The sequence below is a fragment of the Perissodus microlepis genome, chromosome 12 (assembly GCF_051167445.1).
Source record: "Perissodus microlepis isolate ML-2025 ecotype Zambia chromosome 12, ASM5116744v1, whole genome shotgun sequence".
In the NCBI taxonomy this organism is placed as follows: Eukaryota; Metazoa; Chordata; class Actinopteri; order Cichliformes; family Cichlidae; genus Perissodus; species Perissodus microlepis.
Window position 1 is genome coordinate 28870817 of NC_140472.1, and position 109034 is coordinate 28979850.

Sequence of the window (109034 nt, forward strand, 5' to 3'; positions counted from 1 at the left end):
TAATGTCCCCTGTTAGTTCACACAATGCGATGCTAAATAAAATTTACCAGCAGGTGGGGATATAACACCTTGAAACTTTCTCAAAGCGGTTTGGTTTCACGGCATTGATCTGAACAGTATATATATATATATATATATATATATACATATGTGTGTATATATACACACATATGTATATATATAAAGGGTCCATTTCAGTTTTTGAAGTTTGAATTTCTGCCAGTCTGTGTAAGACTGTCCAATTAGAAAGCTTTGAAGCCAGTGGTACACTGTGGATTTTCTATGAAATTCTACATAGAGGAAGTGGAGGATGCTTTGTTACCGCCCATTTCCCGATAGTTAATTATAAAGCCAGTGAAATTGCATCAGAATGGTCTCAATGGCACGTTATGAAGACAGCAGCCTATCTCTGTTTCTCAAACATATTAGAAAGAGCAGAATAACACTGTAATAGAACATTTAGACTCTTATTTAGCTCAGCATGAAAGGTAAGTTCTAAAATTATCTAAACTTGATGCTCGTTTTTAAAACATCAACTCAGTGTCATTATTATTATTATCTTCTGTAGCATTTAGCATCTTCATCTGGGTGTTCATCACCCTGCTGCTGTTGCTGCTGCTGGAGAGTTCATCATGTGCTGGTGACTCAAGTGTTGGTAAGCAGTTTCGTTAATTACAACATGGGACATGATGATTGATTATCCTGATGACCTTTTGATTTTCAGTAAACAATCATTTCTCCCATATCGTTTCTTGTTGTGTTAGTCTGTTCATTTTCTACATGAAGGTTAATCAAGCATATTAGCAACCACCAAACCAACTCTAATATTTGCTGATTAAACATTTAGCACATAAAGAGTCAAAGCTGGGGCCTGAGGGGCCCAAAATTAGCTTTTCCATTCATTCCTCTGCAGGGCTCTGGAAAGTTCACATTGGAAAGTGCACTGATACTCCTGGTATTCCTGCCAACACCTCACAAAACTTCAGCTGTTCACAAACATCTCAAGCTGCCCGTATTGTGTTCTCTCTGTCAGTGGTTTGCTTATTAAACAATATTTATGAAAGTATCTCAGCATTTCTGAGTAACATCCATTATTCTATCATGACTTTTAATTGATGTGCTGCAGAGCACAGTTGCATAGTAACAGTCATTACCCACACATGATGGTTAGCAAATTATCAGTTTCCTTTTTCATTCATCATTCATTCAACAGCAGAAGACGATGGGTGCAGAGAGAGCTTCAGATCAGGAGGAACTATTGAGAGCTTGACAATGCTTTAAGTAAGGTATTTGGGAAGGAAGTCAACAAAGGCATACAGATTTAAACTTCTTGCAATATAGTTACTATAGTCAGCGACAGTAAACAGGGAATCTCCAAATGTTCTTATCTTGAATGTGCTTCCATGCATAAGAAAAAACGAATTATTTAATAACCCATCATGAATTAGGTCAACTATGGATCAGAGAGATGAAAAGAAGGCTTTTTCCCAAGCTCACAAATGTTGACCCCTGTTGGTTTCAGACAAGGTCATTTTCTTTACAGACGTACACAGGGCAAATTACTGACTATTCTGACATGAATTTATTGATCGTGGGGAGAGCTTGCTTTTTTCCTCCAGTACACTGGGGAAAAGGGTGACATTTAGAGCGATGGCACTAACATTGTGTGCTATCATTGTGTGCACATTTAATGTTGTTGCCACTGTGTAGATTTTTACAACTTATAGCATTAGAATTTACATGGTACAACCTCCTTGTGACCTAAGGGGAAGTTCTTTGTGCTGCCAAACTCATGCGGGAGTAATGCGTTATACGTCCTGTGCAGTATTTTTGTAAATTGTTAATGTATTTTAATAACTTTATTGTTAAAAATAGTGTAGAGCCACCTCACACTTTTTTGACAAAGTCACACTGATACGCCTAAGTCTATCTGTTGTTCATTCAAGGGTAGACATGCTTAACTATCCACTCATTTCAAACTAATGAGGAAAAAAATGCTTCAGTGTCACATTATCTCATTGAACTTCTGCAAGCAGGAAGGGGGGAAGGAAGCGATATTACAGCAAGCGTTAGTCACAATGAGGTTGCTGGGTTTATTCGTAGACATTATATGCTTAGAAACCATTAAGTCAAATTTTAGTTTCACAGTTCATACATGGACTGTTTTCTATGTTAAAAGCTGAATGCAAACTCTGTCCTTTATTAATCCGTTGTAGTTTCACAAAGTGCACAGAGTCTAGGACACCCCAATTCACCGATGTTTTGTTTTTGGTTCTTTTGCTATATGCCTCTGGTTACATTTTTGGGGAAGTGAGTTCAGCAAATGTTTAGCTTAAGGACTGTGAAAAGCTTAGTGAGACATGCATACATTAACAAGCACAAATGCAGCTGTATTTGAATTCATCCTGCACTTTCACACTGTCTGTGCCTAATTAAAATGGGCTTTTAAAATCATATTCAGTGGGTTTTCTGAAGCTATTTGAATGTAGGTGCAGATAAAGCTCAAGTCTAGTTCCATTTCTCAGAATTAATTAACCGTAATTTAAAGACTTTTGTTTAGTGTAATAAAAAAACATCCAAATATTGTAACTCCATGTCTTCTACAGACATACCTACAGTACATGTACAAAACTGCTCACTACTAAGATCAGAGACGCACCAACCCTGATATTAATTGGTGGTTTATTTGTAAGTTTCAGTGGTATTTTTACTCTACAGTGGAGTAATAACAGTAATTAGTAGCATCTTACTGTTACTTACCCTCTTAATTCCTGTCTAAGCAGTAAGGATGCATTTAATTTTCCCCGTCTGTATAGAGTCATGCAAAAACTTTATTTTTCACAACACTGTATATGCATTTAGTTGTTTGAATGTCAACCGTTGCTTCATATAGATATCCTCGTGTTAATAAGCCAAGTATCCCTCACACTCTCACCCCATGAATCATTTAGCTTAGCTTTTTTTTTATTTCAACAGTTATTCATTGATTTTTTTTTCTTGTTTGCAGTGAATCCCTGTTGCTACTACCCTTGTCAACATGCAGGAGTGTGTGTGCGATTTGGTACAGACAGTTTCAAATGTGACTGCACTCGCACTGGCTTTTATGGAGACAACTGCACTATTCGTGAGTACAACGATCTTTTACAAACTGAGCAAGTTGATCTGGAATACACCGCTAACCCTTTATCTTAGTTTTGTTTAGATAATCCTATCTGTGCACAGCTATGATAGATAAGTCAAAAGGAAACACTCATGAGTAACTAGATAAAAGAGCTGATGTTTTGCATTTAGAAACCATCCTCTCAATATTTGTTTTTGGTTCAGATGAGTAGGTTTAGGTTTTGTGTGAAGGGAGGAAGTCAGAGTCACTGAAAAAAACAAAATGCAAAACCTGTTTGTTAAGCGATTCTTACTGATATTTATCAAAGTTTTTAGTTGGCATGCATGTGTCACATTCAGAAACATCAATTTTCAAAATGTCAACCCCAATGCTTAGATTTTATGAAAGTTGTTTTAGAGATAAATTTTTGGCTAAACCTGCTACATGTGATGAATAAAGAAAACAAATGCCGTTATGTTCAGTTATAGATATACATTTATTTGTTTCCCATTAATACAGGCATTAGTGATATATTTATAAATGGCTTACAATTGGCATTTAAAGGATGAAAAACTGTTTTTTCTTGATTTTTAAAAAAATTTTTTATGTGTAGCGGAGTTTTGGACCAGAATTCGACTCATGCTGAAGCCCAGTCCTTCTGTGACTCACTTCATCCTTACTCACTTCCCGTGGTTTTGGAGCCTGATAAACAACTCTTTCCTACGAGACACCTTCATGAGATTAGTGTTGACAGGTAGGTGAAATAAACGTTCTTAAATGAGTTACTCAGTCAGCAGACTATAAAATGTTTAGATAATTCATTTACCAATGAGAAGGTCCCAGAAAATCTCATGACACATAAAACTCATTCAAAATTCACGTTATAGGGATTTGACAATTTCCTATTTCCAGATAAACAGCTGCAAATAACAAAGCCCGCAAGATATAAGAAGAGTTCATAAAGCTAAATTGATGTATCTAATAAAGACATTTTACCTATGACTTTGACATTTATTCCTAAAGCCAGGAGTGACCTTATTCCAAGCCCTCCCACCTTCAATACCAAATATGGATACATTAACTGGGAGTCCTACTCTAATATCTCCTACTACACTCGGATCCTTCCTCCTATACCTGAAGACTGTCCTTTGCCCATGGGTGCTAAAGGTGAGACCTACACAGCTAAAGAGACATAACTGTGTTTCTGTGGAAAGCTTCAAGAGTTTCTTTCTCTGCAGGTAAACCTGTTCTTCCTGATGCCAAAGTCTTAGTTGAGAGGTTTTTCAAGAGACAGAAGTTTAGGCCAGATCCTCAGGGAACCAATTTGATGTTTGCTTTTATGGCTCAACACTTCACGCACCAGTTCTTCAAGACAGACCATAAAGTTCAGGGGGGCTTCACCAAGGGTTTGGGGCATGGTGTGAGTTTCTGACATTCTGCAAAACAAAAATGTGTGTTGTACATCATTTCATTACACCAAATGTAAGCCTTTTTTCCTCTTTATCTTTTTTTTTACCCACACAGGTAGACGCAAGCAACATCTATGGAGAAGATCTTGTGAGACAACATCAACTTCGGCTTCATAAAGATGGAAAGCTGAAGTATCAGGTGTGTCTGACATAGCTGCATATAAACACTAAAGGGAGAACCTTATAAAAAGTTAGAGAGAAAAAAGAAAGTGCTTGAGCTTTCTTGCATACATAATTAGTATGACTAGCTAAATGCATATACCTATCTACAAACCTGTAAACACTGTCATATACATTCATAGTTATATACTCACAGTTAAATACTTTCATTTAGAAAAAAGATAGAAAACTTGAATGAAAACAAAAACCTATTTAGCTTAGTTTTTTAATCAACTTCCAATAATACTTGAACAGGAATACCATTGTTTCCATATTGTGGAACATCTCTGTGTTCATAGTTTCATCAATTTTGATGAAATCTCCAAAACCACTGGTTGAGCCCCAGACCATGAAAGAGCATCCACCATGCTTTACAGAGGGGTGTAGATACTTGTTGTATCTCTCATCTGACCTCCTCCACACATATTGGCGAAGGTTTGAACCAAAAACTTCTAATTAGCAGTAACTGCTCCATACGACCTGTCGCCACAGATATTCCGTCCAGTTCTTTGGCAGTTTGGCATAGATCAGCCTTTCCTCCCTTTAAGAATGGCTTCTTGGCAGCCACACACTGAGACTAGTTCTGATGAGGCTTCAGCAAACAGTGGATAGTCCTGTATTAGGTCTTTGTTGGATTTTTTTTCCTTTCTTTTTTTCCCCTAGTTTTTAAAGGACATGACTTTTGTTGTTTGAGCCTGACACTTCTTCTGTTTTCCACTTGCCCAGTTTCCTCAGATTTTTAAGGATAATGACCTTCAGAAAGCATGAGGAATATAATGCTCACTTGGTGTTCTCACCAGAAAATGAAGCTTTGTCCACACATGCACGTGTATTTTTTTTAAAGAAAATTTCTTCACCCACATGAAAAAGCAGAAAAAATGCTATCAAGACCATGCCACAGCAACAGATGGCAATATAACCGAAATGTTGGCCTAACCTAAATTAGCTGAGAGCTGTCTAACATGTCAAGCTATATCTTTTTATGTCTTTAGGTCTTTCAGACATTTTTTAGATTTCTGAGTCTCGTCCTTTTTAAGGTGAAAATCTGTCAGCCTTATATGTTAGAAAATTAGACAGTGGGTTTTGAGTCTTACACTTTTGAATTTAGGTGGTTAGAGTGAGCATAACATCAAAGATGAGATTTACACTGTCACCGTGAGAACCATGACCACCGACAGTCTTGGAAGTTAATCTGATCTAATGTACCAGACAAGCAAAAAAATTTCTTCCAAATGCTGAATTTATTAACTCCAGTCAGTCATATTTATTTTTCAAGTAAAACGTTTAAAAAAGTAATACCTGTTAGTTTCAGCAATATCTTGTAAGGTTTGTACCTAATACGGGTATCGTGCTACATTCAAATTTACCTCCTCATCTTTAAGAAAACTCTCCAGAGCTCTGTGTTGTATATGTTCACTGAGTCAGATATAGATTGCTTGCTCTTCCTTTAGCATGTTAACTTGTGAGAACATCGTGTTGGATTTTCTAGATGCCTGTGGTAAGTGGTTAAAACAAAACTTCAACCGGTGACTATTTTTTCACTGCCACCTTATCAGCATGTCTTCAGAACAGTTTAAGAAGCCTCTTTATTTTACCCATCTTAATCTAACAGCCTGATGTTGATGCTTTACAAATATAGTCCATCAGATTTTTGGTTTTGTTTTTTAATTTTATTTTACATGAATTCCACTAGGCAGCACGGTGGCACGGTGGTTAGCACTGTTGCCGCACAGCAAGAAGGTCCTGAGTTCAATTCTACCATCAGGCCGGGGTCTTTCTGTGTGGAGTTTGCATGTTCTCCCCGTGTTTGTGTGGGTTCCCTCTGGGTACTCCGGCTTCCTCCCACCGTCCAAAGACATGCAGCTTGTGGGGATAGGTTAATTGGTTAATCCAAATTGCCACTAGGTGTGAATGTGTGAGTGCAAATGGTTGTCTGTCCCTGTGTGTTGGCCCTGCGACAGACTGGCGACCTGTCCAGGGTGTACCTCTCCTCTCGCCCTATGACAGCTGGGATAGGCTCCAGCGCCCCCCGCGACCCTGAAAAGGATAAGCGGAAGCGAATGGATGGATGAATTCCACTAGTATATGTTAATTTCTTTAATATAGTCGGTAAACATAGTAAAGAAATCACTGAAATTAACTCTTCTTCCACAGCTGGTAAATGGTGAGGTGTACCCTCCTACAGTGTCTGAGGTCCCAGTGCACATGGTGTATCCTGAAAACATCCCAGCAGACAGGCGTCTGGCCATCGGTCAGGAGGTATTTGGCATCCTGCCGGGTCTAACCATGTATGCCACCATATGGCTGCGGGAACATAACAGAGTCTGTGACATCCTAAAGGCAGAACATCCCACCTGGGATGATGAGCAGCTTTTCCAGACAGCCAGACTCATCATTATTGGTGAGTAAAAGTAAATATTTAATCAGAGAATGATTGAAACACACAAAGTAAGTGAAACACAGTAAATTCAAAACACTAGTCTTTTCACTTTTTGTACATCTTTATCAGCTACTTGTCTGTGAGTTGATATCTTTTGTTTTTTTGTTTCTTTTTTGGCTACAGCGGTAATTGGCTACAGTTTGTGACTAGTGGTGAACTGCCGCTGGTAAAACAGATTGATATGAAGTTTTCTGCAGACATTCATAGCTAAATGTCCTAAATGGCTCTGCTTGAATCTGATTGAATCAGTTGAAGAGTATGCAATTCTGTACAGGCTGGATGAAGCACTTGAATGAAAGGTTATATTTTAGCTTGTCATTTTAGGGACTATGCAAAGTAATTATCACTTGTCTACATTAAGTCAAAATGTTAAGTCAAACCTAATTTATTAATTTATGTATATAAATATTATTGTGTCATCAATTTTATTACTTGAGCAGGATTATGATTTTACTTGAGTGAAAGGGCCACACACCAAAACAGTTACTCAGCACAAAACATATTTCAGGCTCTTGGCCAGTACAGTTTTCATATGATACACATGTATTAAGATAAAAGGCCACATATGAGCTTGGGTGTTTTCTGATTCAATTCTGAGGCATAAATCAGAAAAATGTCCATATACTCTCAGTATACAACAAAAGGCAGGTTTAAGAGTTATTTTAATGTTTATTAAAGTCATTTGCTGTGTCCTGTTTATGGCAGTGCTTCAGCCTTACAGCTGTGAGATTTGACGTTTGAGGTTGTAAATTTAAAGGTTCGTGCTCTGCTTTGAGAAGGTGATGCCACGATCACTACATGTGCACGGTTGCTGTTCTTTTTCTGGCTTTGTTTGATGTGTCTGCCGATTGCTGTTTTGTTGTTCAAACTACAGAAGACGCCATTTATTCACCAACAAACCACTTATGAATTTGACACTGTTCACTGTTTCAGTGTTTCATTAATTACTAAACATGAAGATAAATAATATTATTTTTCCACTAATCTAAGCTAATTTTTGTATTTCTCCCTCAGGTGAGATCATCAACATTATAATAGAAGAGTATGTGCAGCACCTGAGTGGCTACATGCTGGACTTGAAGTTTGACCCAGAGCTGCTCTTCAATACACGTTTCCAGTACAGCAATCGAATCGCCCTGGAGTTCTGCCACCTCTACCACTGGCACCCTCTGATGCCCGACAGCATTGTCATAGAGGGAGAAGAAATACCATACTCTCAGTTTTTATACAACACCTCCCTCCTGATGCATTACGGGGTGGAAAGGCTGGTGGATGCATTCTCTCGACAGATTGCAGGACAGGTAACAGAATTATAGAAGTCAGAAAACAGGAAATGGGGACGTGTATATTTTTATCATTGCATAACGGCAATGCTGTCAATCAGTTAACAGAAAGCAGCACCATGAGCCTCGTACACTTTATCGTTTTATAAATAAAGATAAATCACAATAATCATCGGTTCTCACTGTGTTATGAAACTGCAGCTACTTATGACAGATGATGCAGTGCAATACATTTTCACAAACACTGAACGTCTACATTTCATAACTCACAATTACTTCCTAAATTGAGATTAGTGATAATGCTATCAAGTTATGTCTTTTAGCAGCATTAGATTAATGCAAAGTGGTATAGTACTTCTGTGTGTTGCAAGGCTGAGAATGTGTTGCAAGCTGTCATGGAACAGCAGAGTTTGTCACTCACTGCTCATGAAAAAACATTTTTGTGGCTTATATTCACACTTTTAGATAGGAGGAGGTCACAACTCTCATCAAGTGGTGCTTAAAGTTGCAGAAATGGTCATCAGAGAATCCAGAGCTACACGTGTGCAGCCTTTCAATGAATATAGGAAGAAGTTTAACCTGAAGCCTTACACATCCTTTGGTGAATTAACTGGTAAGTTAAAGAAATATGAACACATGCATGCCCCCTTTGTTACTCATTACACATATGTGACACAAAATGCAATATATGCATGCATTTTCCTCAACCACACAGCAGCATAGCACATGTGTGTAAACAGCACTGGGCTTAGTGTTTTTGACTGTGCTTTTCAAGGCACTGTCTGCATTTTCACACAGCATGACTAGATATATTTATTTCCCCTGTGTTGAACATATGATCAGTAAATTCACACGTCCCATATAGAATGATAATTTGATTCTATTGTGATACTTAGTAGTTGGGGTGGCTGTACCTCAGGAGGTAGAGCAGCTCATCTAATAATTAGAAGGTTGATTGTTTGATCCCTGGCTGCTCCAGTCTCCAGTTTGCATGCCAAAGTGTCCTTGGGAAAGAAACCTGCATTCACTGAAGTGTAAATGTGGGTGTTGGATAGAAAACACTTTAAAAGAAAGCGCTTATAAAAGGATATAGTGCTCAAATAGAGTAGAAAAGTGTTATATAAGCAAATACTCACTTTTGTAACTTCTTTAATAAAAACTTTTGCAGTAGTCCCAGCTGAGTGAGAGGCAGGATACACTTTTTGACAAGACAAATATCAATTATAAACCAAAGCAGCAGAAATATTCAGCTGATAGTGCTGGATGAAAAAATTATTTAATTAAAAAAATATTATTATAATTTATCCTGATGGTGACTTAAATGTGTGCCTGAAATTTTACAGTACAACCATTTAGTGTATGTTGAGTAATTTGAGTTGCCTCATGTAGCTTGCTGGAGAATCAGTGGATTTTGAGGGTTTCGTGCAGTATGAATGTTTATATACAATTAAATGAATGCACCAGTAGTTAATGAAATCAGTGTTTGACTAGTTTCTAACTGTTGGCATTAAGACTATGGTAAGTGTACATAAAATCGGTTCAGCAACAGAAAATCACTCTTTTTATTTTACATTTATAGCAACACAAGAATTAAATGAAACCTCTGCAGTAATTTCCAGCCATTTTTCTTTTCCAAACAGACAACACTGAAATAGCCCGAGGTTTAGAAGAGCTCTATGGTGACATAGACGCCCTGGAGTTTTACCCAGGCATAATGCTAGAGAAAATCCGTCCTAATGCCATTTTTGGAGAGAGCATGGTGGAGATGGGTGCTCCCTTTTCACTGAAAGGCCTGCTTGGAAACCCAATCTGCTCGCCTGAATACTGGAAGCCCAGCACCTTTGGAGGAGAAACCGGCTTTAATATCGTCAAGATGGCCACTCTGAAAAAACTGGTGTGTCTCAACAGCAAATGGTGTCCATATGTGGACTTCCATGTGCCGCGCAATGAGGACGAGGCAAAACCGAGGAAACCGTCCACTGAACTTTGAATTCCGACCTGAATTATTATCCTACTCAGGCAGAGTTTTTTGGCTTTTACTGAGAAAGGATGATTTTAATACTCAGTAGGTGTGAATGATGTGCCAAAAATTTAAGGAGGTCTACCTCATAGAAATAAAGATGACAAACCATCGAATCGGATCTGGTAACCCATATATTACTTGATAGTTCCTCTAAACCTTGATTTCTTTTTTTTTACATGCTTTAATTTGCAGGCTTTTGAATAAGATTATATTTTTTACAGTGCAAAAAATAAATGTGAGAGACACCAAAGATTGATGTGTTATTTTTGATCAAAATGAGCCTTTAATCTCTGAGAAACACTGTCATTCAATAATAACAGGAGATTTACGAATAAATCAAAGTGTTTTGGCAAACTACGTGTGTTTCTTTCTTGAGTAGATTAAAAATCACAGGCTGCGTGTTGGTGGAGTGGTGAGTGAAGGAAGCTTCTGGATAAAATCGCAATGTGGACGTTCTGTGGGGAGTTTGCATGTTCCTGTTCGCCTGCTTTCTTCGGGTACTTTAGCCTCTTTGCAGAGTCCAAAGTCACACATGTTAGGTTAACTATTGAGTCTAAATTAGCTATGGATAGTTTATGAAGTGCTGTATGAAGATACGGTTAGAATGTGATTTATAGTCTAAATTTCTTTGAGTGGTCAGTATGACAAGAAAAAAGTCACAGCAAGCAAAATTTAAACTCCTATTAAAACGAGCCAAGATCACCCAGCCTCTGGTTTTCAGGAAGTGTGTGCCACAGGTGGAGGGTTGCTTTCTTTTGAATCCTGGCAACACTGACCTGTCTGTCATTACCTACGGGGTCTGGTGCTACTATACCTATTGTAGGATTCACCTCTATGAAGTAAGAAAGCTTGACTTAATTAAACCCTGAGTAAAAGTTGATTTAAATCTTTTCAAAGGCCAAGATTAATGGGTTACATTTTATAAATGTATTTCCTGATAATGCAAAGTAATTTCTATTACTTCTGTTTTCGATTCTCTGTGGCAATAAATAGTATAGACTGACAGACTGCATCAACCATAATATAAGTTTTATCACCATGACATTTTATTCCTCTTTCTCAAGATTTAAAGACATCCTCAGTACATTTAGGCACATAAAATCTGCTCTGAAGCAGTTTGTGCACATTGATACTTGGGGTGTAACTTCATTCTGTGGTTCTCTGTGCAAGTCCTTAGATGTTTTTTAAAAAAAATGAACACATAGATTGTTTCAAGTTCCAGTTTGTTCAGATAAACACGTGATTTTACAGGCGCTCACAAACAAAAGTAGTTTTACCGAATCAAACTGCATTTCTGGCAGTAAAAATGAAAGCCTGTAAATGAATCATTTAAATAAAAATGCTTTCGAATAGCTACAGTACTGTGCAAAGGTCACAGGCCACCTCTCAGTTGTTTATATTTTGCCTCCAAGAAGCCAGACTTTCTTGTATCATTTTGAAACAAAAAACCATGAGGTTAGGTGTTTTTTTTGTTTTTTTGCTGAAAGCTTAACACTGACCTATGAACCATTCAAGCATAAAAAAGGAACCGAACCCAAACGATGAAACAGTCTTGTGTCTTATACAAACAATTTTAAATGGTATCTTCAGGCACTTCATTATTAGCAGCCCAATACCGTTTCATTGCATAAAATTTTTGTATTTTTCCCAAAGGACTATTGCCTGAAAACTTGTGAAGTCTCTCAAATAAAGGACAAAGGAAAAAAAACAGCAGGCCTAAAAACATATATAGCAGATTAACAGTTTAAAATTTAAAAATGAAAAAAACAAAATCTAGCAAAGACCTGACACCCGAGAGATGCACCTGGCCCTGCAGTCTATCCATCAGACTGAAAATCACCAACAGCAGGTCAACTGGAATCATGTGAGTCATTAAGGGTCACAGCAGCAGCCAACGTGTCATGAAAAGAGGCAAAGACATTTACTTTGACACTTTAACCAGAGGGAAACAGATTAACAGATGATCAACAGTCTTGTTCCCTGTGTGGCTGATTTCTCAGAGAAACTCAGGTGGATAGATAACTTGGAGAATGAGAAACAAGGGAAAGAAGTTAAACACAGATGAAGATAATTAGGACAATCACAAAGGAGGAAGTAAAACTAACACAGAGCATCAAAGTGAAGTATTAAAACATGAAGCTTAACACAGACTCACTGAGATAGAACAGGAGGACAGTAAAACTGATACAGAAAGACAGAAGGAAGAACTGATAGGGGCTGCATATTCCACAGAAACGAAATCTTGACTCAAATAAGTAATCCTTCAAAAAACTAGAATCAACCAAAAATCTCAATCCTAGCAATAATTTAAAATTAAAATAATTCCAACAGCAGTAAAATCAAACAGAAGTCAAAACGTAATGATAATAAACACATCTAAAGCTTCAATGAACATACCACAAAACCCCTCATGACATTCCAGTAAAACATTACAAGTTGCTACTGTCTAAATGAGCTTTTACATTGCAGTCTTGTATGCTATCGCCACAGGTCTAAGCTGTTCTGTTCGCACACGATGGCTGACAGGATGCAGAGGGTAGCGTCTCATCTTGTGAGAAACGTACTTCTACTCTGCTGTGGTTTTTACCCCATAAAAGGCGGCCAGAGTTACTTTTGCTTCATGTGTGAATTTAGTGGTTAGATTTAAAAGTTCTTTGCTCTGAGAAAAGAACTGCTGTATCATAACAGTACCCAAGCTGAATAACTGAGCAATAACTGAGGTTCAAACAATATGATAAATAATTCAAAGTTATTTATAGTAATAGGATGCTGCTACTTCTGTGTATCAACCTGAACTTATTGAATGAAAAGCTCCATACTGGCTTATGTAACCTTTCAGACATGCTGTATTTTTCCACACAGAGTATTACTTTGATGGTACTTTTAACATGTCAGATGGTTAGATTTCTCTAGAGTTAACAGCAGCTTAACAATTAACGATTTATTTATATTAGATAGGATATTTCTGTATATATATCTTCTGTAAGCTCGATTCCACCACCTGGCCGGGGCCTTTCTGTGGGGAGTTTGCAGGTTCTCCACGTGTTTGCGTGGGTTCTCGCCAGCTTCCTCCCACAGTCCAAAGACCTGCAGTTAGTGAGGTTAGGTTAATTGGTAATTCTAAAGTAGCAATAGGTGTGGATGTGCATCTCTCTATGTGTTAGTCATGCGACAGGCTGGCGACCTGTCCAGGGTGTACCCTGCCTCTCGCTTTCTGGTAGCTGGGATAGGCTCCAGCCCCACCCTGTGACCCTGACAAGGACAAGCAGAAGAGGCTGGATGGATGGATATTTTCTGTATATTATTATTGCTAGCACATGCCCATACTACATTAGTGTTGGGCCTTTTTGCACTGATGAATAGGAGCGGTAGATTTTATTAATATGTTTTTAAAAATTTGCCCGTTGATGACATAAATTAGATGTGGATATAAAGGAGATGTTTTTGTCATAAAATGAAAATAGTACAATACGTACAATAAGGTGTTAAAGGTGCATAAAGGCTAAAAACAAGTCATTTTCATCTGTTGTGGCTGCAGGGCAATGAGATGACATCATAATACAGCATGCAGAATTCAACTTCTGTGAATACAAATTAAATGTTACTGTCACGAAATAATAATAGTATAAAGCATAAATGCTTAATACTGATCATTTTTCCTCATTGCTGATTGGCTGCGAGGCAACATTTTGATGTCATACTATCTGCAATAGATAAGAACCTTCAGGGGCCTTTTTGGATGTACTTTTGGTTACTCCAGTCCTGACCCTGTGGGATGAGTTAGCTATCAAAGACACACAGATTTTATTTATTATAACAAGATCAGAAAATATTTTGTTAACCAGTTTAATAAACAATTTCACATATAAAAATCATGAATATTTTACAGGTTAAGCTATAAGGATCGAGGCTTGTTTTTAATCATCTTGGTTTGGCAGCTCCTTTGATCGCTGTTGAAAGTTATTGATTCTATAAAAATTGCAGCATATATCTAAAGTCACTTTTTTGTATGGTTTTTCATGTAAAATCATTGTTCACTAGCAAGAGGGGAGAATTGAGGCTTGATTAGCACTGTGTTGTTGCTACAAGGCGGCAGAGATCCTCAGTGGCCATTGTTGCAGAGCAAGACCAGAAAATTGCACCACACAGTCTGTCTCAAGAGTTTCTTAACTGTGTTGAATCTGTTGACTTTGTGGATTTTGTGGAGAGTTCAGCTTGATTTTACAGAGAAACAAATATTCACTTTCATATCAACATCTCTACCTAGTTAGGAATTACTGATTAACCCATGAGACTGTATTCTGGCATGCTCCACTTCAGAAGGACACTGCAATACAAACCAACAACAAAGCTGAATTTTAGTTATGAATAGTTCATATGAGTGGCTGTCCAACAGTTTGATCTAACCTGTGTTATAGATATCAGACTACTCAGAGAAATCAACACATGGACACAGCAAGGACCTAGTCAAGTTAATCTTGTCTCCCTATTCAGTTGTGGCTCTCTTCCCATTTTATTTGGTTGACTGTTCTTCTCTGTATCTTGTGCCTAGATTAGTTTCCTCCAAAGTCATTATGTTAGTTATTCCCAGCTGCGTTCCCAAGTATTTGAGATCCACTTGTTATCCTATAGATCAGTCTTCCCTTTCCCCCTTTTTTTAAATCACTTGTCGTGTTCTCCCTCATGCTCTTTATAATGTGTCTTTTCATTTTTTTTAACAATGTATGTGCATGATTTTCTTTTTATGTTGCCCTTTAAGCATAATTTTAACCTAAACAGTTCCAGATAAAGTTTGAATGACTACTGTCTCCTTGCCGAAAGATATGAAAACAATATCATGGTGTGCAGAAAGCTTCTTGCTAGCATCTTAGCATCTTGTCAGAGTGGACACACAGTGGATACAGGATATGGACTCATGAAGCACATGGTGACAGTTACAGCTTTTTAATAAAGTAATGCAACTAACATTTTAACAGCATGAAGGTGTTCTCTTTTTGGTGTACTGCCTACATGTTCACTGACATACCAGTTACCATCCTTTGGTTTCAAAAAGGTGTAACAGTCAACCTCAACATAATGATGAGTCATGAACCAAAACATTTTTGTAGGACTGGATCACAAAAAAATTGCAAAGCATGTATCCTTGGCTGTTTAACAGAAAAAGACACAAATTACAGTATTTTTACTCAAGATACCCTACGTCCATTTAGGCCTGTAAAACAGATAAATTCATACTACATTTACATTTTCTCTTTCACGGTTAAAGAACAAAACAAAAACAAAACAACCTGACAGTAAACGTAGCCAATAAAGAATAACACATAAATTGTGCCCTAAAACTAATAAATACATATATTAAGAAAAACAATGTGAATGCTAATACTGAATATTTGCTTCCTTAGTCAGCTGTTTTACATTCATTTTGGGAAATGTATTTGTATTCCTTGGCAAAAAGTGTGCATGAGGATTCCACTCATGCATCAAGTATGCAGCTAAAGCCAAGAAAACGTTAGCACTGTTTGGTTATGACAACTAGAAACTGGGAAATCTGCTAACACTTACCTCTACTCGTCAATATTTAACAGATTTAATCTAGGTGTGTTAAATCCTTGCACAAACATAAAAAACTGTTTTGCACAATTGCTATGAATTGCACCTGTGACACTGCACAGATGTGTAAGGTGAACTGATAAACTGGGGTTTCATCAGCAACTACTGATGATGGCACATCATTATCTATAGCAAGTTTAGCTGGCCTTTCTGCTGCTTCTAGTTTCATACTTAATGGCAAAGAGAACTGAGTTATTATAATGTGTTCTTTTGCAAATTACTCAGGTGTCATATTACTTTGTCTTTTGCTGCAACTTTGCTCACTTTGTCACTTACGGCATTTTCACACCTATAGGTGTTTGACTCTGGTCTGCATCACTTTTTTTTCACATTTGTTTTTTTTTTCACACAGAAAAAATCTCTAAATGAACTCCAAGAGAAATATAATATTCTGCTTATCACCACTGGTGTAAAACACTCTTAAATGTGATTTGGATCAGCTAGCCAGCCCGTTAGTAATCTATGCATTCCTAACTCCACACCATCAACCTAGCCAAAACTTTGTTCCCATTTCACTTAATGTGTGCCAGCACTGAAGATGATTTGTCCTATAATGTAGCTATTTACACTGATGCAGCCTGGAAGCTGACTGATCATTCTCCTGGCTGTTAGCTAACGTGGGGCTAAAAAGAGGTGCAGTCACTGTTGAGGAGTTTGAAACTGAATTAATGTGAGTACTAGTCCCAACTGCCATTGGAGCAGTAGCTGCAGGGTAAAAATGGACATCAACAGCTACTGTGGTGAGGCCCACAGAGACATTGTGAGACAGCAACAGTGGAGGGTTGCCATGTGAGATGCTGAGACTGTGGTGGATAGGTGCAACGCATGGCTCAGCACTCTGCAGTGTTAAAGAAGAGTGCACGCTTTCCTCCCGCCTGGATGGTGGTGATGGGGAAGGAGAACGGGAGATTAAGGGTGAGGGAGGAGGCAACGTGTCCTGGCATGGGCTTTGGTTGTCTCCTCTGTTACTGGTCCAATCCTCAGTACAGTGCACCTGAATGCTGGGCTGGGACAAACTGCACCCTTTCTCCTCCTCCAGAGAAGGATCAATCTGAAAGTAGAGGGGATTTGTTAATAATAACATAAGAGAAAAATGTTTAAAATGCATTGAAATCATTACACTGTTGCCACATTGTTATCTTTAAAGACAACTCTGATGATTGAGCATTTTATTACTATAAGGCTGTTGGTTTAGTCCTTGCATGTGCCAGTTTAAATTAAATGGAGACATCAGCACTGTTTTCAGTGCAGTACTTTTTTTTATTATCTTAATGGTTTGTTCTTTTTATTAAACTGTGCAAACTGTGACGGTTTGTACACTTATATAGGGTTTTAGCTCCCCCTATAGGTTATATACTATGCCACAGTTGTTAGTTAAATAAACAAAGCTGGATATGCTGTTTTCATAACTAAATATAATAATTTCTAATATTTATCATTAACAATGTGACCCATCCAACCATCCTCTTCCAGTTATCCAGGCTGGATGGAGTGGGTGGAGATGAGTTTCAGGGGTGGTTTGTGACAGAAGGATCGCAGCAAGGGGCAGCAATCAGGTTTTTATCTTCTATGTAAAGCATATGTGCTATTTAAATAAAATTATCATTGCCAAGAGGGAAAGCACTGACAAAAAGACAAGAGGCAGAGCGAGAGGTGGTAGACGTGAAGATGCTCAAATTTTGACCGAGAGTGAAACAGGACAAAATTAGAAATGAGTATATTGGAGGGACAGCTCAGGTTGACCAGTTTGGAGACAAAGTTAGAGAGGGTAGGGTGAGATAGCTTGGATATGTGCAGAGGAAGGATAGTCAATATAGTAAGCAAATATGTTAGTATTTTATGTTAATATGGAGCTGCCAGGCAGGAAGAAAAGGGGAAGACCCTAGAGAAAATTCATGGAGGTAGTGAAAGAGGACATAAAGAGGGTTGGAGGATGTAAGGGATGGGCTGAGATAGAGGCAGATGATCTGCTGTGTTGACTGCCTAAGAAGTCCAAAGAAGAAGAAGACTCATCAGTGGTTGTTCTGGACCCTATCCCAGCTGTCACAGGGTGAGAGGTGGGGCACACCTTGGATAGGTCACCAGTCTATCAGAAGGCTATCACGCATGTCTGTGGACTGTGGAAGGAAGCCGGAGAACATGCACACTCCAAGATCCACACAGAAAGGCTGTTGCTGTGGCTCGGTGGATTCAATCCCAGGACCTTCTTGCTGTGGGACAATGGTGCTGACGACCATACTATTGTGTTGCCTCAATAAATTTGTAACTTTCTTAACTTCCCCTTAAACACGGATAAAAATGTCTGAATACATTTTTTATGGTAAAGTGTTTCTGTGTTACCAGACCTTGGTGTCAAGAATAGGCTCAGGGTACGTCTCTACAGTGACTGAGTGGTTGTCCAGAGAGTGCTGGGTATCCTCTTGTAGTTCATCAAACGTGCGCTCCATCTGCACCGTAACCAGGCTGGGCCCTGGGGGTCTGGCTCTGGTTTCTGATGTGTTGGGGCTCTGTTCAATCACTGCAACACAGTCATCATCTTCAAACGCTCTGCATAAGACATACAACACTTGGTATTAGAATGCAGAAAGATGGGTTGTGAAGGCTAATTTATTTTTCTATTCTGAGAAGTAGAGTACCTGTTTTCATACGTACGTCCTGCAGCTCGATGTTCAGCATGTCGTATGGGAACACCTAAATTCCTCTGAGCTGTCAAAGACATGTAAAGTGGTTTTGACGTAATAATAAAAAGTCACATTTGGGTTAAAATGCTCTACATATGTGCTTTCTGGTAGAGTGAAACAAGTGGATCAATTACCTGTTTAAAATAAAGCTAATTTAGCTTACCTTGGCAAAAAGATATAAGAGGTAACCAGACTGTGTTCAGTGTTAAAAATTCATCTGAAAGCACATGTAGAGCTCAGTTATTATTATGTTATATCATTTTTGTTTGAGCCAAGTATATATGGAAAACCTGCAGTTCTTTAAATGGCCACTTTAGGGTGGCTCTTTAAGCGAGTTAATTCATAAACAAGTCAATGTTAAAATGCCCAATGTCAAAATACAAACGTTCACTTCCTGGTTTTAGTCTCTATAGTTTAATTATAGTTTAATTTTACTAGCCAAACCTCACACTCTAATACACAGTTAATTACAACTTGTTACACTAGCACCTCACTTGCTAGCCAGTGCAGTGTTGGTTAATAACTTTCTATCAATTCCATCAAGATCCATCCTCTTTCACTTATCCAATTCAGGGTCAAGGGTGGGCTGGAGTCTATCCCAGCTACCATAGGGTGAGAGGTGGGGTACTCCCTGGACAGATCACCAGACTGTCGCAGCCTCACCACCCCAATCATTTCGATTTTGCCAAAATATGGTCATGATTTTAGGAAAACCAAGACACTAGCATTTCATGCAGGGCGGATTGCTGACCTGCTCGGCTTGTTGGTGCGGGTTCATTCTTTTGTACCACAGAATAGAAGGTAACAGTGATAAAGATGAAAGCCAAAGATACACCCACTCCCACCACAATGGGGATGTCATGTTTTTCCAGCACAGGCAGCCATGATGGTGATTGCTGCTTCACTCTGAAATGGAGAAGGTAGTGACTTATTGATGTTTTATTACTTTTGTTCCCTAAATGTAATAAACTCAGGTGAAATATTTATCAATCTATCATTTTTTTATTTTGCCTACCTGGGATCATTGCTAGTCATGGGTGACTGGGAAGTGTTCCTTTTCAACCAGTCTGTGAGCTCTGGCTGAACTGGATGACTTTCACGAGTAGTATTCAGCCAATGTGACCTGTTGACCTGTTGGACTACCTCAGGGTCTAACAATGAAGGATGGACGGCCTGATCGGAAGGGTGGATGGTGGAGAATGGAAGCTGTGAATTTTGTGTTGGAGATGATTCAGGTTGGGTTTGAGAAAGTTTGGAACTGGCTGAAGGTGTTGTTGTTGAAAGATGAATTTCGGATATTGGAGGCTTGGGGATTAAAGAAGATGGAAGTTCTGTTGAAGGCAGATTATACTGAATTGTAGAAAGCTCAAGATGAAACTTTGGTAAAAAACTTAAGGTAGAGGAGTGTTGAGGATCAGTTTGAGTTGTTTGTGAGAGGGTTGGTGAAGGTTGCAAAGGCTGAAATGATGATATTTTATAGGCAACTGTCAGGGTGACTGAATCAGAGTGTCTCATCTTAGCGTGGGTAACAGGATTTGGTGTCGGAGTTGTCATGAAGGGGTCCGATTTTAGAAAGCCAAAAGGTCCAGTAGCACGTAGCTGAAATGGTTGCTGAGTTACTGATGTCTCTGCAATTTGATTAACTTGAGGCACAGAATGGTCCTGAGAACTGGGCACTATAAACAACTTGTTACTGGCTGAATGCTGAAATTTTGATGGCATTTGTCTCAAATGGGATCGACTTTCACTGAACGGATGCTGAAGGGTTTCGACCAACACTCCACTAGTTACTTCAGGTGCCAGGCTCTGTGTTGCAGCTGGTTCACTGTGTGAAATAAAATGTGGTTTAATGGTCATTGGTACTTGGGTGTGTAGAGCTTGGAGGTTCAGATGAAGAGGAGGCTTGATCTGACTGAGTAACGACTGGGTGGAATTGGTTGTTGGCTGTTTCAAATGGTGATGTAAAACATGGGCAAGCGTCCTCAATGGCATATTTAGCTCACCCCCGGCTTTTCTTAAAAATGTTGGAAATGTAGCTGCACTGTCTGGGTTGGTACCTGTAAATATTAAAAAAAGAGTTTATTCTTTATTTTCTTTGATATATCCTAAACAATTTTATGTTGTGTGTTATTATTATGTGTCATTCAGAGGGAAAAAAAATCTGATTTCATCTGAAGGGATCCAGCCATACATTTTGTAAGCAGTTCGATTAGTAACGTGCGCACCAGAATAATGCCTCTCATAATTGTTGCTTTACATTTATATTTGCTAATATTTCTTGTAACTGAATCATAAAGTAGCATTAACATAGACACAAAAATATGATTTATTACATTTTTAAACAAAATATTTCCATGTCAATTTTGAAATCTGCGCAGAAAAAACTCCTGCAGCTCTTATAGCAGGATTATTTGGCATTTAGCACTGTTTTTTTTAGCTTTTGGATGTCCTGACACATCTTTTTTTGTCTGGTGGCAATGGCAACAGACACAAAATTGAAATGATACCTTTATCCTGGAAAGTTTGTGAGAACTTCTGGTTACCCAACTTCTAACTCTACCATCGCCTGACTCAGCTGTACTACGGTACACCATACCGTACAGCAATTAAACTGGAAAATCACTGAAGCGGTTCAGACCAGGCCTGAATAATAGATATTACAAAAATGTATATATTGCACGTTTGCTTCTTCCTCTGATGTTAGACTAAAGGCAGACAATTGTTTTGTATGACTCTTTAAGTCCCAGCTTTAAGTCACACAGATCTTGACTCTTTGGCAACCACAGGTTTCTAGGGAAAATTCAATATTCTTGACCAGTTGGTAAGTGGTTGCGCCAAAAAAACCTCCTTGTGATCACTTTGGCCGCTAGCAGATTGCTGCTTTCACCCATAGTTTTTTGAATAGCTTTGGGGTCAAAGCTGTGCCTTACAGCTCCAACCAGCACGTTTCAAAAGAGGATACTTTTATTTTCAATTCAATTCAATTCAGTTTTATTTGCATAGCACCAAATCACAACTTCAGTCACCTCAAGGCGCTCTATGTTGTAAGGTAGACCCTACAATAATATATACAGAGAAAAATCCAACAATCATATGACCCCCTATGAGCAAGCACTTTGGAGACAGTGGGAAGGAAAAACTCCCTTATAACAGGAAGTAACCTCCATTTATGTCACACTGTTTCAGTACTGCTTGGTGAGTGTTGGTGAAAAAGTTGGTGTCTCCCATGCAAACTGCAGCTGACCACAGCAATCTGCTGGCAACCAAAATAATTGCAACAAGGTTTTCATTGAGGATCTGAATCCCTCTTTGTGACCAATTTTACCTAGCAACTGCCAGCAACCACTAAAAACTTCCAAAAACCACTCACCAGCTGATCTGGGAATACACATTTTTCCTTAGTGACCTGTGGTTGCCAGGGGTAGTCACTGACTGGTCTCTAGGCCTGTATGACTGAGACCTTACCACTGCTTTCAGCCATATTCATTTTACCTTATAACCATATAGCACCGTGTTTTAGCCTGTTAACTTGTAACTATATATTTGTTATATTGAATGACCTACACAACACATGACTGGAGCTAAGTTGTTTTTTTTAAATACATACATGTTGTCTCATTATGCTTTTCCTGTACATGTGGATAACGTGTTGTTTTAAAGCGCTGCTCGGCTACTGAGTCACTCCACTTGGAAGCTGGACGTTGTTCATTATCGCTGGTGCTCTAAAAATATTCAAAACACTGATTATTTTCAGAGGAGACACATTTGACACAATCAAAAATGAATAAGTCCATAGACCAAATAATAAACAGGGGTAGACAATGCATTACCATCTGATCTGTGCGAAAAAAAAATGCACTTAGAGAATTTGCAGCTTCTACACTGGAACTGCTTATGAAAATAAAACCAAGGTCTAGCAAAAATGATTTGAGAACAAAATACACAAGCTATAGCAAAGACTTCCACATCCTCAATACTCACAGCAGACAAAACCAGTCTTGTCCGTTTGCCTCTATCAGAAGGTCGATCTTCAGCATAAGACAAAGGATGACATGAAAGAGAATCAACAAGCAAATGAAACTTGGGTATATGGGGTCAAAGAAGTATTTTGTTGTTTAAGTATGCACTGTGTGATTGCAGAACTTCACCCACTCTAAATGACCAGAAGACAGTTGCAAATTCCCCTGATACTGATAGTCATGAAAAACATCTCAATGTCCTGAAAAAACTAGTCTGACCCCTCACAAAGCCTTGATCTCAACATATTGGAGTCTGTCACTTCAATTAAATTGCCAAATTGTTCATACATTTTACATCCTCATTTTTGTTCATAGAGCTTTACCATTGCATACCAAATGCAGGTATGATTTTAGTAATATTGCCACTGAGAAGAAATAACATGAGGTGGTAAATCAACACACCTGTGATGATGAGGATCATCCGTTTCTGATGTCGTCCTGCTCGGTTCTCAGCAGTGCAGTAATACTCTCCTGCATCAGAGTACTGCACACTGGAAATATGCAGGGACCCATCTTCTGCAGGCCAGAAGACAAAACACAACACAACACAAAGAGCTGAGATCTCACATACCGTTTAGAAATTAGAAAAAAAAAAAAAAAAACCTGTATACTTCCATCTCTGCCGAGAATGCTACTTATTTTAAATGCTGAAAACAACTCCAAATGATGGACCTGGTGATTAAAATAAATGCTGAGAAAGTTCAAGCTGCAGCAACACTTGTGGTATATAGAACAACTCTACTGCTTGACTGGATCTGTGGCCTTAATCAGGGTCATCAAGCAATAAAGTTGTTCTGTGTGTTACATTAACTTATTCAGATTTTATTCTCTTCTACATACCTATGAAGTAGGGGACATTGTGCCTGAAACTGTTACTCTGTTTTCGTGATGAAAAGTAATGCAGAATGACTCCAGACAAACTAGACTCACCATCTATGTGTCTGCCTTCGGTGGTACTGATAGGGGACTGTGGCTCTGTTCTGCCCCTCGTCCAGGTGTATGTGATAGGGAGAATCCCCATTGCTCTGCAGGGCAGGACCACTAAAGTCCCAATCGTGTAGGTCACCTGATCTTTAAAGACCACTATTAAAGGGCTCACTGGCCCAAGCAGAGGGGAAAATTGAAAAGACAATATCAAAAAAGTCACATAAAGCTCATAGATCATAGAAGTGCCTTAAAGAAATAACACATACAAGAACTGTTCCCCTATAAAGATTTTAGTAACTATGTAAAATTTTGAGGACACGGTATGTTCTGCTTCCTGGACTATGACTCTTTAGAATGATTTTATGAAACTAGCAATGTGTGCAGATGGCAAATAAAATGACAATTTCATTCAAATGGTCTGTTACTTTGATCACATTTGCAAGACTGGATTTCAAGGTGATCTCCATGTCCTTTAATTTCAAATTTGTAAGACGTTTGTACTACACAAGAAGAATTTCTCAGTTTCTTTCCTGTGTATAATTCAGTTCTTTTAGAAGGACCCTGGATCAAAGGCTTGGGTGCGAGCACGTACTTTTCTATAATAGCAACAGGTTTTTTCTTTTCTTTTCTTTAATGCATTTCAGCTTAATACCTATTAGATAAGTATTCATGATTTTTCATTTTTGCAGCCTAGTTTTCCTGCACTCTCGAAACAACACAGTACAGCTGACATGTTATAATGAATGATCACACACACTTGTTGATCTGCCAATGAGGACCACGCCCATGCTTTGATAATATTATGTACACTATATGAAGATACCTTATAGGGAATTACAAATTCACTGCAACTTAAAAGCAATGTTAAATAGGGGCATAAAGCAGAGGGACAACAATCCCTTTGCCTTCCTGGCTAGGGTTTGCTTTATTTAGTACACTTATCAGTGGGTCAGACCAAACTCATATCTAAATCCTCACCTTCATTATGATCTAAAAGATTTGCATTAACAAGAACATACCTGTCGTCATACCTAGTATTGAACCAACCACAACATCTAAAGTGTATAAATGCTTAGTAAGTATCAGGCACATGCTCCTGACTTGACTTTGACTCGTCTATTGATCTGAGGAGTAAATACATTGCAAAACAGCAAGGTTTAAAATTTACCAGCAACTCTCAGGAGTGCTGTGCCATGGCTTTGTCCCAGTGTGTTGGACGCCTCGCACACATACACCCCCTCATCGTAGCTCCGGACTGACTGGATGTAGAGAGTGGCATTTCTCTGTCTGAATAGGAAACATGAAAGCTGCCATATATTATGAACTGCTTGTGTACAAAATTTTCAAAAAGTCAGAACACTGTAACTTACCCCAATGCAATTTTGCCTCCTGTCTGCTTGGTGTGGCCTCTTTTCATCCAGCTGATGGACGGTAAAGGGTGGCCAGACACCTGACATTCCAGCACCACCTGAGCACCCAAAGGCACCGTCAACACCTGGGGCCATAGCTTGACGGATGGAGGGGCTGCCAGGAAGGGAAAGCACTGTCTGAAATATTATTATGCACCTATACATATATATATATGTATATATACATTTCCAGTGAGATAGTAGGGAGGGCTGCCAGATGTCATACCCAAAACAGTGAGTGTTGCTCGTCTCGAGGTAAGAAATCTTTGAAGATGGGTGTTTGAGGCCCTGCAGAAGTAGCTGCCACTATCGTGGTCCTGCACACTACAGAGAAAATTATGAAAAGGGTCAGCATAGCTTTTAAAAACAAAAATCAGCTGCCTGGAGCTGTATTTACAGGCACAGTTTTATAACTCCATGACTTCATGTTAAGCGCTAAACATACCGTAAAAAATGCAAATTAACTAAAGTAAAACATTTACAAGTTTTGGCCCAACTAGTTTTAATTTATACACAATTCTTGTGTTATATTTAATTTATCTAGTCATATAATGAGGCATGAACAATAAAGACCTGTGGATGAAGAGGTCTCCACTGGGCAGCATTGTTACATTTTCAGTGGGAGTGAGAAGCCGGTTGTTTTTAAACCAGGACACCTGCGCTGCTGGTCTGCTGTACGGAGGCCTACAGGTTACCGTAACATTTTTGCCGCTCTTCACCGTTAGATTTGTGGGCTGCTCCACAAAACTCCAGTCCATTTCTGTAAACACAAAATGTAAATCACTAATAAGTTTGGACATCTGCTCTTATTGGATTTTACTGATTTTTACAGCATGGAATCTGCTGAAGCAGAAACCTAAACAGTTTTAACAAGGCAATTCACTTGCTTGAGTTAAACAGTTCAGAGTTTACAATACCAGCTGGAAGTAGGAAGGCTGGCTGCGACCTGATTGTCTCTTTCTGGTTTGATGCTTCACAGTGATACGAGCCCTCATGCTCCTTGCTCACATTTCTGGAGAAGACAAACACAAAAAATATTTTAAATGTAATTTTAACATTTAGGGATTCTTTTTGATTTTGTTTGCTTTTTTTTTTTTTCTTCTTAGACTCATCTGCAGCCAGTTTAGAAACACTAATTAATATTTGAACTGTGGGAGGAAGCCAGAGTTCCTGGAGGGAACCCCCCAGCGGCAGATTTAAACACAACAGTCTTGTTGTGAGGCAACCCTGCAGGGAATACAGAATATTTACAGGAATGTCTTCTTTCTCTAAAACACCCAATCTTTATCAATCCTCTTTATCCTTCCTTCTTTTATGCACCAGTAAGAACCAGAAACTATTATATTTGTACCAGAAGAAAAAAGACAAAATCTTTGACTGTATTATCAACTGTCAACCACAGTTGGAGTTGAACAATAAAGAATTAATATTCCTGTTCTGCCATGCAGTGTTGGACCTGAATGTGAGCAGCTGTCCATTGTTTTGGAGGCTGAACGAGCCGGAGCAGTTCATCAGGAGGCACCCGTCTTTGAACCAGTGCACCATGGGAACAGGGAAGCCGAGAACACTGCAGTGCATGGAGACTTCAGTTCCTATAGCAACAGTGATGTTGTCAGGGCCCTGGATGAACTGCAGCCTCCGAGGGACCCCTGCAAGGCAGACAGTCACAGTAAGATACTAACCCTCTGCAAACACACACAAGTATGATAAATTAGTTTAGTTTTTTTTTTTTTTTTAATTAAAGCAGTACTCAGGATTTATATTTAATAAACTCTCCTGGATCAGCTGCAATTTGAAAATTTGTCAATGTGAATTAAAGAAAAAGCCTCACCCTGCACAGTAAGTCTGGCTTGTCTGCTCTTCTTGCTGATGTTCAGTGAAGGATTGTGTGTGACACAAACGTAAACCCCTTCATCTTCTAATGTTACGTTGAAAAGATGAAGAGTGCCTGACGTTTTCTTCTGGTGGCCACCTCCATATTCACCCTGAGCAGGATGACACATACAGTATGGAAAATATGTCCAATATCAAAGTTAAAAGAAACAACATGTATTTTTCTGTTTTATTTTTGCCCTGAGTGAAATAAAAAGTGTTTTTTTTCTCATGAGGCTTTCAGAGTCTCCTTGAGGTTTGTGAGTTCTTCAAATCAATTTCTATTTGTAAGGTTGCCCAGCATTTAAGTCAGCACTGTGTTCTGTGTAAAAGCTCTCCAGACAGAAAATTTTGCACCTACAAAAAAATTGCTATAGCAGTTTCAGTAAATGCTGTTTAAAGAAAAAGAAAAAGAAAAATCAGGGTAATCAAACTCCTAATCAATTAGTTTTTTAATATATATATAATGAAGACGCCCAAGAGAGAAACTACAGCCTGATCTGATTATAGTAGTTTCCAGCAGTGCAGGTGGATGCCTTACACATGAAATTTATGTCCAACCATCAAGTTGAGGCTCAAACCATGACTTTAAAATTCACAAGAAAACTGTTAAAAACATGAATTTGAGAATGAAATTGGCCTTTCTTTAGCTTGGATTTCTCTAAACTGCAGAAGAAACGCAAAGTGTAAAAACTGTTCTCCATGCTATGCCTGATTATTGTCTTGGAGTCTAATGGAGACTGTTACTACATTAATATCTACCAGATATATTTACTGCTTTTTGTCCTACTCTGCAAGAAAGTAGTCTTTGATGCCCTTCTAAAATCTGAAGTTGTTTTTTACCTGAATCTGTCTACCTCTTGTGACCACCTTTCCATCTTTGAGCCATGTGATGCTTGCAGGAGGTGAACTCTCCCCTGATACACACCGGAGGAAAACTCCCTCTCCTTCTCTGACTGTCTGGTCCTGCGGACTGAAGAAAACATCCTCCAAACCTGGAACACACACAGTGTATCCATTCAGTGTGCTTTGAATATGTTATTCAATATTTTATCCAGCACTAGTGGAAGTATTCAAAATATTAACTTACGTAAAAGTATTGATATTACAGATATGGTCAGGTGAATGTTAAAACTAAAACTTAACTTAAACTAAAACTGTTTGATATAAATGATGTGTTCATGTTGTTTTGCAGGGGACACCAACTAATGGTTATTTTCGTACTTGAATAGTAATAAATTGATAATTTGCTGATATATTTCTTCAATCAGCAAATACAGATGATAATATGTGAGCAACTTATCAATTTTACCCACAGCTGATAGTATCACTGTTGCTGAACCAGAAGTTAAAGCTTTAGTTTATTAGTAATTTCAATATTTGAACAGGATGGTAAAGGCATCTTCTTTAAAAAACCGGAACTATTAGTAGTAGTAGTAGTAGTAGTAGTAGTAGTAGTTTTATTATTAGTATATACATTTAAGAGTATATTCTCATGAGAGAATATGTCAGTTGTATGATTGTTTCCTTTTTTGTTTAAAAGTTTAAAAGTCGTTATAAATGTAGTGTAATAAAACATACAAATAATCCTCTGGAAGAAGCATAAGTGTAAAGTGCCATAACAGGCTACAGCACAAGTACATCTAAGCTTTATTTAAGCACAGTGCTACCACATTTCAACATTTTAATAAAACAATTTTGTAATTTTTTTAATTTAGTGGCATTTTTATTGAACAACAATGCTTCTTTTGACTTTATCTCGTGGCCAAACTCAATAAAAACAAAAGAGTAGATGGACTCACCAAATTGGGATGAGACTGCCAAGCCAGACAGGATGAGTAAGCAAAGATGGGAAGTCATCTGTGGGAGCAAACAGATGGAGACACACACTTGCATCCTACTGCCGAGCTCCATGGGAGCCACTCGGAGACCAGCCTGCAGCTTCATCCATGGTGTCAGCTGGAAGAGTGTGCACACATAAAGGAGCTCTTATTTCTCTTTACTTACTATCATTGATGGAGACTGCACATTTACTGGCAGCACTGAGGTGTGTGATCTTCATTTGGCAACGCACACGCTAAAAAGGATCTTCAAAGCATCTCTGCAGCAGAGGCGATGCGTGCTGTGTATCGCGAACTGCAAAGGGTTAAGTTTAAGGAGGAGACAGAAGCAAAACATGACTATAAACGGTTATGTTGTTCTGAAGGGGTTTTTATCAGCTCTGTAGTGCTGTTGTTAAGCCACATGCAGACACACAAGAAAGCAATCAAATAGGTTTTTATAACACAAAGTTATCAACGAGTACAAAAATTTGGGGGGATGAGGGATGAGGTTCAGTTGACTCATTGATAGACACAGTGGGTTAGCTCATACCCAAGACATCACTTACCATTAACAGGCAGTAGTACATAGCATCATATACTTCCAACTTTTAAATAACCAGAATATTTATTCATATTTTAAGGCAGTAATTCTCAGATTTTAAGTGTTCAATCTGATGTAAAAATATATGAAAGTGTTCCAGAGATTCTCCACAGTGATATGACTTTTATTTTCATACACTACACACCACAAAGAGTGAACCTGGTGTTCCAGAGAACCATTTCTCATCAGTTTCCAGTAAATATATTCAGCAGATTAATTTAAAATCCCTCCCTCTCTCCCTCTCTTTCTGTTAACAGCCTCCCCTCCCTTTCCCCCTCTGCTTCATTCCTATTTTGGTTGTGAGTCTGTGGTGCCGCAGTGAGCTCAGCTTTGTCCTCTTTAGTCCCTTGAATGGGCCCAGCCACTTTATAGAGCTCGCACCGTGGCCCTCCACTCAATGAAAGTGACATGAAAAGAGGCTGCGGAGCTTTGTACTGTAAAGATCAGTTATTGGTCCCTGCGAGGACAGCTACCCGTCTGATCGTATAGGCTTTCATGATCCTCAGTATGGCCATGTAAGGGCTCACCCTTTATTATTTGAATGTGATGATGAAGTTCCACGAGTGAACAATTATAGTATATAGTTAAAGCCAGACAGTGACAAAGTCAAAAAGCTAATAATGGATACATTTATTAGTATTTTTGGGATGATTTTTTAAGACAACCTCTGTATATAAAAAGCAGACTGCTCATGAATATATAAAAAAAAATCAGAAATTACATTTAAAAAAATACAAATGATTAAGCGGAGCTTGATGTCTGGTCTACTGCCATTAAATTATTGCAGAAGAGTGAGCCATAAGAAAACCAAACGGCAAACAAGCATCAGGAAGCAACTAACTTTGATATTTAAAAAAATGAAATAAAAATCAAAACAGTTCTATGATAATATTGACAGTGCCCGATTTTGCAAATTTGTCAAGAACACAACGCAATGAAAAAGTAGCAGATGAGACGTTGGAGAGAGTTCACAGAAAATCGTATTCTAAGATTTTTCCTAGAATCACCAAAAAAGAAGACTCAGCAACAATGTTTCTTTCCACAATTCCTGATCTAGCTGCACACACAAAAAAATTCTAAGCAGATGGATTGGTCTGCGTATTTCAGAAACTGTTGAACTCCCACACAACCATCTCTAGGGTTTGCAGAGAAAAAAGAGAAAATATCCAATGAGCAGCAGTTGCTTGGGTGAAAATGCCTTTTTGATGCCAGAAGTCAGAGCAGAATGGCCAGACTGCTTGACACTGATAGTAAGACAATAGTGACTCAAATAACCACTTACTGTAAAATGACAGGATGCAGAAGAGCATCTCTGAAAGCACAACACAGGAAAACGCACAACAGGAAAATGAAGGTACAATTTATTCGAGCTATCCAAATTTGGACAATAGAAGATTATCCTGACCTGATGAATCTCATTTTCTTCTGCGACATTTGGATGGTAGGGACAGAATTTGGGATAAGAAATATGAAAGCCTTGTATCAACAGTTCAGGCTGGTGGTGTAATGGCGCGGGGGAGATTTCCTGGCGCACAAACTGAGCACCGTTCAAACACCACAGCCTGTCTGAGAATTGTTACTGACCATGTCTGAAAGCAGCCATGTTTTGATGGCTGCTTTCAGCAGGATAACACACCATGTCACAAAACTCAAATCATTTAAAAACTGCTTTGAACATGACATTGACTCACTGTACTCAAATGGCCTGCACAGTAGATTCAAGATTCAAGAACTAATTGTATCTGGAACCTACAGAGCACCCTTGGAATGAATCAAGGGTGAATCAATGAATGAATCAATCTACATCAGCATGTTTAAGGAATGTTTCCAAACCCCTCATTGAATCTGTGCAACAAAGAGTTAAGGCTGCTCTAAAGCCAAAAGGGATGTGACCCTGTATAAGCAAAATGTACCTAATAAAGTGGTCAGTGAGCTTATTTTTACGAACTGATCCACCAACCGCAAAAAAAGAGGGGAAAAAATGGTAAACTAGCAATTGCAGCTCAGCTTTGTGCCACAGACTTACTTCCCAGTTTCTTAGAAAGAAAACTGAAACTAAGTGAAACTGCTCACTACTAAGTAACCAGGCGAGTGCTTTCTGGTTCCATTACACTCTACAGTTGATATCTCCATACTGGACAATTTAAACCAAAAGCGGTGTGAATGGACAAACAGAACTACACGCCAAAAAAAGAAAAAAGAAAAAAACTATCAGTAAATTTAGTTTTATAATTATCACCTCAATTGCTTCTGAAGAACAAAAGAAATCACCAGTGATGATGTGCTTAAAGCAATGACAAAACAGACATTAGTACATTAGCCATCACTGCTGGTGAGTTCAGCAGGGCTACGGGCTGCTTATACTCACATAATGCTAAGAGCCTGGGGGTGTGTATTTGTTTGACTCACAAGGCTCACAATAGATCATTTACACTGTTTAGCATGTCATTAAGATGTTTCTAGCCCACACACTCACTTGTAAGCTTCCTTTCTACAAACAACATTTGGCACAAACACTGAATTTCTGTCACCACCACTGAGTGACACCAGAGTGAGATTTTTGGCCCCGCACTGTGTGGCACTACATAGAAACATTAATGATCCAGGTAATGATGTAGCAGTCGAAAAATGCTATGTTCACGGTTGGTAAAATAAGATGTTATAGCTCAGGTTTGTATGAGGAGCTGTGACTGTAGTATGTTTTTAAATGGATATAAGTTAAATCACATGATCAGCTTCCAAGATGATCATTTTTGCTCATCTTTTAACAGTAATTCACATTTTTTGAGACATACAAGCAATACACAAACAGCTTTGCATTATTTATGAAAGGCAACAATTACATATTACATGTAATAAATACAGTAGATTCAATATGATACCATGAGTTAATTCACTATTCCTACTTTTTTTTATTGTTATGATTCAATTTATTTTATTACCTGCTGCCTACATCTCATCTTTTTCTTTGCTTATTGACACTTAAGACCATGCCTTCAGTAGATATACAATAGACATACAAATTCAGGACCTGTTGTGCAGCACAAGCACTTTCAGAAACTACAAAATTGCTGCTTTTAATGTGCTTTGATATTAAAAGCTAGTTTGATAGTTTAAAGGTACATGTTGTAAAAAATAAACCTCGGATACCCACACATGCTGTTTTCACAAGATTTCTATTAAAATGTATCCACCACAGGGTTAATGAAAGCTCATATAGAGAACTGATACTTACTCTAGAACAATTTTCTCTGCGCTGGTGCCCATTAATTTGCTCTCAGTCAGTTTCTGTGTGCCTCTGCTCTTTTCTCTCCTGATGCATTTGCTGAGCTTCAAGCTGGGAGTGAACAGCAAGCAACAGCTCACATATTCTGGACACCCTCCACACCCACTTAACACACACAATCTGGCACACACACACAAATACTCTGTGTTCTAATTCAAAGCATCAGCTATAATGAGACAAAAACCCCAGTTATTAAAATTATTAGTAGGTAAATGATCATAAAATGACACTAGTGCAAGGAACAATGTCAAGCAAAAATATCCACACATTATAAAAAATAGGAGCTATAGTATTAAAACAGATGGATAGATTTAAAGACTTTGTATGAGTAGAGCACAAATAAAAGTTTTTCCACTATAATATGCTGTCGATTCCCAAATAAGCTTAAATACTCTATATCTCTGTTCTTCCATTTCTTCTTTCAGCTGCTCTCTTTAAGAGTCACTATATTGGATTATCTGCCTCCATCTCACCCTGTCACTTGCATCGTCTTTGCTCACACCAACCCTCTGCATGTTCTCCTTCTCTCCATCCATTAAATTTTCTTCCTGCCTGGTAGCTCCATAATTCAACATCATTTGTCCAATATATCTACTATTCCTCCTCCTCTAAACTATTTCAACCTCACTTCTCCAACTTTGTCTTCAAAACACTTCAAAGAGAATTGAAGTGATAAAACATCAGTTGCACCTATAAAGGTTTGACTTCTTATAGCAGTGTCTGTATAATACAGCGACTGATTCTAATGAATGAACACCTTGCTTCACATGTGGCTACCATCCACACCAAATACCAGGAGGGATGCAGAAAGAGGTCAATGATTCACTAAAGCTACTTCAGTGGGACTCCACAGTAGCTAATCTCCTCCTTAGATTAACTAGGGGCCTTTCACTTGTTTTGTAAATGTGTAAATCACTTTTATGTGGTACTTCTCAGATACCTGCTGAAATCAGCTTGCTGCTGTCTGAGTTTTGAGCATTGCTGGCACAATGTTGTCTAAGCTGACGTCACAGCAACACTTAATAAAGAGTACTATTTAGCTTGTTTAAAATGCAAGAGGTGGTTGAACTACTCCCTCTTAAATGTAGGTTAATGGGAATGATAATGACTGTTGCAACAGAATGCAATCAACCTATGTAGAGGATCTGAGTACTTAGGAAAGAATTCTCTTTGATTTTAGTCAACCATATATTATATGCAAAAAATGGCTTTAAAATGATTAGTTCTGCCATTTGGTGAGACGTGCTCAGATTGTTTGATGGACTCAAGATTTAAAGACAAATTTTGGAGCTGGAAGGAATTGAGTCCTAACTATGTGTGTAATCCCTTGAGTTTGCCTGATGGTTTTAGTGGTATATGTCAGGAAATGCATTTTCATCACCCTTAGCTTTAAATTTGGTGCTAATTAGCATGCTAACAGGCCAGACTAGGGTGGTTAACAGCTAAACCTCAAACTTAAAAGAATAAGTAGCCTGAAAGGATACTTATGTCTTAAGAGTTGCTAACATAGCTTTAGACTATTAATGTTGCCTAATCCACAAAGTGATCAATATTTTATATTAAAAAAGGAGAGAACAATACAGAAACTGTCCATATGGTGGCTTCTGTCTCATTTATTCACAAGGACATGTCTACAGCCAAATACTGGGTCCAGATGAAGTCCTTGCAAATGTAAATTGGCAATCCATTCAGCATAATCAAATGGAAATGAAAGTACAAATGCACCGATTTATAATCTATGCAGGAGGGGTCATTTTAATTAAGCAGACAAAGCAGATGTAGCGGGTGAAATGTAACACTGTTGGATTCAGGACAACATCAAACACATAAATCCACCAAAGACTCTCATAGTCCCAGTTTTCCCACTGTGGTAGAACTGTGTTTAATGTAGATTCTAAAAGACACTCTGACTTTGCTCAACACTGAGCAAAAATGTTGATAACAGTTGAAGTGATGACATATTGATACATGAGCTATTGACTTAAGTATTGTATATATTGTATTTCCTTAGGACTGAAGGATGATGGATTTCTTCTTTCCAAACTGCATGTCTGCACAAACAAGATATAGAATTTGTATTGTATACATATTAATTCTAATATTTTTTTAATGTATTTTTTACATTTAGTACAACTATAGAACATCACATTACATTTCACAACACATATTACCTGCATAATAAACCACATTGTTTCAGTGCATAAGTTACTGTTTTGAAAAACACAAAAGGGCACAATAGCACAAACAAATGACAGTTCGATTTGCAAGAAAATAAATACCACTCATTGCAGGGGATTGTATCTAGTCTAAAATGTTATCCAAACAAATTTCCACATCATCCTTAAGTAATTTTCTGTTTGTAAACACAATAAATATACCAATAAATAAATACAACCTGTGCAGTATCCTTTATCCGCTTCTATATAAAAATACAGGAGGATGAAATATGACCAAAAGGGGTGTGACCCAGTAGATAGATCTAAAATTAGATCTATCAAAATTTATCTTATCATTTTTATGCTGCTTTAACTGTGTTACCATGGTATCCCTTTTTTCGTCATTTGACTTTTGTTTTGGTCGTTAAAGCCTGAGCTGAGTAAATCTGCAGATGTGTGTAGGTTGTTGAATAAGATGGTCATTTGTCCATTCATCTTAGTACAAGGCATTCATATATATCCTCAAGGGCTACCTTTATTTCATTTATGTCCAATTTTAGATCTGAAAGCCAAGTTCCTAAAGAATATTTCATGCAAAGAAGATGATGTCTTTTATTATCAAACTGTGATCCAGAGTTTCATTATAGTGAGAAACAGAGGAAATTAAATCACACAGAGCTACAAGATGAATTCCATGTTTATTTTTAACTGATGATTTTACATCAGAATTAATTAGACAACATGAAGGGAAAAACATTTACTGAAGAGGTAAAAGTCAATCTGATTTTTGATCCTGAACTTTAATGTAGGACATTTTTTCTTATTATAAGGTGTCATATCTGTGTGAAAGTTTAATAAATTTGTTGGGTTGTTGGTCAAAGTCATGACAGCAGTGCCAGAAACATAACAGGTGAGAGGAGGAGGAAAACCGGAGTGATGAAGATGTGATCCGCTGCATCGTGGAGCTCGTTTAAACACAGGGCCTGCTCCAGCATTTGGTGGGTCTCAGCACTTATCCCTAAAGGACACAGTACAGAGTTTTTTTGTTGGGATAGAGACGACTAAGTGCTACAACAAAGTAAGCTCTGAAAACCAGAATTGGAGAGCTCACCATGTTGGGACCACTCCTTCCAGGCGTGCAGATATTCAGCGTCATGCTCCCCACCAGTAGCTATATTCAAATTTGATAAAAGTATCTATTAAGACTTTGTATTTATGAAACTCTATCCACTTGTAACAAGAAAGCTCTGTTTTTACCTTTGGAGTGCTCAATCAGAAGATGTTTCAAATCCCTGAGAGCCCTGGTGAGGTTCTCCAGTTGGTGCTGCAGGTGGAGGTTTTCTTCTTTCAGAGTGTGGATGGTGTCCTGGAGCTCGTAAGCTGAGCCGGAGTGTGAAAACAGAGAAATCATCCAAAGCACTGCGGTGACAAGCATAATGGAGAACATTGTGGCAAATAATAAATGTGCTGTTGCTGGTCACAGTCCTGCTGAATCTCTCTTCAGCTGCAGAATGCTTTAAAGTCAGGTGGAAGTGTTAATGTTATTGAGGAGCTGACTTGTTTCTGTGTCAGAATTGATTCACTGATGGGTAGTTAAATGCTCTTGGCCCGCTTACCCACTCAAATGGATCAATTGTTCTGTTTTGGATCTTAGGGCCCAAATTACAGACACAGATAGAGCTGGTTTGGAGTTAATAAACCTTCATCCTAAAACAAAAAAAACAAACAAAAAAAACGAAAAGCACCTGTGAATTTGAGCAGTGCACTGAAGAAAATTAAGTCAGTAAGTAGTTATCTCCTTAATCCTACTAATAGTCAGACAAATCTCTGTGTCTATATGACAGTTCGTCCCATCCACTTTAAACTTGGCAAGTGTATTCTTGGGGTCTTTTAAATGTGTTTTCCTTTATTTGGCTATCTTTGTGAGATTTGTGGATTCTCATTAACTATAATTGTAACTTTTACAGCTAAGTGCCCAACCCTTTATCTTACCCCAACATAAACTTAATTTTAACTTTAACTGATTTTAACTGTCCCTTCACCCCAAAAAGACAATTCTTTCACAATTGTTTATTACTTTGCTTGCCTAAAAGTAAACTGGTTCTCAAATGATTATTTATTTATGTATTTGTTGCTTTTGGTTTCCTGTAAATAAATAAAATACTTTCATCATTTACTTATGCTATTTGGGTAAGCTGCACTGAGCTGTGGCCACAAGGTGGTTGATGCCTGTCCTGGGGGTAACCCCCAAACCAGATGGTGGACACCAGAGGTAAAGGGAACCATCAGGTTGAAGAATGAGTCCTATTGGGCTTGGTTAGCCTGCAGAACTTCGCAGGCAGCCGATATATACCAACAGGCCAAGCGGAACACTACCCAGGCAGTGGAAATAAGTTGGACGTGTTCCTGGTGGGTGTTGGACTCTGCCAGGGCTGCCCTTTGTCACCAATTGTGTTCAGAATTTTTATGGACAGAATTTCTAGACGTAGCCAAGTGGCGGAAGGCTTCCACTTGGGTGGTCTCCGAATCTCGTCTCTGCTTTTCTCACCTGATGTGGTTCTGTTGGCTTCATCAGGTTGTGGCCTCCAGCTTGCACTGGAGTGGTTCACAGCACTGGAGTGTGAAGCTGCGGGAATGAGAATTAGAACCTCTGAGTCTGATGCCATGGTCCTCAGCTGGAAAAGGTCGAGTTATTGCCCCAAATGGAGGAGTTTAAGTATCTCAGGGTTTTGTTCACAAGTGAAGGGAGAGTGGAGTGTGAAATTAACTGACGGCTTGTGCAGCGGCTGCAATGATGCGGACGCTGTACCAGCCCATCATGGAAAAGAGAGGGCTGAGTGTAAAAGGGAAGCTCTCGATTTACCATTTGATGGTAAATCAAGTGGTAAATCAAGCTTTGTGTAGTGACCGAAAGAACGAGATTGCAGATACAAGCAGCAAAATGAGCTTTCTCGTGCCACTGATGGGTGGCTGGACTCTCTCCTTTAGAGATAAGGTGAGTTCGGCCAGCCAGAAGGGGCTCAGAGTAGAGCCACTATTCCTCCACATCGAAAGGAGCCAGTTGAGGCGTTTCAGGCTTCTGACTAGGATGCCTCTTGGACACCTCTTAGTTGAGGTGTTCTTAGCATGTCCCACCGGGATAGGCCCAGGGCACACAGACTATATCTCCTGGCTGGCCTGGGAACACCATGGTGTTCCCCTGGACAAGCTGGAGGAGGTGGGTGGTGCATCCTCTGGCTGCTGCCCAGTGGAAGAAAATGGATAGGCTGTAATAAAATGGATGGATGGATGGATAATTCTTGAGAAAGCTGCAACCCCAAATCTGCCAGCTGTGACTGCCCTGTGAGGCGGCCGACACTTGGAGCTGTTCTGTTTTCAAAACTCTGCTTTATGACTGCCTGTGTGTGATGCATTTACAGAACATCTATAAAATGTACATAGAGAAAAAAATAATCTGGGTTACTATCTCCCCAGACAGTTACTGTCAATCTTCTAGATCAGGGGTGTGCTATAAATTTTCAAAATGGATTTCTGCTCAATGTTGATTTGAGTTTGTTGAATTTTTAAGTGTAATTTTTATGGTTGTTTCATTTTAATGGAGAGAAACAGAATATCAACCAAAGGCCTACCTGCCCAAGATGGAACATATACAGGGTAATCATACACTTAATGAACACTTAAAGGATTTAGAGAAAGCATGGAAGAAAGTTCTGTAGTCAAATGAAACTATCAGGCATCAGCTTGACCTGCCGTGTTTGGAGGAAGAGAAATGCTTAATATTTTCCAAAGCACACCATCCCCACACTCAAGCACAGAGGTGGAAACATGATGCTTCGGGGCTGTTTTTCTGTTAAGGTTGCAGGGTGACTTCACCACACTGAGGAGCTAATGGATGGGTCATGTACTTGCATGACAATAACCTAAAACATGTGTTTTAAACATGTGTTTATAATGGGTTTAACTGCATTTTTGGTTGAAATTCTCTCTCGCCATTAAAATGAAGTACCACAAAAATTAAAGACTGTTCATTTCTTTGTAAGTGAGCAAACCTACAAATTCAGCAGGGGATAAAACAATTACTTTCTTCACTGCAGAAGGGTATTTTTTTTTTCTTTATTAAATGTAAATGAAAGAAAAATACATTTAATATTGTTTTGTGCCCAAAAGACTTGATTTAGAAATACTTTGAATTTCCAGATACTGTTTGTCCCCCATAGCTGAAATTGCAGTGTTTTTATTTAACAATTATAACTGATTATTAAATAATTATTAATGACTTCACTGTGATGTTCTTATTATTCAGTAACATCGTGTGGTTTTGGCCCCTGGGCTGCATGTTCAACAACCATCAGCTGGTTGAAAGCGGAAGTGCTTCGAGTAGCTTTCGTCGTCATCCGGGTTGATCTCCGTCACAGAGGATCCAGGATGGCGACTCACATGTCGAGGTGCAGAACCTGGAGTCGGGTTCAGAGGTAACACGTTTTAAATAAACGCTCTTACAGTGTCCCTAATGTGGAGTTTAACGCGAACAGACTGCAGCAGCACCGATACACCCACTGTCTCCCACGTGACGTTTCCGCTCATCCCTGCGGGTTTAGAAGTTCTCTACGTCCTAGTCACCGTTAATTAGCAGCTAGCATGATGCTAAGTTACATCATAACCCGTTAATGAAGCTAAAAATGCTCCTCTCGCTTAAGCTTTGGCATTATTTTAGCGGCTTTCTGTAATGTCCGAGATAAAGAATTGTTCTACTTTGTTTTAATATTTTTTGAAATAGACGTGCTAGTTAGGCTGTTTTTGTTGAGAATTTGAATATGAAGAGACATATTTGGGTAAAAGAGAATAGACTGCTGGACTTAATAATGTGCGTTTGCCTGAGGATGGTGGAGGATAATACGTGCTGACTTTGAATTTATCACTGTGTGGCTGAGATTTTGATATTATAGAAGTGCTAAAAGCGGAATGTTAAACTTTTAAACTCCAAACACGTTTGGACAATGAAGTCGATAATAGTATCTATGTGCACCTAATCTATTTGAGTCAAAAGGTGAAAATAGTCATTTTCAGGGAGTTTTTACGTACTTTTGGTGCTATATGATGTCAGTGAATATGCTGATCCCTGTTGCATGGCTGTGGCTGTAAACACAAAACCCACACTGTTCTTTTTATGATGGATAGCCAATCGGAACAGAGTTTTCTCACAGCTAGAGGAGCTTAACCATGGCCAGGGCCCTGTACTAAGAAGCCACTTCAGTATACTCAAGTGATGTTATCTGGATTCACTTACCCTAACACTGGCAATCATGATAAGCAGTCATGTGAAGCTTGTTTTCAGCTGGCTAAGTTAACCGAAAGTTTTCCCTGTGTGTTCACTTAATTGGTGTAAATTGTAATATTTGAAAAATATGAGGAGGTTAAATGCGTAAACTGAAAGGATTACAGCTGCAGATAAAACAGTGTGAGAGAAAAGGCACTGTACATTTAGCTTTAAAAGCGATGTATGTTTAAATGCTCACACGGGCCAGTAAATGTACTTAGTCTTATGGATTATAATCAAGTATGTCATGAAATTTATGTTTAAAAGATGGTTTTAGTTTTTCTTCTGTCAGTTGGAGCTGACATAATTATCCGAACGTAAAAAATAAATATAAAAACAGAATTCAGACATACATTTAGACTACATACAATTTTAATATGGTCAGACAGTAAAAAAGATGATCTTTTTTGGGATCAGATATTAATGTTTGTAGAGCAATAAAAATGTTATGAATTTAGGGCTGCAACAATTCATCAAGTAATTCGATTATCATTTTCTTACTGGGTAAAATATGCTGCAAAGCTAACCTGGTCCAGACTAGAGATCAGCAGTAATGAAATAAGATAAGATAAGATAAGATAACCTTTATTAGTCCCACACGTGGGAAATTTGTTTTGTCACAGCAGGAAGTGGACAGTGCAAAAGTTATGAGGCAAAAATTAGGATACAATAAGAATAAATACAGTACACAACTGTACAGAATAGAATAAAATAAAATACTATATACAGTAGAATAAAATAAACTAAATATACAATAAGATAAAAATAGAATACAAATGCTATATACAACTGAGTAAAAATACAACGATGACAGAAAAGATTATTGCACTTAGTGTTATTGCACATGTGTGGATGTGTGTGTTTGATCAGTTAAAGTCTTTATTGTGGAGTCTGACAGCAGTGGGGAGGAAAGACCTGCGAAATCTCTCCGTCCCACACCGTGGGTGCCGCAGTCTCCCACTGAAGGAGCTGCTCAGTGCTGTCACAGTCTGCTGCATGGGGTGGGAGATGTTGTCCAACAGTGATGACAGCTTAGCCACCATTCTCCTGTCACTCACCACCTCCACTGGGTCCAGAGGGCATCCTAGAACAGAGCTGGCCCTTCGGATCAGCCTGTTCAGTCTCTTCCTGTCCCCGGCAGAGATGCTGCCGCCCCAGCAGACCATACCATAAAAGATAGCAGAAGCCACCACAGAGTCATAGAAGGTCTTCAGGAGTGGGCCCTCCACTCCAAACGACCTGAGTCTCCGCAGCAGGTACAGCCTGCTCTGCCCTTTCCTGTAGAGGGCGTCTGAGTTATGAGTCCAGTCCAGTCTGTTGTTCAGATGAACACCAAGGTACCTGTAGCTGTCCACAGCCTCGATGTCCATACCTTGGATGTTCAGTGGTTGCAGTGGAGAATGCTTGTGCCTGCGGAAGTCTACCACCAGTTCCTTGGTTTTACTGGCGTTGATCTGGAGGTAGTTCAGCTGGCACCAGTCCACAAAGTCTTGGGTCAGTCCTCTGTACTCCTTGTCGTCCCCATCAGTGATGAGGCCGACTATTGCAGAGTCATCAGAGAACTTCTGCAGGAAGCACTGGGTGGAATTGTGGGAGAAGTCTGCAGTGTAGATGGTGAAGAGGAACGGAGCCAGAACCGTTCCCTGTGGGGCCCCCGTACTGCAGACGACCCTGTCCGACACACAGCCCTGAGTCCTCACATACTGTGGTCGGTCGGTGAGGTAGTCCAAAATCCAGGTAGTGAGGTGATGGTCCACTCCAGAGTTCACCAGCTTGTCCTTTAGAATCGAGGGAAGAATAGTGTTGAAGGCACTGGAGAAATCAAAGAACATGATTCTCACAGTGCTTCCAGCGGTCTCCAGGTGAGCGAGGGAACGATGTAGGAGGTGAATGACGGCATCATCCGCTCCAATGCCAGGCTGGTAGGCAAACTGAAGTGGGTCCAGTGATGAGCTTATTAGGCGCCGAAGCTGAGCCAGGACCAACCACTCCAGGGTCTTCATCAGGTGGGATGTCAGAGCCACCGGCCTGTAGCTGTTGAGGTCCTTGGGGCGTGAAGTCTTTGGCACTGGTACAACACAGGAGGTTTTCCAGAGCTGTGGGACTCTTCCCAGCCTCAGGCTCAGGTTGAAGAGGTGCTCCATCACCCCACACAGTTGGTCCGCGCAGGACCTGACGACCCTCGAGCTGATGCCATCTGGGCCCGCTGCCTTCTTGCCATTAATCCTCCTCAGTTCCCTCCTAACCTGGGTGGTTGAGAGAGACAGGCTGGAGCCTTGTGTTGAGTGTGTATTGGATGCTGTTGTTGGGGGTGGGGAGGAGTGAGCAGGGTGAATAGAGGAGGTGTGAAGTGTCTGAGGTGTCAGAGGTGGAACAGCAGCAGTGGGGGTGGGTGAGTCTGCAGCCGATGTTGCAGACTTGCCTCATGGCTGAATCAAATCGGTTGAAGAAATGATTCAGTTCATTTGCCCATCTCACATCCCTCCCAGGCAGAGAGTTCTGCTGTTTGTGGCCCGAGATGGTTCTGAGGCCTCTCCAGACTTCACCAATGTTGTTTTGTTGAAGCTGGTTCTCCATCTTCTGCCTGTAGCTGTCCTTCCCATTCCTTATCAGTCCCCTCAGCTCTCTCTACACCCTTTTCAACTCCTCTTTGTCTCTGGATTTGAAGGCCCTCCTCTTCTGCTTGAGGACGGTTTTAATTTCTGGGGTAATCCAAGGTTTGTTGTTGGAGAAACACCGTACAGTCCTGGTAGGTACGGTGTTATCCACACAGAAATTTATATAGTCAGTAATGCATGTAGTAAGGCTGTCGATGTCCTCTCCGTGGTCATCACAAATCACCTCCCACACAGTCGACTCAAAACAATCCTTAAGAGCCTCCTCGCTCTCCTCCGACCATCTCTGTACTGTGCGGGTGGCTGGTGGCTCCCTGCGCACTAAGGGCTCATACACAGGGACAAGGTGCACCAGGTTGTGATCAGATCTGCCCAGGGGAGGGAGAGGTGATGAACTGTATGCCTCTTCTGCATTGGCATACAGTAAGTCCAGTGTTTTATTGTCTCTGGTTGGGCAGGTCACATACTGGGTGAAGGTGGGCAGTGTGGAGTCCAGTGAGGCATGATTGAAGTCCCCTGATATTATGAGAAGGGCTCTCGGTGATTGTGTTTGCAGTCTGCTGACCACAGAGTGGAGAGAGTCACAGGCTGCATCCGCGTTGGCCGAGGGGGGGACATACGCTGTAATCGCGATAACATGCGAGAACTCCCGGGGCAGGTAGTACGGACGCATGCTAACGGCTAACAGCTCAATGTCTCTGCTGCAGAGTTGCTCTTTTACAGTGATGTGCCCAGGGTTACACCATCTGTCGTTCACAAAAACTGCCAGTCCCCCTCCTTTCCTCTTACCGCTGTCTCTGGTCCTGTCCGCTCGCAGCAGCTGGAATCCCGGTAGTGTCACGCTCGTGTCCGGAGTTAGCGATGTTAGCCACGACTCCGTTAGCATCATGATGCTACATTGCCGGTACTCCCTCTGTGACCAGGTTAGCGACGTGAGCTCATCCATCTTATTGGGCAAAGATCTTACATTTCCAATAATTACAGAAGGAAGAGATGGTCGATAACGTCTCCTTCTCGGGCGACGGCGCTCCTTCCCAGCACGACACCCCCGTCTTTTCCTCCTCAGCTCGCTGGGAATGTCGGGTCTGTCCGCCGGCAGCACCGCTGCAGGACGCAGCGCTAACAGCTGATCCTTACTGTAAACAAAGGATCGCTGCTCTGGGTCCCCAGACACGGGTGAAAAAAGTAGAAATAAACTGAGAAAAACGACCAGGACTAGCACAATCACCACCTACTGACCAAAAATTCTGCAGCCAATAGTATGTCTTTGCAAAATGGCTGTTTCCCTCTGAAGAGTATGGAAAACATGCAAGCTGGATTTTCTTTTCCTTTTTTATTCTTCTTCTTCTTCTTTCCTTTTTTTAAACATGGAAATTAAAAAAACAAATAAACTATTTTCCACTCCACTTTGTGCCTGACACTAAGAGGACAGGCCTCTTTCAAGCAACTGCCATATATAATGGATGTTCAGTAGTTTCTGATGCAGATTGTTTTCTTCTAGTTGAATGATTCAGCTTGTAAGATCTTAGCCCGCTCAGGTATGTTTGCATGTCACGATATTATTTTGTCTCAGCTTTTCTGTTGTGTAACAGTAACATATTGCCAAAAAAGAGAGCATATGGCAAACAAGGCTTTAAAGTACTGGACAAGATGCCAGTACAATTATTATTAGTAGTAGTAGCATTGTTGTAAAATTCTGAAGACATTTGATATTTAAGCTTTGCGAATTTTATAGATAGCATATCCATTTGGTATCTATACTGTATTATTAAAGGAAATTTTTTCTTTCTCACTGTTGCCAAGTGCTTGCTCATAGGGGGTTATGTGATTCTTGGGGTTTCTTTTTAATACTTTAGGGTCTTTAACTTACAGTATAAAATGTCCTGAGGTTACCGTTGTGGATTGGCACCATTTGAATTGAATTTAAGTGAATTGATGCAGAATGCAAAGTAAGAAGGTAATAAAATGGTCAGTCCCCTTTAACATTTAAAGGCCCGCAGGTGTTGAACATTCTGCCACCATAGATAAAAACATGAACTGATTTTAAACTTTAAGGCCAAATCTCTAAAATATGTCTTCTTAGCTGTTCTATGAAGTTTGTCAGTATTTGTGTTAGTCACTGTTGTCTCCATTGCTGTTTGATGTACTGTTTGTTTTTATTTTTGTATTGGCACATTGTTTGTCAGAAGACTAATTGGTGAGGTCTTTAAAGTAGCTGTGGCTAGAAGGGCTATGTACAATGTAAAGGTTGTACTAAAATTAAACCCAGCAATGTTAATATTTATTGGTCATGTTGTATAAGCTGCAGTTTTTTCAAAAGTTGGCTTTTGAAATTCAGCTTTTAAAAGTTGATGAGGCTTTTTTTTTTATAGCAGTTGTTTTATTGTCATCCAAGGTATGGGATAGCAGCTTACCGGAAATACAGCAGTGGTGGCGGATACCCAAATATCTCCCTCTCTACACCGTTGTCTGGGATCCCCAAACCAGTGTTCGCTTCAGTGGATGGCCAGGAAAAATATGAGACCAAGATTACCACTCTAGAAAATGGCCTCAAAGTTGCTTCCCAAAACAAGTTTGGTGAATTCTGCACAGTTGGAGGTAAGTTGTGTCTTTGATGTGCTGATATATTCACTGTTCTTTGTCACCTGCAAGAACTGGATAAAGTGAGATTCTCTCTCTTTCTTCCTTTTGTTAGTTTTGGTTAATTCGGGATCCAGACATGAAGCAAAGTATCCAAGTGGGATTGCACACTTCTTAGAAAAACTTGCATTTTCTGTAAGTATTAAATAAAATCCAATGAAAAAGACCAAAAAGGTGGAGGTGTGAGCAATAAACCTGAGAACAACATTTATGTCTTTAGTCCACAGCACAGTATGGGAGTAAAGATGAAATCCTTCTTACGTTAGAGAAACACGGGGGGATCTGTGACTGTCAGACATCCAGGTATTTAACACAGTTCCCGTCTCGGTGTGGAATGATGTAATGATAAACGCAAGCAACACACAGCTGATTTGAGGTGTGTCGATTGGTTGTTTTGCTTTGCAGAGACACCACAATGTATGCTGTGTCTGCTGAAGTGAAAGGTCTGGACACAGTGGTCAGTCTTCTGTCTGATGCTGTTCTGCAGCCTCGCCTGCTGGGTAAGGACATATAATTTAGGGTCAGTCCTCACAAACTGTCCAAGAGTTTCCACCGGTAATACAAACTGTTTCTTTGTGTGCAGATGAAGAGCTCGAGATGACCAGAATGGCGGTGCGCTTTGAGTTAGAAGATCTCAACATGAGGCCAGATCCTGAGCCATTACTCACTGAGATGATCCATGCTGTGAGTTATGCCTCATTATTCCTTAGCTAGTCCATCCAGCCATTCATCCCATTTTATTATTAATCAGTGAATTACTAATGAAACCAAAATCCACTGTCAAAATTTCAATGCTCATTTCTACTCTGATAGAGTAACTTTGCATGATTCACAGTCCAAAATGATCTATTTGCCTTAGCTGAGCTTTTGTGCAGCCTCTCCATTCACTCACAGTCTGAACCAAGCTGTTTTGCTTCTTCCCTCTTTGAGTCCACCCTTCCTTTAAGCCAAATTTCTTCTTATTGGAGGCCTCGTGCAAACAGAAGATTTGAACAAGGAGTGAAAGAGGCTTCTGTATGTCAGGGTTAATCACATTAAGGAGCTTCGCTCTTGTTGATATCATACAGAGTCAGGAGTGGCAAAAATTATGAAAATGAGTGTTTGGAGTAATCTGAAGTCTGAATGGGTCAGAGGGATTACTTGTAGATATTCTGGCCTCATTAATGTCAAACTCAATGGTGAGTAGTCCTAGTTTGTTTTCATCTTTAAATCTATATGTAACCCTTCTTTGTTGTTTTGTTTCCAGGCTGCGTATCGAGGCAACACAGTCGGACTGCCTCGTTTTTGTCCTGCAGAAAATGTGGATAAGATTGACAAGAATGTGCTTCACAGTTACCTGCGTAACTATTACCGTCCAGAGCGCATGGTGCTGGCAGGAGTGGGCATCGAGCACGAGCAGCTGGTCGAAAGTGCCAGGAAATACCTGCTGGACGTAAAGCCAGTGTGGGGAACGAGTTCAGCGCCCAACGTGGACCTCTCTGTAGCACAGTACACTGGTGGCATCATCAAGGTGATTAACCAGGCTCTGTTTAAAATCACAGTTTGGCAGATACCTGCTTTTGTTATTATTCCTCCTTTCTGCTGGAGAAAGCAAATGATCTTTAAAGGATCTTTCAAAGTTGGACATTGTCTTTTATTCTGTTAGATGGAGAAGGATATGTCAGACGTGAGCCTCGGCCCCACCCCCATCCCAGAACTTACCCACATCATGATCGGCCTGGAGAGCTGCTCCTACCTGGTGGGTGTTTGCAGTGTCTTGGAAAGTCTCCAATCAGGGGCCTGAGACATGTTAAAGGGTAAAAATGTTCCCTTTACAGGAGGATGACTTTATCCCATTCGCTGTGCTCAACATGATGATGGGTGGAGGCGGCTCCTTCTCTGCAGGAGGACCCGGGAAAGGCATGTTCACCCGACTGTACCTGAATGTCCTTAACAGGTGAGCGTCTCACAAGCAAATTGTACTAAAACTATTTAAATTAGTCATCACCGACTGTTAAATTTTTGTTATCTGTTGTAGGCATCATTGGATGTACAACGCCACCTCCTACCATCATAGCTACGAGGACAGCGGCCTACTGTGTATCCATGCTAGTGCAGACCCCAGACAGGTTGGTACAGACTCAACACAGGACAGCTGCAGAGTATCTGTTAGGATTCTGTAACACATTTCTCAATTAAATTTAAAACTATTTATGATGAGGCTTTGGCAGCTCTGGTGCTCTGGGGTAGGTGGTTTCACAGGACACAGCCTTCAACTGGAAAGGCCCGATCCCCTCTGTTTTTGACCTTGCCCTGGGAACATCCAGAATCCTCTGATTAGAAAACCTTAGTGGCCTAACTTGAGGGTTGATGCTTAAAAGCTTAGATAAAAAAAAAAGGGGGCAAAGGTCAAAGACTTAAGAACAAGCAATAAAATCTAAAACTAAATTCTAAAAGTGGCAGGAAGCCAGTAAAGAGAGGATAAATGGGTAATGTGCTCTTGCTTTTTTGTCCCTGTAAGGAGCTGAGTGTATATTTGGGAAAAGTTCACCTCCAGTGAATAGTTTGTCATGTTTTTTGTGGTTCTTTTTCTTATTTCTTATTTCATTTATTCATTTCCAGGTGAGAGAAATGGTGGAAATAATCACCAGAGAGTTCATTCAGATGGGCGGCAGTGCAGGAGAGGTAATGATCGCCACAAGCTTTGTCATCATCATTTAGCGGAATAAAAATTACACAGTTCTTTTAATAAATTTCCCTTGTGTGCTCAGATGGAGCTGGAGAGGGCAAAGACTCAGCTGAAGTCCATGTTGATGATGAACCTTGAATCACGGCCGGTTATTTTTGAAGACGTTGGTCGTCAGGTTCTCTCCACAGGAAAGAGAAAGCTGCCACATGAGCTCTGTCATCTAATAAGTGAGTACTGGAAGGATTTTTGTGTTCTTTTCTTTGCAAGTCATCTAAATTTGTGTGACGATAATATTCAAATAATTTTCAGGCAGCGTGACACCTGGTGACATTAAAAGAGTGACCACCAAGATGCTGCGCAGTAAGCCAGCTGTCGCAGCGCTTGGAGACCTCATAGAGCTACCCTCGTACGAACACATCCAGGCCGCCTTGTCCAGCAAGGACGGACGTCTGCCCCGCACATACCGCCTCTTCAGATAGACCCGCATCATCACTTTACATAAACTGGACTTGAAGATTAGTGTTCCCTCCGAACACGGAAATCACCACAGCTTACTGTGAAGGGTGACAAATACCTCTGAGAGAAGGGGTGATTTTAAAGAAATGACACATTGTACTCTCCAGTAATCCTAGTCTGTATACAACTGTATTTTTATTTTGTTGCCAGGAAGTCAATAATTCATTATTTTTATGGGAGGTTTGCAGGAGTTTGCTTTTAAAGAAACACAAAATTATCATGTAAGGTTCCCATTTAAAAACCCCACCAGTGTCACAGAGCCACTCAGAGTAGACTGTGTTCTGGATGCCCCTCAAACTCTTTAATTTTTTTTTTATTCCACCATTACTTTCTTTGCAGATCGCAGCTCTCTAAAAAATTGTCTTTATTCCAGAGTCAGTGGATTAAACTGTTATTTATACAACAAGACTTTATAATGTCCTTTTACAGGTACAGAGACAGCAGAAAGTTACATAATATATGATTAAAAACAAAATGGAGATTTTTGGATCAGTCACTGACTTGACTGCTTGTCCTCCAGATTGAAATTGTGGTTTGTGTATTGTACAGTAAAAAGATGGTTAAATAAGTGTGGTGTTTGTTTTTACTGTTACGCTGAAGGCTTTGCAAATCACATTGGTTATGAGGAGCCACAGCTGTGTGACGACCACATAAGGGCAAAGAATAGAAAAAGCAGTCTATAGTCTGTCTGACTTACAGCAATTATGTCTGCATATGTTGAGTTGATTATTTTTTGTCTGTTTCATGGATATTCTCACAGAAACGCACAAACTAAGAATTAAAACAATCTCAAATTTAATGTTTTCTATTCTTACTACTTTCTATATTGTAGATACACATTGAAGACATCAAATATATAAAGCAAAATATATGGAATTATGTAGCAAAGAAAAAAAACGGATAATTAACTCTAAATATGTTTTATATTTTAGTAGGGTGACCATATTTTGGTTTCCCAAAAAGTGGACACTTGGCCCAGTCATGAAGAGCTTTAATAATACTGTTTGCTTAAAGAAAACGTTAACATATTCAAACAATGCCTTCTCTGTGCCGTTAATGAATGGTAAAATAAAAAATATCACATAGGCTTTTATAAGTCAACAAGTGCAAAAAAAGGAGGATGGTTGGTCACCCTAATTCCTCAAAGTAGTCACCCTTTTCTTTGTTGACAGCACTGCAAACCCTTGGCCTTCTCTCAATAAGCTTCATGATGTAGTCACCTGAAATAGTTTTCACTTCACAGGTGTGCCTTGTCAGGGTTCATTTGTGGAATTTCTTGCCTTCTCAATGGGGTTGGGAGCATCATTTGTGTTGTGCAGAAGTAAGGTTTGTACACAGCTGACAGCTGTGACAACTGTTAAAATTCATAATATGGCAAGAACCAATCAGCTAAGTAAAGAGAAACAACAGTCCATCATTACTTTAAGAACTGAAGGTCAGTGAGTACAAAAAATTGCAAAAACTTTGAATGTGTCCCCAAGTGCAGTCGCAAAAACCATCAAGCGGTATGATGAAACTCGAGGACCACCCCAGGAAAGGAAGACCAAGAGTCACCTCTGCTGCTGAGGATAAATTAATTTGAGTCACCAGCCTCAGAAAATCACGTTAACAGCACCTCAAATTAGAGCCCAGATAAATGCCTCACAGAGTTCCAGTAGAAGACACATCTCTACATCAACTGTTCAGAGGAGACTGCTCGAGTCCAAATCTGAGATCTTTGGTTACACCTGCTGTGTCTGCGACACAGAAAAGATCAGCGGATGGTCTCTACATGCATGGTTCCCACTGTGAAGCGTGGAGGTGGTGTGATGGATTGGAGGTGCTTTGCTGGTACACTGTTGGGGATTTTTTCAAAACTGAAGGCACGTTGAACCAGATTGGCTACCACAGCATCTTGTAGCAACATGCCATCCCATCTCAGGTTTGCGTTTAGTTGGACCATCATTTATTTTTCAACAGGACAGTCACCCCAAACACACCTCCGGGCTGCGTAAGTGATGGAGTGGTGCACCAAATGGCTTGGCCTTTACAGTCACCTGACCTAAACCCAGTCTAGATGGGTTGGGATCTGATGGACTGCAGAGTGACGGGAAAAGGGCCAACAAGTGGAAAACCATTTCAGCTGACTACCACATGAAGCTTGTCGAGAGAATGCCAAGAGTGTGTAATAATAATAGCTATTTTGAAGAATCTAGACTATAAAACATGAGTTCTTTCACACTTTTTGTTTACTACATGACTGTTGACAAGAGGCTGTAAGCCTGTAAATCATGCCCCTAACTTTAACCTTTGGTAGTGACAAAGGGACAACTATTTTTGACTCAGTTTAAGAAGCACCCTCAAGTGGCCATTGGAGAAACTGCAGTTTTGGGGATTCCCACACAGGCTTCATCTTTAAGCTCTGGAAGCTGGTGCTCAGCTACACCTTAGATTTAACACAGTATTATAACTACTATATTAAGTTGATAACATTGCAACACATTGTGCTCCCCCACACTTAAATACATCTGTTATGGGCAAAATGTATCCAACAAACAAAGGTGTTTTCAAACCTTTATTATGGGATGTTACATCAGGTGACATAAAAAGATACAGTTATGGATAAGAGGTCCCGATGATGTATAAAACAATACCCACAGGCACTTTTTTTAAAAACAGAATGCTCTTCATGCTGGGAATGCAGATGATTAATGTGCTGCTACATACAGTACATGGACAGTTTACACAGTAATAAGATGAGAGGTAAGGCATTGCGTTGAGTGTTGCAAAGGTTCACTTGGCCTAATCACACAAAAGGTAGCAATAATGGTAGTAATATAGTAGTAATATCATTAAAATGCTCAAACTTTTTTTCATAGCAAGTGAGTTCCTTTAAGAAATATTGAATAAAAGCATCAAATAACTGTAATTTCCCTGAATTTAACAGTAGCTCTTAACAAGGTGCAACATGCTCTTAAAAGTCTATATTTGACCTGATCCTCAAAACTCTCCAACAAAACGGACACCTAAAAGTGTGCTGTAGTTATGTTTAGTATATTACTTCATGACAAAAATCACAAGGCATTTGAACACTGGTGTAGCATTCAGAAAAAACAGAGTATTATAGTATATGATGCTTCTTAAACGGCTACAAAAAATAGAGAGAAAATAGGTATTGTTACTCTCTGTAAGGTCTTATCAGTCCACACTGGAGCATGTGACTGAACTTTAAGCCACAAAGGGAGACCCCCCTTCCCTAGTCATGTTTGAGTACAGGGGGCAGAATAAATAAAGGCCAGAACGCTGATGTCTGCATGACCTCGAGATCCCTGCCCTCGAGTCTAGCCAGCTTCTTCAGGATACAGCTGCACCTCAGTTACCTCGACCACAGCTGGGATTTGTGTAGTTAAGACAACTTTGGTTTTTCCTTTTTGTCCTTTCTGGCCTTCCTGTTTCTGGCACAGGTCTGATCCAATCCAGCCTGATCTGGTCCAGAGTGTTCCTTAATGGGTTTCAAGAGATGGTGCAGATCGTGCTGCTTTGGTTCTTCATGGCCTCCTTTGTCTTTATTTCTCTGGTGATCCGCCTCCTCCTGATACCTTCCAAGTACAAGCTTCGGTCAAACTGTCCGGCACACAGAGGAATGCTGACAAAAATACAAGCAAATGCAACATTACAGGTGTTAGAAAGTCAAAATGCATAAAGCACAACTGATCGTTTACCAAATGATCAATTGCAGTCCAGTGAAAAAGAACCATCATTTAAGGCATGGATTTTTTGGCATTGTAATATTTCAGCAGCATTTTAAGTTAACTGCAACCCACACAGTGCAACATGGACTTAATAAACCTGGGTAGGCCATCAAATCTGAATCATGTAGACCAGCGGTCCCCAACCTTTTTTGCGCCACGGACCGGTTTATGCCCGACAATATTTTCATGGACCGGCCTTTAAGGTGCTGCGGATAAATACAACAAAATAAAACTAGTACCGGTACCGAAAAAAAGAAAATTTATTCATAACACACGTGAAAAGACCAAGGAAAACCGAGTAAACGATAAAAATGATAACAAAATAACGCTGAAAACCGATAAAAACCCTGAAAACTATACATTTCACACCTGAGCCTCAACTCTCGCGGCCCGGTACCAAACGACTCACGGACCGGTACCGATCCGAGGCCCAGGGGTTGGGGACCGCTGATGTAGACTGTATGACACAGAGCTACTGTTTTGTGACCACAGCTAAAGATTGTCAGGATTCTTTCACAATGATGACCTTTGCACTACCTACGAAAATCCACGACAGCACAGTTTATTACATCACTAAAGCCTGGAGCCTCTGGGGGACTCTCTTCCTCTACCCTTTATATGTCACTGCTGCACGTACTTTCATCCTGTTTGTGTTTTGTTCTCTCTTTATTCTACTCTGTTCTGTCTTCTCGAGGCTGCTTCTGCTTGGGGATGACTTTTTCTTCCTTTATTTTCTAAATGCTTAGTCAAAGGAGATTCTTGGGTTTCTACTGATGCAGAGTTCTTAACCTTACAATACAAAGAGCTTGAGACTGACTACTACTGTGATTTGGTGTCATTAAAAAACCCATCTGAATCTGATCTAACATATTACTTCATAAATTATGTTACTTGTTGAAAACTTGAATGGGATGACAAAATCTCTTATCTCTTTTCCCTAGACCCTGTGCCAGTGCCTAATCTCAATAAGTCTCCACACATGCCAGAAAGCCTACACCAGTGCCTCTCTAGAAACAAGTGCTAGGCCCAAACGTGACACCACTGAGAGTGAAGGCTCTCAGTCAAATAGGTCATAGTAAAAGCTATTAAGTTCCAACTTTATGTGAAATTAAATTTAACTGAAAAGGACTACAGCACTAAGGTGTATGTGTGAATGTTAGTGGGACTCACTTGTCTCTTCCTGGCCTGAGTTTGACCTGAAAGACACCAATGACAGGCCGGTGGTCCGAGGTCTTGATGTTCGAGCAGCTGGTATACATGAGTGTTTTTATGTCATTAGCCTGCCTGCTCCTGAATAGGATCCTGTCCTGTGAACACAGAGAGGTTCTATGCATTTGAGAGCCACTTTAATAGAAATGATAAAGTGTTTTTAAAAAACTTAAGGCGTTTATCTTTTGTCATGTGCGACACAACATCTTTGTTCTACTTACTGTGTATGAAGGTGTTCTCTGTTTAGAAGTGGTGTCATAGACATCGCGACCAATGTCGAATTTGTATGTGGGTAAGAAGTGTATTGATGCCTCTTGGAAACCTTTAAAGATTGACCCTGGAGGGACAAACAACTCACAGGATAAGAATCAATGAAAAACAACAACCCATTTCTATAAAAACTTTTGCAACTGTTTAGATGCATAAAAAAATCATCTAGGGAAGAAAATCCAAGAAAGTTGGTTCTGCTCATCCAGTCGTTGCATTTCCTGTGGGAAAATCATTTTCATCACTCAGCCAAGCCACTTTTTCAGTCTGAAGTGACAAAATGTTTCTCCCACTGAAAGCGCTACGTCCAGATGAACAAAATCAACTTTCTGAGTTTTTGCAAATGTTGACGCTTTGGCTTCCTATGTGCATACCTTCCTTCATTTCCTTGGAGAGCTGATCGTGCTCCAGCAGAGGGCTCATATCGCCACCTACTGTGGAGCTTATGATGGCCTCCACCTCACTCCGGTCTTTATCCAGCCGAAAGTTAAAGTCTCCAAACCAGAAGACCTGATCGAATCTTGTAGTGACGTCAGCTGCAGTGAAAAATTATATTCCATCGATTTTCACTGAATTCTGGCAATTAGTGTTATAAGCACTAAGATTTTAACCACAATTTTAACCATATATAGATCATCAGTAACTGCTGGTACAAAGATGGCCATGGAAACAAATACAAAAATAGATTGTTATATTTATAGAGAAAAACCTTCCTGTACATTAGCCAGACCACTTATTCCCTCCTCCTGCAAATAATCCTAAACCTAGGTGTCTAGGAATGTTTAATCTAATTACAGTTGTTGCAATCAATCATGTTGTGATTTGATTAAAAAAGGAGGACAATTAGAAAATGAATGCAATGTTTTAATGTATAACTTTTGCACTGTCCACTTCCTGCTGTGACAAAACGAATTTCCCACGTGTGGGACTAATAAAGGTTATCTTATCTTATCTTAAGATAATTTGTCTTACCAGAATGAATGCATGCCACATTTAAACTGTTACATCTTTAAAAGATTAAGCATTCTGATGCATAAACCATCCAATTAGCTTTAACATTTTACATCATTCACACAAAGTAGCTTCAGAGTCTTACATGGTGTGGAGCGGTACGGGTTGGTATCTGGAAGGCCTTTTGGAAGAGCTAGAGCCTCGACAATCTTGTTGTAATCAAGTATTCTCTCGTAGACTTTGGCATCACCGGCTGGGAGAAAAACAGAAATACACATTAGAAATATGCAACATTGGCCGGCTGTAGGGTTTAAATGCAATACACGACTAATGTGCAGTGTAAAAGAAAAAAAAAAAGCTTCTCTGACTTGGAAAAGCTGCTACTAACAGGTAAAATGGGAAGTAACGAAAAGGAAAGAAGTGCCAAAAAAGGTGAAGGCAATCCCCACTGCGCCTTTGGTCTTGATCTGCGAGATGATCCTCGTTGTGACTGTGGCGTGCTCCGCCTCTGTGCAAAAAAATAAAGAAGAAGAAAGGTGGTTCATGTCTGTGCACACAAATCAACATGTCACTACAACAAAATCCTTGTCACAATCCTCTGGCCAGTTATAGTAGGTGGAGCATTTCATCCAAAGCAACAAGGATATCAGTAGAGAGTTGTAAGTTGAAACTAAAGGATCTTTTCAAGTGTTTTGATATTCATATAATCTGTATTGACTTGTAAACAGCATTTTAAGTATATTATAGAAAAGTTTAATCTAGAAAACTAAACATTCACAGCTTAGCTTTGATTTTTTTTTTCAGATTTTAAAGCTCAAATAATTGATTAGTTAAGAAAATTAATTCAACAGTATAAAAGACCTATCTGAATTAAAGACTATTTAAACCTTTTAAAGCCTGTTTTGAGGAACAAGAAATCAATTTTAATCATTTAATACCTCCAGAAACCCTGTCTTTAAGACAACATGCTATTAAATACACAAGTCACCACAGAAATATGAGCAATTTAGAAATATCATTTCATAATCACCATCCCTCCTGAACTAATACATAGAGTAGGACAGACCTGAGCAGAACCAGATGAGGTCTCTTCTGACAAATACAGTGAGATATAAAACACCATGTGAAGCTGCATATAACATGACGTAGTAAGGTCCCAGACTCTCCTGAAGTCTGGTCTCCCACTCCCTCCTGCACACAAACAAAGTTACATATTTTTATGCGGAAAATGAGAGCCATTACGGAGTAATTCGTCATAATAACCGGCTTTTATTTAAAACATTAAATGATCCACCTGTCAGGACAGCCCTCCTGGACCCCAATAACATAAAAGTCTTGTGCAAATTCAGAGTCTGTTGGAAGGAGGAGATCATCTAAGTTGACTGGAAGGCCCTGAAAATGGCAGGAATTTGGTTATGATTCAGTTTCTCCATCAGAAAAACCTTTGTGAGAGATGCTGCAGGTCCCAACATCCTCCCACCTTCTCTCCTTGCATGTTCCAAGTGGCGATGTAGATGCCAACTCTCCTGTCGGGGAAGAGGCGGTCCAGCTCCTCAGCACCAAGCAAGGCACCACTACCCAGCACGCTGCCCTCCATAAAACTCCTGGATGACGAAAAGTAAAATCAGCACATATATCGAGTTTAATCACAGCTGTAAGGCTACTATCTCTGAGGTCAGGTCAATAATTCATCTGTATAAGTATTAAAGCAGTGGACTAAGAACCATTTTACCAATCATCCTGTCAAAAACCCTGCTGAATCTCCTCACACCTATGTTCTTCTTTGCTCCAGTAATGGAGGCTGTTTATTCTTATTTATGCATTTTTAGCTAAAGCAGCTCAGATGTTGATTTCTTTACCACAAAGTATCGCAGACTAACGTGTAAACATTTCAAATTTAGCTTGGAAAGAGGAATGAAAGATGAATGATGAAAGATGAATTAAATCTAACACAGCTTGCAGGGGAGTGTGGGGGTTTTGGAGCTAAAGTGTACTGTAATAAAGGAAAGATAGAAGGGTAATATGAGTATAAAGTGGGTGAGCTTAGAAAGGGCTCATCTAGACAAAAAAACAAAAACAAAACAAAAATACACCCCATCTTACTTCTTTTGTTTTTAAGTGTCACTAGCTTAATACCCTTGAAAGAGACTGGTAAGTAACTATAGTTTAACAGGAAGCTGAGTGCAGTTACTTTAATCTACAGGACATCTTACAATAGAGCCTTCAAATCCAGCACAAGGATGATGACTACAGGTGCATCTTTATATTACCTGCTAAACCTACCTGTTCCTCATATCCTGCGGTCTGATGGGGCTGAGTACGCTGTAGGTGGACCTCATGGAGTTGACAGAGGCACTATCCGACCCCATGTTCTCCAAAAGCCGGCTGTCGCTCAGGTTCCTGTGGAGCCTTTCTCCAAGCTTCTCTCTGGCCGGCATGGCATAATCCAAACAATCCCTGTCAATCCTATTAGCTGCCCTCAAAGTGGCTGACGCAAAGCTCTTCTCCAGAGCAGGCAGTGGTCCGGTGGGTTGCACCGGAGACAGGCGCACCTTGGCGGCCCTCCACTGCTGGACTGTAAGGTCGCTCTGCTGGCTGCGGGGTCTCCTTTCATAGTCAGAAAGACTACTCCCTCTGTCCCGGAAGGCTGGGGATCCAGTTGGAACAGCAGAATGGGGTCTCGCACTGGGATCCCGCTCATTCCTCACTGCAGCTGTACCCTGGATAACGAACCCACTCGGAGCTACAACAGTTTCATCCTCTTTAAGCGAGTCTGTGGAGGAGCCGGTCTCAGCTGGGTCGCTCAGACTCTCTTGGCTGTTTCTCAGCCTCCTGGTTCTCACAGTCTCCTCCAATGAAATGCTTTTGCTGGACTTCGACAGTCTGGGTAGCAAGGGGGGGCGGGGCTGATACGGACTGATCCCTTCCCCTGTGTTTCTAAGCCTAAGGTCATCCTTGTGCCCGTTGGTGGATTTTACATCTACTATGGAGGTATTGAGTTTGCTGCTGTCATTGGCAATTGAGTCTCCTTTACCAGGAGCCTCACAGGAGTGATGGAGGGGGCCGTCCTCTCCATCCTCAGTCATCCTCTTCTCATGTCTGAGTCCAGCTGTGGTGAGGTGGATGAAGCGCTCTCATTTTCAAGTGGCACAAGACCTGTTCAGACACACGGCGGAGTTTGTTTTATTGACATGGCCTTCAAACGATCACTTTACTGTCTGATATACTTTCTGATATCAGCCACGGCAGAGGGTTACTGCATCAAATACCCAATCAGTGGAAACAGCAAACATTTTGATTTCAAGCAATTGAAAGCAAGTGCAGTAGCTAAAAAAGACAAAGCACATGAGCTAACGCAATTACTGCTTGTTTCAACAACTTTAATGCTGAACGAAAAGTCCCGTTAAAGTCCACTTTAACAGTTCTACTTAAGCCATCATCTAAATCACGTTTACATACACAACAATGTCATCTGTTAAGCTTGTCTCTTCACTGGATAACAACCTGCAGCTGCAGCTAACAAAGCTAAAATGCTAAAGCTGTGCTAACTAATGCCTAAAGCGTACGTTTCTGTGACCACATTAACAAAAGGATAACTTTGGTAGTTTCTGTCGTTTGCACTAACAATTTATGTCTCTTTTATCAGGCTGAAAGTAAAGCTACCTTTTGTGCACTGTTGGTGTCAGGGTGACTGACTAAAAGTAGCTCCGTGACTTCCTTAGCAACGCTTGACAACACAGATTTTTGTTACCAAGAGAGTCGCAGTCTGAACTCAGCATGTATCACAGCGCCCCTGTGTGCTAAGAAGGGGTATTACTTCCATACATGTGCGTCAACTACTAGGATAACCATCTGCTTTCTCATTTCTGCAGCTTACACATCTTCGAATAATTCCCAGGGAGCTTATTCTTATACGAGGAGAGAGGACTCCAGGCAACAGACATCTGACCTAAATTAGCCTACTAAGAGGCTAATTTGAACTAAACTTACACTGTAGCTCAATGTGCTGGCATAAGAACTCTGTAACACTGTGAGTGCACATTTTCAACATATAAGTATTAGTAATACTTAAAAAACAAAAAGACAAGGCAACTCACCTATCAGAACATCACCAAAATTATTGACAGCACTGCTCAAATCCAAAGTTCATCCTGCGCTCCTATTCCCTTCCTCTTTTGAGCACCACTTTTTTGCTTTGGCTCACTAAATATATCATTTAAAATGCCAAGAAAAAAATGTTATATAATTGATATCAAAAGACTCATGGGTGTTTTATAAAAATGACAGAGAACAAAGGTCAGGAAGTACAAGTAACATGCCCACCCCTCATCAAAATGTCATAAAACATGCCTATTTTAATCAGTGTAGTGTAATACGATTGAGTAGATATTTGCAGCTACAATTTAATTTCTAATTCTCTTACAATTTGTCCACTTTGCCTTACATCACAATCAAGAGCATAGCCTTTGTTCTCAGCGAGTAGACCTAAAGATGATCTAAGCTTTGATCTGCTCAAATCAATGCTTAGATCATATATATATATATATATATATCCAGTATATTACTATCCAGTATATTTTTGAATGATGTATTTAAAAGCATTAGTCAGCTTACAAAGAGTTTTTTAAAGAAACATACCATGGGGCTATAAATTATAATGCTTTAAATTATAATCCAGTCAGATACATTTACTAGTTATTTGGCCATAGTCAGGTGATAAAGAAAACAAGTTTTTTAGATTCTTTTGATAAACAATTTTTTTGTTTGTTTTTTTACTTTTACTGCCAATAGTATCTTTTCCAGAGTATACAGTTTTATTGTACTTTTTCCTGTTAATGAGAAAATGACTCCAAGGTTTATTTTTCCATTTATTCAGCACATCATTAATACTGGAGGCTCAGAATATGAACACCTACAATTATAATCAGAATATAGATTTTGTAGGAAATAATTTGTTCCCCTAAACGCTTCCAAAATATCTGATTCATAAAACAAAAGCTGTACCAAAGCGTGTTACGTTATCTGTTTTACCTTCTTAATCTTTTGGTTTATTTCCTGCTTTAAATTAAACATTTTTGCTTAGAATTAACAAAAAAAAAAGAAAAAATATTTGCAAAGGGATGTGTCAGCCCACAAACAATCTGATGACAAATGTCATACGTATCCAGCACCAAAATTCATAAATGTAACATAAATATCAACTTTGTTTTTAATTAAGGTACTCATACTTTACATTTATAAGTAAATACATTATATAATGTTATGTATTTTTTTTAATACCACACATCTTTTAAATCTTTGGATGACTGTATTCAGTCCAGCCTTTATTACAAGAAAAAGTTCTGCTGTATAGATAGATAGATAGATAGATAGATAGATAGATAGATAGATAGATAGATAGATAGATAGATAGATAGATAGATAGATAGATAACCCAGCTGTCCTTGATAGTTTACACACACAAGTCTCCCACTTTGTGTCAGGCTTCACAGCATTTCTCTTCTTTGTGCCCTGTTACATATATTATGACAACACTCACAAATATATTGGCTGTACTCTACATAAGTACTGTAAAATCTGTAACTTATTTCCCTCTGCCTGGTTACATAATATCATATTTCACACAACCATAACCTTTTGCTCCCAAATTATGTTTATGGACTCTGAACTTAAACTTCTGACTTTTATTTACTCAATCGCTCAATATTATTGTGCACTACATTGCTAATATCCAAGTTCCTCTGTTCTTTAAGTAACTTATTTTGCCGTCATTAGTTTAGCTCAGTTGATTGAAAAAAAAAAAATGCTTGTCTGGGTGTTTTCATGAAAAGACAAAAGCTTTTCCATTCACTACAACACGTTAAAGTCAGTCACTTTACAAATAGCACAAAGAAACGACAGAAAAACGCTGCTGCTGACAAAACAGTGTAAGTCACACTGAATAAACAATGTCAAGGTGTGACCTCCAATTGTTAACCCTTTCATCCATTCCCTGACCCTGTGATGTACGAGAACCGCAGCTGAATGGATTTTCTAAGCTCGCTGGCCCCTGGAAATGTGGACAAAACCCTCCATATTCAGTGCATTTCTATGACACAGCTGCTGACTCAGGAGGTTTGGACAATGGGCTGGTGCGGTCGGGTCTAGTATAAAAGGAAAGGGTTAAACCAGGTAGGATACAGTTTGGTGCAAGAGCAGAAACATCAGCAGCAACCAGCAGCTCAACCAGCAGCTCAGCCAGCAGCCCAATAATCAGCAATATGACTACCACTGGAATGAACATGATGAGCAGGGTAAGAGAATTGCCTTTAAGGTCTTAAACACGTGTTTATAAAAATATAATATTTATATTTGCAACAGCAACCAATCATGAGGTGTGGCACGAATGGTGTATCGTATAATTTTCCTCCGCTTTAAAGCATCTCAGAGTCCTATTTTTGCTTTCCAGCCAGAGCCTGTGCTTGTTTGGTTCAGTAACTACAGCTTGCAGTTATTTCTTCTAGTAAAAAAGCTCTAAAATTCTAAGCCAACAAAATAGAAACAGACTTTGCGAGATAAAATGTCACTATGTACATATTAGCTTCTGTTAAGAGCTTCTCTCATGAGCTGAACAGCTCAGAAAGAGAACTTTGCTGTGTTATTGTGAGTGCCCATCTGACTCTGTGGATTCAAATGTGTGCACTTCTTGTATAAGTGATTTATACTGCTGCTGGGTCTGACCTGATAAAACTAGATTAGTTACCTTTATAGAAAAATCATAGATTGCTCATTCAGACATGGAGCTGACACATTAAGAGTTAACAGAAAGGAATAAATGTCTAAATTGATTTATTCCTAATTAGAAGTTTAAAGCTGCACCTGAACTTTCTACTTAACAGCACTACTACTGAACTCACCAACTCTTTCAGCTTCAAAAATTAAATGCCTCACATGTGCTCGTTTCCTCTCTCTCCTCAGATCATCTTCTACGAGGACAGGAACTTCCTGGGTCGTTCCTATGAGGTCATGAACGACTGCCCTGACATGTCCTCCTACCTGAGCAGGTGCCACTCCTGCAGGGTTGAGAGAGGCTGCTTCATGGTGTACGACCGCACCAACTACATGGGCAACCAGTACTTCCTGAGGAGGGGTGAATATGCTGACTACATGAGCATGATGGGGATGAACGACTGCATCAGGTCCTGCCGTATGATCCCCATGGTAAGAGTTTACGCCAGTCTTCATTTACCCTGGATGACATCATTAAAATACTCTGAGTTAAATCCATTTGTCTTCTGCCTCACAGTACAGGGGATCCTACAGGATGAGGATCTACGAGAGAGAGAACTTTGGTGGTCAGATGTATGAGCTGATGGACGACTGTGATAACATCATGGACCGTTACCGCATGTCCAACTGCATGTCCTGCAATGTGATGGATGGCCACTGGCTGATGTACGAGCAGCCCCACTACAGAGGCAGAATGATGTACATGAGGCCTGGAGAGTACAGGAGCTTCATGAACATGGGATTCAGCGGCATGAGGTTCATGAGCATGAGGCGCATCACTGACTCCTGCTACTAGGCTGTCTTTGCACAAAATAAAGCTGTCATGAACTGAACTACTGGTGTGTTTAAGTCATGGATTATTTTGAGTACTTACGTTCATTCAGAAATTCTAACGTTTCAGTAATTCAGAAGAAGCAAGTCATTTGCTTTTTATTCTTATTTTCAAACCACATTCTTTCAAAAATCAACTACAAGTGAAATTTGTGCAACCTTTTAGCACAAAATGGTCACTTATATGTACCACAACTTCACTGTCACAGTGAACCTCTTATAACCTTCTTTTCATATCTTTTTACATTAAAAGCCATAGACTGTGGGGCCCAAATTTAGCTCACTGGGATGAGCAGGTGAGTATATGCCAAATGGCTGAAATCGGCAGGCCCAGGTTCAAATATGACCATGTCTTCCCCTCTCTCTCCCTCTGCTTTCCTGTCACTCTTCACTGCATCTATCAAAAAAAAAAATTAAAAGGCAAAACAAACCCCAAAAAACCCAAAACATAGACTGTATATTAAAGATGGAAGTAGACATTTATTGTTTAGTTATATTCTGGTCTTGAGCCTAGCCTTTTCACGAGGGGGGATAAATAAGAGAAACCCTGGGACATTTCAGTTTGATACAACAGAGACCCAAAGCATAGTTTGCTTTTTTGACCCCTCTACTCTAACTGGGACTCAAATTTAAAAAAAATGAACATCATATTCTATTCATTAAGGCTTCAAGCTAGAGACTGAGAGCATGAGCACTTTAGAAAAGTGTTTATTGAGGGTAAGAACATTCATTTTCTGACTCTTCTGGTTGTAAACAGTCTTGTTTGTAACCAGAAGAGTCGCCCTCTGCTGGCCATTAGAAAGAATACAGATTTAACTTACAGGCTTATAGGTTACTGGTATGACATTTTTGATTTCTTCTAGAAGGATACTTTAGTTTTTTACAGTCTTTGTAGACTTCACCCTTTGTGAATACTATCTTTCCACAGAACCAAAACACACACTGAGTACTTATGCTTGTAAAGAGCAGTAAGTGTTTCTGAGCATGCTGTAAGAAGGAGGCCTTCATTTAGAGTCACTGTAAATTTCTGGGCCTGTAACTGTCTGTAAAGCCTTTTGTTTAATAGCAGAGAAATCATAATACATGATGCTGATCTGCAGCTTTGTTGTTTATAAAACAATAGTTGCAATTGTTGAAATAAAGGAAGTTTAGTCTCACTCTGAGTAGAACTAAACCAGTTGTGTCTAGAGTCTTCTATAGTAAACTTGGACAATGGCATATAAATACTTGCATAGCTGAAATTCTCTGATTATATTTACATTGTACCAGTTAGGTTTCAGCGTGAGTTGTTATTAGATCCAAATGTTATTGTTGGACCACCTAGGTTTGTTTCTGCAAGACTGTTTCCCTCAGTCCTGTTCTCATTAGAGCAAAAGAATAGAGCAGGCATACAGGTAAGCACCCTGAAAGCACAGTGTATATACAGCAGCTACATAATAACAATATGCACATGGTCTGTTTTTATTTTCTATTTGTTGTTCTGACATATTGATATATCTCAACAACCATGACATTTGGTGATCGCGTGCATGTTTTCTGAATTTTCACATGGCCTAACAGCAGTTGATTCTATCATTTCAGTACAAAGAAATTAATTACAAGACACCAAGATTCATCAGGTCCAGGCAACATTTTTCCAATTTTCTGTTGTCAAGTTTTGCTGTGGCCCATCTGCTTCAAAGTTTGATGTGTAGCACATTCAGAGATGCTCTTCTGCATATTGTGGTTGTAAAGCAGTCTAGTCTGTATTTTGTGGTCCCAGTAGATCACGAGTTTCTCAAATATAAAGACCATTTGGCACCAACAGCTACACCACTTTCATAGTCACTTAAATCTGTTGCTTGGTCATTTTAACTCTAGATGCCTAAACGTGTCTAGCTAATTAGATGTTTGTGTTAACAAACAGCTGATCAGGTATATCTAACAAAGTAGCTGGTGAGTGTATTCTGTTACAATGGTGGATGCTCCTATTAAATATGGTCAAACCTTCAAATAATGAGGCCAGCATGTTGAAGAAATCTTTATGAGCCAAACGCTCAGGCTTCAGGCAGCTCTAAATAACACAGTTTATTTCTGCTCTTGTGATATCAGTATGAAGGGATGTCTTGTTTATTCGAATACTGAATAAACTAAGGGGGGCACCAAGGCCTAATATAACATGGAGCTGGAAAACAAGTTGACAGGTCCCTTTAAGTGATTCTTAAATTATTGTTTGACTTAAAGTCACCTTGAGATTTTTAATATTAATCTTCTTTTTTTTAATTCATGGTTCTGTTCACAGAGCAGTTTTCACTTTTAACTCTGACACTGTTTTAATTTAGATGAGAGAGAAATTTTTTTCACTGCTTTAATATTGATGTAATGTGCACATAACCTGCATACTACAGAAAAAATGTCACCCTCCATGATGCCCTATTATAGCCTCTGTTAAAAAACGTGTACGTGTACCATTACAGAACTCAAACTACGGTGCTTACAGACAGCCACAAAGAGCCGTCAGTATGGCTGTAGACTCTTAATCCTGTGAAAGTGATGAGAAGTAATGTCTGTTGTATGAGGATGACATATTAAAATTTAGATTTTGGTTTGTTCGCGTTAATTTTCCTGCGTGATATAAAAGTCTCAACAATAACGACAAAAGAAATATGCACAATTCACTGCCTGTCTCGTAATTTTTTTAGTTCCCATTCCTCCGAGGAGCATATTAGCAGTGCATGTCTTTCTATCATTCTTTCTCACTCTTCTTTCTTTCCTTTCCACTCTTCCTCCAGAGAACAGCCAATCCAGTGAGCAAGCAGGGAATCGATGCCCTGATACAAGATTCAGCCTAATGAGGATCAGAAACATCTTAATAAAGACCCATAATCCACCACTTAATCCCTCATTACAGAATCATCTGCATTCTCTCGTCCTGCTCTGTACCGCCGCAGTGACAGCACATTCTGGTCCATTGTTCTGCTTCGCCTCATCTCTCACCCAGGGCTACGTCTCCCTTTGTCTCCCTTCGGTGTCAGTTATATTTGATCTGCTCTCATTAGACTTTCAGACGAGGGCCTGAAAATAGTGCTTTTGTGAGCACTTCTATGCTATCTCTTGTCTGAAATGGAAAATGAGACATATGCTTAATGAGGAAAGGATGGACTGGGACCTGCCGTCTGACAGCGAGATAGGAAGCGTATTGTGTGGAGGAAGTGCTGTGACCGATACTGTTAAAGGACACACTTTCTAGGCAACATCCATGTCAGTAATTATGACTTCTGAGAATGTGAAAATTACTGTGAAGTGAGACAGATGGATTAACGTTTCATGCTGAGCCCTGGAGACACTTGGAGTCGAGGTTTTTACTTTTGTGCAGCATTAACAAAAAAGTTACAGGAGTTTTACATATACTTCATGCTATGGAAAACTAGTTTCACCTTAGAAATACACAAATGTATTGTGTACGTAACACAAAAATAAACAAAAGCATGTGAAACATAATATTATTACGATTGTATGACTAAATACAATGACAAAAAAAACTTTACTCTAACTTCTGCCCACAAAACCTGGAAAGAGTCATACTCATATTATTCATGTTAGATATCAGTGATAGCCTTTAGCATGGCCTGATCAATGCAGAAATAATAATACAGTAATCCTCTCTGTAAAGTGCATGGAGAGCAATGCTGTGTAAATGTGTAAAGGCATAGCCACCAAAACATCCTCTACTTTTTATTGAGGTCCTCTGTTAACTCCTCAAATTGGACATTTTCACAGTCATCATGTTAGAAATTTTGAAACATTATAAACGATGGGTGGATCTGGCTGAAAAATGGAGAACACTGCATATTCATATGATAGTGACTTAAAAGCATGCTCCACTTTATCCTCCTTTGTGACTCAAATGAAAACCATAATTTACAAAAATAACATCATATAAATTAAATAAAAAGTCAAACCTAGCAACTGAGACTGTGAACTCATGAGAAAAGCTTTTACTGTGATCATAGTTCAGCGGAGTCAAGGGTTTAACAAGATACAACAAGAGACATTTCCCTCTGCTAACCATTAGAATTAATAATAAATTATAATACTTTTGCTTTGGATTCATTTTTTTAAATATGGCCTGGTTCTGCTGAAGGTTTCTTCCTGTGGGCGTTTTTCCTTCCCACTGTCACCAAAGCAGTTGCTCATAGGGGGTCATATGATTGTTGGGGTTTTCTCTGTTTTCCTTGTATTGTTGTAGGGTCTTTTTAATATAAAGTACATTGTGATTTGGCACTATATAAATAAAACTGAACTGAATTGAACCATCAATCATAAAAGGAAAGAGGGTGTCCGTTTCCAAAATCCAAACTGGTTTCACAGAAGGCTCTGCCTCCCAGTGAAGATCTCGATTGGGCTTGGTATGGTGCTATATTACACAAAAGCATTTCATTGTGATTGTCCACAACTCAGAATTAAACAGGGAACAGAGCAAAGTGATCAAAGCACTAGATATCACCAGGACATACTGAATCACAGAGAGATACAAATATGCTGGGAAAAACCCGGAAGGCTATAAGATAATGCAATGGATAACACAACAATAAACCTGGAAAATAAATATTGGCTAACCAAGGAATATGAAAACTCAACCCCAAGGTAAATGACAAATAACAAAGAAGCTAACAACCCCATTCACCAGAGAGACAAGGAACAAAACTTAAAAACATTCTCATAATCTAAAAAGAAACATTAACCAAGGGTCCAAAAAACAGGGACCATCACAGTTTGTCCTGCTGGTCCAAATGGGAAAACTGTTTTTTATTCAAATCTCTCCAGACCCTGAGCTACAAATAGAGTTCAACATACCCAGGGTATCTTTCTGTTATCTGAATTTACTTCTCTAAGTTATCGCAGGGTTACAAAAAGTTATTTTCAAGAGTGAAATAATCTATGAAAACTATACCTATTCCACAAAATTAGGAAATATAATTAATAATAAGTAAAACAAATGCAACATTGCTCATAATAGTTTCATTTGTTGAGATCTTACCTTTTTGTTTGTACAGCAAAACATCATGCTATGACTCCCGTGGATGCGAATAGTTATCATGAAAATGCCAGGCACTATTTGCCCCCTCCACACTAACAATATGCATGGAGACAAACATGCAATATTCCAATTTACTCTAACAAAGGGGGTTAATGTGGACTTATGTGTCAAGAGAAAAGGAGAAATCTCACTTCCTTTAGCTAGGAGATGATCCTCAAGAGGGTCAGATAATTAGCCCCGTGAAGGTGTGGAGAGGGCTGATTCCTAACTAGTATTACCCCTCCCTCATCATTACTCTGTGTGCTGAGGTGATAGGAGGTGGAGGGGGATAAAACAAAACAAATAAAACTCATTAAAGGGGCCTGTGTGGCTACAAATTCCCCTCTGCAGCATGCTAACACTCCGCAGACGTCAATAGCTCTGGTCAGAGGTATCATCGTTATTCTGCCTAGGTATGAACTCAGATCAAAGCCTTGTATAGTTCGTTGCCTCTTAACCTGAGGCGGCATTCTCAAAATCAGAGCCCCTTGTTTGGCAGGTTTCCATTTTTTACTCTCTGATTAAAGCCTGTGGAGACCCAGAAAATCACTCTGCATAGCAAATCCTGAGATGAAAAAAAATCCAAATGATTTCTCCAACAATGCACCCATGGCATTTTGTTATTTTAAAGAATGGAGTTAATTTTTGATGATGCAAAACAGATGAGGGCTCTTTGTAGTTGTGTAAAAGAAACTAGCTAAATCCTCAAGGAAAGTTGTTTTCATGTACAGTGACAACGTCAGCATTAAGGAGCCACGGGCCTGATTTTTCACACATTTCTAACCTGTGGAGCAATATGGCTTCAAGAAAAGTTTCACCAGTTTGGATTACCCCGAAATTTGGTTCTAACCTTTTATGTTTTCAGAGGATTGGCCAAAATGTATTTAGTTATTGTCTCGTGGAAGATGTGTATATGTTTTATTTATTTATTTATTTAAAGGCGTCTATCAATTCCTAATGGCTTCATGTACTGTGAGAAGTTGACCACATGTTGTATGAGTGGTATGAGTCCTGGGTCAAGCACAGCCATAACGTGAAAACTGCTAAAGGTTACACGGACCCAAGTGAGAAGGATCAGCAGGACAGGCAGCATTTTACCAGCATAGAAAGTTAATGAGGCTGTTAGTATATCTAATCTTTTTGTGCAGAAGAGTTCTGTTTTATCCAAGCTGTACTGAAGTTTGAATCTATAGGAAAACACAGACTTTTACTACAGGGAGTGCAGAATTATTAGGCAAGTTGTATTTTTGAGGAATAATTTTATTATTGAACAACAACCATGTTCTCAATGAACCCAAAAAACTCATTAATATCAAAGCTGAATGTTTTTGGAAGTAGTTTTTAGTTTTAGCTATTTTAGGGGGATATCTGTGTGTGCAGGTGACTATTACTGTGCATAATTATTAGGCAACTTAACAAAAAACAAATATATACCCATTTCAATTATTTATTTTTACCAGTGAAACCAATATAACATCTCCACATTCACAAATATACATTTCTGACATTCAAAAACAAAACAAAAACAAATCAGCGACCAATATAGCCACCTTTCTTTGCAAGGACACTCAAAAGCCTGCCATCCATGGATTCTGTCAGTGTTTTGATCTGTTCACCATCAACATTGCGTGCAGCAGCAACCACAGCCTCCCAGACACTGTTCAGAGAGGTGTACTGTTTTCCCTCCTTGTAAATCTCACATTTGATGATGGACCACAGGTTCTCAATGGGGTTCAGATCAGGTGAACAAGGAGGCCATGTCATTAGTTTTCCTTCTTTTATACCCTTTCTTGCCAGCCACGCTGTGGAGTACTTGGACACGTGTGATGGAGCATTGTCCTGCATGAAAATCATGTTTTTCTTGAAGGATGCAGACTTCTTCCTGTACCACTGCTTGAAGAAGGTGTCTTCCAGAAACTGGCAGTAGGACTGGGAGTTGAGCTTGACTCCATCCTCAACCTGAAAAGGCCCCACAAGCTCATCTTTGATGATACCAGCCCAAACCAGTACTCCACCTCCACCTTGCTGGCGTCTGAGTCGAACTGGAGCTCTCTGCCCTTTACCAATCCAGCCACGGGCCCATCCATCTGGCCCATCAAGACTCACTCTCATTTCATCAGTCCATAAAACCTTAGAAAAATCAGTCTTGAGATATTTCTTGGCCCAGTCTTGACGTTTCAGCTTGTGTGTCTTGTTCAGTGGTGGTCGTCTTTCAGCCTTTCTTACCTTGGCCATGTCTCTGAGTATTGCACACCTTGTGCTTTTGGGCACTCCAGTGATGTTGCAGCTCTGAAATATGGCCAAACTGGTGGCAAGTGGCATCTTGGCAGCTGCACGCTTGACTTTTCTCAGTTCATGGGCAGTTATTTTGCGCCTTGGTTTTTCCACACGCTTCTTGCGACCCTGTTGACTATTTTGAATGAAACGCTTGATTGTTCGATGATCACGCTTCAGAAGCTTTGCAATTTTGAGACTGCTGCATCCCTCTGCAAGATATCTCACTATTTTTGACTTTTCTGAGCCTGTCAAGTCCTTCTTTTGACCCATTTTGCCAAAGGAAAGGAAGTTGCCTAATAATTATGCACACCTGATATAGGGTGTTGATGTCATTAGACCACACCCCTTCTCATTACAGAGCTGCACATCACCTAATATGCTTAATTGGTAGTAGGCTTTCGAGCCTATACAGCTTGGAGTAAGACAACATGCATGAAGGGGATGATGTGGACAAAATACTCATTTGCCTAATAATTCTGCACTCCCTGTAGAATCAGGGCCTCTTTACAGCTATAGACTTTGAGTATACTCAAAGGTTAGAAGATCATTGTGAGTATGATAATGCAAGCATTTAGCTCAAATAAAAGGACTCTTTGGCCATCTTCTTGGTGAAACGTTTGCATGGATTGCCTTAAAGGTAACATAAAGACCACCACAAGAGCCTCTGATTCTTCATCTGGTGTTATTGCTATGTCTAAATTTGTCAAAATGATAAATGTGCTCTAAAGAAGGACTCGTGCAGACAAGTTCAAAAGGTTTCTTAAGTAATGGTGAACAAACACTGGAGGTGAACTCTGTCATGGGAATTCCTGGGGACAGTTCAGATTATGAGGATTGGAGCCCCTGAGAAGAGGGGAGAGATAGGCTAGCCTTGGTTAGCCCACTGACATCAGCTCCACAGAATTGTTCCAGATAGTGTTATATGAGATTGCTTATTTGATCATTCTGGGAAACATATTTGAAGTGGGCCACTGGTCTGTTTGCCACAGTGGGGAAGTCAACAGGCAGGTGAGCTGTCAGTTTTTTGAGAAAGAATTCAAGAAGGTACAGACCAGCTCAACAGGGACAGGAACGAGAGTTCCCCACACAGGGAACTCTCTGAAACAAGAAAACTTAAAACAACAGGAGAATCATAGAGGAGCCTGATTACCACTATAAGGAGGCAGAGAATCTATTGGAGATCAAACGTTGGAGCTGGTCCTTAATTAAAAGCAAAAGATGAGATTCACAAGTAAAAGATGTGACAGGTAAAGATCAGGAATGTTAAACTCCACTCACAGGCATCTGGCAACTCAACCTGGATTTGGAGGGAATTAAAAAAAAACCCAAACACCAAAATAATGTAGGACCATAACGATTTTACAGCTAACCAAATAACATAGATGAAGACACCTAGGTCTTTTTCTTACTTTTGTGGTTTTAGTGGTATTAATTAGTAAATGTTAGTATGTTAACACATTAAACAGTGGCAGTCACTGTCACATGTTCATGTTAGCATTGATTTTCTGAGTATTTTACGATTTAGCTCAAGGCCCCTCTGCTTTTTTCATACTTTTTCTTGCTGTTTTTGTGAGTCATATATTTAAAAAAAAAAAATCATGCTGAATTGATGTTAATATAAAACTTTAGCTTGTCTTCAGAATATGAAGTGAACAGCGAGTCAGAGTTTGAAACTTTTCCTGAGGTGATGTTTTGCCCCAACATGCAAGGTGCACTTCACATCTTCTGCATCAGCTCTTCCAGGTCTTCTCCTAAATGACCCCATTAGATATATTCTAAGAACAATGTTTAGTGTTTTTGTATTTATTTTATTTGTATTTGTTTAACCTGTACTGTGTCGCAATTTTATCAAGTAGAATCATGGTCTGTTGTACATTAGCTTTGCAAAGGTGAGCGCTATATACTACAGGCTCCTCTGGTTAGTCTTTTTCTTTTCTTTCTTTATTATTAACATTATTATTTGTGTGGTTATACAATGTCGACAGGAGGTGGAGGTCAGGTTGGCAAAAGAGAGGAGTTGGAATAATGGCATAAAGTGAAGAAGGAGAAGGACAAGAAAGAGAAAAGGGCCGGGGGCGGGGCAAAGGAGGGTGTACTGTGTAATTTTTCCTCCATATGTATGATGGCCTCATAACATCCTGACAGCTTGAGCTCATCTGTACAAATAACTCCATTTACTCCTGCTCACACTTTTTGTTTAGCCCATAAGAAACAGAGGCAGGTGCAGGGGTTCTGTCCTCAGGGCAGTATACAGCTGTGACAACTCTAACACACACACACACACACACACACACACACACACACACACACACACACACACACACAGAGAGAGAGAGAGAGAGAGAACATGTGCCAACAAACATGCTGTTCATTAATCACGCATAATAGCATCTCCAGCTAACAGACAGCAGGCACAGGTTACAGGCCTCAGGCATATTACTGCAGGTGTGATCATGGACCCACCTGTTATACAGAAGGGATCAGAGTTTGCCTGCACTTAAACATTAATGTGTTTAATGTAAAAGAACAAGTGAAAGTAAAAACAGCACAGTGAAACTTCTGGAAAAGAGTCAAACGTTGAGTGGATGGTTTAACTTTCTACAACGAAGCAGTTAAAAGAGTTGGGAGAACTCTTTGTTAACTCCTTATGAATGTCTTTGAGTTCTGTGTTTCTCTATAGTTTATATGGATAGTAAAAGGGCCAAGATTTCTGTAATCTGTAAAGTTCCCCTATGAACACGCTATGGAGTGTTTATGTCACCAACATAGATGGAGACAACTTTGTTTAGCCATTGTAAGAGGAGGCTGGGGGACAGAATCATTGTATTTCCCACATGTATCAAAGAGATACTTTTTATACATAGGGCTTTGATACATAGTTTCCTTATATATCCTTATGTAAAAAATGCATTTTAGACACATCTGCAAGTGACTTCTGCAATCACATCATAATTATAAGAATATTCATCTTGTGGCACACTTTTATAGTCCCTTGCAACTTGCAACAGCTGGATCTGTCATTCGTTTTTTGTTAAATTTGGCTTTTCACCTTCTAAGCAGGATTTTTTCAAACATTTCAAAGGTGTTTGGGGAGGAATGTTTCCTGTTACAACTTGTGCAAAAGCCAGGACCACAAAAAAAGGAAAAAAAAGATGAAGAAAAACAGAATTCTGACCTCAACCTCCTCCACCACCTGCTCATTGGTTGGGTACAAGCCACTGCGGGTTGGGCATGCATCACCAGGGGGAAAATATAACTGAAACTTTAGTATTACCAAAAATACTAAATCAGCTGTTAAATATTTCCCTATTGTGTATATTTATTCATTGTGTTTGTGTTTTAAATACTGTCTGTTTTAAGCTGCGAACTACCGCACAGAATTTTGTTGTGTGACTGCATAATCACAATAAAGCATCTTTAAAGAAACAGAGGCAGTTATAATGACTGGAGTGTTGAAGTGATGTCTAACAATAACGATTACAATAGTTTACATGCAGAGATGGTGAAACATGGTGATAATATAGTTCTAATCAACTGATGAACAGTAAACTATACTTCTAAAGGTTTTTCCCGCTGGATCACTCTGGGATAGCTCTATGAACGTCTATAAAAACTACAGACTGAATATTTTCTTGCTTTTCTCTTGGATCTGACTTTGCTCAGATATATATAAGGTGCCAACGCTGTCCTCACTTCCTGGGCCTCCCCTCCTCTGTTTCCAGGCGTCGCTGATAACGGCCCAGATCTGCGGCAGGAATGTGGGCTCTGGCGCTGTGTGTTTCCCTCTGAGTATTTGTCCAGGTCAGCTTTGACTGTGTGTTTGTTGCAGTTGGAAGGCTTGGGAGAGAAACAAACACTGCGCTCCAGTCTGTTGTAAAACCAGATGCCCAGGAAGTGGTGAATGGAGAGTGGATGTGGCAGTAATGGGAGAGAGAGCTGAGACCATTGTGTTCTAATGCACTATTGTGTTCTAATGCATATACTACATCCCTACACACACACACACACACACACACACACACACACACACACCCACACATACCCTGCTGCACTGGTTAGCAGTATTTGGGTCAAACATTGAACTCTGCCCTCTGACCTTTTAATGGAGCCACAGGTTAGTTAAAACTTCAAGAGAAAGTTATTTAATAAGCTTGGGGTTTCTTATGTGTTTGTTTTGTTTTTGTGATGAGTTATTTTTTAATCATCATAAATGATTTTTTTATGAAGGCCATATAAAGGCAAATTAACTTGCTTCCCATTAGATAGTTTTCAAATATTTACTGTGTTTTTACCTTATGAATGGTTACATTTATTTAATATTAAATACTCTAAATGTCTTTAGACTCATTAAAGTGATATAATATTACATTTTCACACAGAGCTAAACTATAATTGATTTAAGATTCAGGCAACAATTTGAATCCAAGTTCAGCACTATTTATACCTTCATTCATGTCATCAGCTACTATCTGTTTCTTTTTCTGCTTAACATCATTCACCACCTATACTTGGCTATTTTGTGACCCATACAAAACAGGTGCTATAAAATGCTGGGCAAACTGAGTGAGGTGATCATTCTTCATGGGTTTGTCTCTACAAGGAACACCATTTGTGTAAATAGAAATTCAGGTTTTGCCATATCAGCTCTTTATGTGTCCATTACTTTTTACTTTTGACCTCAACCTGCATGTTTATTTTGTTTAAATGAGGGCCTCATTATGAGCTGAGAGACTCCCTCATCTGATTAACCTCTGCCCTTTACGACCTTTGATGATGTAAACACTTTTTACATCAGCACTCAAGTTCATTTGTTGAGAAAATGTTTCAGTCATTGGAATAAAAAAAAACAAATGAAATTCCAATTCACTGCAAGTTTTCCACAGCAGTGAACTCCAGTTAAGGGTTAAGTGTGCTTTAGTGTTCCCTGTAAGACTTTCAATGACCCCATATGACCTCTAATAACACAAAGCAGACCTTTGACTTTGGCCAGGCTTTTGTTTTCTATGCAGAAAGCTCCTCTTTAACCAGTAAATCAGCATCCATGTTGTATGGCAGATGCTGCTGATTTGGCTTCAGGCAGTTGTGGTGTGAAGATACTCATGGGGCCCTAATGACCTACAGCGACCTTTGACCTGAGCCCAGGCCCTTTAATATAACCAGCAGATCAGTTCCATATGGTGATTCAGAGAGAGATGCCACTTACAGTAATGTATTCAGAGCTCTACTTAAGTCTGGATAAGTGGAACATACCAAACCTTATGGTGGTGATAGGAATTTATTTTGCTGTAAATGATGATGGTATAATTCGTCATCAAGTGTGTGGGAGAAAGATCAAGATCAAGATTAATACTTTTTTAATGTCACAAATGTCAAACTCTACATTTTAAAGTCTAAGAGAGTTTGCAAACTTGTTATGCATGTTATCTGTGCCCTCAGTCATACACTGACAGATTATCACTATCTTTCGTGGGCAATGCTGTTGACACAGCTGCAGTCTGGGCGTAAACTAACGTGTTCAGGATGCACCTCGTCGCTGCCCGCCAGCCCGGCAGCTTCACACAAAAAATAAAACAGAGACTGGAAAGATTATCTCGCACATGCCCAGGGTGTGAAAACAGTCTCTGTAACTTTCTTTGACCTGAAAAGGAAAATGTCAGTGACTTTACGGTCGCTCTTTTGTCAGCGGTGGAACAATTTTCATAACATCTTAAAATGAGCTCTTAGTTTTCAACAGAAAGGAGCTTTTCTCTTTTTTGGCTTGTGCAGCTTGACAGCTATGAGAACTGTGACAGTTGTCTACTTCTATTATACACTGATTCTATTTATAATTCTACTTATACACTGATCCATTAGTATAAAATCATCCATGGCAGAAAGTGCCTTTACTTTTGTCATATAATGTACTTTCTACTCAAAATGCCTGATCTTTGCTGTGTCATAACTTTAACTTCAGTAAAGCTACCACCTCGGCATCTCCAGACACCAGGCACTGCATCAAGAAGTCAAACTGCCTCTTCTGAGTCAATATTGACTTGGCCAGGAGGGGGCAGTGGCACCATTACTGGCTTTGCACAATGCTGCAGAGCACTCTGCCCAGATCTCTTTCATGAAGCTTGAAACATCTGAAACGAAACCTGACTCGCGAGTCAACTCTGACCTTTGGTTGATAACAGATCAGAGACCCCGCCGGGATTTTTCTCCTTTCCTCTGGTATCTTCAGGTGCCAGGAAAGCTCTGCCCTGTAGGCAGATAGGGAGAGAGGAAGGCACTGTGGTGTATAAACTGCCCTTTGTCTAGCTCTTTACCTTGTCCTCCAGCTGAGCTCATAGATTCAGCTTTGTGTGAGTGTGGGGTGTAATGTACCCAGAGACAATGGTATCAGATTGGTGCTCCTCGGGGACAAATGTTGAGAGATCTATATTTAACACTGTATATCCATGTGTTGTGTTTCGGAGGAGTATAAGGTTGTCTGTATTGTATGTGCTGGTGAGGGGCTGGTAGATGAGAGGACATCCTCCTCTCTGAAAAATGTAACAGGTGCCACACAGATGGGATTTCCCCAAGGATCAATAGGGAAGAGAGCTCTCCCTGTGTGGTGCACAGTTGAATAAAGAACATGGGGGGGTGTACATGAGGAATGTGTAGTACGGAGAACATGTGTATTATCTAAAAATAATCAGCAGCATTTTATTTCTTTATTTCCTTCATAGCTGTTAAAGTTTAATCTGTGTGTTTGTGTAAATTCATATCAAAAGTAATACAAAGATCAGTTCCTTGCACAGCTGCTCATAGCTTGACTGTGCAGCTGTGTGATACTGATTATCTGCCAGACAGGCAAATGGCAGTAATTAGTGGCGTAACATGAATTGACCTTTTTGGCCAAATGATACTAACTTACACTTAATATCGCAAGTCTGTTAAGAATCAAATAATGTCAAGGTTGTCCAGCCCCACTTTCTCCTCTCAGTTCTTCCCCTACAATTAATATTCTCACAGTTCATCATTAATTGCCAGCTGGTAAGGTCAATGGGGAAATGGCATTTATCATGTCTTTATGTGTGGTCTGACTCCAGAAGAAAATGAACTCATCTTCTTGCAGTACTACTCAATAAACTTCCGTGATTGTAATTTTGGTATTTACAGAAATCCTTTGGCAGAACGATCTCCATTAAAGGTCATCTTAGTTGCTTTGTTTCAGTTATTTTAACCATCAGTTGACAATCAGTTAGAGGTATAAATGTAATCAGATATCAAGATATTTAAAAAATATATATATCAGGCAACTTTACTGTGAGCACTTCTAGGACTTCCCTTGAGCTTAACTGATCCTTTTGAACCTAATGAAGATTATCTGATGAGGTGAAGCAAAGGTTGGTAAACAATGAGCCACCAGCGCAAGTCTATGAGCTCCCTGAACTGTAACTGTATTATGTTGTAACATTCATCACACTATTATGCAAATCTTATCAATTAGTGTGGAAAACGTTGGATATGTTTCTGTTTGATTATAAAAAAAAAAACATTTTTTTTTTTTTTGTTTTTTTGTTTTTTTGTGTCCCGTTTGGATCTTTAGCCATCAGAATTGTTGTCTTAAGGCCAAGAAAGATGCCAAGCGGATTTATTTTACCAAGTGGATCATCATGGCCTTGCCATATTGGTCCATTTGATTGACCTTTATTATAATTATGTATTTATTTTATTTTCGGTTGCTACAAACGGGACAGACGTGACTGGGGGATAGGACAGGGAGAAAGAATGAAAGAAAGAGAGGGAGAGAAAGAAAACCAAAGGGGAGAAGAGATGGTGAGAAGGGGGGGAAGAAAGGAAAAAACAAACAAACAAACAAACCAAACGCCTGGATCACCTGTATGGAGAAAAAAAACAGAAGAGAAAGCAAACAACAAAGAGCAACATAATAAAAACAGCACCATCACAATAAACTAGCTAGCAGTAGATAACAGTAGATACTAAATAATAAACGATATTGTGCAGCACGCAAGATAGACAGCGCACAATGTGCTTTGAGGCAGCAGCCAAGAAAGGTGTAGTCCGCGTCTGTGAACACCCGTGTGTACACCTGTGTGCATACCTGTGTGGATCAGCATGCTTGTATTCCAAAGGTTTCTCCATGTAACGATCTGCTAGGGAGTGTGGGGAGCCATAGCCCCGTCCACCAGGGTATGAAGCAGGTATGGAGGAGATCCAGGCCCCAGATATCCAGAGGCCCCAGAGTACAAGGACCCGAGGAAAAAAAAAAAAAAAACATTCTAGAAGGATGGTTTCCCTCAGGACATGAATGTGTCCGTTCTTTCACAGAGGATCTGAGGTCATATCCTGTTTGTTATTCCCGAAACTCTCATCTTGAATGGCCCGGCATTTGTTTTCCAACCATGCAGGAAGTCCCCGCTTAATTTGTTATGCCTCCATCATCTCTGCTCCTTTTCTTTCTAATTCCCATTGCAAAACTGGCCCAAAGCGAGCGCTCTCTTATCACTCAGGGTCTTAAAACATGTTTATTTTTCAGAAGCCTCAAAGAGAGCTGCCTGCTGGTATTCAAACTCAGAGATTTGGTCCCTCGGTGAGGCGTCAGAGGTTGTGCTCCTGCTGCCATGTTTGATGGGCGTCGACAGCCACTCGCGGGACTTCAAAGAGCAACGTGGTGGCTACAGATGTGTGACTACTCACAGGGTCCTAATCTGTTCAGAGAAAGGAGGCATCCAATCCGGATCTTTTTCATCAAGCCGCACAGAGCACAGGGCTTTTTCCAAGAGGCCTGCTGTAATACAGTGCATTAGTGAGATAAAGGCCTCTCCTCACAGCTGTCTCATGCTGACAGACTCTTGGAGAAACTGATCTTTTCATTCTTTTCTGCTGTATCTCCTCTTCAGGTCTCTGCCTTGCAGCCTTTGCAATTCCTTTCAAACTTAAGCTTGGCCTTCTTTTTACCCATAAATCTCTCTTATTATTGGTCTCCTTGTGGCTGTGGTTCATAACACTGTTCACTTCACTGCAAAGCCTCAGACATTTTGTCTGTTTTTCTCAGACACATGATTTAACAAACAGTGAAACCACAATCTCTGTGCTACAATTCAGTGGAGCATGTATGCAGGGATTTCTACTTTAAAATTTAAACTGACATTCATTTTAGAGTAATGATGAATTGCATTTTGGGTAGTAGGTTGTATTGGTACTGTAGTATGAATTAGAAGAACTACGTTACTAAGATTAGAAGACCTTTGACACAGAACTTACAGTTATAAAAACTGTATGTGCAATGATAAGTGATGAGTCTCTATTTAGTTACTTCCTGTTTTGACATCTCAGTTTGTCTTCACTGGCTATCTTTGTTCACTGGGAAAACCCCTTAACATCCATCACCTCTTTTACAAAAAACAATAATTAAAACCTTTTTTAATGCATATATCCAAAACAACCCAGTGATTTAACAAGTACCTGCAAACAAGATAAGGAACTTTTGCTCTTTTGGTGCGGACGTTTTTAAATGTTTTACACAATTTGAACTGTGAGGCATAATGCTTTTAAACAAAGTTAGTCAAATTTGATCCAAATGCCTCAGAGCTACTCAGAGCACAGCTTTAAAACTCTGCTGCCTGTTGCTTACCTGATGTCTGTTTAGGAGTTAATGAGCCAAATTTTGTTGACCCATCCATCTAGCTTGACTTTCTATATATTGCGATTTTATGGCTTTATAACAAAATCACTTTCACTACTCTTTTAAATCCTCCTCTAATGTAATTTGGTCAGCATTTACAGAAATGTGATGCAAGTTGGGAAAACCCAGAAAAAGACACAAACCGAAAATGCTAGTTGCACACAATAACCGCCAAACAATGACAAGAAAGAACTGGACTCTCCAATATTTGCAGTGTTTGCTATCTTAACGTCACAGTCTGCAGGTATCTCTTAAAACTAGGGCAGACAATTTAAATTTATTTCACAGTTTCTGATGCATAAACTGCAAGCAATGAGCTATTTTTGCCCCCAGTCCTTGTCCAACAAACCTCTCAGTGCAGCCACACATTATGACAGTTGTTGGGTTTTCTGCTGAAGTTTGAGTTTTCGCATTCATTTTCTGATTCTTGTGTTTTTGATGTTTTAAAAACTTTTTGAGATTTGTATTGTATTCATGTATTGTTTATTTTGGTTATGATTATATCCCCAGTTTAGTCTCTCAGTTTTCTTACGTTTTCACTTTGCTATTATCTGCAATATAGTTTCTATTCATGGTTATAGTTTAATTTATATTTTATTCCTGGAGTTTCCGTTTATGGCTGCCTCCCCTGTGTTTTTTATTTCCATCTCCTGTTTGATGTCTTCATGTTCCTGTTTTATTTTGTCTTTAAGTCTTTTTGTCTTTTGTGCTTTTATATTTAGTTGTATTTGTCCTGTCTCTGATTAGTTTCAGCTGTGTTACCCTTCTGTTTCCACTCCTCGCTGATTGCCTTTGTATCTGTGTGTATTTAAACCATCGTTTTTTGTCTGTTCGTTGTTGTGATGTGTGTCTGCCTTCTCTGTGTACTCAGCCTGTGTGTCCCATGCTCCTTCCAAGTGGTCTCCCAGTATTGCTTTTGTCATAGTTATCCTTTTGTTTCCTTTTCTTATCTATGGATCAATATCAGCTTAAACAAACCGCTTGATTTTGTCTGCACTCCTTCTCGCTCCATCTTTGCATCCTCTCTGTACCACATCCCAGTATGAAAACAGTCCCCTTAATTCAAACTTTATTGAAAATATTAAGTTCCTAAATCCCTTAAATTGTAAATTAAAAGGAACATTTCTTTTGTATGGGAATCCAGTCTCTTTCTTGGGAATTTAGTGCTTAAAAATAATAATCTAAGTACTACATCTTCTGAAAAATAACAAATTTAAGTCAGTAAGACCATTAAAAAGAAGTTTGTGGTCCATTCCTTTGGCACAACATCTCTGACTGGACATGTAGCAATGCACAAAAAGAATTCTCGCCTAGCCTTTTTAAAAATTAAATAGTAAACGAAGGCAGAGTGACAGATTCTGATTATCTTCAGTAGACTTGCAGCAGAGAAACCAGAACATCTAGGCTAGGGAGGAAGAGCGACACAGATGAAGGGAGGGAGGCCGGGCTCCAGACGTCACATCTGCCACCGCTACTCCCCAGGGAACTACAGGGCATGGGAACTTCACACATCTCCACCCAACCCTCCCCCAACTCTGGTCCCGCCACTGAACATGGACTCTCTGTGGCTGACTGGGACCCCTGCTTCTCCCACTCATTTCCCTAACTCCATCACGCTACAGTCTTTGCTTTTTATATTCTTCCTGCTTCCTAATCATTGTCTTTTTCTGTCTTTCTCTATGTGACTCCACCACCCTCTGCAGATGTCATGGCATCAAGGATGCTTGTACACAATCCAAGCATACACTGAGTGCAGTCTTTCCATAAATACACAGTTACATATGATCTCATTCTTACTGGTTTCACTGAATTTGAAATCACTGTATCAAGTTCAAGGGCCTCCTTTTAGATTTAATGTTCAGCTGTAAACACAACTATAGCGTTATCTGAAACTCAATACGCATGTGTTCAAACAAGGAGCAGGTATACACTCATTTATTGTCACCCTGTGGTCATTTATATTGATTCCCCATTTGCTTTAGACGGGTGGCATACAGTAGCTTTATGCACATGCTCATAAGAAATGAAGAGTTTGGGAGAATTAAGGTGTTAATCAGAAAATAGACAATTAGAATTTCACCCAAAGCTAAAAACAGCTGTTTGGTTGTTAAATGTGACCCATTAGCTGATCCAGTGTAAAACAAATATGTGCAGCTTCAGTTAGAGTTTTTTTTTCCATCCAGTCAGAGATGGCACATTATGTGGCAACATAAAGTTGTTGAAGTTTGTCAAGCCAATTTTCTTTTGAAGACAAACTTGCAAGATGTCAGACATCCAGTTTATGTTTCACAGAGCTGTTTCCTGCTTGATCACTGCTATAAATTCTGAAAGATAGTTATAACTAACATGACAGTATCAGTTAGTTATTGCACTTGTGTGATGAAGCCTCATGTGGCATATTGGCCTTGTGCCATCTTTTTTTTTTTTTCATCCATCCATCTGTTTACTCGTTTTCTGCCGTTGGGTCTATTTGTGTAGATTTTTGTGACATTGCGTATCTGAAAACCCGACAGCATTTAGCTTAGAAGCTGGTTGGTTAGAAAGGGTGCTGGAACGGGGAGCGTCACCAAAACGTCGTAAAGGAAAAAACTTCATCATGAGAAGCACAGATGTTGGCTGCAGTGGACACTTTTCATTGTTTTTTTATTTTAAAAATCTTGGTCATCCTATGTTTCAAAATGGAGCATTATCTGTGGTATGAAACTGCATGTTAATTGGCTGATTCCTTGTAGATCACAAGACCGTAGCTAATGAAAATGCAGTTTTACAGTTTGACCTAACCCTTTTTTTGACATGTGCAACTTTTTGCAACCAAGGTTGTGTTGGAAACGCTCATCTCAAGGCTTCAAAACTTGGTTTCAGAAATCACTGGGTGACATCATATACATAGCTACATCCAGTGTAACTGTGGGCCCAGTACAGAACCTTTTTGGAACCTTTATCTTATCTGAGTCTGGGTGGCAGGGGCACCAGACTGAGCAGAGACGCCCAAACCTCCCTCTCCCAGGCCAACCCCTCCAGCTCTTCCAGGAGCACACAAAGGTGTTATCAATCCAGCCAAGACATATATCTCCCCAGCAGATCCTGGGTCTGCCCCAGGGCTCCATTTTAGGAGGAAGTCTTTGGAGCGCCTAACCCAGGAGGTACCCTAGAGGCATCCTGGTCAGATACACAAAACACCACAGCTGGCTCCTGTTTTTTCAGACAATAAATAAATTAATAGTTGTACATGAGCATAATTAGACATGAGGATAAAAATTAGTAGCACTAGCACTATCTAGCCGGTTTAGCCATTTTAACACCATTTTAACATTTTATAACCTATTTTTTAACTGACTTGCTTTTAGATCCAGTCTCATGTGAAAGTTTTAAGAACTGACGTTTTGGCTGGCTGGCTTTAATTTTCAGTTCCAGAAATTGCCATCTGGGTAAATTAAAGCTTTTTATACAAGCATTAAAGCAGGTTTCAAACTCGTCAGATTGACTGCCTGCTCTCAGACAGAGGAATAATTTGTTGGTGGAATTTTTTTTTTTAAAGGAAATTTTTTTTTTCTAAGCCATGTAAAGATATATAATGATGTTAATAGCAGATAAAATAGTAGGGCCAACTATTTTTAAGAGTCATCGTGGATTCACCTAAATTTGCTTGACCTTGCATGCATTAAAATGTGTCCTGTACATCTGTATTCATATTCTGTATATTAAGACATTCAAGTGCAAACTCACAATTTGATGCTGTGTTTATTGCAAAGGTGGCTTCTTGCAAACTGGCTTCTTTACAAATATTATGGATGTTTCACTATAATCGTGTTTGTTATGAATGTGCCCCAGCATTCCTTCACAGTTACACAGGGATTACACGGTTTCGCAATCACTTGCGAACAAAATGGCTATTTGTGTCACAGTGTTACATTTACATCCCAGTTTTGACAGTCAAGGTTACCATGCCACATTATCTCCTCTCCTTTGCGTGTCTAGAGTAAAATAGCACTTAAACCCCTGCCAGCTGTTAACAATGGCATGCTGTGTGTGTAAAGACCTCTATGAAGGCTTTCTGTGAGTAAGTGTGCGTGCGTGCATGTGCAGCAGCTGTCGGCAGCATGTACATCTTCCAGTCAGCGGCCAAAACACAGCAGCCGGCTGCTCCCAAAGCTCACAGCAGTGCAGCAGCCTTCACAAGTTTACAGCTAACTACTGCTGTTCTTTTAGACTGTGTCAATATTTTTACAACAATACCCATTCCAGACTTCACGCTTCAGCCAAAAATATCATTATAATATGGGGTGGATATGCTGAGCACAATGGACAAACTGTCTTTTATCCTTTAGAGTACTTATCAAAGAAGAGTTAAAAGAAAAACTATTTCTTAAAATTGTGATGAAGCATGAATAATATAGTCAACTTGTTACAGCTCAGAAAGTTTTTGAGGGAACTGAATAGCTGACAGTAAACTAAGTAGTGCTGCTCTGAGGGAAACCAGCAAACTAAACCAAATCCAACAAGATAACTAGAATAAACCAAAAGTAGGAAGCGAATACAGTAGATGACTCAAAGGAAAAACGAGTGAGAGATTAGACAAAGACCTGACAAAGGCTGAAGCAGAAAACACAGACACACTCCAGGGAGATGGGGAATAGGGCCCGGGCGAACGTAGTCGAGAGAGAGCAAACGAGGCAAGTAAAACATGAACTTTCAAAAAAAAAAAAGGAAACAGAAAACATGAAGTTAAATAAAAGTAAAAGATAGCAGTTTCGGAATGACTGGATGGACAAGATATAAAGTCATCACCCTTTGTACTTTTAGTTAGTTCAGTTTTATCCATATGGCACCAAATCCCAGTGTTAAATGTTCCAATAACATTTAACACTGTTGCTTTCAGCTGGAGTCCATCCGTGAGGTTTCTTATAAGACTCATAATTAACTGACAAAGAAAAAGCTTGCAGCTAAAGGTTCCACTTTTTATTTTCATCATAATCCACAAAATTCAGCTTGCCTTGGGAACCTTTGTGCTGTGTACCTCATGCTAGACCATCACAGCTGATATTTCATAAAGCGTATTGTGTTTCCTCTTGGACCCACAACAATTCAACATCAAGCAGCTGAGGCATACTTGACATGGTTTCAGGTTTTCAGGTTTCATCCACGACACCACCAGGGAATTAAACTGTCAGTGCCTCACATGCCTCACATGTGTGTTTTGTCACATACATGTCTGTTTCCAGAATAGTCATCTGTGATTCGCTGTCAACAAAAGGCTTAGATATTTGCTAAGGATTGTTTTCTTGAGACTGAGATTTATGATGTTTAGAGGTTCAGCACAAAGTAAAGTAACTGTCAAATACTTTTCTTTTTTGTCTGAGAAAATCTGGCACATGTAAACTTGGCTCGTACATTCAAGATATCCCTGAAATAAACAACTGTAGCAGCCTGTCGCACAGAGCTCCCCATAGTGTGGCTTGTATTCAGATAACCAACCTGTTTGTCTAAGAAAGAAGACTAAAGAACTGTACACAGTCAGAATACATGGCAGAAAATCTTTCAGCTCATTTTTTCACGTTTTATTTTTTCTTATATACTTCTAAAAACTCCACATGTTACATGTGGATCACATGGTCATAATCACTCACATTTTTAAGGTCAAGCTCAGTCTTGATTTTAGAAAGTTGCCGATATAATATCACATCTCAAGGTCCGTTTAGTAGATTTTACAGACTTTTCAGTTGTATCTGTGAGATGGATTGTTATTGGACTTGGCAAATCTGGTGGAGATTTCACAGGACTTTAAGACTCCTGTGAAAAACTGAGTATACCCCTACTGCTTCCATAAGAATTAAGAGGGTAAAGTGTTGCCAGGTCCTGCTAATTACATGAACTTGATTAACTGATCATAAAAAATTGTGATCAACTTTATAAAAGCAGAGGTTTGAGCAGTTTGTGGTCATTCAGTGTTATGCAATGCCACAATAATTCCAGGAATCAATGTCTAAGCACATTTGCTCAGAGAATTTACACACAAAAAAAACAAGAAGTATTTAGAATATCTTAGACTATACAGGCCTAAGTTAGCATGTTAAATGCTAAAGTACAATGTGCAAAAAGACTGAGCAAGTACAGCATGTTTGGAGAGGGAGAAGGTATTTTTGCACAGGTTAGGATTGCGGCATTGCATCTTAACAAATCACAACAAGGATCAATGTCCTTTGCACAGACATGACCAAAATCAAAACTGTACTCTGGTATTCTAGACTCAAAGTGAAGTCATTTGTCCGACAGCTAAAGCTGAAAGCTAAGAAAGAAAAGAATCGAGGTGTTGCAACGGCTCAGTCAAAATCCACACCGCTGCGGCAAGATCTTAAGCGAGCTGTGCAAATGAATGCCTGCAAACTTCAATTAACTAAAGCAAGAAGTGAACTAAAACTCCTCCACGGTGACGCAAGAGACTGAAATTAATACAAAAAACTGTTACTTCAAGTTACTTATTGCTGCTAAAGGAGGTTCCACAAGGTATTGATTCACAGGGCTCTATGCAGTCCTGTCAAAAATTTAAGTCCACTAACTAATTTTATTTTTTACATGATGGTAGCTTTCTATTGTTTTGCAAGTATTTAAAGCTTTAAAGACTTGATTCTCTTTAAACCCTTTAACACTAAAATGTGTTACAAGCTCTCATACAAAGCTCAGCCAAACCAATTTAGCACAAATCAGGACAAATCCTCGGTCAGTCTGCCAGAGGACACATATGTGGCTGCTCGTTCCTGTCGTATGTCTTCTAATCTACGGTCAACAGATGTTTTAATCTTTATTAATCCAAAAACATCTGACTTCATATTATATAGCTTATGTTATAATGGAGGGTTGGTGTTTTCAAAAACATAGTCCAGGGTATACACTTTACCATCCAGGCACCAGCAAGCACATGAGCTTCTGAGCTTTGGTCACCTGTTTGTTTGTAACTTTAACTAAAAGCGACCTTGTACAAACAGCTTCAGCTGTAGCTGTTTGTATTTTTTTATTTGTTTGTCATCCAGCATTTTGTAGTGAAATCAACTTTGCTTCCTACTGGCTGGCAGAAGCTGAATGGAGGGAACAAGCTTAATACTTTCCGGAGATTTGTACTCATGTACACAATAGAGCTGGAATGACACCTCATCACTACAGGAACAATGGTCTCCTTAAGGTCACAATCATAAACAGCCACGGGTTCACACACAGATTATCCTGACAGCTACATAGGTACAGGTATACCTAGACATATTGCCAGAAGTAGATCAGTGGAAGTATAACAACAAAAACACACAGCCTTTTAAATGCAGTTGACTCGCTCAATAAACACCTTATTCAAACAAATAAGAAAACTTATTTTGTCAGTTTTCAGACTTCACAAAGTAATTTCAGTTAGTAATGGCCGCCAGGGGCATTATATTTGAAGTAAGTGGTTAGAATTGCAAAACAGTGTGCAGTTTTAACCCCTGCCTTTTTGTGCCAAGCCTTCTTGTAATTTATTGTAGTTTTCAGGAAGAGTTCTTGAAGGATATTCAAGCTTTTCTTTGAATATTGGCTGCCTTTAAATAATCCCACATTCAGTAATGTTGAAATCCAGGCTCTAAGGAGGACAATCCATAACTAATAGTGTTCTACTGTGTGTTTTCCAGGTAGGCTTTGACTGCTCTGGCAGTGTGTCTGGGCTCATTTCCATGTTGAAAAATGGAGCCACTGATGTTTTTCAGTTAGTCTTGCGCAAAAAGATGCTTCTTTTTGGGGATCATAATTCCAATCCACTTCAGTTTTGACAACATTCCAAATAACGATGGCTGACATGCTCAAATGATGACAGAGCCTCCACTGTGTTTCACAGATGGCTGTACCCACCCACTGCTGTAACTCTCTCCTGACCTCTTCCATGTGTACTGATGATAATTTGAACCAAAACGTTCAAATGTGAATTCACTACTATATAGTTATAGAACCACAAATAAGCAAAGACTGGGGATCTCTATTTGGGAATAACTGCATTCTGAACGGTGCGCATATTGAAGACCTTAAAACTCACAAGAACAATAAATTGTCTGTTTATTTGTTTTTTAATTCAGCAGTTTGTTGGCCATGTTTATGCTGATACAGCAATACTACAAAATCTCCAGACCTTTCAATGACTTGTAGCCCCCTGTGTTTCATTTTGGAATAGGTGACATTTACTAACTTTTTATTACCTCACACAAAAATAAAGGAAATCTCTCATTTGTTGCCAAATTGAATCCAGCACCCTCCAAAAGTCTCCTACTTCCCAGGGCTTTAATGGGGGACACAGCAGCTAAACACTATTTCCCATGCTGCCCTAACAAACCTGCTGGGATTCAGTGCTGACTACCAGGAGATCAGAACTGATTGAAGCTCTCTTTAGAGTTTGGTTAATTGGCATCACTCTGCAGATGGGTCTTGTGCTGATATCAGTGATAAATGATACAGGAGCCAGAGTTGATCTCAGTCATGTCATCCTGCCTGTTCTTTGCCCACACAGAAAGAAGGGTCAAGCAAAATGATAAAAGGCGGGAAACACAACAGAGGTACCAAAAAACCCATCAAAACTAAAACAGAAAGCATGAAGGATGGAGTTTAAGAAACAAAGTGAAACTACAGAAAAGAAAGCAGAAAAGAATAAAAAGAATAAGAAAGGTAAAGAAAACTTGTTAGGAAAAGTATACCACAGACATGCATGTTCTGCATTTCTGCCTTCTCCGTAATCCCCGTGTCGAGCAGAGGCAGCTGGAAGATTGGCAGCTGTTCAATCTCTAATGAGCAACCATCTCCATGACCCGGCTTCGTCCCTCTCTTCCACCTTCCGTCCCTCCGCTCAATAAAATCCCAACAGCCTGTTCTTGCTTCACTCCAGCCAGCTCTCTGCAATTAGCAGAAGGACTGCACATAATTGCGATGAAAGGACGAGAGCCTGTGTGGCCCTCGTCACCGTTGGCCTGACTATGTCAGACCCAGACACTTCGTTGTTCTCAACAGTGTCCAACCACACACAGTAAGAGCCTTTATTCCCAGAGGAGACCAGCTACAGAAAGAGGCAATGACCAGTTCACCCAGACCATATGAGGGCTGCCCTGCAAAAGCCCTCATAGTTGTGATACTGGTTATGACAGTTGGAGCTGAAAGGAGACTGTGACCAAATGCTATTAGACATTAAACAGGGTTTAAGATATCTAATAGGACTGTGAACTGTGTAAAACAGAGCTTTTATGAGGTGCAAGGATTAACCTTTGAATGAAATGGGTATTTTTGTCTGCAGCTGATTCAAACGAAGCTTTTTAGCTACGGTATGTGTAAAAAGTTACATAGGAACCTTTGTTGTTTAATGACAAATATGAAATGTGTCAGTTACATGAATGAGGTTGATCAACGCTGATCATGCATACTTTATTTGAAACACTCTTCACTGAACACAGTTACAGTAAGTATTTAACAGCTAAAAAGCCACATATTTTCTGAACTTTGTGATCAGGGAGTGAATATAGACTTTGCAGAGAACAGTAAAAAAAAAAATTCACAAAGGCTGCACAAAGAAGTCCCGTAAAGAATGATCCATGACCTCCGTAAGCACCACACCTGATGAGTTTATGGACTCAATAATACAGAAAAAGCAATAAACAGGATCTTCATTTTGTGAAATACAGAGTTAAAGCAGGGTATCCTCTAAGGCAGGTCTATCCTCATGAGGTTTGATTTTAAAACACCAAGATGTTGGTGGCCAAAAGCTTGAATTAGTTATCTACAGGGTATCCGTGAGGAGAAAAACACCAAAGAAAAGGTACTTTTGATTGTTCTCTTATTTCCCAAAGACACACCGGATGGATCCACACACTGTGCATAGATTTTACACCCAATTCCTGATGCAACCTTGCATCCGGTCCAATAACCTCAACTCAGTGTTTGGACTACAAAATAAAATATCAATCCATTTATTTATTTATTTTATTATCTGATTTGGGGTCACAGGATAAAAGAAAACATTATGTAAAAAAATATAACATCAACTGTATTTTGTTCAGTCTGAGTTGCACGTCGGTTGCTCCCCCTGCACCTTTCTGATGTGAGGAAGCAGTAACTTGCAATCTGCTTTTACAATTGTGATCACTATCGTTGTCACTTGAACTTCTAGCTCTATATTATTTATTACATGTTTTACTTCTTTATGGAAATAACCTTGAGCTGCACTATTCATACCCACCCAAAAACTGTCGTTTGAAAAACACATTTGATTTTCAATGTGGATCTAACAGGCCATGACCGGGGTCTTAACATTAGCAAGTTGACATTAGTCCACGTATAATAATCCATATAAATAGTTTTCTTCAGTCATTTTGAATGTATGCAACAATTTTAGATCTTTGAGTCTAAAATTGTATTTTTTTCCAATTATATAAACAGTTAATGACTTTTACAAAGAGATGATACACTATACTCGATAATGCAGCTAAGATAAAACGTAGGGCATGATGGTTAGCACTGTTGCCTCACAGCAAGAAGGTCCTGAGTTTAATTCCACCATCAGGCTGTGTGGAGTTTGCATGTTCTCCATGTTTTTGCATGGGTTCTCTCCAGGTACTCTCTCTGGCTCCCTCCCACAGGCATGACATGCAGTTAGTATGTTAGCCCTGCGACAGACTGGTGACCTGTCCAGGCTGTACCCTGCCTCTTGCCCTAAGACAGCTGGGATAGGCTCCAGCCCCTCGCGACCCTGAAAAGGATAAGTGGCAGAGAATTGATAGATGGAAGATAGAAAATGATTATCTCAATGAAAAAAACACTTTGGGGGTCACTAGTCATAGATTACGACACAGTTGTACTGTTAATTTTCCTGCTATGCCAAAGGGAATTCTACCCAATGAATCGCTGAAGGAAACAGTTATTTGAATCTACAGCAAAGAAGTATACACTGCTTTGTACTTCACAGTAGTTATATTCAGTAGTATGAAACCGGTCATTTGAGCCTTTAACTCCCTTAGTTGAGGTGTAGGTCCAGAAAGCAAGAGGATCTGTCAGTTGGAGATTGCCGTCAGAGCTGAGTGATCCTGAATGAGCAAACAGGATAAATATAGCTCTTTGTTTATGAGTTCGTTTGCCTACAGTTATGCAGCTTATATTGTAAATAGAGATCTGGAAGATTGGAATTTTTTTGTGTGTGTTCTGCTCCTTCATAAACACAGAAAAACCAAAATATTTACACAGCTGAACACTTGAAAAATTCTGTTATCCACAATTTCTTGCTGATGTTTTTTTCTCTTTTCCTCACACTTAAAAGGACAAACATGATCATGTAAAATGATACGAGCTGCCTGATGAGACTGTCAACAGGTTTTTTTTTCCCAGCAGAAACAGTAGTGGATTGTGTAAAAACCGTGATATGATCTCGTTCGGTGTGAAACATCTGCTTGTTGTCATGCAAAAAAATGAACTGTAAATATTTCGGGAGGACAATAGTGGTACTCCAAACCTAGTAAAACCTCTTTGGGTATCAGGAAAACCACTGTGTGAACACAAACATCAATATCATTTCCTTTATTTATTTTTTTCCCCCAAGCTGCCTCCAGAGAATTTTTTTTCCCGCTCAAAAAAAGAAAATCTCACCAACAACAGTGCGCAGGGAGAGTAAAAGATATGGGTTTAGTTGGTAAATAGACAATAGACAATAACCCCCAGGCTTTTTTCCCATTGTGCTGCAGGAATGAAGCGGGGAAACAAACCGTCAGCTGGAATGGAACAGGATGACAGGTGTCAGATAAACGGTCTCTGAGTCTACCTGGGCCAGGAGAAAATAACGAGAACTTCTAGTTTCATGCGGGCTGTGAAATACTCCATCACACAGCATCAGCATTTGCAAACCAGTCTCAGAAAGGGAACATCGCTTGCTGTGGACACGGTGTGGGAAACTGATGAACAGCTTGATAAGAGTTTGTGAAGCTGTTATAGGCATATATCTCACAGTCACCTTTTCCTGGAGCTGGAAGTTGGGAGTCTTGATATATAAAGCCTGCAGACTGCATTTCACACTATTAGATACTTTCCAACTGGTAATATATTCTTGAAAGATGCATCAAAAGATCAAATATATTGGAATGATTTTGGACTGAACCTCCTAAGCTGAATTCTCTCCACATGTATTGTGCTCTATGGCGCTGGGAAAAACAGGCCACTTCCTGTCATGCAGCCCAGGCATCTGATTTCCACCTCCAGCTTTTTGCACATGGTCTACAGTGATGTGAACTCAGTTAGTCAGCCAGGGACAAGATCCATATACTATGTTCATGCTTCGTCCTTTAATCAAGCCATTACAGAGAGAGGTTTTTGACTGTAGGAGGAAAAGGTTGTTTGATTGGTTTGCAGTGAAGTGCACTCACAAACAGGAAATTTTGACTGATCGCTTTGATGATCTTCCAGTAGAAACAGAGAGAAAAGGACACATTTCTACCATTATATACAACACAGATGTTTTTGTTTTATCAACAAATTGCTGGGTAGCACAGTGGCAAGGTGGTCAGCACTGTTGCTTTACAGCAAGAAGGTCCTGGGTTTTAATCCACCAACTGGCTCGGGGGTTGCATGCAGGGGTGCCTCCAAATTATTATTATTATTTTTTTAATAGAGGTGGCAATATGGGCGCCACTAAAAATATTGGGTTAGTGCCCCCTGTTATTCTGTGTGTTCTCTGCAGGTATTCCAGCTTCCTTCCACAGTCCAAAGGCACACTTAGTGGGTTTAGGTTACCAAATGCCCATAGGTGTGAATGTTTGTCTCTCTCTATGTTGACCTTGCAACAAGCTGGCAACCTGTCCAGGGTTTACCCTGCCCCTCACCCTATGGTAGCTGATGTAGGCTCCAGCCTACCTACCTCAAACAATAGGATTAACAGTCTTATTTAATGCATCCTTTTGAAGTCTTAGCGCATCCATTAAAGTCTTTAACTGATGATGTGTTTGAACTCAAAGCACCCGGTGAAAAGAAAGTTTTCAGAATGTGAGAAATGAAGGATGAGAGCCTGAAGTCTGAGCCTGATTTTAAAGATGCATTGTTTTGGTTTTTTCCCATTAGTCCTTGTTTGGTTGAGTAAAAAGCAGTTCACACCTATTATCAGTCAGAAGGTGCAATGAACTCTTTTTTTCCCAGAACTTTCTCACAGCTGCAGTTTCAGGATTAATGCCGCCCAATTGTTTAGCCGAACAGGAAAATGAATTTCCCACCGTCGTGACGTTGTCTTGTCATGGGAGCCGGTCAGGAACACACAGGTCTAAATATGAAGACAACAGTTTTTATCTCTGTTTAGACGGAAGGGATACTCTAGTAGCCTGTGAACTGCCTGGAAGACTCAAATAGCTGTTTTCTTTAAAGAGAGGGATTAAGTAGATAAGCAAATAGTCACAGAGCCTGTAATTTAAAAAAGTCCTTCTAATTTTTTTGGGAAGTGAAAGGGGAATTCTGAACATAAATCAGAGATATCCTTGATCTCGCAGGCGTATAGGTGAGACGGTAACAGAAAGACTGTTTATAACTAGACGCTAAGGAGCTTAATCACAGAAAACAAAACATTTACTTCCTCTGAAATGTGTACGTGCTCCTGGGAAAAGCAGCACAGTATGTTCTCCATGTTTGTGCAGGTTTTTTTTGATTGCTGTACATTTTGCCAAAAGAAACAATTGAACTCAGTTACAGTTTTCAGCAAAATTTTACATACAATAATGTTTTTCTTTGCAAAAACCATGATGCTGTGCACAACGGCATGGGTTAAAAAAAAGTTCTCTGACAGACAAATCACAGCTTTTCCATCCTGCATGATGGTGTTTGAATCTTCTGTTGTTATTATTTATTTATTTATTCCGTATGTTGCATTATGCTTACCTGCTGTCTTTGTTTGTACTGAAAATGTTAATGTAAGGGTGCATGACTCACTACTACAGACCAAACCTAAAGTAACCTTAACCTGAACCTGAAGTATATTCTCTATATTTATAGATGAATGACATAATTTCATCCAAAAAATCTTTATGCAACACATCAGTAGAAATATTGTAATTCTGTGTGCTTAGCTATATTTGCATGAGACACATCAGAGACTGTGGTGTGCCGTTATTTGCAAGATATTGTAGATATTTCTCATGAAAAACACACAGGGCTGAAAAAAATGAAACCCCTTTTTCTTTTTTCTTTTTTTTAATAGCTTTTTACTGTTTAAGGTGCTGCTGTTTAACACAGCTGCTCTCAAATTGTGGGGAGTTCCCACTGATTAAGCACTGATAAACAGGGGGAAAAATATATGATGTGAAACCAAGCCAAATTTTTGTAGGGAAATAAAAATAATTATGTTTTTATTTTTTTTTCATGGCAGAAACCAATAAACAAAAAGAAGAAGGAAAGAAACAAAGACCCCCGAGAACTTTAGTGTCATTGTTATACGTAAATGAGAGGTGTGTGAATTTGTTCTTACTGCCACATCCTCCTCCAAAGTGCTGAGCTAAACTCCTCAGGTGCTTCATTGTCCCACATGCTGGCGGGTTTCCTTGCTCTTTGTGTGGCACTGTGTCACGAGCTTCCACAGTGTTCTCATGCAGACATCACACAGCGACACACAGAGGAACGCTAATCCTCACCCTTCCTTCTCTCTTACACAAACTACAATTATGTGATTATGTTCACAAACAAGCAGCTCACACACTCACACACACGTATTGGTTCCTTGCCGCTGTGTTGTCCAAACTTTGAGGACTTTTGGAGACATTGAATCTTACAATAATAATCCCGGGGCACATCAAAGTTCCGTGTAAACAGCTATTTTCAAGAAAATATTTTCCTTATGAAGATATACAGTGGGAAAAGGAGTAAAAAGAACACAGTGAGTAAATTTGTCTCTACAGAGTTAGAAACAGGGGAAGAAATAGTCCTTGATGAGAGGAGTACAAAGTCCCCCTTGGTCCTCCAAAGTGACCTTGCACTGGTTAAATCTATATTAGTAACCCCAGCTCACAAACTTGACATGGAGCAATTTCATTCCCATGACTGGGCTGCAGATATTTACCCACAATCCCACAGGATCATGGAGCTAGTTTGTGCCACAGCACGGTACAACTTTGCCCTCTGTCATCGCATCCCTCTTATCAAAGTTACATCACAAGAGAGTAGATTTGACAGTGAGTGGAAGGCAGGTGCTGACAGAAAAGATGGCATGATGCAGACTGAAGGAAAACATTCAAAATAATGCAGCTGGTGTGTTATTTATGGTTTTCATTTATCCAAAAAAAGAAGGGGGAAACACAGTATTTTCCTTATCAACATTTAATCATCGAATACCACCATTTTCCATGACAGCAGATGACTGAATCTACTTTAAGTCAAATGCCACATATATTTCATAGCTTTGGGTGTATATAGCTATTGCTATGGGGGATCTTCAAATAAGGAGAGAAATCATTCCCCTTAAAGGCATTGCTTCTGCCTATTTGATTCGAATGTTATAAGCAAATTTTAATGCCCAAGACACCTACTGCACTGCATATTGCATTTATAGACTGTAAATAAAAGATGTAGTAGTCACTGTGAGGTCAGCTGACAATCTGATCTTGAAGCCTCGAGCTGAGTATTCTGTATATATATGTATATAACATCTGGTTTATACTTTAAAACCAGATGTTAAAAAAACATGAATGAATACCTTGCTTTATCGTTATTTATGACCATAAGGACCATAAATTACAAAGTGAACATCCTGTTTTAGTCAGTCACACTTTCAATGAAGGACTTGACCATAAAACCTACAGTAAAGTGTTTTCAGAGGTTACGGATGGAGCATAGACCTCTATACAAATGGACTTTTTTTAAACAAGAGAGTCGCCCCTCGGTGGACACTAGAAAAATGGAGGCTGAAGTTTAATTAGTTAAATTTGTCACACCATGAAACTACATCCATCTTTTGGATACAGTTTTGTACAATGAATGCTCTCATTATTAATTGGTATAGATAAAAAGTACTGGTGTTGCTAGGGGGCGCTATCGCTAATGAACTAATAATCATCCTTTTTTCATTCTTTTTCATTTTAGCAATACTAATAATTAAAAAGCTTTTTTAAAACCTCCGTTTTTAAAAATGCAGTTTTTAAAAGGAAAGCTGTTGCACTCTGACCAGATTTGTCCTTAACTTACAGTAATGAACCACACCCTGACTTTCAGGCAGAGAGCTTTCACTGGCAACTCATGCTATACCTTTTTCGCTCCATTTCCTTTCTCCATTTAATGTCTCAGAAATGTGAGCACGAGAGAGGTTGGGCTGTGTAACTCCATAAAAAGAAGAGTGGGTATGCCAAAACTGAACCCAAATGGGCTGTGAGTGGGAAAAGGTGACACACCTAACCGTGATGTTAGGTGGCGGCTGTTCTCCTCCAGGAAGTGACTCAATGGTGCAGATTTTTGGTACCATTCAGTGACATCATTGTGTCAAATCTGGCATCACTAAATGGGGTTTTGTGTGGCACATGTAAGTGACTTCAAGGCTCTTTTGTTTTACAATAATCAAGAGATATTAATGGCATGTTGTCACTGCTCTTTTTGGAAATTTTTAAGGACCAAAACAGGCCTTCTACTACATCTGTAACATATTCATATATTTCACTGGTAGTTTTGTGTTTCATTTTACAATTGTTTAAACCACCTTTGGGAATTTCACAGGCCTGGACCTCTGACACATGGCATGGCCAGTGGTGTGTGGGAGTGACATGCTCCTGGCTAAAGCTGGAATATTAAGGGAGAAAACAGAGAATGGAAGACTTAAAGACAGAACGAGAAGGAGAGACAGGGAAAGAAAAAAAGGTGAAATACATTTTAAGTGAGGGGGAGAAACCCAGTAAGAAATACGGAAGAAGTGAAGAAGTTTGGGGGAGAAGTGGAATTTCACTCCCTTGGGAAATTCTAATAAGCGAAAGGCCACACAGTTCCCAAACTCACTTAAACACAGCATGTTTTTCCCCCTCTGGCTGCACTAATATTGCGAAGTGAACATTTTAAGTAACATATAATCCCCTTGAGAAGCCTTTGCATCCTCTGAACACAGCCTCTGATATTACTTTTTCCATTATTCTACATGCTTTTCACTCATTATTGCAGAGACTTCACACAATGTAAACAGTGGAGGCCTTTCCCATAAAGGTAGCATGGTGTGGTATGCAGAGTTCCCTGCGGTAATTATCAGATATTTAGGGAACAAAGGAACTGTATTTTCTGCCTGAGCACATTCAGAGGTGTGTCATACCATGTCTTCAGTCACAACAAGATAAATGCACTGCTGAAGGAAAGAAATCTGCACTGTGGTAGCGGTATCACCATTTTTCTGTAGAGTCTGTAAAATGCAAACTTTGTTCAACCAAGAAATTAGTCCCCTTTTTGTCACATCAGCAGCACCTGTGAGCGCTGTCTTCACTTAAGCCCTCTCGGTCCCATGTATCCTGTTCTTTATAAACACATAGCTTGGTGCAAGAGATACATAATAACCCATTTAACACCAAATCACAGCAGATCACTAAGTTCTGAGTGATCAATTTCTGGATCAGTTTCTGCTTTATTAAGGCTTGTGAACAGTGACTGTCAACATTTATTGAAGACAGAGAATAAAACATTAAATGTGCTTCTTATAGTCAGGCATATTGTTGACTCACGTTCCTGAGCTATTCACTCGGCAGACTTTGTGACTCGATCATCAAGTGAACTTCCTGTGTTGCTCCCAACAGACTCGCTATGTGTAGGGCATTATGGCACTGACTGCACCTGCATGATTAAAGCAACAGTTACATAAGGTCCATCTGGATGTATAGTGATTAGCCAAAACATTTACACAAGTGACAGATGAAGTGTATAATATTGTTCACCTTGTCCCAGTGCAAGGTTCTGTGAGAATCCACAGGTTTCTGCATTTACTTCAAGGTCACATAACACGTAAAATCTCATATTAAATATGGTTGCAAGCACGGCTGCTGCACTTTCATGTAGCAGCAGCCTCCTGTAGCTGATCACCAAAACCTGCCTCATCACCAAAAACCGTTCAGGATCACAGCAAAGGCACCCAAGTAACCCAAACATCCCATATTAAAATCCCACAGCATGCAGAGGAGGTCCCATAAGCAAGACTTACCGCTTGGCAGCCTTCCGGAAATATCTCTGGTCACTTAGTGTAGGGTCGTTTCCTTTATAATTTCACCTGGATATAAAACCTACATAACAGAGCCATCAGATATATCTGATTAAAAATGTTAAAAATGTTTGCTGACTTGGCACTATATTCAGTTTTTCTACCACCATTTTTAGTGATTTATAATTCTGCAGATTTCAAATCAGCATACTTTGATGTCATTTTTCTCTGGTACGATGCCTTTTGTTCCCTGTCCATGCTCTGAAACATCCATCCGTCCATCTTCTTCTGCATATCTAATTCAGGGTCACAGTGGGGCTGGAGCCATTCCATAGGGTGGGGTACACCCTATACATTTTTCCGGTCGATGGGCTAACAGAGAGACAGACAACATTTCGCACTCACATTCACACCTAGAGCCAATTTAGAATCCCCTGTTAACCTAACCCCACTAACTGTATTTGGAGTAATGGAGTTTGTAGGGTTTTTCTGCTGGAAAGTCTGGAAAGGATCCACAAAGGGAAAAACAAGCACACATAGCTCCACAGAGAAAGGTCCCAGCCAGACTGTGCAGGCAACAGTGCTAACCATCGTATCACTGTGCTGCCCACTAACAGGTGTAACAGTTAAAATCTTTTTCCACATGTGAGTACTCCGTAGTGAGCTATTAATGTTTATTCAACATTATTTTGTTGCTTTAACTTTTTGCCATTACAATAACACCAGATTTCTGTTGTATTTATGAAATTATAGTACTAATAAACAATGTTTACCAATGCAACCACGTGAAAGCCTTTTATGAATCAGATGAAAGCAATCATTATACTTATTCATCTATTTATTGTCAAACCTACAGGGAGTCATTGGAAACGGGTAAAAAAAAAACAGTCGAAAAACCCCTGGTATACAGAATACACTTGATGTTTTACATTAAAAAAAAACAGTTGTGAGCTAACTGGTTACTTGCTAAAATGTTTTAAGTATAAAGGTAAGAAATTAGATTTGTTTCTGAAAATCTTCTGCTTATGCCTGTATCGATCGGTAAAGTTAGAAATGATTTTTTTTTTTTAATTTAAAAAAGAGCTATTCCATTTTTTTTTTAAAAACTTTGAATTTGATGTTCTTAACTAAACAACCCATTCATTCCTAGGTTCCTGAGTTTCAAAAGAGATGATGGGTAAAGGAAAACAAACAAGATTCAATCAAGATTCACTGTGAAGCAAAGGCAGCAGGCTGAAAAATCAGAGTCAAAGCAGCAGGGCCAAAATGGAGCTGGAGCAACAAACACTGGTACAACTTTGTCTTTGGGAATTTAATTCAACCCCCATTGTAAACAAAGGGAGGAAGTGGCGCTGTGTGACTGGTTTGCAAGGACTTCCTGTTTGTGACTGTGTGTCCAAAAACAGAACCAGGGTCTGGACCTCCCACGACTCTTCATTCTGGGCCAGAGAACCACTGACCCACTGCGTCTGGCTGTCCGCACATTGTGCTTACGTAGCCAGGGTGCCACCACAATACTGGGAAGCAGCTGCAGATGACATAAAAGTGACAAACTGTTAATGCCATTCAACGGCTACCATTAGTGTAATTAGCTTAACGGGCAGTAGCAGAGGAAATGGCCCAAATGGTGTTTTAACTTACTGGGTCAGAAGATTTGATAGGTTGATATCCCTAATAGGTATCAGAAGCATTGAGTTTCCTTATTGTATATTGTTGAACATGTAGACCGTGCGGCATGGTTGTAAAACTAAAACTGCTGACTGTTCTACCTGGGATACTAGAGTCACTGTTAGAACACATCTAAGGAACATATCAAGAAAGCTAAAGAGCAACAAATAATTTATGTATCAGAACAAATCACCTTTCTGTTTTACCAGCTGTAAGATCCCTGTTAGGGTGGTATAGATCCATGTTTACACTACTTGGCTCTATCACAGAGCGCTGTGAATAACTACAAGTGAAATTTTTCTTACTCACCCTTACATCTTGGATGAAAAGTGGGATAGTCCTCTTGTCCTCCTACATTCTCTTGTTTTTACTAGAAAGTTTAATATTTATGTATTTGCAATCAGTCTTGCAGGACAAAGAGTAGAGCATATTCATATTATGCTCTCTGAATCTGTTTGACCCCCAAAGTTTAGTTAGTTGGACCATTCTGTCAGTTATACTTACACCTTCATCTGCAAGTCTAAATCTACTTGGGTTCACATCACATAAGTTTCATTATCACACACTGAGCGTAATCGGCCCTTCACACTCGCCATTCTAACCTCTCACATGTGCCACTGATGAAAACATGGGTGTACAATCATTTTGCCTTTTTTTTAAACATACATACATATAAACACAGAAAATACATCAGTACACAAGCTCAGAGACTCACAGCTTAGCCTGAGATGGAACAACAGTTTAAAAAGATGAAACTTTCTGGAAAAAGTATTTTTCTTTTTTTTTACTCAGCAGTTTCTTGGTTTCCTGTTTTGGCTTTGTGGATGGAGGTTTTGTCTGAGTAGAGATAACTATCATTCAGGAGATTATTCCAGTAGGCGCTGGTATCCTCTGCACTGGTACAAATGGTTCCGTTCAGTTCAGTTCAATTTTATTTATTCAGCGCCAAATCACAACAACAGTTGTGATTTGGCGCTTTATATTGTAAGGTAGACAGTACATTCAGAGCTGTGGTGATGCCACTGTTTGCACATAATATGGGTGATGTGGCGATCATAATGGGCCTGCAAGGATCCCTGTGCGTGTCTCGTAATTTGTTTGTGAAAACACAGACGTGCATCCTTGGTCAGGACTTCAAGCTGACTTCAAAGAGTAATAACAGGAATGACTACTCAGCCATCGTGTCTCCAGCTCTGAGATGCATGCAACATAGTAAAACCACTCCTTTAAGTGGAGCTTATACTCCATTGCAGGCAACTGCATGAGTAGCTGTTTGATTGCTTAAGCACAATCTCATCTCACATCCTCCCTCGTTTACCATATTTTTACATGAACAATTGGCTAAACAATGAAAACACAGGTTTGTGGGCACTGTGTAGTAGTCATACTAGTCAAATAAACTAGACTTTAGGGGTCAACCGTACTGAGAGCACTGGTACAGAGAGCATAGTTTAAGTATGCTCTAAGTGGTCCAGAGAATTAGGCAAGGGAGCGGAAGTCTAATTTAGCACAGGTGGTTTGGCTTAGTTTATTACTCCATCTCCCTTATCTGCAGTAGCAAGCTGGAACACAGGCCCTAAAGAAAGACAGCAGGAAATGAGCAGGAACTGGGTGTAGTTGCTCAACCAATCCGGTACTGAGGACATTTAAGCTAAGCTCAAGAAAGCCTGAGTACTTAGGAGAGTACACAATTTGCATTTAAATTAGGCTTAGGGTTAAAGAATATCACATTTCACCTGTGTATACTCTATCCTCTGAGGGAAAACCATGGTTCCCTATTATTAACCTACACTGTAGGACATTTTTAAATGATGCATCATTTACAAGGTAAACATAGGTGGTTAAATTCCAAGATGCCATTATTGTTTCTAATTCTACATGAAATTGCCGCAGTTTTCCAAAGATTAAGACATTTTCCAAACTACCCCAACAATACTCTTGGTACTAGACCCTCAGCTTCCTTTAACCTTGCTACTGCAGGAAAGCAGGAGCCAAAGACTCGGGTCTGCATTTCCTCACATTGGGCGACATAATCTACAATTCAGCATTAAAGTCAGTAACCGCCCCCCCACCTCCCTGATAAGAACAATACAGCAACACCAGGATACATTAATCCATTTTTGAAACACTAAGGAAATAATACGACTGCAATACAATGGCTTATTTTCCTTCCCTCAGGTATGCTTTTTGGACACAGCACTTGTAGGATTTGTCTGTCCTGGATGTGAAGTGTATTGGTATTAAACGTACCCTCCTGAACATGCCAGCACTGTTTAGTGGGAAAGAGGAAATAAAAACAAAAGAGCTGATCGAGCTTTTGCGGACAATTCTTCTCCCACAATGTGATTTTCTTTGAAATGAGAGCTCGAAGGAAGAGAATGCATAAACTGTATCATCATTTCACACAGCACAGCCTCTGGGAAAAAGAATGACTTCATAATTAATGTGTGATAGTGTCAAACAAGTGTAAAGTTAATAGTTTACATTTCCTGTGACCGACAAAGAAGAAAAAATAATGGATCAGTGATAACCTACAAGCACATGGTGTGACACATATTTAAAAGAAATCACATTATACCACTTAAACAAAACAGCTTCAGTGTATCTATATCTTAATTATAAATAAAGTGTTGGATGGCACACACATTTCTTCTATTCTTCTTCTATACAATTTTATTTGTTGTGTTGAATCCTGACTAGATTCTTAACTGCCCTGTTTGGTCACAACAGCTCAAGTTTTACAGGCCCTAACACACTGATCGACTCAGGAATCTGGTAGCGGTTTTAGGCCCCCCGACTGCAACTACATTTAATTATAAACCATCAATTAACATAGCTTTTGTGCATTTCCGTGCACAAAACATAAAATTATGCTAAAATTATTCAGAAATAACCTAATAAAAGCCTTTTTATTTGCTCAGTTCAAACATTAGTCCAACAACATGCAGTTAAAAAGCATAAACATGAGCCGCAAGAGGAGGGTGCACAGAAAAATACTGTACACCACAATGTTAATGTCTTTCCTAAGCCTCTGGCAGACCTTTGGCTCAACTGGACAAAAGCGGTCTTGACCAGCTAATGAGATCCCCTCAGGGGTATGTGAGGGTACGAGGGTCACTTCTTTCCCCATCCATAAAGCTTGATAAAGGCCTGTCAGTGTGTACACTGTAAACAAGTCTGTTACTTATTAGAAAAGGATTGTTTACAGTAATTCTCTGGCAAAAAACATGCTTCAGCTAAAAATGACTGCTCAGATCCTTTGGGGCACTCAAGTCACCAACAATCAGATTCAACAGTTAGCGAAGGAATAAATTGTTATGTCCCACCCTCAGTCGCAGAGGAGAGGAGAGAAAAAGAGGAAATAACAATCGCAGAAAGTAGCTGGCACTCGGGGCCAAGCCGATCTATTGACGGCTCAGGGGTTTAAAGCAGCTCAGTTTTCAGGTGTCAGTAGGAAAACTGTTGAGTAAGTTCAATATGAAGTACATAAACAATAAAGTCATTTTACTGAAAGCGTGAAAGATTAAAAAGCAAAGATGAAAAGTTTTGCACTTGTTTGCAACATATTTCTGCTTCAGTCATTTGTAAGTAAAATGACAGAGCAAACATTTGGTGGTATAAAATAATCACAGCACTTTTCTTTATGTGTTCCAATGTTTCAGCAAGTTAACATGCACAAAACATGAAATGAACTACGTGGTGGTGACTTGCATAAGCATGCCTGGACTCGTCCCTTCACATACACCACATCTGCCGCTCCAAGCTGCCCCGCGCCCACCCACGCGCCTCTCAAACAGAAGACCTTTTTTTGCAAAGCAATATTAACGTCATATATTCTTGGCATGAACCTCATGCTTGTGTGCAGTCAATTGAACAAGTTTGGATTATGTCACCGCCAGCTGTCAGGAGTTAATTAGTCATGGCACCAGAGATATGCAATCTTCCTGTTCATATACATAGAGCTGTTTTCTGTGTTAAAGTATTTCTTAACAAGTGTAGAGCCAGCAGCTCTGTGAGACTGGTAATTTGAGATAAATCCCCACCATCATCAAGCTCACATGCTCACAGTGATAATGTCAGCGTGCTGTTAGCTATCTTTTAGCAGTTTAGCAGCGTGCTAGCTAAAAGTATGGTTCTTTTTTATGTCAGTTTAAAATCAAGCACACTGTGTGATACAGTTACTTTCAACTGTGAAAGGGTAAGGGTGCCATTTGTCACTTAGAACAACTAGTCAAACACAAAAAGCTAACGAATGACCTCTTGCTACATGGCTACGTCTACACTAGCCCGGATAAATTTGAAAACAGTGTACACGTCTGAAAATGATGCTCTGCGTTCACACTATCGTTTTAATTCGTTTTCACTGAGTTGCGCATCCACATTAAAAACGTCCGAAAATGCTTACGTTCCAGTACTGCGCATGTGTGAAACGCAAAGCGATTCGACCTGCCTCATTTCTGTCTGCCGTTTATTCATTTTCCAGCTCTTTGAAATGTCACAGCAAAATGTTGAGGAAAGGCACCAAGTTTTTTAAATTGACTAACAATGAAGTGGAGTTGTTGCTGTGAGTAACACAAAAGTACAAAGTTGCAAAAGCGAGTGAGAATGAAAGAATTTGAAGAAAAGCTATCTGAAGCATGTACAAACTGATATTAAGCTTTAATAGGGCTGTCAAAATTGAGAGCAGACAAAACAACTGCTGTGTTATGCCCTCCGCTATCTTAGTTTAATAGGCTCCGGGTTTGCTGTCCACACTGCGACCCGAAAACGGCGTTTTCAAAACACTCCGTTTTCCTTGATCGAAAATACAGTCTCAGTGTGGACGGAACGCCAAAACGGAGAGAAAAAGATGCGTTTTCAAAGGAAAATCTATTAGACATGGCCTCTGACTATAGGAAATGTTTTGGTTTGGTTTGTAATCTTTTTGCAGTCGGTATTAAACTTACAACAAAAAAAGACCTTCTGGCCAAAGGAAAGGAAAAGTGAGAGGATCACCAATGCTGGTGGAGTCACAATTTTCAAAACTGTCAACTTATGCTGTGTGGTGCCACAGGAAAAAGCAATGTGAATAAATCTTACAAGCTTGGCACCAGAACATATCATTTGGAGAGGCAACCAACTCTGACAGCGGGCATTTAGTTCAACTTAGTTTAGTGTTTAAAAAGAAAGGAAATTTATGTCCCTTACATGCCCTCGTGCACTCTTGCACACTGTGCACTCAGAAAGACCCAATTTACACCAAAACTGTTGCGCAAGAGGCAATTAATATAACTGTATAATGGGCCACTTGTTTGAAAATTAATAATCTACTTTAAAACATACCTCAGTACCACAATACAGGTAGAGTACACTGTTAAAACTGTTGTCATGGTTTTTGTGCCGTTCTGTCTAACGTGTTTCTTTCCGTTAAAGGAAAGTGAAGGTGCCTGGCAGCAATATGTGTGCCTCATATATAGCTCAAAGATGATTGGATTCAGCTTGAATACCACACCCTACAGAAGGAGCCAAGGTGGCTACCATTAAGGGAGAGGATGATTCACATCTCCACTTTCCAAAGAGCCACGCCTGTGCTAATGTGTAACTTCTGCAATGTGTTTTGTGTTCAAGGTTAAAGGTGTGACCAGGGCTGAGCTGCAATTTCTTTTGAACAGTTCTTTCTTGTTTATGCTAGACAGGACATTTTTATTATTAGTCTTATTGTTTTGGTTTGTTTCTTTTGGTCAGGTTATCTCAGTTTGGATCCATAGACAAACTTGTTTGTTTGTTGCTTTGGCATTGGCTCACTATATTTGTGAAACTTGCTCTAGTGGCTACTTGGGACTTCGAGGAAGATGGATGCTCTTCATGTTGTGTTTCCATCCCCTAGACAGGGGATAACAAAACATGGAGAAATGTAGCCACAGTTTTAAAAGTGCAGAATTACATCTTGGATTGCAAAGTGTAAAAGGCAAGAGCAGCAGTTGGGATCACCAACTGTGAGCGCAAAATTTTCTGAACACTTTTACATTTGTTCCCAAGTTTGACTTACTTCGGCCGACATGTTTCAAAGTCAGTGTCTTCCTCAGTCAACCTAATTACCGCGAGTGCTACAAAAACACTAAAGCCTCAATTACCCAGATCTAGAATTGGGTTAGAAACTGCCTGGCACCAATTAGTTGCGAGGTAAAACTATGTATTCCCTCACCAGTTCTTGCCAACAGTCGCTAGGTGGTGCAGTACTAAACACTTTCTTGTGATTGTTTGGGCTGCTAATAGATTGCCACAAATGTCAATAATTTATTGGGAAGATGCTGACTTGTCTGCAAACACTTGCCAACCACTTGCTAAGCAGTAGAGAAATTGGGAAGAGTGCAATGCCAGCTGGAAACAGATCATTCACCATCAAAATAAAAGATGTCCCTTTGAAACATCAGTGGTAAGGCACAACTTTTACTTTGAAAGTAAATGTTGCACCAGCACTGGAAACTATGGGAAACAGCAGCAACCAGTTAGCAACCAAAGCAATCACAAGGAGGTTTTTGTAGCACCCTTCTTGCAACCTACTTCACCAACAGCTAGTAACCACTTGCCAAATAATTGGGGAATATATATTTTTCCATATTGACCAGAGATTACCAGGTTGTAACCAACTGGTCTCTAGGCCAATGTGGTTGAAGTCTAAGCTATTATTAACCAACTAAAAACTTGAGCTTGAGTTTCAACAACTTATCAAGCAATGTAGGTATTTAACGTTTTGTTTTTTGGGTTTTTTTTCACCAAACTGTGAGAATTAATTTTACTTATTGGTTTATAAAGTAGAATTCAGCAGAGGGAGCATGGTAACCTCTTTGGACAGGCCTGGATCTCCAAAGCCCATCCATAATGGTGAAAATGAACACCTAGGTAATGGTAAACCTATGAAGGTATGTAAGAAGTCTAGGATAGTTTTGATTTCTGCTTGATCTTAACCACCACATCATCAAATAGTTTGTGGTGTAGTTTTCTGATTAAAGCAGCTATCTTCTTTTGAGATTGATAAAACAGAACAGGTCTTTCCATCCATGCTGTGAAGACAGAGCTCAACTCCCCCAAAGTCAACACAATGAGAAGGAAATCAACATAAATCCTGTTTACTTTCCACCTCACAATGTGATACAATAAACACATTTCCCCCCTTTCCCCACAATGAACTACAGCACAATGGTGGGTTATTTCAATAAAATACAGCCTTTCTATGCACTGAGGATATATATATATATATATATATATATATATATATATATATATATATATATATATATATATATATATATATATATATATATATATATATATGATCATCTATAAGTATACACTGACACCACCAAATCACACTGATTTAAAAAAAAAAAGCTCCTCGGGATTCAGACTCTAACCTAGTCTATGCGTAAATCCAGCTTTCAACATGTCCAATGGGACCACACAGCTAAGTCAAAAGACAGATTAACTAAGGGAAACATCATTTGTTTAGATAGTATAGCTTCAATAAGGCTCGAATCTCAAAAAATATTTAACTTCACTAAGTAAAAATACCAATGTAAAAATATTCCATTGCAAGTAAGCCAGATTCTACTTTTATGTTCTTAAGTTTATTGGTCAAAGCTGATTTATGAGCTTAATGTGATAAAGGTAACCAGACTGACATTTGCATTATCTACCCATACATGTTATGTGCCAACAGACTAAATGTAGGTTAAATGGGGATTTCATGCATCCTCCTTGGTTAACATTTTTTCCACGTTTCCTCTTCCAGCACTCCAACACCCTGTCTGCCCTCAGGCTTTCAACGACACCTTTTTATTTTTTCTCTTTCAAGCAGATGTTTCACCTGACACTTCTTGGCAGAGTCGTCACGTGTCACTCTGTAGTTTGTTAAGAAAATGAGGGCCTGGTGATGTTGATAGAGATTGCTGACACCTACATATGATTGCCAAGTCAGAATTAAGAATGTTTATTTGTCATCCTACACTAATCTAAAAGTAATTTCCAAAGATTCAGGCAGTGGTTGCCCAACTCTTTATTGTACCACTGAAAACTAAACTCTTTAGACAAAAGAGCCAGTGTAAATAGTTTTAACATCCACAATATTAACTGACTTCTACGAACTTACTCTTAAGTTGGTTGGGAGAGGGGGAAAGTTAAATGTATCCAAAGCTTATAAAAAGAAAAACACTGGGAATAATCCTCAGTGCTTTGGGGACTAAAGGCTGCCAAGAAATGTGATAGGTAATTTCTTGTGTGTTTCTTCGCCTACTTGTTCATTGGTCTCTTGTCTCCACTGTTCTGTCAAATTAAGGTTTAGAGTTCAAATTAATTACATTTATTCAAATTAAGAATAAATAGACATTACAAAAAGATGCAACAATGTGACAATCAACTAACAGAGCAATAAGAAGAAGCCGGAAAGAAGTTCACAGTGGATTTTAAAAAATACCATGAGACGCCTCAGGGTTGACTAAAAGCGAGTGGCATTAGGTTGGTATTTTAAACAGATTTAAAACTGTCAGCTGATGAACAGGACTTTGTGTTGAATGGCTTATTCCAGAGCCTAGGGGCAATAACAGAGAAAGGCCAGTCACCTTTTAGAGTTCTAACTATGGAGTTAAAATAAAGCCAATTCAGTGTTTCACATTTACCCAGTGCAAAACATGTCAACTAAAAGTCTAGCTGCTGTATTCAGGAGGTGAAACATGGTGGAGGTACCATCATGGTTTAAATGAGCTTTACTATCTAATGGTATGGACTATTTGCAGTATTTGAGGGAACAATGGACTCTACATTATATCAAGAAACTTTAGAGAGAATCTCAGAACAGCAGCAGAAGGGTAAATAAATGAAGTAGAAGGGCAAATTCATGTCAGGTCAGAGTCGTGACCTTAGTGTTCGGTCAGCTTCCCAAAAATCTTGATGAACTGAAACTGTTTTGTTGGGAGGAATGACCCCAGATTCCTCCTTTTCTAGCTTACATTGTGAATGATGTATAGTATTCAGTTAAGGGAACTAAAATACAACTTTGTGCGTGTTATTAGTTTAGTCAGATTTTGTTTGTCTATTTGTGACTGAAGATCAGATAAGACTTGGTATAGAAGTATAGAGTATGGAAAAATGTACATGCTTTTTCCATACAACCCTCATATAGGTTAGAGAGATTCACACAGACTAAAACTGACTCTGCTACAGAAGGTATGTATGGGCTTAAAAATAGAAATCTTTGGGACATTATAAGGCATTATTTTAATAGTTATTTCTTCCCAAAAAAAAACAACATAAAAGGAAATATTTAATTTGATGTAATATTTTCTTATTAGCTCTAAATGTGAGACTTCAACTACTGACCCCAGAAAACTAAATAAACAGGTGTCATCAGTTTGTTTTGTCTAGCTGTGCGTGACAGCCGTTACCTGTGTGAAGTTGCTTAAAGTCTGTTCACAAACCACCTGATGGGAACTGCTGACTCTGCGTACTGAATGAAAATTTGCGTGTACCTCTGTCAGCATTATTTATCACTGTAGAAGATCATAACTTCTCACAGGCTTTGGCTGTTTGTCATGCTCAGGTGGAGGGGTGCAGCTGTTTAAAGACAAGCTAATAAACTAATGTTCCTGGATTCATGGCTCATCTGGCCAATATTTGCGTCTATATTTGCATATACTGTACCACTGGCTATATTCTATGCCTTTCGGCCCTGAAGTAACATACAAGAGTTCACTTTTTTTGTTTAGTTGCTTCACGGTGCTGCTTGTATTTGGATAATTGCCAGAGTAACTGTTTCAGTTTTTCTAAATTATTGTGTAAGTGCAAG

At 39.5% G+C, this 109034-nt stretch overlaps 6 protein-coding genes across 10 annotated transcripts; 3 read left to right on the forward strand and 3 right to left on the reverse strand.

Moving 5' to 3' along the window:
* The first annotated feature begins 402 nt into the window (after nt 1–402).
* On the forward strand, nt 403–10816 carry ptgs1 (prostaglandin-endoperoxide synthase 1). The gene is made up of 11 exons (XM_084947097.1): nt 403–488; nt 569–655; nt 3008–3124; nt 3714–3854; nt 4124–4267; nt 4339–4520; nt 4625–4708; nt 6883–7129; nt 8183–8469; nt 8917–9064; nt 10092–10816. Exons 1-11 carry the CDS (start codon nt 482–484, stop codon nt 10439–10441), a joined length of 1794 nt encoding a protein of 597 aa, XP_084803223.1. The 5' UTR covers nt 403–481; the 3' UTR covers nt 10442–10816.
* A 4586-nt stretch (nt 10817–15402) lies between these two features.
* LOC146376548 (uncharacterized) lies at nt 15403–32752 on the reverse strand. 5 transcript variants are annotated; one of them, XM_084947043.1, is made up of 20 exons: nt 32652–32752; nt 28795–28951; nt 27836–27987; nt 26952–27105; nt 26577–26769; nt 26038–26132; nt 25694–25880; nt 25347–25444; nt 25082–25235; nt 24880–24998; nt 23715–23882; nt 23187–23300; nt 22747–22793; nt 22373–22487; nt 19781–20822; nt 19517–19671; nt 18929–18982; nt 18721–18790; nt 18430–18631; nt 15403–17135 (listed from the first exon to the last, which is right to left on the reverse strand). In XM_084947043.1, the coding sequence occupies exons 2-20, from the start codon at nt 28937–28939 to the stop codon at nt 16644–16646; spliced, it is 3756 nt and encodes a 1251-aa protein (XP_084803169.1). In that variant the 5' UTR covers nt 28940–28951; nt 32652–32752; the 3' UTR covers nt 15403–16643. The 5 variants fall into 5 exon arrangements, with proteins under 5 accessions (XP_084803169.1, XP_084803170.1, XP_084803171.1 ...); XM_084947044.1 differs by having other exon boundaries at nt 28795–29128; XM_084947045.1 differs by lacking the exon at nt 18929–18982.
* Nucleotides 32753–34804: 2052 nt separating this feature from the next.
* On the reverse strand, nt 34805–36369 carry LOC146376549 (uncharacterized). The gene is made up of 3 exons (XM_084947574.1): nt 36116–36369; nt 35970–36029; nt 34805–35876 (listed from the first exon to the last, which is right to left on the reverse strand). Exons 1-3 carry the CDS (start codon nt 36303–36305, stop codon nt 35740–35742), a joined length of 387 nt encoding a protein of 128 aa, XP_084803700.1. The 5' UTR covers nt 36306–36369; the 3' UTR covers nt 34805–35739.
* A 2866-nt stretch (nt 36370–39235) lies between these two features.
* pmpca (peptidase, mitochondrial processing subunit alpha) lies at nt 39236–49413 on the forward strand. Its single transcript, XM_084946637.1, has 13 exons — nt 39236–39330; nt 45186–45388; nt 45486–45565; nt 45651–45733; nt 45836–45930; nt 46014–46114; nt 46677–46940; nt 47076–47168; nt 47248–47366; nt 47448–47538; nt 48032–48094; nt 48181–48325; nt 48408–49413. The coding sequence occupies exons 1-13, from the start codon at nt 39284–39286 to the stop codon at nt 48575–48577; spliced, it is 1554 nt and encodes a 517-aa protein (XP_084802763.1). The 5' UTR covers nt 39236–39283; the 3' UTR covers nt 48578–49413.
* Nucleotides 49414–51960: 2547 nt separating this feature from the next.
* inpp5e (inositol polyphosphate-5-phosphatase E) lies at nt 51961–58542 on the reverse strand. Its single transcript, XM_084946496.1, has 11 exons — nt 58436–58542; nt 57056–57928; nt 56253–56376; nt 56067–56164; nt 55839–55963; nt 55161–55280; nt 54918–55025; nt 54196–54357; nt 53776–53891; nt 53516–53652; nt 51961–52239 (listed from the first exon to the last, which is right to left on the reverse strand). The coding sequence occupies exons 2-11, from the start codon at nt 57856–57858 to the stop codon at nt 52107–52109; spliced, it is 1926 nt and encodes a 641-aa protein (XP_084802622.1). The 5' UTR covers nt 57859–57928; nt 58436–58542; the 3' UTR covers nt 51961–52106.
* Nucleotides 58543–61549: 3007 nt separating this feature from the next.
* On the forward strand, nt 61550–62336 carry LOC146376552 (gamma-crystallin M2-like). Its single transcript, XM_084946497.1, has 2 exons — nt 61550–61972; nt 62058–62336. The coding sequence occupies exons 1-2, from the start codon at nt 61694–61696 to the stop codon at nt 62334–62336; spliced, it is 558 nt and encodes a 185-aa protein (XP_084802623.1). The 5' UTR covers nt 61550–61693.
* The last annotated feature ends 46698 nt before the right edge of the window (nt 62337–109034 follow it).

Excerpts from the sequence above, each read along its gene's own strand:
- ptgs1 (XM_084947097.1), top strand. Across the intron at positions 3,855-4,123 it reads CATGAGATTAGTGTTGACAG|CCAGGAGTGACCTTATTCCA; the intron begins GTAGGTGAAATA and ends TTATTCCTAAAG. Across the intron at positions 4,521-4,624 it reads CCAAGGGTTTGGGGCATGGT|GTAGACGCAAGCAACATCTA; the intron begins GTGAGTTTCTGA and ends TTACCCACACAG.
- LOC146376548 (XM_084947043.1), bottom strand. The coding sequence starts at position 28,939 with ATGAAGCTGCAGGCTGGTCTCCGAGTGGCTCCCATGGAGCTCGGCAGT. Across the intron at positions 18,983-19,516 it reads CGCACCAACAAGCCGAGCAG|ATGAATTTTTAACACTGAAC; the intron begins GTCAGCAATCCG and ends ATGTGCTTTCAG. Across the intron at positions 17,136-18,429 it reads AGCCTATTCTTGACACCAAG|ATTGATCCTTCTCTGGAGGA; the intron begins GTCTGGTAACAC and ends CTCTACTTTCAG.
- LOC146376549 (XM_084947574.1), bottom strand. The coding sequence starts at position 36,305 with ATGTTCTCCATTATGCTTGTCACCGCAGTGCTTTGGATGATTTCTCTG. Across the intron at positions 36,030-36,115 it reads TCTGATTGAGCACTCCAAAG|CTACTGGTGGGGAGCATGAC; the intron begins GTAAAAACAGAG and ends ATTTGAATATAG. Across the intron at positions 35,877-35,969 it reads GAAGGAGTGGTCCCAACATG|GGATAAGTGCTGAGACCCAC; the intron begins GTGAGCTCTCCA and ends TGTGTCCTTTAG.
- pmpca (XM_084946637.1), top strand. The coding sequence starts at position 39,284 with ATGGCGACTCACATGTCGAGGTGCAGAACCTGGAGTCGGGTTCAGAG. Across the intron at positions 45,389-45,485 it reads TGAATTCTGCACAGTTGGAG|TTTTGGTTAATTCGGGATCC; the intron begins GTAAGTTGTGTC and ends TCCTTTTGTTAG. Across the intron at positions 45,931-46,013 it reads TCTGCAGCCTCGCCTGCTGG|ATGAAGAGCTCGAGATGACC; the intron begins GTAAGGACATAT and ends CTTTGTGTGCAG.
- inpp5e (XM_084946496.1), bottom strand. The coding sequence starts at position 57,858 with ATGACTGAGGATGGAGAGGACGGCCCCCTCCATCACTCCTGTGAGGCT. Across the intron at positions 55,281-55,838 it reads CCTCATCTGGTTCTGCTCAG|AGGCGGAGCACGCCACAGTC; the intron begins GTCTGTCCTACT and ends TTTTTTGCACAG. Across the intron at positions 52,240-53,515 it reads CTCAGGCCAGGAAGAGACAA|CATTCCTCTGTGTGCCGGAC; the intron begins GTGAGTCCCACT and ends TATTTTTGTCAG.
- LOC146376552 (XM_084946497.1), top strand. The coding sequence starts at position 61,694 with ATGCCTCACATGTGCTCGTTTCCTCTCTCTCCTCAGATCATCTTCTAC. Across the intron at positions 61,973-62,057 it reads CCTGCCGTATGATCCCCATG|TACAGGGGATCCTACAGGAT; the intron begins GTAAGAGTTTAC and ends TCTGCCTCACAG.